Source organism: Labrus bergylta, chromosome 2 (genome assembly GCF_963930695.1).
Source record: "Labrus bergylta chromosome 2, fLabBer1.1, whole genome shotgun sequence".
Lineage (NCBI taxonomy): Eukaryota > Metazoa > Chordata > Actinopteri > Labriformes > Labridae > Labrus > Labrus bergylta.
This window is the reverse complement of record NC_089196.1, coordinates 10105121-10249299: the sequence shown is the minus strand read 5'-3', so window position 1 is coordinate 10249299 and position 144179 is coordinate 10105121. Positions and strand designations below refer to the sequence as shown.

The 144179-nt window shown below is 40.8% G+C and overlaps 2 protein-coding genes and 1 long non-coding RNA gene across 9 annotated transcripts; 2 read left to right on the top strand and 1 right to left on the bottom strand.

Annotated features, from left to right (window-relative positions):
• Positions 1-41706: 41706 nt before the first annotated feature.
• Positions 41707-43787, bottom strand: LOC136182974 (uncharacterized). The gene is made up of 2 exons (XR_010668816.1): positions 43306-43787; positions 41707-42343 (listed from the first exon to the last, which is right to left on the bottom strand). It is a non-coding gene; the product is annotated as an uncharacterized lncRNA (long non-coding RNA).
• Positions 43788-43793: 6 nt separating this feature from the next.
• Positions 43794-81555, top strand: mvb12bb (multivesicular body subunit 12Bb). 2 transcript variants are annotated; one of them, XM_020632943.3, is made up of 10 exons: positions 43794-43855; positions 45823-45922; positions 52523-52618; positions 54421-54511; positions 55543-55672; positions 55809-55916; positions 64266-64324; positions 76784-76842; positions 77311-77370; positions 81327-81555. In XM_020632943.3, exons 2-10 carry the CDS (start codon positions 45830-45832, stop codon positions 81366-81368), a joined length of 738 nt encoding a protein of 245 aa, XP_020488599.1. In that variant the 5' UTR covers positions 43794-43855; positions 45823-45829; the 3' UTR covers positions 81369-81555. The 2 variants fall into 2 exon arrangements, with proteins under 2 accessions (XP_020488599.1, XP_020488600.1); XM_020632944.3 differs by lacking the exon at positions 77311-77370.
• A 145-nt stretch (positions 81556-81700) lies between these two features.
• lmx1bb (LIM homeobox transcription factor 1, beta b) lies at positions 81701-141217 on the top strand. 6 transcript variants are annotated; one of them, XM_065964240.1, is made up of 13 exons: positions 81701-84184; positions 84561-84729; positions 86533-86671; positions 88095-88145; positions 93870-94017; positions 96156-96278; positions 96759-96945; positions 134325-134557; positions 136481-136656; positions 137157-137234; positions 137622-137688; positions 138749-138910; positions 140023-141217. In XM_065964240.1, the coding sequence occupies exons 6-13, from the start codon at positions 96209-96211 to the stop codon at positions 140178-140180; spliced, it is 1131 nt and encodes a 376-aa protein (XP_065820312.1). In that variant the 5' UTR covers positions 81701-84184; positions 84561-84729; positions 86533-86671; positions 88095-88145; positions 93870-94017; positions 96156-96208; the 3' UTR covers positions 140181-141217. The 6 variants fall into 6 exon arrangements, with proteins under 6 accessions (XP_065820312.1, XP_020488728.1, XP_065820313.1 ...); XM_020633072.3 differs by having other exon boundaries at positions 81701-84188; XM_065964241.1 differs by lacking the exon at positions 86533-86671.
• The last annotated feature ends 2962 nt before the right edge of the window (positions 141218-144179 follow it).

The window sequence follows — 144179 nt, the reverse complement described above, 5'->3', positions numbered from 1 at the left end:
TAGTATTCCATTCTTAAGAGTTTAAGGAAAATTGTACAGCTAGGGGTTAAGAGACAAAAGGTTTTGTTTTTGTATTTCAAGACTATTTCTTTATTTTACTTTTAATATAAACTAATTTTCCATTCCTACAAATCCCTGGTGTATGGCGTTTCGTCTCAGTTCAAAGAAGGCAGCATTTAAACAGTGCCATGTAGACCCGCTGTGAGACTTTTCAGTATATTTAAATATTTTTTTGTGGACTTTAACACAGAAACGGGTCGTAAAGCATTGATATTTCATTATGTTCGGTAACTTTGTTTCAAACGCAACTTCGTCTTTTCTCCCTTCACTCTCACCTCGTCTGCATCATGCAGGTAACAGCTGCTGTCTGCTTGTGTCAACAATCAGTGGCTTCATGTTTGTAATGTTACAGTCTGCTAACATTACAGCCTTGTTATAACCTTGGACAAACTCGGTAAGTGTTTCCATTCCAGTAGGGGATACATGTAAAATAATGTTTGCAGTCATTTTACAGTTTACAGTTTTTCTCCTTCTTGTCATATGTGTACTCTGACTCCAGTGTCGTCAACTTTAGAGTTTAGTGATTGGAGGAGTTTCCTCCTCCCAGCGCGATGACTCACAGACACACACAAACAGAGCCAACTTGGAGAGAAATACAATTCATGGAAGCTAGTTGTACGCAAAATACCTCAATTCACATGCGCATGTTGAACTGTGGATGACGTATCCAAAGGTTCAATATTACATTTAGAATTGTTGCATCCCTATTACACACGCAAACATAGGATTTAAAATGCTAATTTACACCTTATGGGCCTAATAGGCAGAAAGCGTTCCTTCCTTTTATTACACATTATCTGTGAACATGTCGAGTCTTTTCTGTCCTAAAATGTTGTTTAAAAAACGTGCAGATAAGACTGCATATTCCTCTGCACCCTGCAACGTGACAGTGCAAAAAAAAGATATGAAAGCGTTCAATCTCTTTAATTAAGACAGCTTAGTAGTGGCACCCGGTTGCAGGGTGTTTAAGCTAATTACGGTATTAATTACAACATTAATTAAATGACATAATTGCCTTTCAAAACAATGACTCCTGTATCCCTGGTAAGGTAAAGGGTTAATTTACTGTGGAAAGCGGGCATGCATTATTTACATGCTCGGATGAATAATACATTTAAGAAGTGGGCTTATAAATTTACTGGCACAAAGAAAAGCAAAGCTTAGTAGCTAAGAAAGGCTGATTTAAATATGTGTCTTAAATGAATATTTCTTTGAGTTATGGTCACAGTACACGGGGGTAAATCTGTGTGCTCGCTATCTGTGGACACTCGGGGGAATAAACTTCACTGTGTGAAGAAATCAAATGTGTTATCTCATTATTCCCAATGCTGTGTGTTTACATCCAGTGCTGTATGATACATAGAAATATAGTTTGCAGATGTAAAAATAGATATAACTTCTGTTCTTCTGTACAATTTCATTGTTTCTGACTGAGTTTCAGTTATGCATTATCTCCATTTGCCTGGATTTTCTGCAAAGTATACACTTATTCAAAATCATCCAGGAAGTCCCTGCAGTTTTACGACTTTTAATTGAATTTGACACCTGGCGCCTTTGAGGTAATATACAGAGAAAATCTTCAGATGTTTGTAAGTTAAAAGCCACAGAGGCAGACTGTAGAGGGAAACAAGCTCGCACAAATAGAGAGGGAAAAAGGTAGAGCTGCTGTGAAGGTGCCACGCTGAGCCACAAACACTTTCAATTTCCATGTCGCAGACATACCAAGAAAAAAAATTACATCTCAGTCTGACGAGTGACTAATCAAGGCGAGCGAAATGGTGCTGCAATAAATTACTCCAGTGTGAAATAAACCACACAAACAGACTGATGATAATAAATGTAAATTATTTCTGGGGAGAAATTTCCCTGCTACATGAGTAATATGAACCATCAGGAAGGAGTCTTCCTTAACATTAATTACAGAAAATGACAAGTGAGCTGACAAGCAGGAAGGCTCATTATCTGAAAACATATTCACAACTTCGCAATTTGCGCAAGATGGACTCCAGCTAAATTAATCTCCTTTTTTTGCATGAGCCCTTTCTAATTTTCATGTTATTAACAGGTTTGCAGTATCACTCAGTGCTTGTCACCCTAATCAGGTTTTTTCGGCGTGTTCGGGAAACCGTGGTGTCATTTGAAAAGGATCAGGCCTCATAATGTGCTCTCCATCACGCGTCTGCATCTACAAGGTTGCTTTTAATAAGGTTCCTTAATCATTTCTTCTTCTTCGCTCAACTTTTGGCCTGCTTGGCTGCTATTATCACTCTTTTCATGGTGAGGGGCCATTAAAAGAAGAGCAGGCTTATCTGAGAACAGCAGGACTGGAGAAGGAACTCAATGGGTCATTATGTGATAGACATTTCATAATAAGACCCCCTGTAACCTACACACTTCACATGCATGGCTTCTTGTTGTATTATACTGTTACACTAATATGTTGGCTTGATTTCAGAAATATTGTAACCCAGAGAAACTCAGCTTTAAATTCATTTCCAGAGACAAAAGCAAGAATATAAGCAAAATGAACAATAATCATAAAACTTTATATTTGTTAAAAAATGGAGTCACCTGCTTTAAAACATCTATTTTAATTAAATACAAACAAAAAAAATACTACTGCAAAGTCAAGCTCCTCCATTTGTCACACTGTATTTGTCTGAATGCCAGTTTGTTAAACAACATGACGATCAGTAATTTAAGATTTGGACTTTTAAACCGAGATGAAAAACAAACAAAGCTCCAGATTATATGGCCATATGTGACATAACTGCAAATGTATATCTAAAAACCAGACACATATATTTAAGGCCCGGATGATTTTTTTTTTTTTTGGCCAATATCAATATTGGGAAGAAAAAATTCAAACAGCGATATATCGTCAGATATCTTTTTTAGATCTATGTTCAATCTGTAGGGATAAATATAAATCGAGAAATTGATGGCATTGATCCTTGAAATGCAGAATCAAACAGTTGTGGAAAGGATAAATGAAGACAAGATGGTCACTGAACTGAAAAGTAACTGCACACGTACGTGCATCACCGCTTGACACTCCGGAGAGTGATGATTCTTGTTGTAATCCAAATAACCCACTCTGCTGGTGAAAGAGAACTGCTAGTGTAAAACAAAGAAACTCAAATTAAATGCTATTTGGGACAGGGAATGTAGGGTGGAGAGAATGGTGGATGACATCAAAGGACTGAGGTTGGATTCAAACCCATGGCCGCTGCAATGAGGACTAATAGCCTCTGTACATGGGGTGTGCGACATAACCACCTGCCCATTGGGCGCCCCTCATATACACATATTTTTGAAGGAACAGCATCAACAACATTTTTTTTGTATTAAGTAACAGCCTGATTGTCCCTTAGATTATGCATTCTAATGACATGATGAAATGTTACAACTTGTCATGTATGCAAATATGCAGAGTGTAAACAATGGATGAATTTGTTACATTTTTTTCTACCATATTTTAATAGATTTCCGACAATATTAGCATTATTAAGGAACTAAAACATGAAATAAATCACTCATGTTAAGCGTTTGCACAGCAGAGATGGATTATTATGTTTTGTTGTTAGAAATGAAGACTCTTTTTTTGCTCATGATGTAAAAATGTTGAACTGACTTCACAACCGGAGGAGTGAGGATAAAAAACACAAGTGTGGTGTAAGAGTTGTGCACTCTGGAGGCCCACCAGCTCCATACAGCAGCTTGCCTGTATTATATAATGCATATATATATATATATAATGTAATACTTCCTACACAAAAGGAAAATGTTGCCAGGGAACAAGATCTACACAGCAATGAAGTTCCTGACAAACCTCAACTGGCGAAAGCAATTAGTGTTCTATGCAAAAGTCAAAACTAATTATATACGTCTGATATATGTACTGCTTACTGGTACTGTATGTAACCTAAGGTGATCCATGAGTTAAGGTTTGCTATTCTTTTTTTTCTGTAAGTGTAATAATGATCTCTGGGTTTATAAACACTTGTGGGTAGTGAGAGGTAATATAGTAAACTTCTCATCTGTTACAATAGATGGATCCATTATATTTTAGATTTTTCTCAATACCGTATTCCTCCCCTTTGATACCAATGTATGCAAGTCTGATGCATCAATGCAAACAAGGGCGATACTATGCACACAACATGCACTCACCAATAGTTATGATGTTTTCGTTTGCATTTACCGGTATATTATGGCAAATTAAGGGTGAATATTTTCTGATTCTAAAGGAAGGTATACATTTTAAAAATTTTCTACATTGTCTATTGAGAGATCGACATACTGTATCCATCAAGCCAACACATCTTCACCCCTCTATTGCTCTCATATCCTACTAGCATCTACAATACCAGCTGTAAGTAATATTGTGTCTGCTTTGAATTAATAATCATTAAATATGTGTAACCAAAAATGTAAAGTGGGATATTTGCTGTATTCCAGAGCCGCTTTAATTCACAGGTAGCCTCATGATAGCTGAAGCAGAAACGCAATATGTCGTGCAAAATTAGTTCAGAGAGAATAAGTTTCAGGGGGAAGCAAAAATGTTATGAGGGAGTCCATAATGGCAGAGGCAGCTTTATCTGCGCTGCTCTCTCTCACACACACACTCTAATTACATTTCACAGATTGTACCACAATAGCTGCTGGTAACCTTTAGTGGATAGGCTTTTCAATAATGCAAAGTACACATTTTCATATCTATTTTTCCCTCTGTGCTTCCCATTTATTAATTTGCTGAACACAATAAAACAAAGACTCGCTGTAATGTGCTCCTTTGCTCAAAAGGCACCCAACAAGATAAAAAACACAAAGCCGCCCCCCTCTGTAATGAAGAATGGGCTCGCATGCAAACCAGCAGCGTAATGTCTGACGTTTCCAGTCTGGAAGGCCATTTGGGCTGCGAGTGTAAAAAGATGCAACATTATTTGGTTTATGTTTATCATGTTCCAAATAATTCATTTACTGTGCCGTATTCTAACATGTGAACCCATTCATAATATGTCTTCAGTAGTCCAGCATATATCAGATAGATATTCTTAAAGAATGATTTGATATCAGTATATTGTTTTGTTAAATAGTGTCAAGTATCTCTGCATTTGTATGGAACACTTGGTTCACATCCGACTGCAGGAAACTGGACACATCTACTGATTGCACCAAGATCGTCAATTTAGAGTTAATGGTTTTTAACAAGAGCTTCATCCACGGATGACTTGCAGCAACATTCACCAGAACTTAAGACCACTTGACTTCCCCATGCTATGCACAGAATTGAATATAAACTATGAAATTATGAACGTAAAACCAAGTGTATGTTGACAGTAGATCCTTCAAAATACAAAAGGTCATGACTTTGAAAGATTTTGGACTGCTCTGTTTGAAAGATAATCTATATATATATTTTGTAAAATAGCCTCAAGAGGTCTGGATTTTCAGCCAAGGAAGTTTTCTGGTTTCTAGCAGACATATGATCGCTTATTGGCAGTACTCAGATGATGATTTCTTTGTTTCTTCCAACACATATCTACATTAAAGTGCAGCTAACAACTGATTATCGATCAAGCATTTAAACTTGAGCCATTAATCGTGGCATTGTCTGCTTTGAGGTTGTCAAAATTAGATTTGCACGTTTACTAAAATCATGTTAGTTCAGATTAGTTCATACAAAGGTGTTATGATAAGAACCAGTTAAATTAGGCCTATTGTATTGGGGGTTTTTTTATCAGTGAGAACTATTAAAAAATACATTTATATACATTGTTGACAGCAATGTATCATTTTTTTTTCTTGTGATTCTTGGAGGGGCTCAGCTTTTCTAAGATACAAAAAGGGGGTCTCCAGAGAACAAAGGCTGGAAACTGCACCAGCAGTATTTAGGCATGTTTAGTGCATGTTCATGTGTTTCTGAAGAACTGAATTAGAAAGGAGGCATTAAGAGAAGAGCAGGGGACGGTTTCAGCTTGATCATTGTGAAGTCTAGCTTACTCTGGCTTGTTTCTTCATAAATGTTTCCCCCAGGCTTCCCTGTGGTAGACTGAGTCAGTCAGTAAGCAAACACAGTAATCATGTATACATTCAGGATCAAAAAAATCCAAAGGTGGTAGTATGAACTAAAATGAAACTCTGGAATAGCTCTCTGACTGAAGTATTTCATGAGTGAATCTAAGATATTTGCATCCAGCATCAAATAAACTACAATAAGCAGTGTTCTCCATGGTTGCTTGGCCGTACAACTAACAATTTAAAGCAAACTATTATGATGAGCATTTTTATTTTGCTGAATTCTGCAGTTGGACTTGCATTACACAGTGCAGAAGACCTTATTGTGGCCTTTGGTTAAACACTTTCCTCATACCACAAATAACATGTTCCTTTGATCCAAATCAGCCGTGGCAGCTGCTACAAGGGATTTTTAATTGAATGATTATTGTATTAAATAGTTGCTTTTAATGGAGCGTGCACCTCTGCAATTATTTCCGCTTTAAGAACCTGAACCCTGGGCAGGTCTTTACAGCCACGGGCGCTCTGTTTGCTTCCAAGTGAGTGGTCGCTGTTGGTGTGAAGCCAGCCTTCCATCTACGACAGGAAACAGACAGCAGGACCAGACTAACATACAGACACATTCGTATAACCATTTCTGTATACATATACTGTATACAATCATTTATAAGCACAGTTTGTCCACAAAAGCTTGGCTGTGACTGGAGCCTGGCAGCAGCAGCGGTGAACAGATTCACAGCACAGACGGCCCCTTCATGTTTTATCTTTGTCTTCTCCTTTCTACACGTTTAAAAAAAGAATCTAATAACCACTAATAGAACAAATCTGACTAACTTCTCTAATCCTGTGATATTTCTCGCTGATAGGATCAATATTTGCCAGATCAGTTGTCTTATCCTCACAGTGTGATGAAATATTGAATGTATGAAAGAGGTGATAATGTTAGTCAGAGTCTTTTGTAAAGCCACACATGAGCCCAGATTATGCGATCACTGATGAGAGATTCAGCTGTTGTTTGAGATTATATTCTCTCTGACGTTAGAAAGATTGAAAGTCCACAAGATCAAATATTTGAAAGAGAGTCTCCCGCATTTCTGAAAAAGCACTAAAGGAAGATTTAGGGTTTAATTTGTCTTTATTTTGACTTTTATCTTTAGACAAATGTAAACTTCTCACCGGCCCTATTTGAAAGCACGTTGTCTAAAGCGGTGGCACAAAGTGATTTTGGGCATGTCCAAGTACGTTATTTTAAGATACGACAATCTAGTCGTTAAGCGAGGCGCAAAGAGGTTGAATGAAATCGCTCGGTTAAACATGGGTGTGTTTGGGAAGTAATGTGAATCAAACCAATCAGTGTCAGCTCTCATTCCCTTTAAAGGCAGGTACACCTGCAGGCTGGCACGTTGTTATTTACATGGCAGATTTCACTCTTCATTCTTAAATAGACCAAACTCAGGCTCATTTTCCTTTTTTCCCCCCAGTCATTGTAACCCTGAACTAGATCAGGGGCAAACGACCTAAAAATAAAATCTCAGATTATTTGAAAACAAAATGTAAATATATATCCTGGTCGTCAGCCGTTCTTCTAACATTAGCTCTCAGTGGGGTTGAGTACAGTTTTGATCTTATCCGTTCCAGTTCCAGTTCTTATCAATTCTTGATTCTGATTCCAATATTTTGGACGGTTGCTCTCTAAAATCTTAGAAAAAGAAAAATATATGTATGAAATATTTGTAGACATGATTTGATAAACACACAGTATGTTGATTCCGCCGCCAGGGGGCTCTCAATCTAAACAATAACAAAAGACGATGTCGAGGCTAGTGGGGAATCATGGGAGTTCTCTCTCTCTTTGACCTAACATCCGGTGTTTCCTTGGCAACGATAAACATGTCGTGTCCGTCATGGCGGCTCTTCGTGGCGGCTGCCGTGACAAGACACGTTCTGTTACAACTATAAAATTACGTATTTCTCTGGCTTTGATAACTGTTGGAAATATTTGAGCTAATGTAAGTACTGAACAAAAAATATCACAAAGGCTAAGTCAATTTTTAAATAATTTAGATATTAGAATGTGAACAGTCAAATAATTCTACATACTATACCTTTAACTCAATATATGCAAATTTCAGCTCAACTGTACCAGATGGTAACGAGACGGTGCTACAGCTGCTACTGCTTTCTGTGGCTGGGGCGTTATTGTGGAAGGGAGACCACAACACATCGTATACAATGAATTCCAGCACGCTGTCCTGAAGTAACTGCTTCAGCATATTGGCTATGCTTTTTCCCCTAACTAAGATGCCTTTGCTGCATGTGTGCTTTTTATTGAGGCTAAGCCAAACTTTTGATCGTATGCTGTGGCTCAACTTCGTTGACTTGCTGCGTCCCCAATGACATAATGTTACATCGACAGAGCCGGTCCTGGTAGATGAGTACATACTACTGGACAGCAAAATTCTCACGGAGGTTGAATCCTGAATGATTTATGTTGCTGTTCGGAACCGAAAAGCAGAACCGAAATTAACATGCCTTACTATTCCACAGATATCACAAATTAAGAACCAGTCTAAAGTTGGAACTGATTCTCGACACTCTAGTAAAAGTATTGCCTGCACTCTATGGAGCAGTAAGACATTTTGCCTGTGCCGTTTTCATTGTGGCAAACTTTTGACACAATGCCCTGGAGAAGAAGAAGCTTGACTCGGCATATTTCATTTGCAAGCTCTGTAAAAGGAAAGTAAAGTACTTTGGGAACGACTCAAATGCCCGAGCTCAGATCATATGCCACCACCCATAATCGAAATAAGTGGAGCGATGGCCAACAACTCCTAAACGACGCACACAACATCACTTTACCGATCTGCCAGCTGATTCTGAACAGACAATACAAATAACAAGATCCATTGTCTGTTTCATTTCAACAGACCTGCTTGCCTACAGTGTTGTCAACAATGAGGTTTTAGATTTATGTCATTTTTCACTGCACGTCTCTGATAAATAGTTAGCTGGCTTAAGCCCAAAAAATGTATTCATATTAAAGTATTCAGCAGTAAAGCATATTTAAATATGATCTTTGTTTTAGGTTGTCTTCTGTGTATTTACACTATTGAATTCAAGGGATGTAAAAAATGTGCTAAAGCCAAATTATCTTGAACACAATGAGAAATACTCATGCAGTTATTAGTGCACAGCAGATTGGTGGAGATCCTGAAATAAGCACCACTTATTGACAAATAGGGAATGTACCGTGAATCAGGTATCCATTTTGAAAGAATATCAAGTGTAAAATAAGTCTACTGTATATAACAAACCTGCAAAATACATTGTGATGTGCAGAACCTACACATTTATGTGTGCTGTGGCTGCAGGGCATGGAAATCTGAAGGGGATGGGCTGAGGCTTGGGGAATCAGATATCAGTGTTTTCAACATTCAGCTTATTGACTTTACAGCCTACATAAATTGTGTGATCACATAAGTCAGTCCACTATCAAGACCAAGCTGCATGAAGAAAATACAAAGCCAACATGAGATCTATTTGAAACACTTGGGAAAGAAGTTGATTCAGAAGATTTTTGAATTCTGATTCTAGCCAAATAAATCTAGATAGATACCAGAAATATCTTCATTTTTAGGTTTGAGTTGAATATTTAAATCTAGTGACCAAGTAGCCATGTCAGGTAGAGTGGTGGTTGGTGGAGCAGGGGTAACATTAAGCACAGACAATATTATTTCCTTCCTACATATCTCGAGGTGAGACAGGACCCATTTCTCATTTCACTGTCTTTGATTTAATAACGCAGCCATTCTCTGGAAAATGAGAAGCACGAGTGATCGCTTTTTTACTTTTCTCTGAAGTTAGCTTGTCATCGCTATTTCTCCTCTTTAAGAGCCCTACCCAAACTTAAGTCCACCCTCTTCCCCCAGCCACTCGAAAATCCATCACCACACATCTCTGTCAGCGCCGCAGAGACTCCGAGTCGGGTGCACTGAGTTGTCCACGCTCACCCAAGCACCAGCGGACCTCCGATGGGGGGGAAATGCTCGGCTGCAGAGAAACCTGCACGAAATTAAATTCTCCACTTGGCTGACTAGGGTGACTCGTCCTGGTCTGCCGGCCTGTTCCTTCATTATTCCTCGGCTGATAACTGACTGAACGGGATGTCTTGTCTGTTTAATGCCAGCTCAGCTGCTTCATGGGAGGAACAGGCTTGTCACTCTCCGCTATAACACACTGTATTACCATCTCCACTTCATTTATTTGGCTCAGATTCCCTGCGCCCGTCAAGGCACCCGTCGCCCCCCCACCCCCAAAGACACTTGCAATTCACCACTGCTCAACCTCCTGCATCTTTTAGGAAACTATTCAAAATAACCTGTCTAAAATTTTCATTAAAGTGTCATTTAGATGTCACACATGCGATTTAGATTGGAAACAATAAAGGTGACCTTAATTGTACTTTTTCATAGCCAATCTGCCTCTCAGTGGAAAGCAAGGGATGGTTGAATTTTCCTAATGTGCACCCTGTTATTCTACACTTGTGTTATGATTTGGTGCGATATAAATAAAATTGACTTGGCTTGACCTTTTATCGGCAGATGGAAAAACACTTTCGTCTTGCATTAAGCACAAAAGCAGAAGCATGAAAAATACCCACTGACCACAACAAATACTGGCGCAGGGGTTGCAGACAGGAGGCTCTGCTCGCCTGCATTTATGAGCATTGAGTTAAAGGTTTCTGCATGAGGGCACTGCATGATTGAACGTTGTGATATGGAAACACAGGCAGGCAGCCACTGTCAAAGACACGACTTGCACTTGACCCCGCAAGCACTCAGATCCCTGTCCCACGACCACCCCCCCCCCCCAATCCCACTTTAGTGTCTCAAGAAATGACTCTCTCTCTCTCTCTCTCTCTCTCTCTCTCTCTCTCTCTCACTCTCTTTCTCAGCCAGCTTTGTGGATTTAGCAGAATTAGAATGAAAATATCGTGTCCTAATGCACTGGTTAGTATAGTACAGCATACCCATCATAATTCATATGCTTAATGCAGGCTTTTAAGTCTGCACGCTGGTGTTGAGTCCTTGGTGCTCATTACGGCTAATGCTATTGTCTTATTGGCACAGGGTCTCTCAACAAAGAGCATCAAACATAATCGAAGGCTTGCTTCAGAGCAAAAAACCATCTCAGTGTGAATAGTAATAAGTGTTTGAAAAAAAAAGAGAAAGAAGGCAGTATTTGGAAGTCATTAAACATCCAACGCCCACTCCTTCTGTGTAACCACAAAGCCAATACCATTGTGGGACAAAATGCTTTCCAATGTGACAATTGATTGCTGTTTGAGCTAGTTGTTGGTTGATTTCATAATTGGTATAATTTTTCATGAGTACATGAGTGTCATGCCATGATGGGCTTTGGAATCCTGGTAATGCAATGGCCCGTAGTTCAACCTTAAGATCAATAATGTATTAAAACTGAGAGCTCATTGAAATAATAGAAGGGCTTTTTGCCAGGGAAGAAAGGCAGGGAGAGAAAAATGCATCAAAGAGGAGCGCTTGACTCGACGCCAGGCCTTTCGCTGTGAAGAGCATTGTTTTCAAGCCAGCGCTTTTACTCCGAGAAAAGAAAAGGACAGAGAAAGTTTTTTGTGATGTGAAAAACTCTGGACTCGGTGTTATTGACGTACAAGAACAATGTGCGAAATGAGATAAATAAAGCAGCACTTAATAACTCTGAGTCCAAATGAACTGCAACACCAAAACTGTGAACACAAACTGTTCTTTTTTCTTTTCTTTTTTTTCTTATTTGGAAAGCAGTCGGCGTGTTGATGAAGCGAATGATCCCAGACCGTTTTTGCCTACGCAGGTCATCATTTGCAGCGCGTGATCAATGTGTAACATTTGGCAATCTGTGGCTCCCTGCTGCTATCTCTAACCGTTGGATCTGTGTGTTTTGACAGTGTTTGAGAGGAGGAACACTCTGTGAGATGTCAGGTGAAGACTATATGTGACAGATTTGGAGGGGAAATCAAGAGAAGACAAACAGGCAGCTAAATGCCTGGGAAATGTCTCGGCGCCCAGACATGAGGCGATAAGTGCTGTTGACGTGGACATGACAAGCTAGCAACAGTAAACCTCAGGACACACAGTCCCACCGGAGGCCTGCGAGTGGACACGATTCTCCATGAGTCCTGAATGTGCTGAACAGATCTTATGAAGACAATTAACAAGAAGTAGGAAGCCCCCCCCGCCCCTCCCTCTCTCCAACACAACCAAACACACCCAACTTCAACCAACCCTGCCTTTCTACTGTAAGCTCTTTGATGTTTTCCCTGTTCCTCCTCGACAGTCAGCTTTGGTTTTGATCAAGGTTTGATTTCCTCTGACATATCTGATACATAATATGAAAGCCATACAAGCCCTCACAGTGAGGCAGGGTGTCTCTCTAAACTTTAACTGTGGCAGAGTTTGATGCCAAACAGGGCAATGACAGAAGCACATCTCCTTTCAAACAACGTAAAAAAATAAAATAAATCTGTGTCTAAGAAGTCATACAAAGTAATATGAATGTGTAAAGTTTTGTTGATTTCTTTTCAAAGTGGCTGCATACTGTCATGAGAGCCTGACAGAGGAAGGAGAATACTGTAGCGTGCTTTCATTCTGAAACATCAGACGCCCTGGCTTTTCTGTTCTAAACACACGAGTACAATACACTATCAGTTTCACATACATGCTTTAAAAGAAATAAGACGATTTGAAGTAGCCTGTATAACTCTTATAAGTCATCAGTGTTCAGGAAAATGTATTTCCTTCAAGATGTCAACTTGCAAAAAGTCATTGTAGCCTACTTCATGTGTTTTATTCTATGATATGCTGTACTTTATACTTGTACTGCACTGGATATTAATTATTTACATTTATTCTTTGGTTGTCATTACAAACACTGATGAACTGTTGTAATGAAGTTGCTGTCTTTGTTACTATTACTTTAAGTTCAACTACTACTAACAACTCCTGATTCAAATATCAGTATCTTTAGTTGCTAGATGTTCCACTTAGTTCATGATTTTTTTGGGTGTCAGCTCCCCAATTTGAGGATATATTCTGGTCCTGTTTGTCATTTTTTCAGGTGAACAACTTTACTCCTGAAACTTGATGGATGGGGTGTTTAATGGATCATGGAGGAACCCATTAAACTCAGGACTGGATCCAACTAACTAGCAACTCATTTTTGACCAGATCTGACCAACGTGTAAGCGATAACATTAAGCAACTTGTTACAATGGTTCCAAAGTATCAACGGTTCCGATTCATTGGCAAGAAAACATTTCTCATCATCATGAACATTGCAACTTTTGGTAACAACACTTTTTTTAAACTGTTCAAAACAAACAAACAACAATTTGAACAAAACATGTTTTTGTTTTTTTTCCCTTTAATGATAGGATAGCTAAAAAGAGACAGGAAGTGTGGGTTGGATGGAGTGGGATAGAAATCAAGCTAAATTGAGCTAAACTGGCAGCCCCTGCTTGCAGTTTACCATGAACTGGACAGTTGGCCTTGTCAGAGGTCTGCAGCCTCAGTGACTTATAGTTATCTGTTGGTTCATTACTACAAGCAACCTCTGTCATAGTGGAGCAATGATTGGATCTATAGATAGTAGAGGTTAGTATAGAATAGATTACATCTGCTTTAAGTAGCTAACTAGTACTACTGGATGCCATTCACCATCACTGCTATATTTAAGCTACAGTAAAACAGATCCAAAATGGCTAACAGTAGTCTTAGCTTGCTCAATCTGTGAGCATCACAGTGTCTTTTCAATAACTTTCACATCTGAAAGCTGTCCCCTCAGACGCCACCGCTCCATCCACATAAGCAATGCCATAAAGAAAAAAACGGATGCATACTTTGGTTCGAAATGTCTGCCCAGAATTGTACGGTGAATCAAAATTGGGATAAAACATTTGAATTACAGAACACAACTGTGATTTCTGCCCTCCTGGACTGCCGGATCATGAATATATATTGCATTATGAAGATGTGATGACATTTAGCGCAATCACATTTAACCCTCTCCTCTTGTGCCTCTGTTTCTCCTCTCTCCACTAATGCATTTTGCAGCAAGGGATGCATCTTAAAAGATTCAGGGAGAAATGTCAGCCAAAGCAGACACTGCCTGAGAGCCGGGGTCATTTCAGAGCGGTTTCTAAATTCTGGAGAGCATACACAAACACGCGCACACACAAGGGTACTCTATCCTTCACGTCCCCCCCCCCCCCCCCCCCCCCCTTTTTTTCTTTTTTTCCTATTCCTTCTCTGTCTCAGCCCCCTTTCCACTCTAAATATTTCTGTTTCTTGGTTTACCCTTGTCTATGTGACTGTGTTGGAGGTTCTGGCTGAGAGAGAGAGGCTTGACCAGTTGGGCGCTGTCTCCCACCTCATTACCAGATGCAAATGAAACGGGTACACATGTTTAATATTTAGTGGCAGCAGAAATGTCAGGCTGGCACAAGATGGAATTAAACAGCACTGTCAGCGCAAGTGAACTCAAGGCTTTCTCAGCTATTTCACTTCATATTGAGTTACTGTCACAATTTATTTCACAGCGGCAGGACGACTAGTGTGAAAATGTTCTGTGATGCCTTTAAGGACGGAGGGGGAATCAAGGAAGAAGTGTGAAGGGTATTGTTCGGATGAGGCTTTGTGTTGATTTCGGAGCTCTGTGACAAAGCTTTATTGTCTTAACAAAGAGCTGCTATTCATCACTACTGTTTTTTTAGATCATAGAGGAGACATTGCTGTTTTTTACTGGATAGTATACTGATAAAAATAAAAAAAAACACTAGTGAGGAGTGGCAAACTCACAATAATGTTACGTCCAGTTCTATTCTTCACATTGGACTTCTTAGCCACAGATCTCCCAAGAGAGAGCTTTGGTTTAACTAATCCTGATGATCCATACCCGCATCAAATGTGTCATCCAGGCCACACCGAGGAAGCATGAGGGATTTAAAGCACTGTGCTTCTGCCTTCTGCTATAACTCAAATAAATATTAATGCTCAAAAACAGCAGATACAAAAAATATGTCCAGTCTGATTTTAGCACTCTTGTCACCACACACAGATGCATGATATCAGACTGAGGGCTAAAGCAAGTTAATGTTCAGTCTAATCAGCATGGCAGATAACACCGGGACCCACAGGGACCTAATTAAAGATACTGTATGTGAGAGGTTTATCTCTGCAGCTCTGGTCCCCACATCATTTCATCCTGGCCTGAAAGTAGATTTCAGGATTTGTAGTTTGTGTTATTTAAAAGTGATTCTTCTTCCTTAATATTTATTGGAAGTGCTCTTAGCCAATTACTGTTTTAACATCTTTTGTGAATTCACTCTTGATTAATTTAATGCTGTTTTACAGTCCTTATGTATTGTTGTGTAGATGTTCTTAGTGTATGTTTTGCCCAGGGAGTACAGATGTAAATGAGCTTATAGCTAACTCTGGTACAGCTAATAGGCTGTACATTGTCCCTGTGTAAATAAAGAAATACAATTTTAAAAAGTAGAGCAGCAAGGATACATTCAATACGGTTTTCTGCTTTAATGTGATTTTGTCAAATTAAAAGACTGGTTCTGAACTTTTGGTTGAACTAAAGTGGCAATTTAAGGGTGTCATATATGGTAATTATGATTAGCATTGGGTAAAAAAAAAAAAAAAAAGCTTTCCAATTTTATGGTTACCAACCAGGGGGGTCCTGGCTCCCTTAGTGGGGGGGCTCTCTGCTCGAAGGTTGTCGAACATTGCATATATAAACTTAAATAAGGATAACACACTAATTCTATAGTTTATACCAAAGTGTGTAGATAAAACTGTGTACAAATACATGTTAGCTTGCTTGAGATGATCAGGCTACTTCATCCACACTGAAAAACAATTCATGTTAATTTTTGACAGCAAGGATTTTATTAGATACAAGTAGGGGGTTCCAAGGACAGAGGTTGGGAACCACTAATATAGCCGATAAAGACTACATAGTGAATCAATGATTTGTACAAATAATCAACAAATTAATTGATTATGAAATGTTGTGTTGCAGCTCTAATCTAAAGGGCTTAGAAAGAGATGTGGGATATTCTTAGACAGGTTCAGATTCAAGAGAAAGGGACTTTGGATTTTTAATTAACTGAAAGTATTGTACTATATTGTTAGAGTGAAGGGGAAATGGAAAAGTTTTGCTGTGGACTGGCAGTCAATGAACTCCCACTGCCTTCTAAAAAAAATTGAAGTGTTTCATTATTCCAAGGTGAGGGCTTTAAAACAGCATTTTAAATGTTACCCCCGCTGTTCAAGATCATGAAAACCTTTAATTTCATGCAAATGAACAGCAAGGAGCAGGGAGCTTAATGTAAACGAATGCTTCTTTTGTGCCGCTGTGGAAGTGAGCCGGGGAGAGCGAGAGAGAGAGAGAGAGCGAGAGACAGAGAGAGCGAGAGAGAGAGCGAGCAAGAGAGAGAGAGAGAGAGAGAGAGACAGACAGAGAGAGAGAGAGAGAGAGAGAGGCCAGGAAGAAAATTCCCAAGGATTCTTTAATTGCTATCTGAAATTATGTAAATCCCTCTGCTAGGCTGAGTGCAATTATCCAGCGCCTCTCGCTGCCAGCTTTACTAATGTCTAACAAAATATCGGTGGCTGACATTTAGACGTGGTAATGCAAATGAGAATTAATTTTTCTTCCAAGACAAAGGGCAGTGGAAAGATCACACCATTTTATACAATAAAGGCTGCAAAAAGCAGGGTTTGCAAGATGACAAAAAATCTTGATCAAGAAATGAGCCAAAGCATTGAAGGCCATTTTCTATAAGTGCAGCATGATACTGATTAAGATTGTTCCCTCTATTCTGCATTATTAATCAATTTCTATTGCCACAGAGAGGTATGCTGCAAGCAGAAGACATTCATTTAGGCACAGAATTAATTGCAGTGTGCCTCATTTTTAGTAATGATATGGGAAACCCCTCCCCGCTCCCCATTGTTAGAACTTGCTCCTGCCATGGCTCTGATGTTGGACTGTTTGGGTCAAATTTTCCCATTTATCTCCCCAGGTACAGAGATGGATGTAGGCCAGGCGCTGCAGCCCGGTGAGACTCCCCTATGTTCAGCTCGGAACACCTGTCCTGCTGTGTGCCGGCACCCCCAATCTTTACCAGGCCAAGGAGGAGCACCATCTCTCTCCATAACACTTTCCCCAACCCAGCATCTCCTGGGAGACTAAAGGAGCAAGAAGAGGAGGAATCTAGGGACCGGGGTGTTGACTGGGGGATCTGCCGCCCAAAAACTGCATTTCTTAAAGCAGAAATTAAATCACAACCTGCTGACGTAGAGGAAAACTGGCTATTAATATTTTAGTATGTAGTAGTAGTGTGCGAGACACTACCAACTGTGAGAAGGAGGGAAGAAAACATGATGATACACCAACAAGTGTATCTACCATGTTTTAACGCACTAAAATAATCTGACAAAGCTACGTGTAAGGAAGCAAAAATGACTAGAAGACTAATGATGCACACATGGAGTAAAGCAGTTTACATGTAGTGATGCTGCCGAGGAAGGAAAAGGCATGACTATTGTAATAACTTGTCAAAATTCAGGTTTCATGTTTCTGCAAATTTAGAGACACTTTTTTTATTTAAGAAAACCAGACGGGTTATATGTCCCTTCATGGATTGAGAAAATATTCCCTCTTGTGAAGCTAAATAAGCCATTTAAATCCCCAATGGATTAGCTGAAGCATAATTTGTCACAAAGCTGAAAACAAGGCTGTTTTTCTTAGCTTGAGAAAGTCACATTTTCGGGTCAGCAGACATTTCTTTTTTTTTTACAGGAATGTGACATACTAGCTGCTGTTCAGTTATTTAAACCTGTGCTAAAACAGTTCTCTTGTTTAGCTGTTAAGAACAAAGTATAGAAAGAAACTGTCCAGTGTTTCCATGCATTGATAAAACTTGGGGGGCTCCCAGGTACTTTAATGGCCAACTAAGTATACTTTTTCATGAAACATCTGAGCGCATGCTACAGAGAGAGAGAGAGAGTCCCCTGACTGTACATCCCCCATGTAAACATCTCTATTGACGTGTGTTGTCTCATTTTAAAACTGTAGCTTTTTAATGCCGTCATTTCAATATTTTTCTGCAGCTGTCGAGATCGTTGTGATATGCAATATAATAACGGAATATCCAGTGAGACATTTCAAAACTAATGTAATGTGATTTGAGTGTCTTTAATGCTCTGTTGATGAATCTGTTCAAAAACACACACAAATAAAACAAAGCTATGGAATGAGGTAAAGCGTTACAAGGTGCTGTAAGAAAGGAGAGGTGTGTGCATGAGCGTGTGTGTGTGGATAAGAGAACGGAAGGGACGTGTAAAATGAGCAGATTGAGTCGTTTGTTCACAAACTAAAATGAGTCAGACAATAAAGCACAATGAATATGAAACTTCATTTTAAAATATAATCTAAGCTAGTATAAAACACCCCCTGCCTGCTCTTTTTCCCAGGTACAGCTTTATTCTGTGGGAAACACTACACTGGTTTAAAGCTCCTGTGAGCAGTTTTTATCTGGTTATGAAACAGACTGAAATTAATACTGATGCCTGAGTACAGGTGTGAGTTACAGAAGCTATCAGGAATAACATTTATTATTGCTTTGAAGTTGTTTTTAATGCCAGAAACCAAAGGCGCAGGGTAGGTGGCCAGACAACATGTTAACAACGCGCTGCTGAAACAGTTGGCCTTTTATTTACAATTTCCAAAGCAGAGATTAGAAATGAATATTTGACTGTTAAAAGCATGATTATATTTAACATCAGACAAGATCTGCAAAGAGAAAAGAGGTGCCACGCGGGCGCCAATATCGAAAGTTTCTCACAAGAGCTGTAACTAATGAATTCTACAGGAAAACTAAAACGGTTTCACTGTTAGTATGATTTTCTCAAAACAATCTACCTACTCAAAGTCACCGTATTCATCCATTTTTAGTTTCCCAACATGTCTAACCTATATTGCGTTACATCATTTGTCAACTTGATGCACAGATATTTTGATTTCCTAAATCATTTTCAGATTTCTTGTTAGCTTCACTCTGTTTCATATAGAGAACAAATAATCACAGGTCATAAGGAACAGGTTTTGAAAATTCACCACGCAGGGCTTTTATTTTGTTTCAGAGATGGCCTGTCCAATTGAAAGCTTTATTGTGCATGCTAATGCTACCTCGGGCTCTGCACCTACTACTAATGTGCTGCATTTGTAGGTATTTACTATAGTATATAACCCCCGCCGCACCTCATATCACCCTCCTCCTCATCTCCAGCTTTCTAACCTCCATCTTCCCTGCCCCTCCACCACCTGTACATCCATCAGAGCGCTGTCATGGCAGAGGGGCTTCAACGCTGCTTCCTGATGCGGCCATCAAGGCCCTCCATCTAACACAAGCCGACACATCATAATAACAGTAAGAGGCCTTTCCTGTCCAGTGTCATGCTTGGAGAGATTAGTTCCCCTCCACAAAACCCAGGTAATTTGCTTTTGCTGAAACACATTTGTAGATCGTATTCTTTCAGGTTAACTAGTTCATGAGAGGAGATGAGACACTTGCTGCACACTGTTTGCTTCTTTACGCCAGGATTCCCCTCAGCTGTTTTATGTGCAAAGCAAACAGCTTTTTCTTGCATGTTAATGGTGTGTGTCTGTGTGGAGGTGAATGCATGTACTGCATGTCGTCCTGTGGTTGTTTATTTTATCATATACCTTTGTACTTTACAAACATGCATACTAGGGCTGTGTGATATACAAGAAAATATCACATTGTTCAAAAACAACAAATAAAAAACGATATTTACAAGTGCCACCTTTTTATTTGTCTGCTTTTCATGAGGTTGTGCACGATATTTGCAACATGTTTCTCTTGAATCCAAAATAAATATTTTTTCACCACTGAATTAGCACCAATTAATCAGAGGGTAACTTGTAGATAGCTTTAGCTTCACCTGGCAATATCAAAAGCTCAGCCTCCATCCAATGATAATACATGCAGGCTGTGTGAGAAAGCATTGCTTGTTCGCATTAAATTATAACATTTTTATTGGTAAACAAATCTGACTTTTGCAGTGCAAAGCTCATACTGTGACAACAATGAACATGTCATTTATTGTGCAGCCCTAATAAAACATATTATGCATGATAACAGAAAGTTGATCAGTCAATACAACATTCTGAGATATTTACACAATCGAAAGCTAAATTATGACACCAGAAATAGTGTACATCTTTTCTCTTAAAATATAAAGTCATGACAATGTTTGATTTTTACTATTGACCGTATTAGAAGATGACCACCAGTCATAGTTGTTTCACAGCTGACATGATGTAGTCCTGTGAATATATACCCTATTAATAGGAAATCATCAATCTCTAACCCATCATGTCAAATTCATCATGTTTTAGGACATATACCGTATTAAAGAAATAAGGGAGTTTATTTTGAATAACATTTCCTGAGTTTCTAAAAGCAAAAGAAAAAGTCTTAATTCCTGTGGGTGTAATGTCTACCTCATCCTTTATTAATCACAGAGGAGTGCTCTAAATCCCCCCTGTGTATGAATGGGCTGTGCTCTGTGTCTTCTCACATTTGCTGCATGATCATATTTCATAAACACTGCATTTGAATTTTTATGTACAGAGTATGCAATATTCATGATAAACTGAATATGTAAATAGGTAACCTTTATTTATGAGTCCCTGCCACACTCATGCTCTTAAGTATTACTTTGGATGATAAGATGGATGGACAAAAGTGTTAGTTAGGGGAATACTTGCGTGGCTGTGGAATGATTGATAATTAGCAGCTTCATCTAAACATGCTGGATTCTCTGCTTTTCTACCAAGTATTTTTCTTAAAACTGAATAATAAATGATATTTCAGATATGCTGGATATATATATTTGTAACTTTACACAATGGAATAAAATCTCATTTGAATATTTCCACTGATAGAGGGACAAAAAGATGTGCTTTTATGCTGCTTGCTGACTTCTATTAGGATGTATAGTACGGCTGTACAGAGCAGAGAATATCCCCACATTTATTCGCATGAATCACCCAGGAAAGGGCCCAAAACTAGTCAAGTCTGTATCTTTTAGTCACACATTTAATCCTAATGCTACATTCCATTACATTTCCAGCCTGTAAGTGCCTTAGAATTACACGTCCCGTCCTGAAGGAGTCCTTTTCCCCATTGTTTAGAGAGCGGTTAGCAAGCCAGGGATGCTCCAAATACGATTTTACATCCACTTATGGAAATCCATTGTTCCTCGAACATTTCCACATACAAACCAATATATGCTTTTCTAAGAGGTCTAAGACCTCAATTACATCAAAGGCAGTTTGTCCTGCTGCTGTGCTGCCGGCTGAAGGGCTTAAACAACTGTGTCAATGCTACCCCCTTGTGACCGCACTGCGGCAGGAGCTTTTTCCAACAGCTATCTTTCAAAGCAGGGAATTCAGGGAAAACGGTCCACTCAAAAACACCAAAAAAAAACAATCATCATGCAACATTACACTTGCAGAAAGATCTAAAAAGATTGATACAATGCAAAGATCTCTCCTGTAACATTATGTACATTATTGTGCATAGGTATTTCTATGTTACAAACCTTTATTACAATGGAATCTGCGCTGATGTCTTCACTGTCTTTGTGAAGCAATGTAACAGTGATTAAAAGAATGTCTCAGAATGTATTTGCACAATGGAATTGAAATGTGTCATCCCAGCACTTATTGCATTTGCTCCCACATCTCTCTATCATTAAAACCAAAGACGTGGAGAAAGTCGCCTGCTGACGTGCAGACAGATGTGCATGTCAGAGGCATGAGAGGGAATATTTTGGAGGGCACTCCTCCTGCTGTCCTCACCACGGGAAAGAGAAAAAGGCATGCAGTCTTTTATTGTATAGACTTGAAAAGAAATAATTAGACACACACAGCTATATTCTTGTGCGAAGCTGCAAGGCTCACTCGTCACAAGTGGCAGATAGAAAAAAGGAAGCTGAAATCTCTGAAGTGCAGTTTGCCATAGGCCGCCACTTTTATTTCCCAAGTTTGCTCTTCCTTCAAAGACACAGAGCTGTTTGGGGAAGTTTGAGCACATGGGTATTTATTTTGTTACTTTAGGGGGTTCTTAGGAAGCAGAAAAAGGGAAGATTGAGTAAATATTAGCATTTTATTCAAATATTAGGTACTTAAAAAAAACTAAAATTGCATTCAAACCTGGGGAAAGGTTATTCAGTAGGAAGCTTATTGTATTCATAATGTAAAATATCACCCTGAATAGCTTTTTATGATTAACAATTTTTGGTCAAATTAAAGACTGCTGAATCACAAAACTGCATGTTTTAAAGTACGATGTTCAATTGAAATAATTATTTCCCATTAAGATCTATGAGATCCCAGAGCCGGGTTTCAAATTGAGAAAAGCATCTTCCATCAACTTCAGGGAGGAGGTAGATCATCATCATATGTCAGTATTAACAAGCAATGATACTGTATTGTTTTTTTAAAGGAGGCTAGGGAAAATGTATATATATATACATATATATATATATATATATATATATATATATATACATATATATATATATATAAAATGATACTAAATGCTAGATGCTTCATAATCTAACTTTTCTCAAACATATTTTTACAGTTCAATCATATCAATTAAGGAAACAAACAAAAACTAACACACACATTGTGATTGAAAGCCTGTGATTGCTCTGTAAAACGACACAGTAAAAGAGGTTGGGTCACGTCACCTACAGTACAGTCTCGGCCCATAACTCACTATGCCCCTATGAGGAGATACCGACTGAGGCCCTATAGAGAGGCAGCACTGTGCTGACACACGCACACAGCCAGGTTAGGCCATGTCAATCACAGGACATGTGATTGCATGAGTCCCCGCCTGCCCTCTCATTGACACCTCCCATTGACTTTCCTTCACGCAGATCAGTGAGCCTAAACCATTTCACTCAGGGTGACCCACCGCCCACCCCCTCTCACACACACACACACACACACACACACACACACACACACACACACACTCACTCACTGGACAGGTTGATTTGTGCCTCTCATGCTCCTCCACAGCTATGACTTTTTTATCCACTTAAGCATTTATATTTCACCTGACTCTATGGTTCCATCTCTCATTAATAGTCTGTGCACACTGCAAAGCAATGCTCCTAGCACCATGTATGTACACTCGCCAAACAATGTTTACTTCAAAAGCAGTGAAATAGTGTTTGAATTATTTTCTCCCCTGACCTTAGGTCCCTGTATGTAAACATGTGACCTAATATCATGCTACAGCGCTGTTATTTATGTCATATAATCATCTCGACTCCCTCAGGACGCCGTCGACGCACAAACATGACCAAAATACATATTTAGATTTATTTGTCTGCAACTGTCCAATAAAACATATCCTTTGCTTTTCCATCTCTGGGCTTTGGTCCCAGTGGGAGTTTGCTGGCTGAGAAATGTTGTGCTTTCAAGCTTCAGGGAACAGCGATGTGAGCAATGTTCAGCGTGGAAATAAAAAAGAAAAAAAGAAAAAGTGGTGCGCTGCCTAAGTGTTGTACTATAAAGAGAGAAGAAGTAGGTTTTCACGTTCCAAAAGCCTCCAAGGGTTTTAGCTCTGCAGAGGAATGTGGCTGCAATCATCAGACTCATCTCAGGAGAGACTCGAGCAGCCTCTCCAGCGCTCACTCACTCTCTTTTGTTTCATTTTGCTTTTATTTCTCTGTCTGCGGCATCGTTTTGTGGCTCCTCTAAGTTTGTCCACCCTCTAATAGTCTCCCTCTCTAAAAACGAGCCATCTTTACGGCATGTTTTCTATCAAGGGAGAGCATTTGGAAATACCCAAATGAGCCTTGCTCGTGTCATTCCTACCCATGGAAATAAAATGTACAGCTTTGTAATGAAACAAGTCGATTGTAAAAGGCAGAATGAAATATTTTACGGCGTGCTTATGAAGGAAAAATGAGGAATGTCTTGATGAGAGCTGTGCCCTTGTGTGCATTGTTGATTTCATCCTCATGCCACTCACACATGTTTGAGGGTGTTTGCGGCAGGACAGGCATCCCCCTCTGTGACCAGAGTCATAAATGAATTACGATAAAAAAGGGTTACACAAGGACTGAATGGCTTTTACGTAATTGTGTGGCGGTGAAAGAGGGTAAGGGTGTTTCCATAAAATTTCAATAAACTGTGCATTTTCTTAATGACGACTTGTTACCCCAGTGAACGGTACAGTTAGAACAGTAGACTGGGAGAAATGGGGTGCAAATGCTGGCATAGGGAGGTCATTTTGAAATGTTAAAAATGATTGTGTGTGCATATTTAGGCTTATTTAAAATGTCAGTAGAGGTCGTCTGCATATGTGACATCTGTGTAAAAATGAAGTGCTAAGTGCACTTCATATACTCACAGAACATTACAGGGCTAAATGAAATTCATGAGCAGACGGCCAATCTCCCCCGAGTAAATCAAATGCCTTTCTTATTTAACCCGCTTTTAAGTATAACATGGACTTAACTGTGTTACAATAAAAAGACATTTGTAGCTCAAATTCCATCATTTAACTCTGGAAATGTGTTAGGTCAGTCCAAGGATTCAAGCACAGATTAATTATAACCATTTAATGCTCCTCAAACTTATACTCTGTTCATACACGGACCTAGTCTCAGTGATGTCACTCATTGGTTTCTGAAGACTTATGAAGCCCATCGACGAAAGTCACCATATTAGAAATGCTGTCTCAAGACGTGTCTCAAACTAACTTTTGGTCAACATAGTACCAGGCAACGAGCTGTAGCTGAGGCAGGTCTTAAGCTGGGTGGGGCTGTTACGTCAGTCAGATCAGCCAAGCCCCTTCCTATGAATAACTCCTTCATTAAATCAGAACAGATGAGTTGTACAGTATGTGCTGATAAACACACGAGCTATTCAAACCAAAATCATTTTTTCCCCGGCAGTAAACATGTTAAGTAATGCTGTCAAAATGGACATTTTAATATCGGTTGTGTATGGGACTTCAGAATCTTTTGGAGCCAGCCTCAGGTGGACGCTCGAGGAACTGCGGCTCATTACACTTCCACATTGCCTTCTTTCTATCAACAGTGGAGGTTGCCGCTTGCTCTCAACCCCAAAAATCTTCTCTTTATGGCAGGAAGCATTTCTCTATACAATCTGAATTAATATGAATAAGAAAATGTATCAAATTAAGTTAGTATCAGTCAAATTAAACTCAATGTATCTCCTATTAGGGGGGTGGGGGTTATGCCTCCATTGTAGAGACAGGACAGAAATCATGAAGAGAGAGAGTGGAGAATGACATGCAGGAAAGGAGCTACAGGCCAGATCCGAAACCCGGGCCCGGGCCCGCCTGGAGGACCACAGCGTCCGCACATGGGGATAACCACTAGGTTACAGGCGCCCCCTAGTTGATTTTTTTAAGTTAATGTCTGATACTTCCTATAACGACACAAAGATCATTAAGATAATCTGTCTTAAGAGCTGGGTATTTGTGTGTTTTAAAGACACAATGCATGTCATTTTTCAATCTAACTGATCATGTCCTTCCTCCCTGGAATGGTTGGCAGCTGCTCTCTGGCTATCTGGAATATTGGTTTCTCCCACTTTCTGTAATTAGCAATGATCAAGAGGAATTATAAGCGGCGGCTAACAACATTGGACTCCTCAATGACCCTGATAGATGGTCAATTATAATGATCAGGTCGTGTCGTTTATTGGATTTAAAGTGGCAGTGATGGGCCCTTTTGCCCCAGTGTGGGTAATTATCACATTTATGCATGATTTAAGGCGACAGTGTAGAACGAGGAAGACTTGACTTAAATTTAATCATTTTCTTATCTATGTATTTATGCAAGAGTTAACAATGGAGGGGCCATGAGTGGAATAATGCAATGAGACTGGGATTAGTGTGATATGCACGTAGTCTAAGTCTGCTGTGCAGGACATGTCATATCTGAGGCTGCACGAAAATGTAACGCTGCCGACAACTTGTGCCAAAACAGGGTTGTTTACTGAGCATGTCTTGTTCACGTGGCGACTGCATAATTTACCTCAATCTAAGAGAAATCCGTTCTTAAAATATTCTAAATATGTCTTCAGATTTATTTTTCCTGCATTTTATTGTGACATCCACGAGGAGCTCTAGTTTTAAAGAAAAGTTGGACTAAAACGTCTCATGGTCAACAGCCTGTAGTTTTGCTGGCAGGGAGGGAACATGACAATACATAGCAAATGCTGTACACCGATCACACATGTCAATAAATGTTTCTCCTCCTCCCCATCATCCATTATTCTCTGCCTGTTCCACATAAAAAAGGCATCTTGCAGCTCTTTCTTAGGCACCCACAGACAGCTTTGTGAATCCACACACCTGAATATGATCAACTGAAAGGCTGCAGCTCAGCTCCTCTGGTAACGCAGGGAATACATCAGTGCCTTGTTTATTTACTTTTCCCACATGCCAGAAAAGGTCAGAGTCTCAGGATTATACTGCACGGACCAAGTAGAACTCAATAAAAGCCCGGCAATGAAAACAATATCATCCATATTTTAAACAGCTGGCACCAAGCTGAGGGAGCCTTACACTAGGGTGCCAATTATTCTACTTCTCAGGGTTTTTGCTGCAAACCACAAATGCTCAGGTGTACCTCAAAAGTAAAACCATTATTTCATATATAGTTTGTGAAAAATCTGGGACAAGTAACCACATTTGATAGCTATCATTTACACTTAGGTGTATTTGAATTATAACGCTCTAAATAATACTTGAAACCGAGGAGGAAAATGTGCAGATTTTTTGGTGTTTAAATGCAGATGTTTTTCAGGCAGCGAGTGTGGTTGTTTTCATAGTCTGGGTTTGTTTTCCCTCCATGGACTTATTAAAGTCAGCGCAGCACAGTCTGTGCTCTATAATCCTGATGTATTATTAATCATGTCTTCCATTGCAACTTGGAAAAAAAAACTTCCCTTTTTTGATTTTTAACGTGAAAGCGCACTAAATTTGAAACGGAGCCAAGTCCAGGGTGACAGGATGCTTTATTTTCTTCCTGTGGAAGAATCCAAAGCGAGGAAACACAATGGCAGCATTGTTTTGCTGTTGGAAGTAGTATTTGGCACAGTGTATAAGCCTTGTCTGTGTATAGTAGAACATGTGCATGGAGCATTGTGTATCTAGCTTCTAGTGTTGTAAGCTCAACAGAGCTGTCATGCTATAGAGATAACTGTGACAGGTCAGAAAATATTGTGCATAAACAAGAAGTATCACAGCCGATCCTTCTGGTTATGTCACGAGTTTCTAGTATTGTATTAAACTGTCATGTAAACAAAAGTTTGCTTTCTAATAAGGCCTCATTGATTCCAGAGGACTAATGACTTGTTTCATTCATATCTTGTCATATTTCCTCATGGGAACTTTTCAAATGCCATCTGCTGTGATGCTAAAAGCCTATAGTTTGCTCCCACAATACAATAAAGCATAGATCTTTGTGAGAGATGAAGGAAATCTTGTTTGTTTGATGCTTCAAGCTTTGTCAAAATAAAGAAAAAGAGCAGCGCCATTAGAACCGAATCACTCACAAACAGGTTTTTATACGACAGACTGTCTCAGCGACATTCTGTGAGGGAGATTTCTTCTTTTAATAAAGACTATACATTAATGATACACATGTCAAATCTACTCAGAAATATTTGGTCTGAGTGGTAATTGTGTCTTCTTTTGTCATTGTTTGGTGAAATCTTCAAGAAAAAGTTGTGCACTACCTTGTGAATATGTATATTAATGCTGGGGTTTTCAAAATGTGGCAGAGCATCCCCTGAAAGATCATAAAAAACTGCTGCATCCCAAATCACCCCCCAACTAAAAGAGATATTTTAAACCCCTTTAAACTCTTAGTCTCCCCTTTTAAATATTTTGTCTTTTTAGCTTAATTCTTTAATTTTCTTGTTTTACATTCAATACATTAAAGGGGTTTTTGGGGTTCATATATTTAATCTATGTACCTACTAAAGTACGTTCACAATAGCTAAAGTTAAAAAAAAGTGTCTGTTTTCATGAATTGCCGCTCCACGCACCGGCTCGCTTCTGACTCTCTCTCTAAGGCTCTGAAGTGCCCACGTTCTGAGTCCCCACGTGTGCCAAGTCTGATCTGATTGGTCGGCCTGTCGGCTCTGCTGTAATTGGTCAGTCGCTCAGCCACTCTGGCTCCGAGGGCCGGGGAGCAAAAACATTAGCACCTTAGAACTACTGTGCTACCGCAGGCTACGGCATATCGTGGGTGTGCCACAGAAGTTAACGGGCGTGCAACATGAGCTGCAGGGCTTGCCTCAACGAGCCAATGGACTTAGATCAGTGATCTCACACTGACAAGACGTCACACTGGCAAAAAAATTTTGAGGGGGGCTAGAACCGAGCGTTACATGCAGCTAATGCTGCAGCTAACAGGAGGACGTAGGAGAAGCCGCGTTTCCGCAGACTTTGAATTTTTGCACATAGATGTGCCTAAACATGCACAGGACACATGGAAAACACACTAAAGGGCATATAAAACCAGAAAAAGCATAATATGGGACCTTTAAAGGAAGAACGTGCAACTTTTTGATCCAGTAGATGTCGCCCTTGAGCACCAGCATTAAACCAAAACAAACTGCTGTTTGGCAACACGTCCGCTATTCTGAAGCCGCCGCTCTCCTCCAGCGGCACACCTCCAACCCCTCTTCACTCACGTTGCACGAAGCAGTTATGAATTAGAACGCACCATAAGTAAGCACCATTAAGCGCAAGCAGCAGACAAAATTGTCCTTTGCTTGAGCTGCAATTGCCTGTGGCCTGCATTTTTGTGTTAGCAGGCTAATGTTAGCATTGCATTCACATTGCACATGAATTGACACGAAATGGCCGTGATCTAAACACACATATGTGACATCCAGCAGTGAGTAGGCTAGGCTATGGTATTCTTTTCTCTAGTCCTTGACTGAATCAGCTTTATACGCAAGGCGGTCCCGTCCATGTAAACATGATGTAATGGCATCACTCTCATGTCCGCAGCATGGCTGATCCCCCGTTTACTGCACCTTGCGAGAATTGTGTATCACTTTACGGCACTATTTTACATTAGAGAGTAGATAGATAGACCGAGCCCGTTCAGTTCTGATGGGTCCCATCTGGTTCTGGCCGGGTTGGAGCACAAATGTATAGATGAATAGATGTTCGGGTCTGGTTGGGTTCGGCCACATAGGCCTCATACTAGGCGGTCAACATTTCCCTTTGAACTACTTATGCGGATGGGCTTGTATACCATTAGTTTTGTCAGACACTATAGTGAAAAAACAAATAGATATGATGGACTTACTTTCTTTGTGTGGCTACATTACTTCCTGTTCAGTGCTGAGGTTTGTTTATTTACATAACGCAGCACATGGCTCATTCAGGTGGGGAATATTTATGTGATAAGGATGGAGGACATCAAACTACATTAGTCACCGAGGAAGTTATAAATTACTGACACAGAATCACGTCCTGCAGAATGATGTGAATCTTTGGGCTGCTAGTGAGAGCACCGTCTCACTTACCTGAAGCTGGGTGTACTTATACTGGGCATTCAGATCGCAGTCAATATTCAACAATCTAAATGAAACCTTTAATAATAAGCTAACAATGATATACTCTGAAAAAAAACGACACAATCAGTTACATAAATTAAAGTCAACTGTACTCAACTTGTAGTGGAATTCAATTTCAATTTTGCTATTCCCCTAAATATTGATTGGCTCATGTTTAGAGAATAGGAAATAGAAGGTCACTGGGGTTTTATTTTTAATAAAAAAGACATTTCCAATTTGAAAAGGTTTACATGGATATATTTGGTACATTTATTTTGATCGTCCATACTGCTGGCCAAAGACTCTTCATCCACTCTCAGTTTAATGTTCTTACAGTTCAGCCATTTCTTAATGATTATTCATTCATAGAGGTGCTAACAGTCTAGAAGGGGCTTAAGTCTATAGAGGAGCAACATACTGTTGATTTCTGCTTTATTTATGTGTACAATGTTGCATATTCTTCCTTCAACTTTCTGTCACATTAACATTTACATTTTGGGCTACTTTATTCTAAAAGTGTTTAACAAGTAATCCTTCACAATCCAACCAAACGACTCAAACATTAACCAACTAAAATCAAACATTGTGATCTGTGCAATTCACCTCCAGATAAATCTTTTTTTTAAAACATCAGAATCAGTCAGATACCAAACAAAATCATTACGGCTCATGTACAGCTGCTTTACAGAACACTGTCTCAACATCATGCATTAATTATTTTCAAATATGCTTTGTGCAACAAACTACTTCAAATATTGATATATTATCTTTCTCACCTCTAATTTAATGAGTATCGTAAAACTTTAAATAAAAGTCCATCCCAATTTTAGGCCCAGTCCCTTTTACTAGACAATCAAAGGCAGGTCTCAATAGAGGCCCTTACATTTGTTAATGTAAATGTTGATTAGTTTAGTGGATCAACAATATATTAACAAGGGTCTCTCTCCCTCTCTCTCTCTCTCTCTCTCTCTCTCTCCCACAATGCAGCAGGTTGGTATGGATGAGCTGTTTTACAAAATACAATCAAGTTAGTGGTTTCATTTATTTTTTTAAATTGATGCCCTCATTTTATCTATTAAATGTACTCCTCTGTCTTAAGTACATTTACAATTTTATAGTCCTCCCATTTTTTCACGTTTTAAAAAAATATATATATTAAGGCCCGTCCCATAGAGATGCCTGTCCCAAATAAAGGCAGAGTCATTTCATAGACTGAAGTAAATAAAAGCCCTGGTTATTAATTGAATTTTTACAGTATGTGTCTTTGATGGGTATATATGGTTCATGCTGGGATGCACTGTAGAAAAAACGCACACCATCCTCTGACTTCTTTCTTTTGATAATTGTCGATGCAGAACTCACTTTGCTGACCTTTTGTTTCAAGTCCATATAACAGCACAACAACAGTTCAGTGACTGCAATTCTTTTAGCTTTCAATCCAAAAAACTCATGTGGCTTGGTGACTAAAAGTTGGTACTTGGTCTCAATATGACGCTAACAGCATGGTACTGTCATTAGCTAGCACCTCTTTTCAAATTACACACTGCGGCCTCGGAGCATCATCAGGACAAATCCATGAAAATCCAAACTTTAACTAGGTGTGGTCGTACTTCCTTTTTTTTCTGCTCACTCCAGAACTGTCAATTCTCTGTAACACTAACCATAATTCTACTTTTGGTTGATTTTGGAGTTATTTTTTCTCACGCTGTGAAGTCCTCTGGCACCCCCCAGGGGAGGCGCGCATCACCATTTGAAAAATGCTGTATTAATGTATAACACAAGGCAGGGTAATCAATACTCCCAATAAACAACTGTGCAACAATGTGGAAGTCATGCACACAAATACCACCCTGTCATCATGGCAGGTGCTCATGGCATTTTTTTTCTCTCCTTTTTTTTTGCCTCGCTTGGGTAAGATGATAATCCAAGCCTAGTCCACTGACAGACTGCAACATGATTCACTTGGACAGTGACTGACTGCACATCCAATTTGTTTCAACTCCGGAGCAGCAGCTTATTATCTGAAATGCATGAGATGTCTGTGCATGAGAGGCGTGATCAGCTGGGGCATGCGCCGGGGCTGCTGGGAAAGTAATCAATAAGGGATTGTCTCTTGTAGTTTAGGTCGACACATTATGACAGAGCTGAAAATTAAACAGGCAGATATTAATAATAATGGAAATCAGGGGCTCATGGGTGAGACCGCGGGGGGAGGGGTGAAACTCAAAATATGTATAATGTTGGGGTGTGGGTGTGTAGGGGGAGGGGTGGGGTGGTTTAGTATACTTGGTATTTTGTTTTTGTATTTTCCTCTGAAAATAAATGAAAGATGAGAGATTGAAGCGACCCCGAGGACTTGAGGGTGTTTGTCTTTGAAAACTGACACACAATCCTTTTACCTCCTTCAATCGTCACGGAAGGTTTACATGTGGAGGAGTTTTATGGTGTTCCTGGTCTTAAAATGAAACCATTTTTTTTTTTTGGCAGAAGTTTGAAGCCCCTTGTAGGTTGGGCGTGTAATTAATCAACAAAAGTTAATTTCAGTTTGATGCTAGTAAAAAGAAACAGCATCTTGACTCAATCTGAACGTTCATAAGTTTATCATTGAGAGTGGCCTTTGTTTTCCTTTCAGCCACTTCCCCTGGCTCATACAGCTGCATTCCCATGTGGTTCAAAGCTTTAAAATGATGGAAAACAAAGAGAGAAGAGTCGTGTGCAGTCAGAGTAACACACAGAGACAGAGAGACAGCTAAAGAGAGATCCCCCTGCCTTGTCAATTAGCCGTAGCAATCCGTTTCTATTGTCTGAGCAACAAACATGCCTTCCTGGGAGGGGAGGGAGGGAGGGAGGGGGTGGGGGGGGGGTGAAGTGGAGGAGTTAACAAACTGCATTACAGGCCATTACAGATTCAGTGTCATTGATTATTTATACCGTTGTAAAATGCCCGGCTCCCCGGTGGACTGGCTTGCTTGGCTAGCTCTGATAAAATGTTGGCTCTAAATCACCACACCAGTGCAAACAACACATTCAAATCCATGAGAGGGTTGAGTGACAGAGTCCTGTGTGTATAATAGATGTGAAGATCATTGAATCAAGAAGAAGGAATAAAGGAACTGTTGTGGTAGCTAAAGCCCATCGTTACATCTTATTAAACGAATAACTCTTGGTGGTCGCTGTTTTTTGACACGCGTCTGATACCGTTTGTGTGTGATATAATTCAGTTTAAACAGAGGTTCCCCTTTTTGTACTGTAAGGAAAATAAGAAAGTGGATCACATCCCTCTTGGAGATTCGCTCACAGTGGATGTTTTGCATTAGTTAGCAGGGGAGCAGATGGCGGCCCGTGCTAGCTGTGCTCAGGCTCAGCACTTTTTTGAACTTTCATGTTGTAGGTGTCTGCTCAGAGCAGGACCTTCTCCATCCAGTCACCCCACCCTGGGAATATTCCTTCTCAGATATTAATGGTCGCCCTTGCCGAGGCGACCACCTCAGCATAAAGCCCACCGGGACACAGGAAAGCAAATGGCACACCTCTTTAGGAGCCTTGCTTCTTAATGACACTACGCTGACATTGTGGCGCCTTCAAAAACTCCCTGAATAACATATATCCACCGCTTAGTCGACTAAAACAGGTGTAGTAATTTGACACGCTGCCCTCTAAATATTCCTTATCAGTAAGATATATTGCTGCTTATGAAATGCATCCTTCATCAAACAGGTTAAAGGTGCAAATGCCAGATGTCTCACAACACAACAAGGAGGGAGAAAAAAAAACCTGCAAAAAAAATGCAAGCTACCTCTGGAGGACGGTGACAAACGCATGCCAACTGAATTGCAAAGAGGTAAAGTAAGTCCATATTGGACACACTTCCCAGAGCACGGAAAGTATGAAAGAGAGGACAACATCTTGTGTCATCTATCTTCCTTAACAGTGAAGCCGTGACAAAGTGGATGGAGAAATTATGATAAATGATAAGACGTATTTAGTCAATATCTGTAATTCCTTTTCTTCACTCCGTCGTGGTTGGAGCCGCACATTGTTTAGACAAAAAGACACACGTTCATTTAAATAGCACTTTGAAGGCCAGATTGTGATCAAATTGAAATGGGCATTGTACGTGTTAATATCAATATCTCCACCCAGGAGATAGATTGTCAAGGGGCCTGTTTGTGAATTTATATCTTATTTAAACAGTGAGACGAGTAAATCTGGAGGTTTGTCTTGTAACCTGGCTCTCCAGAAAACACAAACTGTGGTTGAATATTCAAACATATTGAAAAGGCTCAACCATTTAATTCAATAAAAAAGGAACACTGTTGTACAGACATTGACCGATCAGACACAGAGGCAACATGAACGTAGGGAAACTCAAGGATATCAATGCACATAGACAATAATCACAAATGAATGTTACAAAGGACAAAAATATGTGATTATACTAGATCTGTCTTCACTGTGTATTACTAAGTGTAAGTGCATAAACAAAACAAAATTATGTCGTACAAATGTATATGTCAGCTAGAGGTAACTGGTTTAAAGCTACATCTTTAGACTTTCTGCAGGGCTAGATTAGTCTCTACGACTACAGTCCAAATCTATGTAAAGGTGTTCAGATGAATGCATTCATCATTGTGTGAACATGTGTCTGATGAACACTATGTATTTATTTTTGGTATTTTTCAAATCTCTTTTAGTGTTCATCAGACACATGTTTGAAAAATACCAAAAATAAATACATTTAGATAATATAATTAAAGTTGGGCAGTTAAGGCAAAAATCTGTAAATAAAATTGATCAGAAAGCAGGAAGAGAAATGCTTGGCGCTTAAAAATGTTTTTGTTTTTTTAATCTCAATTCTCAGTGAGAAAACTGTGATTAATAATTCTTATTGATTATTTCACAAATAACTACATCTAAGAGACATCTATAATGGAGTGAGAAACATCCCACTATATAGCTGGAAGAAAGGGGAGGAGCAGACTGCAGATAGATTTTTTTTTTTTGAAGGAGTTAAACTGGAAACTTAAGGTTTAGGTCTATAAAGTGAAGTTAACTCCTGAGCCTTACTTCACTTTATTCATGGGATGAATTTAAAACCTCAGACCAAAGGGGAAGTGAAGCTGGAGAGTTCGAGCAGGATAACGGTGTGGTAATGTTTCCACAGTCTCAGAAGGCTCCTAGAAACACTGTGCTGAATATTGCTCACATTTTTAGACTCTTGGCAGGGATCCCAACAAGAAGTGCATTGCAGTCCTCCAAATTCAACAGGTGTATTAAATTACATTGATTACGGCTGCATGCAGTTTACTTCTGCAAATTGCGGGCTGTGGTATTGTGCATGCTGGCCTGCTCATTAGTGTTATTTGCTACACCTGTGCTCCTCCAGCAAGGAAGCGTGTAAAAGTGTCTCTTAATGCCTCCAAAACAAAAGCTGGAGCTACTTTTCATAACTTTGAGGACCAGTGTATTGGTAACAGATCGTAGCTCCTTATACCCGGCGGGTTAAGACGAAGTGCTCTAAGCTGGCAGTGAACCGACAAAGATGTGTGTCAGAACACACAGCCGTGGGAACTGAGGACATGACAGGAAGATGAGTGAAAAGTACCACGCAACGCAACGCAACACTGCTTTTGAGGAGAAAGACGTGATGGTGGCTCATAATGTGAAATGTCTTGTTAACCTGCACACAAACTCACACACCGAAACCCCACTATTCAGAACCCATCAAGAATTTCAATTTCCAACACAAGATACCTGAGAAACATCTAATTACACGACTGAGGCATGATTGAAGGCTGTAGTAATGGACTGACTGGTGGCGCTCTGAAGCACTTGGTTACAAACTGGATGCCATCAGTCACATTGAAGCAGGGAAACACTGTAGCAACAGGTAGCCGAGTGTACAGTCAATGGACCCCAACCTCTATGAGCTTTACACACTAAGTGAGAGAATATCCAAAGAGGAAAGGACGAGGACAGGGACGAGAGCATGAGACAAGGGGATCATACTGCCCAAAAATGTTTGCAGAGTGGATATTGAACACCGTTGTTGAGGTTACTATTTATCTCATGCCAGCCAAGTTGGCACGCACATCTGGCGCTGGGTACTTAGTGCAATTATTTATGATTTCCTCCAAGATTTAAAAGCTCTTCGCCCGGCCTTGTAATGCAGTAACTGATTGCACTGCTAATGTAATTAAGGGGAGATTATGATGTCCACGTGGCACACCAGATGGTGGCATTCACAGCAATGGGGGAAGGCACAACTGGCACACCACTGCACAAGGGCAGTGAGGCGCAGTCAGTCGGAGCAGTCCAGACTCCCCACCAGACGGAGGAAAGTATACGTGTGTGTGTGTATGCATGTGTGCGTGTGTGTGTGTGTGTATGTTGGTTATGTGTGTGTGTGGTGTGCATGCACGGATGCATGTGGGTGTATGGGTGTGCGTTTAATAATAACTTAAGCACTATAGTATAAGCTGGTAAGAGATGAGTGTATGCAGAGATTTCCAAAGACAATACTTAAACTGGACTTGCCATCTCTGCATGATGTGGACATAAACTCTCTGAAATGCCACACATAGGTCAGATTAAGACTTGCTGTTTGATCTTGGGAGGTTAAACCTATCAGAAATCTCTTCTTTTTTGGATGCGATTTATTTTTAACTCCAGATATGAAGAATAACAAAATGAACCTGACAGTTCCAACATTTTCAACTTGTGCAGTTCTGTGCCATAGCCAAGAAAACAGATGGCATAAATGGAAAATTAAATCACATTTGGCAAAGCTATCATGCTTCTGGAGATTTTTCAGCCAAGGCAACAATGAGACTGCACCAAACTGACCTTTAATTAGAAAAAAAGCATGATATTATAGAGCCTTGCAAGGCTGTATCCTATGGGGGCACTAAGGGTAGGCTTCTTAAAGCTTGTTATTATAAGCTATTCAGGAGACACAGGGACAGAAACTAGAGGGGGAGGAGGGGGGGGTGAGGGTCATATACGAAATGAGACCTGCAGATTCCTACACAGCCCATAATGGGTTCATGCGGGTGACGGGGACATTGGGGCGCAGTAGATTTCCCAAGTTGAGATAGGGATATTATTACTCTCGGGGTGGCAACACAGAAATCTCCATCTTCAGTCCCCAGACTAGTGTCAGCAAATTACAAAACACAGGGAATGACCTTTACACATGAAAAGAAAACCTTTGCTGTTTTTTATCATTTGGGTGCAAAGTCGCTCACTGAGGTATAATTTTGGTCCAGGGGCTCTTCTGTCATCCGCTGATTACCCATCACCACTACAACATTGTTAAGAAATACTGGGAGATATTTAGCACATGATAGGATGATCCAGGGTTTATGGTTCGGCTTGAACTGAGAGGTGTCATAAAGTATACATGAAACAAAGCGTGAACAAAGGAATCACAGTTTTAATGAACCTTTTCAAAATGCCAGCTGTAATGCTATGCATCCTACACTGGCTGCTCCCCCACAGAAACCTGCCACAGCCATCATTCATCTTAGCGCACAATCCTCAGCGTGCGATGTGGCGCACATTAAAACACTGTAATAGCTGATGGCTTTCACAGTTAGCATGTGTTGCTGTTATCTCCAGACTCCCCACGAGTGTTTCATCACCTACTCCATAATTAGACCATTACTTTAGCAGGTGTACCTCTTCTCCACCAGAGCATGTGTTGTTGTTGGGTTTCTTTTTTTTTCATCTTTTTTTTCCACTGACACCTAAGATTTTATCATATCAACTTCAGCACTGCCACATATTCAACATAAAATGAGCATGCCTGTTTTAGTGGCTTGTCAACACCTTGATGTGGAATCATGTGTTAGTAGGTTTGTGTGTGTGTGTGTGCGCGCGCGTGTGTGTGCGTGTGTGTGTGTGTGTGTGTGTGTGTGTGTGTGTGTGTGTGTGTTACAGCTGACAAAGTAAGACAATTGTAAGATGAAACCCTCTAACACCATGTTGATTGATCTACTATAAAGTTAGTCACTGGTATTGAACAACTGTAAGCTACACACATCCAGAGAAGCAGCTAGGGTAAATGATTTGAAGACCCCAGAGACAGCAGGCAGGGATCTTTATAGTTGGTTTGTGAATAGTATACTGATGGACGCTGGAAGCAACCTCAACATCAGTGTGTGAATGGGTGACAATGTGTAGGTGTGACAACCTGCCGTGTAAAAAGCGCTTTGAGTTTTCAGAAGACTAGAGAAGTGCTGTACAAGCTCAAGTCCATTTACCATTTAAACCATACTCAGTTTATGTGACTCTAACACTTTATTACAGACTTAAAGTCCAAGACAGTTTTACAATAACTTGATATGAACTTGATATGAATAAGCTCAGCTACGTAAGCCTATAGTTTGAAAATGTTTAGTTGATCACTAAAATATGCTCCATTAACTTTAGCAATGTAAGTACTGAAAATGCAAGTACATGTGAAAATATATGTTTAAAATTTTGACTAACTATTGATATTAGAAAAGAAACATATTGACCTTCGCAATGTGGGTTTCTAGCTCTATTGTCTGTACAAAAAAAACATGTAGCTCTAACAAACAGCAGCTGAAAATAGATAGCCGGCTTTGTCCAACAATACCAGAAGGCTAACAAGCTACTTATGAATATACAAGGTGGGTAATTACACCGGAATTGCTGAGTGCAGGTTCTCAGATTTTCTTTGAAGGCACACAAAACAACAACAACAACAACAACAACAACAACAACAAACATTACCACACTCAAACGAGGTTCAGTTAGCACATTTAGCTCTATACATTTAGCATAGACAATTTTAGTACACGCAACAATTATACAAACACGAATACTTGAAATTAAAACCACAGCCACCACATGAAGCACAAGTGGATTTACAAAATATTGAGCAACTCTGTAGCTAGCAGCATCGTGACAGCTGTAGCTAAAATGATAATAATGATATTTAGTCTTAAGCCTGTGGGCTATCCCAATATGAAATAATTCTGGGCTATCTTTTATTTAATGGCCTGGATATGATTTTTTTTGTATCCTAAATTACAGGGGAAATTTCTCAGATGTAGAAAATGTAATGGTTTTGAAAAAGATAATTGTAATCCTAATCAATCAATCAATCAATCAATCTTTATTTTTAAACCACCAATTCAGAACACATTTTTTCTCAATACAATTTACAAAACAGCAGGTAAAAAAACCTTACTCTTTATTATGTTATGTTACAAAGACTCAACATTAATCCATCATGAACACTGAGCAACATTTAGCAAAGTTACAGTGGCAAGAAAAAACCTTGAGGTAAGGCAAGCATTGTAACACGACGAGGCAATATACTAATACAGCTTGTATCAGTAGAGCCTGATATTTAAATTGTGTATGAAATTAATAATGCAGTTAGATATCCAAAATCAGCAAAGACATAACTGGCTGGCAAAGCAGGCAGTATGTCTACCATGTAAGGGTGGAGTTATTCGAGTAGTTAACGAAGCACTAGTCCTGAAACACAGGCATGATTTATTTTATTATAACATCAATAGAGGTTGCGAAACTTAGTGATCCTATGAAGTGTTGTTATAACAATAAACATCATATCTCTAATGACAAAAGTGTTTTAAAATGATATATTATAAAGACATTTGATCCCATCATGTTCAGTTAGCCATAAACACATTTCACAGTCGCCTCAATGAAGACAACATGCTGGCATATGGCACCATGTCACAAAACAGAGCAACAAGTCTTTGATTTGAATAATTTATGATAATAGAGTTACAATGAAACAATTCATTTTATTTGTATAATGATAGAATCAAAAAAATATACTGGTGATTGGAAAGCATCTGTTGCCCTGTGGTGTTTGGGACAGTCTACAAAGAGGCTTTCAGGTTTAGTAGTCTAAGAGATTCAGATCCTAATGTTGCCGCTAAGCTTACCTGATTACAGTCCTGACATATCTGATTAGATTAGAGAGAGACAAGCAACTGTCAGAAGGCATGACCCATGGATACATCAATGTAATGATATAGTCATGAAGCACAACCTTCATTTAGTTACCATGACCAAATTTGATCTCAAAAGTCATTGCAAAGAAATACACTGGGGGAGTGTATGGCAGCGTTATCCCATGACTTGTCTTCTTTAAATCACATTGACAAAATGAATTGGCACGTTTAACTTCCATATAGCTTCTGCTGATGCTGTTATAAAATGGGATTTTCTGTTTAATTAATTATAGAAAATGTAGTGCTTTTTTATCAGAAAGTAATGTAACTAGAAGTATAAGCTTCAGAATAAGACGACTTGAAAAAACAGTTGTATAACTACACTACAAATGAGATTGTGCACAGTAGCATTAAGGGGGGGGGGGGTCATATGAATCAGAACCAGAATAAACCTGTAGTTTTTTTCAATCCTTTTCCAGAAGAAAAAAATATAATACGAGATTATATCTAGAGGAGAGGTTGCTGACATGCAAGTGTTTGAAGTGTCTGAATTTGGTAATTTATGAATTACATGTATATATATTTTCAATATAAAAAAGTTGTACCCGGAAATACATCACTTCCGGCATGTTGGCGCGGGGTAAACATAGACTGTAAATATTACTGGACGAACCCTGACCCGTCTGTGACATAGGCAGAAAATGAGTCCAATCGACGGCCGCATCCATATTGGATTTGCAGTCTCAACCTAACTTCGGATCAACCTAGCGACAGCAGTAAGGCGGGACCGGCGGGACTTAGCTCCGCCCATTCAGCTCGACGTTAGCAGTCCACTTGACAGCATAGCTAACAGCTAGGCTGCTATCATCAACTATTCCTGCTCGTCCTGAGAAAACTCTACAAACAGTAAGTTAACATTTAACTTTTCTACAACACTGTTAAAACGAATTATATTCAACACAAATATTTAATTAAAGTCTTAAAACTACACTTTTTTAAATATACAATTATGTTTATGAGTTATTTGTTAGAGAAGTTAGACTTTGTCAGTGTTAGCAGAGAAATACATTAACAAAGTTTTATCCATAAACTGTAAATAAATATGAGACATCCAGAAGAAATCAATATTACAAAGCATACAGTTCATGTTACTGTTCTGACAAAAAGAGGAATGTCTGTGTCTTATATTTACTGATGTCAACAGCGATGAGGTGAACATGACAATTGAAAAATAATTATTTAGTATTTATTATAAGATATTTGTTTTCTATTGAACCCCGTTAAGTCATGGAGTCTGTGGACATTGTCAGCTTCACACCAAAAACTTTAAGTATTAGAAAAAATAGTGTTTAAGACTGGCATCTATTATTATGAGTTGCAGCTACCTTGTTCAATATTATTCCTGCAGATGTGGCTCATAACAAAAAAACAGCCTGAGCTGTCACATGTAGTTAACTGTACATTTTGTCTTGTCTGAGGCATTAATTGAACACCTTTGTATTTCTCCTATAGACACAGTGTGGATTATTGGGGACTTGTCCGTCGAGGTGCCCAGAGAGCTGCAGAGACAGAGGAAGAAACCTGAGCCTCAACAACATCTGCATTTGTTGGTTCTTCTGGGGTGGACTTCAGTTGCTTCTCTTCAACAGCTCGCTGTGAGGGAGGTCTCCCCCGGATGGCCTGAGTGATGACACCCACAGGCTGAGAGCTGAGACGGGTTTTAAACCTTTTAACAAACCGTTACACCGCGCCCACCTGTCAAGCTGGTCAGCTACACGCCTTATTGTGAATAACTCTTATCCTTCATCAAAACATTCACCCCCCCCCCCCCTGTACAGTGTGTGTCCATCGAGACATGAGCTAATCACACCTATTTGTTTGTTTTGTACCAAGCTGTAAACATGTTCATCTCTGCTGTAAAAACAGACTTTTTTTAATGTTGTTTTTCAGATTAAATAAATATTTCTATATAAATGCACTCTTTTATGTCTACTTATGAGTATACATTTCAGATTAATGCTCAACTCAATAGCTTAGGGAAGGAAGTCTACTTTTACACAACTTCTTACTCTTTTGATAAATACTAATGTAGTTCATTTCTGAAAGTGGGATGGAACAGAGTCATTGCAAAAATTTGCCCTTAAACACAGCCCCATTCTTAAATCAAGATACATGGAGAGTAAATAAGATCAATAACTTGTGAATAAAAACACAGTTAAAAATGATTTAGAAATGTAGTCTTCCCAGATCAATATCACATAATATCAACTTCTCCCATCTAAACTGGACAAAGGGTTTTAAAATGGGAAGAAAATAGTTTGATTGCAAGTTGTTTGGAGGAGATCTAGTTTTATTTGAACAGCATGAATACAGTCTTCCAAGGTGCAAACCCTCCTCTTCCTCCTGAAGCCTGTGGAGCTCCTTCATGTACTGCTGTCTTATCTGCTGGCCATCTTCTCTCACCAGAACTTTGACTGTTGAAAAGTCATTCTGAAGAAGCTCGAGCATGTGACATGGATCCAGGAGAACATGGACTTTTAGTGAGAGGTCTTCAGGATGGCAAAGAAAGAGAGAAAATATCAGTTATTCATTAAATCATTTTGTTTGTTCTCATCTATTTTTCTGTATTCATCTGTGTGTAAGAGCACATTTATAAATTCAACAGTGTACTACCCAGACAACAAAGGTACAGTATTCAGGTAATCAACATCTATTCAAAGTTAAGAAGATAAACATTATTGTAATCATCATCTCTCACTCACACAATGATATTCCACATTAAATGGTCTCAGATTTTGTGTGAGGAAAAATTAAGCAATTTATTGTGGATAGTACTTCATCTTAACATGAAACAAATATAACCTGAATTATTTAAATCATTAACAGGTCCCAACACTCTGTTCTTTAGTACAGAACATACAGTAACTCATTTATTATTAACATGAGCTCAGTACATGGCTGTACTCTTCAAACTATTTCTTATACTTTATATCTATGTGCTTTATATCTTATTTTCATTCCATATGTTATTTAGATTTTATATTTCTACAGCTATATTCTGTGTATGAGTTCAGTGAAAATTAATATGGTTATTAATATAGTTCTTAATGGTTACAGATGCTCTTACAAAGTGAAGTTTTTTAAAGTTGTTAACAGTTTGCTCAAATCTTAAGACAGCACATTAGGTTCAGTTCAGTTTATGTTACTGACGGATAATTACTACACACAGTTTGTTTTTTAATGTCGACATTTACGCGGAGTATAACATTCATCATAACATCAGATAACCACCGAGGTGAACCTTTAGCTTCTAACATCACACAAACTCATTATTTTCAACAACAACATCTTAACAACAAACATTTCTAAACCATTGACCGTAAATAATGTAAATAATGGGCTACACTGAGTACAGTTAGCCGACTGGTTTACAAGCTAACGCTAAACAAGCTAGGTCCGTAAATATAAACACATGAGTAAGCAGTAAATATAACACTACTATATCACTTACCGAAGAAAACTGAAGCATCAACTTGTTGGATGGTCTGTTAACCGCACAGCAAGCCATGTATGTTGTCAGATATGTGTTAAAAAACTCTCCAAACGAAGTAAGAAAGAGGAGAAATCAGACGGATCAAGCTGTTAGCCTCCTGACCTGCTGACCTCACAGACAGATGCAGCGCGCACAGCTGTCAATCAAATCTGACACAACCAAATATGGGCATAGTCGTTTTCCTTAATAGAATAAAATCCGATGAGTTATAAAAAAATTCACCCCCCCCACAGTGTGAGGAGAAGGGGCCGTCAACTTCTCAGATATATCTCGTTTTTTGAACCAGGCTGTAAACATGTTGATTCCTGTGGTAAAAACGGGCTTTTTTGGCTGTGGGCTTATGGCACTTCCGGCGCTTCTGCAGCCAGCCTCAAGCGGAACCTCGAGGAACTGCAGTTTTTTGTACTTCCGCATAGGCTTCATTTTTCGAGACCGGAGGTTGCCCCTTGGGGGTAAAGTCCAGTTCAGGAAGGTGACAAGACGCAGGAGAGAAACACATTTCAAACAGGTAAACACAATGCTAATGACATTTTTTTTGGGGGGGTGTATAGCTCCCCTTCCTTCCTGCGTGGACAGTTTCTAATGAGCTTACGTGAACTCATAAAGCTGTAAGTCGGCAGGTTACAGAACAAAATAACGCGACATTTGTAACAGAAAAGTGTTTAACAGATGATGCACCTGCTGCCAGTCATCATGTAGACTACACCTGATTTTAATCAAAACGTCTTGATGCTGTTTAACTAGCCACAAAGAGGTTTTTACTTAATTTAGATATACAAAATATGAAGGAAAAAGTTATACACAGTAAGTAGGCTTTGTAAACATTTAACCTGCCGAGTAGTTTCTAGTTTCATGTCATTTTTTTGACCTCGTAAAAGCATTTGTTAACAGAGAGGTGAAGTGAGTATAACCTTGTAGACATGACGATACATGAGTTCAACATCTGCAAATCTGTAGACCAGGGGTGGGCAACTGGCGGCCCGGGGGCCACATGCGGCCCCCATCAACCCTCAACGTGGCCCTCAGGTCAATTTTGATATGTCAATTAATTGGAAACATGAAGAAAACATCTGCCATGAAATCATGAAAACCAGAAGTATGTCCATAATAATATTTGATCACTGATATATGATGAGTTAAACTTGTGACATAATTGACTGTAATTGTTTTTGTATACTACAATTTGGCCCTCTGGCAGTGAGAATTAAATGAGTGTGGCCCCTGCTGTAGACCATAGTGGTTCCTGTGTAGCACTAAGTTAGCTATGTAAGCTTATATTTATTTATTTATTTATTGCAGCTTATCTGATTGTGCATCTTCTTTTAAGTCTGGATTAAATGGCTAGTGGGTTTTTACTGAAATATATCACTTGTTTGACTTAAGTGATATAATAAAGTCAAATTAAACGTATCATAGAACAGACATTACTCGCCTATTCATATTTTTATGTAAAGTCAGTCCCCAAGATTATTTTCCATTTAGAGGCCTATACTAATAGATGAAACTTAATGTTTAGCATTTATAAACCCAAATGCTGCCTCACAAAATATTTAAGCTTGTGCACTATCTAGCAACACAGGACATGTTCATGAGGAGCTGGAGATCAGTTTGGATAGATGTTCTTTGGTCCGTCTGAAAGTATCTGTAAGCCTTCATGTTTTGCTGGTAAACAAAGCTAATTTTGAACAAATGTATGTTTCAAAGATATCCTTCATTCTATTAGCTAATTTGCTATCCTGTTTCATTTGAATAAGTACAGCTAGCTAACATTTGTTAAGGAGACAGCTGTTTCTGGAGCAAATCCCCTAATTTGATCAGCTTAATTGCAATAGATTTTGTAAACATCAAGATTGAATGCTGCAAGTTTGTCAGTTAGTACAAGAATGCTTTAAAAGTAATCTAATCAAATTGGGTAAGGGAGCCATTGCAAAGCCACTTAGACTGTAAAAGGCTTGCATACCCATTAGGGGAAAATTCCCTTGGACAGGAATAGATAGCAATTGATTGGGACTTCCTTGAAAATATGTGATCACTCCCCTTAATTTGTGATTTGGTGAAGTCATTTGGTGGTCTCCAAACGCTGTTTGGTCATTGGTCTCACTTGTCATTCGAGCCTGAATTAGGTGCCCAATTTTTCTTTTAGATCCTAATAAGCCTCATCAAGAAGTCAATAATGTGGTCATTTTAGCCAAGAAAAGCCTTTTCCACTCTCCATCTATAGTGACCCTGAAAGGAGCAAGACTCATTTTGTTTCATTAGCTGCATTTTGGACATTGTTTAAAAGTTTGCGGAAGTTTGTTTTGTGACATATATTTTCGACATTAACATGCAATATATTTTTGAAAGTATTGCATTGAATTGCATCTTGTATCTGCAGTCATTTTTCAGATTTTAAGAAAATCTGATCTTTCATGAATGTTTTCTCTGTTTAAAATCCAGAAGTGTGATGATTCTCTCTCCTGCGTTCTTACACAGCTTCGACATGTCTGAAGTGGACAAACAGCTGCCCACTGAGCCCATCTCTGCAGTTGGAGTAGTCAGTTATCTCAACAAGGCCCAAGATGACTACTATGCTGTGAGTATTCATCTCAAACTATAAGGGACTATCTGAACAGTTTGATTTAACGTGATTTAGTAATAGGTGTGATACAATACAGATTCTTGGAAAAAAATATCCAAATGTGCATTCATCTCTGCCTAGTTGTGCATAGGCAAAGGCAACATAGTGTAGTTTACAGTTGCATTTGGCTGTATGTGGATATACTCTGGTCACCAGTACAATGAGAGATAAACACAAATTAAACAGAAATGCAAAAATCAAGCCGCTTCCCTGAAGTCATCGGTGTGGTAGCTTCCTCTTTCAAATGAAACTGTGTATTCTTCCTTTAACCCCTTGTCGTATTGTATTGCGCAAAAGGAGCTGACATTACAGTGTACTTTAACTTTATTAATTTGTGTTATAGTCAGGGCTAAAAAAAAAAAAATAAGGTCAGTAACATCAGAAACCTCCATGAGCATATTTCATTCACAATAAAAACATCTGCTCTTTTTTATTTATTTATAAGTTACACTCTCCTTAATTTGTAAAAACAAGGATTTCCCCGGCAGTAGCTCAGTCTGTAGGGACTTGGGTTGGGAATCGGAGGGTCGCTGTTTCAAGTCCACGGACCAAGTTCAGAAATTGGCCTGGTAGCTGGAGAGGTGCCAGTCCACTTCCTGAGCACTGCAGAGGTGCCCTTGAGCAAGACACCAAACCCCCCACCAGCTCAGGAGCGCCCACTGTGGACATCCCCCCTCACTCTGACATCTCTCCATTAGTGCATGTCCATAGGATCCTGTTTGTGCATGTGTGTGTATTTCAAACTATGTGTGTGTAGCATGTTCACTAGACAGAGTGTAAAAACGAATTTCCCCTCGCGGGATCAATAAAGTATACATTATTATTATTATTATTATTATTAAATAACTAACTATCTTGATGATTCAGGAAAAAAACTGCAGATTTTTTTCCCCCTCAAAATTCTGACATAATTATCTTTTTAATTAAGCAAAAAAATGAATGCGTTTTTATTTTCTCAAGTAAACGCAGTACGTTTCTTTATGAAACCTAAAATCACAAGTTAAAATCCAAATTAAGATCTGGAGAGTCATGACATTCCTGTTGGAATACTTTTTTCACTATTGTGAAATTTGAATATTTTTTGTCCAACTAAAAGAGAATACTTATTTTGTGGTCAAATGTGTCCCTCTGCTGTTGGTTGTGTTGGTATTTGTTGTAACTGATTGTGTGGCATTACTTATAGTAAGGATGTTGGCAGCCTTCCAAGAGGCTTTTTGGAGCTGTTAGATGACTTATTCATAAAGTTTACTTTGATGATCCGGAAGATTCCCTTCCTGACATTGTTTTTTTGTTGCCACCAGATTTACAGACACACCAGAGGCAATGGTTTAATGATGTTTGGTTGATGCCCGGCAGAGTTTTTTGAGTTTACCCCCATGTTTTCCTTAAATTCAAGCAGTAACAACTTCAACAACAGTGTGAATGTGTGAGGAATCAGTTGAACCTCTCTTTGTGTTGTAAGGGTTGGAGGGAGTTTAAAGAAAAGATTGAGTGTGAGTTATACAAAACACAAAGCAAGCTCAAGGGCAGATCTGTCTTCCTCGGTCTCTCTTCCTATTTGAACTTCTTCTAGCTTTAACCCCCCGTCCCCCATCCGTTGCCTTAGTTTTATGTCTTCCTGCTCCACCCAACACACCCAGCTTTTTCTACTCTCTGGCAGATGATGGTGGGTTGGCATCACAACGGTGCCACTGGCAGAGAAGCCGTGTGCACGCCACACGGTAGTGACAAAAGGAGAGAAACCCCTTTAGACTTCCTCCTCTGCCGCTCCTCTGTGCCAATACATTTCATTCATTGTGCAAATACTGTGTGTGTATTCCGCAGGGCTAAAAGCTCGTCATGTCACCTGTTTCTCTCAGTTGAAGATGTTCGGTAGTTATTACTGTTTTGTTAGCCAACAGGATGGAGACGAGCTGTTTAGAATTTGGAAACAACTTGCACTTAAGACAATGAAAGTGGACTGAAATTAACTTCTAAAAACTGTATCTGTATTTAAGTGCAACAAAAAATGAAGCACCTTTTATGTGTCACTTTACTGCATCAGCATATCATTTTTTTCACAATTGAATTATGAATTAAAACTTCCACGCTCGATAATCTGATAAGTAAGGGATTTATTTTTCAAATATGGCAGCAGGTTTTTACTGTAATATTGTCCAGACTGAGATGTGAATATCTCATGAACTGTATCATAAATGAATCCCCTTTCTCCTGTAGTGCCACAGTAAGGTTGGCATTATAGTATATCTGTGAAATATCTTGGAAACAATGGGATGGATTGCCATGAAATTTGGCGCAGTTATCCATTCTGCCCCGAGAGAGCAGAATGGGAGAGTTCCTATTTAATACCTTTTAAACCATGATGACATCTCCGTCTTCCTAAGCTGCACTATGTTTTTTTGGGAACTAGTGATGCATGTAGACAACTAATTTCCTCGTCAGTTAAACTGAATTTTAAATTAAGATTTAACAGTGAGTCTGTAAGTAACAAAACAATCAGAGCAGTCAAAAAAGTAGCACAATATATACATAGCATAATTGTCAGTGGGTAAACAATGCACCTTGGTTTGCTGAGTATGGATAATGTTATCTGCGCTAGCACTGGCAGAGTGATTTTACTCTTAAAACACCTTACCACTCGAAAATCTGGCAAGATAAACCATCAAATAACCGGACCTTTGCTGTCTTTTGTCAGAAGGAGGGAGATTCTCTTGTAGTGTGTACCCTACTGCAGTGGTACATTTAGGAAAGACTTAGTTTTACTTGGGAGGGGAAAAAAATACAAAAACATTTCAGTAAAGGTTATGAACATGAAAAGCATAGCTACAAATAAAGAGTCAAGTACAAGTTAGCCTTCCAGATAACATTCAAGCCTTTTCATATTCTGATACGCTATTTCAAATGTTTTTTTTTCCAATCTTCAAGAACATCTTTTGAACATTACTATGAGACTTTCATCTGTAGACAAACAAAAATATCAGAGCTCCACATCAGTGTGCTAATGCAGCTCTAAGACAGGGAAGTCTCAGGATATTGGGCTGTATTGATTTTTTTATCCTTTCATAGTTGACGTCTTTTAGAATTTCTCCTTAATAATGACTGCTCTCCATACTTCTCATACTTTTTATACAGCAGATCAAAGGACTGATTAACTCTTTTGCTCTCTGATTCAAGGCGCTTACATCTCTGAACTTGAGCAGGTTGTTCCAACACTAGAGAGCGCAGGCCCAGATCAAACACTGCTCCACTGGGATCAGGAGCTTTGCAGAAGCACCAGCAGCCACCCAACATCAAACGCCACGAGCAGACTCACGCACACTCGAGCACACTCAGGCTCTGTGCAAGGGTTGCAGAGTGGATAGGCGTGTATTTCAGATACTTGTGAGAATCTGACGTCTTTCACTCATAAACTCATTGCTTTATTTAAAGAAACATGGTACAAGTTTATGATTAGCTTGTGTTTTTTGACATTTTAATAAAAGCTTCTTCGCTTTCTTGACAAAACGTGAGTGTGAATGGGGCTCGAACCCGTGCGGCCTGCCTACCCGAAGGACCACAGCCTGTGTACAGTCTCTCATCGCATCAGGCTGTCTTAAGTAGATTGCAGTTTGATCCAGCTATGGGCTCCCTCAGCGTAACTCAACCATTGCATGTACTCTTGACTTCAGTAAATTGAGACTGTAATGTTGTGGGAAAAGCTACAGGGCGTTATTGAGGAGATGCAAACTTACATGAGGGAGACTCCTCTCTCTGCAGACAGCAGCCCATTGCTTTGATGGAGAATTACCCGCAACTCTCCTAGCTGGCTTGCAAATATTTGTGTGTGCCAGAAATCTTTGTGCGCTCTCTTTACAGGAGTTCTAATCAGCTGTTATTAAAAAAAATGGAGCTTCTCTTGTTCCAGATGAAGTTGTATAGTCCTGTGTTTCTAAATTAAAAAAATGAGTCTGTCCTTTCAGATTTTCAGCAGGCTGTTTGTTTTAGGTTCAATATTGCTCTGGTAAAATGAAATAATGAAAACATTTTCTGTCTGTGCGGTGGATAGGGTTTGAATGTGTTGTAACACTACCATGGCATGTTCTTATATGTTGTTATCTTTAAACAGTGACAGCCCTACTGACCTGTTGACAGTTAACCTTATTCATAGTGAGATGTTCAACCAGTGTTTTTTTTTTTTAAGTAATTAACATTTTTCCAGTCTTTTGTTCCATTAAAAAAAACAATGACATTTCTCAGTTTCAACATGTTTTCTTTGCACTATTTCAGTCAAAAAAACGGTTGTTCATTTAGAGAGAGTTACAGCAGCAAGGTCTTCTAAAAGATCACATTTTTTACAGGGATTAAATTAACAAAATCAAATGGATTAGAATGTGACCTCTAGAGTTGTTGGCAAGGTATTTTAAACTTTGGAGTGAGCCAGGCTAGCTCTTTTTTTCCTGAGGCCAGTCTGTTGCTAAATAAAGCTAATCTTCCTGCTGCTCTAGTGTCAATGGACAGACAACTGGCTCTAGTGTTAATGCATAGACACCATACTTAATGCACAGAATTTAAGTTATGTATTCTCAAGTAAATCTAGGGAAGATTACACATGAGAACGCGATGTCAAACTCAAACTGAAAGCCAAGAATTCTTTCCTCTGTAGTAGCAGATGAAGCACTTTATAGTCAGCAGTCATTTCAGTTGAAAGAGATAATCTGATCCATTTTTCTATTTTCAGTCTTTTTGCATCTCTGAAGGGACTGGTTTGCTCCCCATACCTCTCTTATGTCTTCTCCACCTGGTGTCACTCCCCAGAGATTTCTGATTGTGTGCATTCCGGTCGTTTTATTCACAGCTGTGCCTCTCATTGCTTCATACAAACGTGCTGGTGGCGTCTGTCTCCAGAGATCCTTCACAGGAGAAATCAGCACCCCCTAAAGACTTGTTTCATAGGTGGGCTTTTAGATCACTTTAAGCTCCAGATTTCAGGAAGTGGCAGTTGAATCTGTCATTGCATTTTAAATCAAATGATACAAGCATATTCCAGTATCAGAGCCTGATGTCTCTTATCAGCCATTCTTCTGATTGAAGTAAGTGTAATGACAGAGGCAGACTTAAAAGTAGAAGAGAAAAGCCATTGCAACTTTACACATGCCTCTCCTGCAGTAGCTCAGCAGTCGGCGTTTCACATTCAAGGTGCGTCGCAGCCTTGCTGCCGGCGTCTGTGGCAGGATGATGCCTGAGGTGCCTCTGAGGAGGAGCGTGCCCTCGTTACTCCTCAACTTGACTTTGGGTTTCACAAAGCGAGCCCTTTGTTTACGCTGACAGGATGCGCTGGCTACTGACCTGGAAAAAGTGGCCAAGACGGGTTGTCTTGTAAGGAAGAGGGAGGCTGGTGATGTATAGGCTCCTTCTGGGACTTTTCATGGAACTGCTGCTAGAGACGCCCCGCCATCTCTCTCTGCGCTCGTCTCCTGCTCTTTCTCTCTCTCTCATCCCGCTATCTATCTCTGTTCCCCAGTCTACTCTCTGCTCTCATCCCATCTAGTCAGTGGTGGTTTTTCATGAATCTCCCCATGCCATGTTTCCCCCATCCAGTCGCCGAGGTCATTCATCATTATTGTCAAGGGGGTAATGTGTGTGGGTGGGTGCAGAGATCTATGACTTCTTCATTTGAATGAACCTCATTAGATTGACTCCTCTTTGTAAAGGATCCCTTTAGAAAATAACTCTGGCAGTTATTTAGGTGATTCTCACATGATAGCCAATGGAACATGACGCTTCAGCCGAGCGTATTTGCTAGAACGATGGAAGAGTCTCTGGGATGCAGTCTGCAGGTTGTGTTTTGCCTTATCATTCTGCCCTGCACACCTACATTTACATAGCAATGTCATGTTGGGCCTTGAGCTTGACTTGTGGTGCCTACATGCTGTCAATATGGTGCACTTCATTATTTTTACTGACTCCACTGATCATTTACATTTAAGAATGAACCTATTGTACAAGGATGAGCTGCTTCGCTATTTAGGTTTAGAATTATTTATGCAGCATGCACATGAAATGGTTTAAATCCTCTGTAATTTATTCTTGGAGGACTTGACTCATAAAATAATTGAAAGACGCAAACAGGGAAGGTGGAGCACTAAAAGTATTTAAGGTGCATGTGCAGTATTCTCAGTTTACCTGTGTCTTGCTCATGGGATGCTATGTTTGGTTTTTGTAAAAAAGAGATACTTTCCACATTTTCCCTAAATATAATCCCTGCTTTCCCACAGAAACCCACTGAAGTTTGGTTTCCTTATTAGAGCAGATCCTTGTCAGGGCATCTTTAATCAGCCTGGTCCCGGGGGATGATATTTTTAGCCACCTTTTTGGAGGCTAAGACTCCTTTACCCACGCAGAGCACTAATGAGATGGAGCGCTAGTGTTGGCAAGCGTTAATTAAGGCTAGTATGCAAGGGAAGAGGCAAAAGCAACACGCTCATGGCATACATACATTAACTTTATCCCACCTCCTGCATGTTTTTTTTCTCTCCTTGTTTTTTTTATCTCTCCTCTCTTTGTTTTTGCACGTAGGTTGCACAAACAACAGATGGCTCTGACGCCGACCTGTGGAAGGACGGCTTATTCAAATCCAAGGTCACTCGCTACCTCTGTTTCACCAGAAAAACTGTAAGTGTGAACGTAAACTTCTGCCTCCCCCTATGCATTCTGCACTCACACCTCATCTGCTGCACCTTTTGTTCTTGCCAGCGGTTATTAACTCAGTTTTCTGCCGCCAGCATATCTTCATGTACTTTGCACTTTGATCAGTGAGAGTCCCACTTAAAAAAGGGCCGGAGTTGGCAGTGCAGTTTTGAACTTTTACATATAATACATTTGCATGCATATTCCAGATGAATAATACCTCTGTGAGATATGATTCATGTTTATTCATGAAACAACAATGAGCTGTATTTTAACTATTCCAATTTATTCAATCAACAGCGTCCCTGTAGAGAAACTGTAACCAACCAGTGGTTCTTGAAAGCTGATGCCCATACAATTGTGAATATGGAAATGCGTTTATTTTTATGTAATACATTTCTCCATAAAATCAGTACTGTTCAGTGCTACATAGTTATATATAAAGCTCCTGATTTGAGCAGAACTGACCCTTCTGTGGCTGAAATGAATGTTTCCCATTATGCTGTTGGGTCATTTTTGGACTCATCTCCTGCCTTCAGTCGGCAGCTGCATGGCTGTCAGCGTCTCTGAGGCCATAAATATACCAGCTTACATCTCTGCAGCATTATCAACCTGTCTAACCTCCTCTCAGAAACCTCACTACAGGCTGCCTCTTCATTAGTTTCCATGTGTAGGCTGCAGGCAGATAATGCAGACAGTAGTGAAACCCAGTCCTGCATTTGTGGTATTATTTTGTGCATCAGCTCAATTTTAGGTCTTAATCAAGTCTCTTTTATTTTTTTATTTTTTTATACAATATGTCCTCTAAATGCCAGGCAGTGTCCACTTCCCGTCTTAGCTCAATCTGGTCTTTAGTTTAGTATATAGCATACAAATAGCCCTCCCCTAGTTCCTGTATATCATCTTAAAATGTGTGTCCACATTGTTTAAAAGACTTTGACACAAATAAAACATGACAGAGCCATCAACAAAGGCTATTTTGTCTGCCAGTCAATGGGGCTCCCACTGTAATTGTCTATGACAAAAACAGATTCTGTAAAATTAGCCCCTGAATTACATGGGGGGAAGTAAATAGTTTGTGATTTATCATACTCTAGGTTGGAGGTAGAAAGCCCCTTTCGTCAGGCACTGATGGAAGAAATATCTCCTGCAAAACAAGGGGAAAACACTCAAAAAAGGTTCCATGCATAGTAATAACATTCATCTATATTCCTCCTTAAGTCGGTATAAAAACTATGAATAAAAAATGTCTCTAATGGTAATGACTGTCGGGCAACAGTAGCAGTGAAATTCAGCCTCTTCGGACGCATCCAGTCACGCCTGGCTCGCCCCACTCTCTACCGCCGCTCTGTATTATTGCAATTTATTATGGCAAAAACTGAAAATGTAATGGGAGGCAGGGAAGAGTCATGCTTGAAAATGTCAACTACACAGTCCCTGATTGTTTTTAACCAGTCCCATTCTGTTGATTAGACTGCCTCCTCTGTCTCCCATCATCCTGCAGCATCTCACCAAAAGGTTGAGAATGATTACAAGTTCACAGATGTGTTCTCTCATAGTAACAAAAAAAGCTATTAGAGAGTAATTACAGCTATTTTGTCAACCCTTCTCTTTTGAGACTTTCTGAGCTTTTAGTAAATCATTGACTCTTATTATCTCCACATTTTCCCTCCTGAGCCCTCCCAAAAAAAAACAACTAACCTTTTCTCTTCCTTGCTCTCTGCTCTTCTTAAGATTCAAATTTGCATACATGACTTTAAATTTCCTGCTTGCGCCCTATCTTAAAGGGGCCAGAGGTTGTTGTGGACATGAAGCTGATTGACATTAAGGACGCATTGCCAGAGGGCTTCACACCTGTGGAAGAAACAATGGACACGAGTAAGTAAACAGTCAATACCGACCACAGGCTCGCTCCTCTTCTCTTTCTGTTTTTCTCTCTCTCTCTCTGACCAGCTTATGCCGAGGTCCTCAGGGGCAGCTTTGCTTGAGATAGTGAATGTTTTATGGGTGCAGGTTAGCTTAATTTATGGCAGACTCTGGGAATAAAATAAACATTTTGCCCTGGAGGTACAAGAGGAGGGAATCATGAGTCATTGTTTATCTCAGCTGGAGCCGTGCTTTTCTTTATGAGGGGCTTATTTATTTATGTATTTATTTGGGGAGAGGACGAGTGGATGGGGGTTATCTAATATTAATGAAATGCATTCCCCAATGCTTTAGTGCTTTTTGAGTGCTATGTATTTCCCCCTCACTATCCATGCCTTGGAAATGTAATAATATTTTGGTGTGGGGAGTGAGGACAGCTTGTTTATTATTTTTATTATCATTGCATTTACACTGCACTTTCTAGTGTTGCAGGGGAAATAAATGAGCGGGGCAAGGATGCAATATAGGAAGGCACTACAATGTTTTTTTTCTCTCTTTTTTTTTTTTTTTTGCCAGAATGAAGAAAAGAGATTATGTTTTGTTTGGCTACGGTGTAATTTAATGTTTTATTACTTTATGTGAATCCATGTTTAATGTATACATGTGACATTATGTATGAGTTCCTATCTAGAATATGCAGTTTAAATCCCCGCTGTGCACTAAAGCTGATGGAGGATGCACTTGCCTCTGTCATTTTACCTACTAAAATGATAAAAATGATAATAACGCATGTTGATTTTGTGGCTTTTCCACTGTCCAGTTGTTTCCCTTTGAGCACAAGCAGAGACTGATATTAACTCATCTCTTATTCTGAGACCCGTAATGACTAAATGGCAACAGCTAAGAGGGATTTGTGAATATATATTTATCATGGAGCTTCTATAGATTTTTTTTTTTGCAAGTGTGAAACTCTAGGGATGACAGAATTGGATACATGACAGAGAATTCCTGTCTGACACCCTCATGTGTGCCTGACTCATCAGAGGAAACTGCCATGAGGAAGAGGAGGCTCTGTGTGAAAATGAGCCCTCGTGCTGCTGCAGAGGCGGCGGTATATGACATCCAGATCACTGCGAAGTCCAAGTACCACCTTGTTAACTACACCTGTATGGGGTGAGCACTAGGAATAAATGAATTCATGATGTTTTTTTTATATTCTGTCAATCACCAGACTTCTTTCTTTCACAATAAGAGACTTTTATAATTGCTTCATGAATTGCTCACCCACTTTGTGTGTCTCTTTACACAGTGAGATGAACAATATGGGGCTGTGGTATCGAATGGGAGATGTTCCAAAGCAGCTCTCATCACAAACTATGTCCAGAACAGCGTATGAGGCTCCAACATACATAGCAAGGTAAAAACCATGACATCAGACTGTGCAGTTACAGAATCACAAAACTTTTTAAAACAGGAGCTGTGTAGTTCTGGCGACCAAATGAAACATATTTCTGATAGATATTGTCAAAAGAGTAGAACATTTGAGTCAAGAGAAACAGAGGAGGTCTTAAAATATCAGCATGATTTAACAATAATTAAGAAGGTGTTGATTATTTCAGTGTGTGCTACTTGTAGTGATCGAAGCAGGAGAGCTGCTTCTCTCGCTCTTTCTCGTTATGATGCCGCTCTGTCTATCAAAAATTTGTCCCAACCCCCTCTTAAAGGGATAGGTCGGTATTTTTGAAATGGGGTTTTATGAGGTACTTGTCCATGGTAAGTATATTTGCTTCACATAATTTAGTATTTTTTTTTAATTTAAAAAAAAAATAGCTTAACAAATGTTGGGATAAATGTAAGTTTTATTTAAAAAAAAATAACAGCACTTGAGTTGTCGTTCATATAGTTTTGTAATAATAAATTAATAAACCTGACTGAATCATGACTATACTGTTGTGCAGAAAAGGCACAAATGTGTGCGTTAAAATTTATCAGAGAGCAGTAAAAGAAGTGTTTAGTGCTGAAAATTATAAATATGGGTAGCTCTGTTCATAATTTCAAGTTAATCAGGTGCCCTTAATGTTAAATGACAAAAAACAAACGCATCAAGATGTTAAAAATGTGGCACGTTAGAGTGAAACGCAGGCCTTTGTTCTTTTTGTTTCAAACTATTGTTTTTCTTTTAAACGTCAGAAAAGTTTCAAGAATAAAATTGATCAAGCGTATCAACATAGCTTTTTCTTTTTGTTTAGATGATTCGTAGCTTTGTTAAATACTGTGTTACATACTGTAGTTTGTCTGAAATCAACAATATCATGTATATCTGTTTACTGATGGTGACGCTGTTCGAATGTGTTTTTTCTTTTCTTTATAAGCCACTGACTTAGCCCCTCATGATTACGTTACTTGTAAACGGTAAGTGGGCAACGTCTTGATCGATTGAAGATGCTGAGAAGAGTTTGCAAAACAAGCAACAAGACCTCAGAATCATACTTTATAGAATCAGGTTTTTTTTATTACTTTACTGCCAATCAAGGGCTAAGCCGACCAAACGACCATGAAGATTTCAGACAAACAGCCCTTACCTCAGTGATCATGAAATCTCTAGAAAGAATTCTGCTCAAATATCTTGTTAGCAAAACAAAAAAAAAACTTGATAAGCAGAGATGTGGGACAGAGGATTCTGTTGACACTCGGGTTCATATCATCTGCAAACATTTAGACGAGCCAAATACATTTGCAAGCCCACTCCCACTAGACTTTTCATCAGCATTCAACACAATAAAAGCACATATATACAGTATGTGTCAAACATGATTCCACAAGAACTGAATCCCTACTCGACTCTTTGGTGCGTTTCTTTTCTCACCAGCAGAGCCCAGTTTGTCAAGCTGAATTAAACCCTCTCATCTGTCATCACGGCTAATGTCGGTGCTCCCCAGGGTTGTGTGAGTTCAGCAGTGCTTTTCACTTTTCATACAGATGATTGTCCTTTAGATTCACAAAAGCTGTACACTCTTAAGCATTCCAAAGATACAGTGCTGATGCTTTGTTAAGTAACGCTGATGACCGTGAACAGAACAGAGTGGTTGAGAGGACTGGTAATATTGCTCTAGAGATTGATGCAAAAGAAACTGAGGAAATTGTGTTTGATTTAAATGGTAAATGGACTTGAGCTTGTATAGCGCTTTTCTAGCCTTCTGTCTACTTAAAGCGCTTTTTACACCGCAGATCACACCTACACCTTCTCATTCATTCACACACTGATGGTAGAGGCTTCTATGTAAAGGTTCCATCAGAAGTAACTAATACCATTCACACACATTCACATGCTGACGACAAAGCAGCGGGAGCAACTTGGGCGATCCCATTTAGAGTAAAATCTGGAATGTTTCAGGGCGTGGCCACGTGTGATTCAGAGGTTGCTATACCATGGTGACCTGTCAACTTGAATAGAGATGTAAAATTTCATATTAAACTTTTAAACACCCCTGGTTCCCCCAAAAACAAGATGGGAACAGCTGAAATACCAAAGTAAAGGAGGTGAAAAGCAAATGGGTGACGCCGTGGAAACTACATCTAATTTCCCTCTGTTGTATCCTGCAGTGCCTCTAGAAGTTTAACTTTCCTTTCCTCTCTTTATTTTTAACGTCATTGTTCTATAGAAGTGTTCCTCTGATTCTTTACCATATGTTACAGTGAAGACACAAGCCATTGATCACTCCTGAGCAACCTGCTGTAAAGGTTGTGGCCGGACAACGAGGCAGCGCGGGTGAACCGGAGAGACAGGCTAACTAGACAGGAACTCCTGAACAGGAACACGAGTTCAATGAGGGCTAAACTCCTGCTATTTGCAGTGTGTCCCAGGAGGCAGAGGCAAGCAGGTCTCTGCTCTGACTGTGCGCTGACAGGAGGGGTGTACTCTGCAGACAAAGAGGAGGAGATGTAGCCCGGAGAGCGAACGACAGCTGCAGAGGAAGGGAGGAGAGCTCCAAGATCTGCGCCATGCTGTAGCTTGTGTGCCCCCTCCTCTGCTCGGGCTTCCTCCGCTTCAGGCCTCAGGGTGAACGGAGCAGCCCTTTGTACCTTGTCCAGATCAAACAGCTCAATTATTTATCGCAATGAAGGATTGTGGGATTTCCACACCTAATTGTAAATAAACAACTGAGGCTCCTTGGGTGTGGAGAGTGGAGCTTTGGCATCGGGTGCTGTTGGGTTTGCCAGCTTGAAGTGCTAAGCTTTGCCATCCTGTGCTGGGCTGAGTAAAAGCCACTTAAAAGCCACAACAGGCCAGATCTATGAAGCCAGCAGGCAGATTCAGAACAGAGCTTCTGTTCTCATGGCCACTCAGCAGGATGAGAACAATAAAACGGACAAGCCGTGAATTTAAAACCAAGTTCAAACCAGGTCGGGTTTTGTGAATTGTCCGTTGTTTTTTTTTTGTTTTTTTTTTTACAAGTGGATGGTCAATAATCTTTGATGGTTTGAAGCGATGGTGTGTGCTCGGGCCCATGTGTACGCCTTCCAAACTCTTACCGGTAATCCTCGGTTCTTTTGAAGCCCACTTTCAAGTCGGAGAGGCTCAGAGGTTGGAATAAATTGCACCTCGAAGCGACTCACACCCCCTCCTGATGCCTGCTGAGATCACAGGCTGCTGTTTTTGTATTAACATTAAAATTCATTCCACAGTCACAGAGGCTTCTTTTCAGAGTATTTCCATCCATAATACTCTGACACATAAGGACGACACTGTGGGCAATTTAGACAGCAGCAGGTCTTTGACTATTGATCTGGCATCCTTTTTTTGTGTAGTTACACGCGCTGCAGACAGCTATACATACACATCTAAATATTTCTTTAAAGTCACACATTAGATGGTTTGATACCGTGATATATAAAGAGCAATTCAACACTCTCTGATTGCTTAAGTACAGCATTACAGTGTAACTGTGTGTAGTATCAGCCCACTATACTTTATTCATATTCTGCAGAGAAAAGTCTCTCCTCCATGCCTCCTCCGGGCTATCTATAACAACTTTATGGCCTTTGGAGAATAGCACCTCTTAAATTTAAGTGCTCTTTACAGTCAGTGGAAAAGATGTTTTAAATACAGTCAATAATGTGTAAATTTTTAATGACCCTTATAATTTTGAAAGCTGCAGTGATCCCTCTCGAACGTTGAGTTGCCTCAGGCAGCGAGAGCTTGTTAGAGTTGTGTACAAACCTAAACTGCAAATCAGTTTGGTTTTTTTCTCTCTTTCAGCAGCGCAGAGGTGCAGTACACAGTAACTGCAGGGTGTTGCATCATTATGGGATGCACACAGTTACCACATCAAGGCTGAGGTGTTGTGTTTCAATTGTTTCTGTATTGTTTTGTCAGCTGAAAACAGGGCATCGGCAGTTCTTTAAAAGTTTTTCAAAACTTTGACTGTGTTTCCCTCAGAAAAAGGCCCCCTGTAGGTATTAAAGAAGAGAAATAAGTTTTCAGTTTTATTTATTAAAGTCAGATATACTGACTGTTGGCTGCTTTAGGCAATAATGTTGCTCATAAATGTTTGTGTATGAGATTGTAGCCCGTCTTGAGAATACTTATTTGCTCAAAGTCGGACTGTTGAAACAGTCGGATCAGCACATAAGGAGCAGCTTGATTCTTATGTCTCTGAGTTTCAGTCGTTACCATCAGATACAGCAAGAAGTCTCACTACATCTGCCTACAGTAGCCATGAAGCTCAGTGTTACTCTATGGAGCAATCCTTAATTTTCTCACTAAAGCAAAGGGTTATGGCAGCAACTAATGATTATTTTACTTGGTCATCTGAGTGTTTTTTTTTTCTTTTTTTCCAATCAGTCAATAATTTATGCAGTGTATTAAAATGTACTGAAAAAACACCATGAAAAATCTCCCACAGCACAAGGTAACATCTTCAAATAGTTTATGTCCTTTGAAGAGTCGAAAACTCAATATATCTTATTAATTATGAATGAAAAGCGATACTTCCTCACATTCAAAAAGCTAATCCCAACCACTTCTTGCTTTAAATATGAAAAAAGTGATAATCAAATATCAGAACAGTTTAAAATTCACTTTCTTTTCATTGACTAATTGGTTAGCAGCTCTAATTAAAATACACAAGTTTTAACTGTTAATCTGTCACACACATTTTCTGCCACATGTCCGTTTTCAGGTCTCGTTAATCAAATAATTCAGGAAGGTATTGCTGCCATATTCTGCTTGGAAATGCTGAAAATAGGATTAAGTGACGAGCTATTCTCAGCAAGATAGTCTTAACAAGTTCTCCAACATACTTGAATACTTTTGCAGTTTGAAACAGGTATAAAATAGCACCATATATGAATTAAAAAGTCTTAAAAAGTCTTGCCGTAACCTTGGTGACCCCTGCAGAAACCCTGTAAAAAGGTATCACTAAAGGAATGATTATTGTCTCAGTTGTAGTAAGTTTGATCATTTCAGGCTGGATAAATGCTTAATGTAAGATAGTTATTTCTTATTGGCTCAGGCTGTCACACCATATTGAGCCACTAAAACTGTTAGGACGCAGACCTCTTATGCAGGCTGCTGTGCAAATGCATTTCAACATTGTGTGCTTAACGTCTCTTTATCAGGTTTGTCTAAAGCGCTTCAACCAGCCACAGTGTTCTGTTTTGATTCATAGCTGCAGCTTGATGTCAACCACGTCGGCTTGTTCTCTGTCAAGACCGACCGTATCAGCCGCTCCCTGACTTTATAATGTGGAAAACATGCGCCATCCGGTCAGCCTTTTAATGTGTCCAGTAAAGTATCCCCCTCCTTCCTTCTCCAGGCCAACGCTGCCATTTGTTCTCCTGATAAAACTGTCATCGCTGAGGCTGATATCTGACCTCTACACTGACTGCTAGCATAAATTAGCCTTGTCCTAATATTGCAATTTCTTCCGCTTTCACTCAGAATCAAGGTTTTTGACATTTCTCTTAGAATAATGGGCTACTGTACACACAGACACTTTTTAAATCAAACTGTACAGCGATAAAAATGTCACCGCAAAGTGTCTTTTGTTTTTCTTCATCACGTATCATGGTTGGTTTTTCCACATGAACACGTGAAGCCTAGAGAGTCATCAGTGTCAGGATTGACGTGCATATCGATCAATTTTGAATTGTACCTGTGACTCTCTGCAGGAGTATTCTATCAGCTTTCATTGCTCGCTGGTTAACCAAGACTTCCCGCCACACACGACTCCGAAAAAAAAAAACGACACTGTGACTGTCAGTGTGTCGCCTGACAGATCTCCCATCTGAAGCGCCGCGGAACAATCACAGCCAAGCTCGATCTTCCTCATTACTTTGTTGTGTTCAGAAAAAGTTGCCAAAAGTAGCAGAGATCAAGCAACGACGATGCCGTGCGCTGCCAGGAATGATCGAGTGATCAGCCGAGATCTGATGGGCTCCGACTGCTCTGTGATTTTCCCTCCATATTCACAGAGAGAGATCCTCCTTTTCAATACCTGACACGGAGCTTAAAGGAGGATAATGATGGGTGAGAAAGCAGCTCCCACAAAGCAGCACTGTTGGCACATAGAGGAAGGTGTGGAGATGTTGTCATGGGGAAGGCTGGATGTGTGTCAAAACAAGAGCTTCCAGCGCTCTGTATCGCGGCTCCGGGCTCTTGAGCGATATTACTCCCATCCTCATCTTTACCTCTCCGCTGACTACTGCGTGTCTGTGTCCCCACTGCCTCCCACTTCCTCTTCTCCATCCTTTTTCCTAAACATAGACAACTCTTTTTCTTATTCCAACGCGAAGAACACAACAGAAAAAAAGTCGGCTGAGTTCACGTTGTCAATAAATCCTCGGTGTGGTTTGCGTCTCCACTTTAATACAATTTTAACTTCCCACATTTCCTGGGAACACAAGACTCTTGATCTGCGTCGTAATTGCGTAAATCTTCCAGGCCGTGTTCCCAGTTTTACCGTAATTTGATGAGGAACTACACTATAATTGAATATTCAAATTAGGAATATGTGTCAATATGGCTCTCCTTGCCTGAAATGAGGATTAATTGTTGTCAAAACTCCTGTGGCCAACGTAATACGAGCCCCGAAACACTGGCGTTGATTAGCAAATGCACTTGCCATGTTTTTGTTTTAAGAATTAGTTGTCTAATTGATTTGCCATATGTTACTCTCTCCAATGCACCTAAAATTGTATTTAGAAATCACCAATTTGGATTGAGACAGTTTGTGTTTCAAACAGATGGGGGGAAAAGCAGCCCCGGAGTCTGCCTGTAGAAAAACATTTCATGAGCACATTTTCCCTTTAAAGCTCCGAGTATCACTTCAGGTTTTACACATAAATAGAGGACGTATTCTTCCTTTGTTTCCTTCCAAGTCCTCATTTTAAAAACACAAACACAGACGCCCCCTCACATTATCGGTCCCTGGGATGTCTTTGTGCTTTTGAAAGATGTGTACCTTTCTTCCTCGGCAGTGGAATCAACCTTTTGAAAGGTAGAAGAAGTCTGCGTTGAATATGGCAATCGTTCCCACAAGATTGATGCCAACCTTTTAAAAATTCACCATTGGCCTGGATTTAACATGGCCAAATGCTGATGTAAATGAGGAGGGGAAAAGTCGACCCTTTCATTGCAAATAAATCTGAGTTGCAGGCTTCAGCTCATAAATACCACGGCCTGTCAGAAGTCTTGTTTTATTGCTTGTGATAGAAATTATTGCATTTATTTATCTCATGAGAAGAGATAAGGCTTTGAACGCTACAACTCATGCACAGCAGCAGACCTGGAATATGCAGATCTTAAATTTGAGGAATTTTGATTTAACCCTCCTTCACACAAGTAAAGAATTATTACATTATCCATAAACAGGAACAAACAGAACATGATGCACAAAACACACACTTCATTATTTGCAACTTCACACCTGCTCTCAGAATCTGTCTGTTCTTTATTCTCATGGTCCGCCTCCTTCTTTTGTTTTAACAGCAAACTTTACCGCTCGCTCGCTCGTCCTCCAACCAAAGCATCCCCCTTTTTTTTTTTAATGATGTCGCCATCTTCTTTGCATTATCATTATAAGATCATTTGTTTTAAAATGCCAAACCCCGAGCTCATTTTACCTTCAGAGCATGTCATGTTATGCAGCTCTCCAGAAGCCGTGCATTCCCCCCCCCCCCCCCCCCCCCTGCTTGCTGTGGATTTATCGATCCGTAGGGGTGAGTCACAGGGTGTGATTCATGATAGCTTGATTGATGAGGATTTCAATCTTATATGGTTTGTTAACTTCAACTGCCCACAAAGTGCATTCTGTGCTGTTTTCTGTAATACAAGGCCATGAAACGAAGGAGGGGGGGGGGGGGGGGGGGGGGGGGGGAGAAAACAGACTTCCCTTGAATAATGGAATCTCTCAGTTCCTCCAGAATTAACAAGATCCTGCTCCGAACCTCCTGTTAAAGGTCTGTTTGAGCCCCTGGGCAGCCGAGGCACGGTTTAACTTTTTACCATATTTCTCTTTTGTTACATTCGTCCTGATATTTCACTTCTCTGTTTTGCCTTCAGACACACAGAAGAAGTCTCTTTGAGTGGTGAGGGAGTTTCCCTGCTTCTATGATAAATAAAATGGTCTCGCTTTGTATTTTTAGTTCGAGCGATTCGTCTGGAGAAAGAAAGTTGTCCATGTCAAACAAGAAGTAAATGGTTGTAAAATGTCTTATTAATATGAAACAGCATTAATCAACTGTTACTTCTCTCTGCTAACAGGAGGACAACGAGCAGGCCGGACTATGAGCACCAGAGCAGTGGGACCTACACCCTGACAGGTAAATGTTATCTAAAAAGTCATTTAAAGGTGAATGGGTTAGTATGTTAACCCTTTAAACCCCGCCTCAGGAAGTAGAGTCCTCTAGAATCCTCCAGTGCATACATTGATATTAAAGCTTTTTGTGATGTAATACGCTCTATCCTAGAATCTCTACAACCCGGGCTAAAAGCTCATGTCAGTAAACAAACCATAATGATTTAAACAAAAAAAAAAATAGAAAAAACATTAAGACTAAGATTTTTCAATTCAACCATATTTGACTTTATAAACTTTTTATACCTTTTTACGTGTAAACAAAATATTTCCTTCACCTCCAGAGAGTATTAGATCTCTGTACATGTTTTTTTACAAGCTGTCTGCTGTTTCACGTGGAATACAAACACAGTTCATATATTGTTTTTTTTGCTCACTGTGATGTAATTTTCATACATACTAAAATCTTTCCAACCTACTGTATGAGTTATGAAAGTTTTATAAGTAATGTTCTAACGATTACCGTTTTCATTTGAGAGGATTTTTGTGCCGATTGTTGTAATGGACAATATGTACTTTAACATAATGCTGTAACAACAGTTATATAATGGGATGAAGTAAAAGGCATGCTTTGCTTTTAGCTGCAAAACGCTCTTCCTTATAGTTTGTATTTTAGGCTGATTTAAACAGGATGATACATAATATTGTTTTTAAAGGGTTAAACAGAAGAGCTCTGACTTTTAACTAACTTGCTGGAAGACAAACACTGTTTTTCAGAGGAAAAGATACGTACTTGTTCTTGTGCTTTCTATGTACACTGAATGCTTTGCTTCGCCTCCGTCTGTACATAAAGGCAGCTCCTGTGGTACTTGATCTACAAACGCTCTCCGTCTAGATCCCCTCACTGATGCATACTGTACAGAGCTTTGCTTATCAGAGCGAGCGTGACTTCCCAGAGGAGCGCTGCATTACACTCAAGAGAACATTTAACAGCTGTCAAAGATGATCCATCACATGCCATACTTACATATGTACCGAGCATGCACTGGACGAATTCCCCTCTCTTTGTCAGGGAGAAACTCTACTAATAGCACAATGCTCCGAGACTAAAACAGAAGAAAGGCTAATTCTTTAGGAAGCAGAGCTTAGCTGTGACAGCCTCAGAGACATGGAGTCAGAGCTGTGCCTGAGACGCTCGAGTCTTAAAGAGAGTCTGATCCGCACGAGGTGAAGGAGGGAGGCAGGTTTTTATCCAGCTGGAGAGAGACACCATGTGGTGAGGATTCCTCCTGCTGCTGAGCTCAGGCACACCCAGGCTATGGCCACGTTACACCGGCCTGTGTTTTTAATACACAACGCCGAGGTGCATATTTCAAGTATGCAACTGTTAAGTACGGAGCTTTTTTTTTTCCTCTTTATTTTTTAAAAGATAAAAACTAACAGCTTGAAAAAGAAAAAAAAAAATAGGTTTAATGCTTTTTCCTCACCCTGCTTTAACTGACAGAATAATTATTCCTTCACTAATTGCCCCAAAAAAATGATTAATACATCATTGTGTTGGTGTGACAGTCATATTATAAGTTAGTCAAGACAACTGTGCAGAGTGTGGCCCTGAAGGAGCCGACATTAACACACAGCTGAGTGCTTTGTGGCACTGGGTGTGCATTTCCTCCGCTGGGACGGTGTTTGAGTGACAGTGAAGAACATGAACATACTGTACAGGACGCTGCCAGCAGTCATCATTTATCTGCAGAAAACTGTCCTTTACAGACACACACACACACTCACCTTCTCTCCCATTTACCTTCATGAGGTTTTAAAGAAAAAGGCAGATAATGGAGTTAGTTGTTGGCTTTCTTTCTTGAGATAGTGTGTGCTCGTCAGCCTTACAGCACCACGCTGTGCATGTGAGAGAACACAACTTCCCTTCATTAACAATGTGATAGCCTGCAGACCAAGTGTGAGGTCGTAGCCGACAGCCTATTTGTGTTAATTGTTAGCGGTGGTAGCTCTGGTGCGTGTGTGTGTGTGGGTGCGTGTTAGGGTGGCTGCATGCGCCCACTCGCGTGTGTGTGTGTGTGTGTGTGTGTGTGTGTGTGTGTGTGTGTGTGTGTGGGCTGACAGCTGGCCAGGTTCGAGTTGGTCTAAAACCATGTGCGCTCTGTCAGGGTTGTACAGGCGCCTTCTTTAGGATTGATGAATTGCCTGCTTTCTTGATTAAACCCTCCGTCACTTCCCAACAAAACAAAAACCCCAACACACACACACACACACACACACACACACACACGCACACAGACAAAAAAGGAAGCGGGCGAGTTGAGGGGAGGAGAGGTAACATGTCTGGGAAATCTGTCATCTGCAGTCACATCATGTACACATGTGATGTGCAGGCGCTTTGACATTTATTACCAGAATATTAAAAACTAATCCACATTTATTTTGCAGCCCTCCTTCACTTGACAGTTCAAGCTCACTGGAAAAGTTATCAAGTTTTCATCGCAGCTCCAAACCTTTTTTTGCTTTTCTTCCCCACGTTGCTTTGATTCACGGCAAGCCCATTCACCAATTAGGTCTGTTATTTAGACATTGACAGGAAAGCAGGATATTTCTAAAGGTAATTACACTAGCATTCATGAAATGTGTCGAAAAAGCATATGTTTGATAAAAATAAATGCAAAAGTCTGGGGGGGGGGGAAAAGGCTCTAAAAACATATGTGACGTCCAGTCTGTTAGCATGCAGTCTCCCTTCATTTCCCACAGAACAACATATAGTTTTCAGCAGACATCCACCTGATAAAAAGGTAAACGTAATAAAAAGTAATACATTTACATATCTATGGCATTAATCAAAAATAAATCCTGACATTGGCCCTGATCTAACGTAATATGGAGAGCAATTATTTCCCTATCCATTAGAGGAACTTCAATTAACAGCCAAGAGACAGTTCATCCTTCAGAGGAGGAGGGGGAAAAATAGGAGGCTCAAAATTAACTTGGGTTTGCAAAATATCTTGGCAGGATGACAGTGATTTTTGATTTTCAGGAAACAATATTGGAATTCTTATTAAACTATGTGCATCTGCTTTTAATTTGCTGCAAATAATTGGAAAATGCAATGGAGCTTTCCAATTAAAGCTCCACTTTATGCTGTTTAATAATACCCTCATAATATTAGAGCTTATGAAATGACAGGTGAGTTGGTGTATGAATAAAACATAAAGCCCCGTAATAAGAGACAGGAAAAAAAGAGGAGACAGTTGTTGGGGGGCTTTTAAATGCTCGACATAATTTGCATATATTAATCTCCTCTTTTCAGCCTTATCAAGTATTCCACTGTATTTGAAGTTAAAATAGTCGTGACAGGCAGGGGTACGCTTCGTTTTTCCAAGGATTTATTACTTGTATAATTCTGGATCTTTAATAAGCCAATATGACTGATCCTCTGAGTTCTGTGGAATTTGGTTAATTGTTCCAGATGGTGCTCGCTGATTATGCAAAATTACTTTCTTTCTCCTCTTTTTCCCCCAACTACACCATTTCTTGATTGACTAACATGGCGAAAAAAGATTATTTTTGGCGCCGCACTTTCATTAAGAGGGTTCTCATCAGGTTTCAAACAAAAGTTCCATCTTATCTCCCTGTGTAGTTCTGGGCGAGGCTGTGCGGAGGGAGGAGATCAGCGCGCTCTTATCTCAAAACCTGATGGATCTCAACCACTTCTGCACCGCCGGGGTTATATTTTAGAATAACACAATTCTTTAGGCTGAGGGATTAAAAAACACGACCTCTCGATTGCCACAAAAAAAAGTTATTATTAGTGCACGCTGTTCTCTTCTTTCTCTTTTCTCCCCTCTTTCCCTCGCAGAGATTGATGAAATTACTAAGCAGTAGGGTTGGTCCTCCATTGCAGCTCGTTCTCCATCCACAACTCACTAACATTCTGTTTTGCATCAGCTAAACTGAGCTGAATGAATCATTTATGGAAGTGTTATGGGGGAGTATGGGGCAGATTTACTGCCGAGCTTTTACTTTAGATGGAATGGGATTTCTATGAGGCTGATCTTGATGTCTGAAGTAATGCCAAAGCTTACATCAAGACATGAAAGGAACGCTCTTAAAACCCACGTTTTGCTTCTTAATTCCCCTGGTCAGCAAAAGGCGAACGGAGAGGGAGAGGGGGGCTCAGTAAGAGAATAGTATTTACATCTAATGTATTCTCTCTCTCTCTCTTTCTGTCTGTCTCTATGTCTCTCTCTCTCTCTCTCTCTCTCTCTATCTATCTCTCTATCTCTCTCTCTCTGTCACACACACACACTCACTCGCACACACACACACCCTCACACACACACTCAAGAAACCTTCAAGCTGTTTATTGCAACTAATGATACAAAGGTTGGTTTAATTTCTTCAATTTAATGGCCGCCATACGACACAGTGTTAAAATTGTCCTTAATATATATATAAGTTTAAGCTGCTAATGCATTTTAAAATACAATTTGTTTTAAAGTGCATAACTTAATTGAAACAAAAGCCAAAAATGACACCCACACGCTTTAAACATAAATATGTGCCATAAAGACCAAAAAGAGAAAGAGAGAAAGCTACTGTACGAGATGTACTGACATGAAATGAAGTCCAGGTTATTCTCTATACTGTTACATTCAATGAATTAGCAAAATGAACTTGCTTAGAATATTGTTCTTATCCCAAGACAAGCTTTGTTTCTGTCATTCTTTTAATGGAATCAGTTACACCTGACAAACAGAACTAAAATAGAAAAAATGTTTTTTTGTGACTTTTTGTTGTTTTGGAAAACAAAACATTTAAAAAAGTATCTTTTTGCCACCAACGTTGTATTTATTTTTGACCAGGGTTGCAGGTGTAAATCATCTTGTAGTTTTAATCAGTAACATAAAAAAATAAAGACATAAACCTCAAAATTTACACTTAAACCCCTAACCCTCCGCTTCCCCAAGTGTTTATCTGAAAAGTACAATATCAGAAAGATATTTACAGGAAAATAGATACTTAGGTTAGTAAATTTGCGGTTCAATAGAAAAAGTGTCAAGTGGTTTCTGTCGAAGGAAGTCAAATCTTTAATCTTTAAGGGAATCATTAGCAAAACATTTGGAACACTGTCGTCGACAGCCAACCCCAGTATCAAAATCAGGTTTGTATTCAGTATAAAGACAGTAAATCTCCTCTGTCAAAAAAATACTACGAACACCCTTTAGATAAAATCCAGTTCACATTTATCCCACAGACACTTCAAAATTCCATTTAACTGTCTTGGTTATTTTCAAAACATGATCGATCCTGTAACGGTGCCGTTAGGTATTTGAGGATCAATCCTGAATGAATCGTAATGGAATTTTCGACTGGCGCCCGTAGACCCTCGGGCATTTTTGGACCTTTATTACAGTCAAATAAGAGACTTTAAATGGCTTTGCATTTGCAGGCCAGACTGGACTCTGGAGTCTCATCCCTCATTGCTTTCTATCCATCCCTGAGATAGAGGCAGTGCTCCATTAGTTTCAGTGTCCAGACGTGGACAGCCTCAATGGATGGGCCTGTCACTGCTCCCTCATTTGCCCCGTGTACAGCAGGGTTTGTTATCACACATCTAATTAGAACTTGATAAAAAATATTTCACAAAAAATCCAGTCATTAAATATAGTTTAAGGAGATTTATGGTGGAATATGCCTTAAAGATCTTTTAATGGCTCTGCTGACTTGTTAAGTTTGTAATTAATGATCTTCTAATACATACTGTGGTGTGATTTAGAAAGCACAATGAGATTCTGGGAATGAAGTCGTTTTGGAAAAGGGCATCTGGGGCTCCCAGAAGCTATATTAAATAGTTCTGCTCAGACTGGTTTTCTTAGAGCCATGAAGTGTGCTGTGAAAAAGTTCAAACACATCAGCGTCTTAACGCAGATGAGGCATTTTTTAAAGTTAGGGTGCAAGAAATAGCACATGATAATTGTACAGCTGCTCTGTCATTTTATAATAGTCAATTAGTGTGTACGGAGAAGTCCTGAGCTCCTCTTTAGCTGTGAATTTTTTAAGTGCATAGTAGAAGAGTTTTATTAAAGTAATAGCAAAAATATTTTCAATGTCCACTAATCCACAAACAGTACAACTAATGATCAAATGCATATATATCAAACTGTAAATGCATTATACTAATAACAGTGGCTTGTTCCATCAGGAGAGTAATGGCGTCCTTATTAGCATAATTAATGACAAATGGCAGCGCTGCATTGGTGGATTGGTTCTAGGGGATGATAAATTGGTGGATGCCCAGGTTAGTGTCTGCCAAGGAGGCCTCTTTGGCTGTCATCCCTCCTGCTTCCACTCTGGCACAGTTCATTACTCACTGTGTGAGATGCCACTTTACATTGCCTGGTACTGTGAGCATGGAGAACTTAATAACGCCACCCAAAACCACACAGGGCCTGCTGCTTTAGCCGCAGTCCAGAGGGCAAGCAGCTCAGCGAGGGCGAGGGCTTTTAGGGGAGCAGGGCAACCCTGGAATCGTCTCCTACAGCTGCAGCGATCAAAACAGATCTCTCACCAGTCTCTTCTTTAGGGGAGCCGGGGCCATACGACCGGGTCTCCAGTGCTGGTGAGTGTTTCTTGTTAGGATTTCTGGGGCTCACCACATCCCTCGCATCATTACGGGTTAGTTTGCCCACAGAACCGCTAATTAAGAGGGGATTTGTGTAATTGTGCCTTCTGCTGTGTCCCATCCGGCACATGCAATTTACTGTCAGCCCTCTGCCAGCTCTTACACTTGTCCAGAGAGGCGTACCCCATTTATACACACATTCTGCTGCACACTCACCAGCAGCCACAGCTGGGGATCAATGCCAGTGCCATGGCAATGTCTTAAAAGACTCTGTGCTGCTGATTAAAGTCTGATTGTCCATTTAATTTCATGAGAGCGCTCAATAGCGAGCAGGCAAATGAGGCTTTCCCGATAATTCTCCAGCACTGCTTTAGGAAACCGTTGGGAAAGGTTTAGTAATTGCACAAAAATCACAACATTTTGCTACCTATATCAAAGAGCTCCTACTTACTGAGTGTGCATAACATTTACAGTATTGCTGTTCTGGTTGAAGTTATCACATATGTAGACATTTCGTCAGAGCAGTTGCTGTTATTCAGCGGTGTTTGTGGCCAACTCACTGTAGGTGTTTCTGGCTCTGCCCACTTTCTGGAAGACTGATGGACCAGCGCCCGACTGGGGCTGCCTCCTGGCTCCCGACCCACACCAGATTTCAAGGAGTGCTTGTCACAGATGGAAAAGTAAGTGGGTCATTCTACATAAGATTGCTGCTGTGCACTCTTCTGGTAACAAACAAAAGGCAATTTTATTTTTTTGTGTACACGAGCCAATTTCTTTTTGTATATTTTTTTTAGTTTTTTGCCTTTGGATAGTGATTTTTTTGATTTGACATTTTTTTACAAACATAAACTCTTCAGTCTGAATTGAATGACATATTTAAAGGATGCAGATTTAAGCAAGGTTTGAGTGGCCATTTAATACATTTACAAAATCATTTTGAAATCAGAGAAAAAACACATTTGAAGCCAAAATATTATTTATTTTTCAAAAATATGCATCAAAGTGAACAAGCTGCAAGCTTATGTAAAATAATTCAGCTTCTTTCCAGTCCCTCAGAGCTTCTCTTCTGTTTTCCCTCTGCAGTTTCTATCCATAAACCATCTCCAATAAGTGTGTGTTTGAGTGTCGAGCAGCCCCGGACTAGTATGTAGCTATCAGCACATTTATTCACTGGATGTATCGCATACTTCTCTAACATTCAAGAAACATTTAAATTTGTTTACTTTTTGAACATTTGGATGAGATGAAATTAATATTTTAGTATAAACTAACTGGCTGCAGTGGGAGGGTTGCAACACGATGTCTGCACACACTCCACAGAGACTATGGAAACGAGCTGCACACAGAGCGCAGAAACAGATAAAAATAGATGATCAGAAACACTCAACATCATTTTGGCGCGTCATCTATTAAACAATCAATGCTATATGCTTTTATGGTATGTTAATTGACTCTCCAGTAAACATTTAAATAATTCAAAAGTTACTCTTCCACTTTTGCAAGCCAGATTTTGAATGTGTTGAAAAGTTTTTTCCTTTTTTTTTGTTTCACTCGTCTGTCTAGAGGGCTTGAAAAAGCGGGAAAAGATAAAAGAAAAAGAATGGGTTTCATAGAGCCATAGTCATTAAAAGAATCTGAAAATAGCAACTCACTATCATCTGTTCTCATAGCACGGGTCAGGAGCTCTGACACCTCCAAAATTCCTCCTGTCAGGGTAGGGGGCCATTTGTATTCTCTCTCATTAGGCAATTTGACTAATGACCTGCCGCGGCTGCAGAGCTACTGAGGGACCCAGAGCCTCGCGCCCTCTCTCTAGCAGCCGCCTGAACACACACACCCTCTATTGGAATGGCACAGATGGCATGCCCGGGCGACAAAATAAACTACAATATGTCTCCGAGATGCTGTCAGGCCTGGGCACTATTCCTCATGTCAGAGTGGGGCTAAGGGCTGAGTGGGCATAGGGGGTCCTCCTCCAGCTCTCTGTTCATCTACTCACCATTATCTGCAGAGGTGACAGAGAGCGGGGTCTGCAACTAGAATAGCATCTCCATGGTCTGCATAAAGAATCCGTCTCAAATTGAGAGTCACACCGACAGGAAAAGGGATTGCACTGTCTAGCCTGGCTACACAAAGAGGAAAATGCAACATCCAATTGTTTGGAATATAGCATACAGCAGGATCCAGATAGAGCGCCAAACTGCTTTTCAGCTGCTTTGTGAATAAATTATTATATTGTTTTTGGTTCTTATCAATAGAAATCATTTAATCCTGACGTAAATATTTGCAATAGATTCTTGTTTGCACTTGTAGATCATTGCCCTGGCTGTGACTTTCTCACTTAAATCAGGTGCAAGACAGAATCGCCCATGTAATCATGCCCGACAGAGATCAATGCGATTCTGCCGAATTAGTGAAGTGTAAAATAAAAGTTCATCAACATTCCTAAAGTGTTACTCTTGAGTTGTGGTTCAGGTAATATGTGGTATGCTCGATCACCCACGCATATTTTTCCATCAGTCAGTGTCGAAGCACAACTCGGTGTGGTTTATGTGTGTGCGTGTGTGCATGCCTGAGTGCATGGCCGTGTCTGTTAGCACCCTGGAAAATGCAATGTATGGCGTCTGCGAAGTCCTGGGTGACAGTGCATCCAACAATGGAAGAGTGAGGGATTAGTGCTCAGCCCAGCGTACGAGAGAGCCCTTCCCGCCCTGAAACAGCCATTCATCTGTGCCCAGGGGCTGCAGATGACAATGCAGCCATTGCTCATCGCACCTGACGGAGCCATTAATAAGGCAATGATCCACACGGGCCCTGTGCTGACTCCGTTCTTTACACTACAATCAGTCAAGCCACAGGGTCCTCCTTACTTAATGCCACCTCTGCGTTCACTGCCATCATCATCATCATCATGGGCATCATAGTCGCTGTACCAAAATTCCAGCCAGGTGTTTTCATATTGACTGCACTCACAGGCTCCAAAGCCAAATAAGAACCCAATTCCCTGCCCTGCAATACAGTCATGAGTTAATGGACTGTAGCCTGGCCATTTGAGCGGCCAGAACATGCTTCATAGTGGGATTCCTGGTCAGCAGATTGGATTTACATTATTTTTGCCCTTTACACCTTTTGTATTTCTCCATGGTATCCATTTCTTACCAACAAGTCATCTCCGGCGCTTCTCCATTTGTCTGGGCGGGAGATAGCCGCTCCAGTATAGATGGTGGAGGAATACAAAGTGAGATCTGGTTTTAAATGTAATCCTTGAGCAATAAAGAAACTCTGTGGCCTTCAGCGCTGTGAATTCATCTGTCCGTGCCACGCAGATCCATCAGCAGCTACAATCTCAGCTTTCAGTAGCCAGCTCTTGGTTCTAATGTATTCTCTCTGCCTATCTGCCCAGGCTTTGGTGCTCCCAGCGACACAGGACTGCATGTTTATTCACTGTTTTTAGGAGCTTAAACAAGTCACTGTAGCCACCTAATCACCTTGGTTTGCTTGCTGCACCTGAGAGCAAGTCATCTCTTAGGTGATTGGAAAGGGAGCTGGGGTCAAGCATCCCTCTCTTGGATCATTTAAGCCATGCTTGCAGCAGTGCTTTCAGGATTGCTGGGGTCAGTTTTTTTTTTTTTTTTTTTTTTATCCAGTGATTGGTTCACCACATTGACACAAACTGATATCTCTACAGCTTTTGGATGAAATTTGAGACCTTCATGGTTCTTAGAGGATGGATCATGCTTAAGTTGGTTGCTCCATGCCTTTTTTATTGTGCTGCAATGAGGACGACACATGAGGTATTGTTATATCTCAACAACTATTTGATCGAGGGGCGGCTTTGCTTCAGTGGTAGAGTCGGTCGACTCTTAACTGGAAGGTTGGGGGTTTGACCCCCAGCTCCTGCAGCCATATTTCGATGTGTCCTTGGGCAAGACACTTAACCCAAAGTTGTTCTGTCCAACTAGGTTATTGATATGGTTTCGGTTGTGTGCAGGAACACAGTCTGTGTGCAAAAGGATGGAAGGCATTGGCAGTGAAGAGGCTACAGTCAAAATCACTCCAGGACAGAACTCCAATAACTTACATTTTTGATGCACAGATGTTTTTGGCAAAGCCAGACATCAAGTGACACTTGTTAGTAATCAGTAGTCAGGCTGCATCTATACATTCACAAACATTTTATTTGTTGTGTATTACCAACAGCACTCCAAATGTATAAAAATAAACAAATAATGATAAAAGAATACTGATTAAAATATATTTAAACAGAAGATTGGGAAATATGGGAAATTTTAATATATCTTAAAATGTGTTCTCCATGAAGTACATGAGTGTGTTTTAGTGAAGAAAATCATGAACAAGAGGCTACAGTCCTCGTCACACTGGTGGTAGGATCGAGTCCCACAGCCGTTCATGTCATCCCTGCTCTGTCTCCCTGTATCTCCTGTCTCTCTCAAGCTGTCCTATCAAAATAAAATCCCCCAAAATATCTTAAAAAAAACAAACATTTAAATTGTGCAGCCTGAGCCTCCTATCGTTATTATCATGAGCATGTTAGTATGCTGACCTTAGTATTGAGGTCACAATGTAGCCCCAGAGAGCTGCTTGCGTGGCTGAAGACTCATGTAATGTCAACATGTCTGCTGTGGGAGATGAATTGAAGCCAAGAAACCAACTTTACTTTCCTGTGGTTATGAGGGCGATGGTCACACTTGGATGAAAAAGATTGCATTGTGCTTTACTTGTGTATGGAAAGTACCAAACCATGGATCTGTGTTATAACTGAGGGAGGAAAGCAGGTCACAGAAGTATCAAAGTGTGGGAGATTCTTGATTTTTTTTTTTTTCACTTCTAAAAACGTCTGAGTACAGTTAAGACCAAAGAGGATGTCTGCTCTGAAATGATGACTCATGAAAAGCTCTGGCTTACATTTATGAGTCCCTTGTCCTGTGCCAGCTGCCTGCAGGACTGTGGGTAAAAGAACACCAGTTGGAAGCTTGGCCTCTTGATATTTGGGGCTCCAGTTGAAGCCAACGGCAGCAAGTTTTGTGCCTCTAGATTTGGGAGTTTTTTAATGAAGCCGAGCAGCTGCAGTTTTGCCTTCAGTCAGGAAACGAGAGGCTTTGTGTCCCTTGTCACCCTGTGTTAATTTGGGCCCTAATGTATTTTATAAACAAAGGGCTGCTCTCTAGCCTGACAGTCGTGACACCTTGATTCCAGTGCAGGATGCATGCAGTACGGGGTTACACCATTAATAATCAACTGGCAGCCATCACACCATTTTAACCACGATCATTATGATAAAGGGCATACACTTAATTACAGGCCTGCTTAATTATAGCTCTGTTGAAGCTCGTTTGTTTGGTCAAATGCTAATTGTACCACCACGCTCTTGGCAAGTCCTCATTTCAATCCACTTTTTGCCCGCTGAACAGTGTGGCTTATTTTAATGCAAATTTGATATCTGGTGAATGTTTTGTCTCTCTTCTTTCCGCTTTTCTCTGCCTAGCGTGAGTGTGTCTTTGTTTCAGAGGTGAACATCTCTCAGACAAGACAGAATCGGGAATAATCAAGAGTAATTAAACTGGAGGAGGGGTTGGGAAAGGGCTGAGCTGGAGGAGAGAGCGGAGATGCTCAAATACAGCGGAGAATAAAAAAGCCTTTCATCTTCCCTCCATAGACGGAAGGAGGGGAGGTGTCAGGGAGGCTGGGGAGGTTGATAGCTTTGCTGTATTATAAACCCACGTTTGTTCTTGTGGATATACTAAGGATCAAGAATAGGGAGTAATATTTCTTTTGTTGTTGATGTTGTTGTTGAATGGAATAAACCTTGTTTTTTTTACTCTTTTGCAGCTCTGGATGATGTGCCCTTTGTGATCTCTGAGAAGTTTAGTGGAAGAAAACCCAAAGAGGTAATCATTCTTTAAGAAGTATTGAAAAGATTCTTAGTTATTGCTTTATTACAAATATTGAGAGCCGGGTTATGATCGCTTCTGATGATGACAGTTGACTGTACAATGACCACATGATGGTCATCATGTTTGTTCCTTTTTCAGAGTGTATTGCCTTTAGTTTCTACTTCCACTTCTTGGCTTTTCTTTTATGTCCTCTTGTTTCCTTCTGTCCTTTCCTTTCTCTCCTTTCCTGACTGAGTGATGAATGCGTGCAGTCAGGCAGAGCTGGCTCAATGCAGTCCATTTGGCTGGCTGGCGGTGGTAGTCACTATAGCCCCGTTTGTATTGACACCAAGAGGGAGAGGATTAAAGATTTTAAGCATGCTTACTTAGCCATGAGCCTAACCGCCATGTTTCTTGTGTGTATTTTTTTTTTTTCCTTCCTCCATCCCCCCCAACCCCTCCTCCCCCTGCTTTTGATTTCAGATGCAGCAAGTCAATTTAATGGGCATTACGATCAAATCCCTGGCAGAGATCGAGGAGGAAGTGAGTAGAGGCTGCAACGCTCGGCTGCCGCTGACGCCGCTGGCCCAGAATGCAAAGCAAACGGTCTTGGGGTTGTAATTAAGTGTCTGAGACAGCGAGGCCCTGTTGGCTCCACTAAGCCCCAATTGAATAAAAGCATGGCCAGGCGAGGCAGCCATTCTCTCTTAAAAGCTTCGTCTCCGGTTCCAAAACACTTGACTTTTATTCCCCAATACTTCTCTCAAACAGCTCAATCTAGCATCTACAAGGCAGTGCTGGAGATCTGGAGAGGGCTTTCCTGGTCACATTCTGCATGTTTAACTTTTCAAACAGCTTCATCTTCAGTAGGGAAAAAAAAAAAGTTAAGAGATCATAAAGAGCAAATAAAAGCACAACAAAGTCCTCCTCATTCCTGATGAAACACTGTAGCCTGCAGGCATTCGCGGGAAGAAAACCATGCGTGTAGCTCTGTCTTTAGAGCCCATGTGTTTCAGAGGAGAAGAAAAAGTCAGTGTGTGTGTGTGTGTGTGTGTGTGTGTGTGTGTGTGTGTGTCTTCGTGTGTGTGCTTTAAAGAGAGTGACAACCCCCCTTCTCTCTCATTAGCACGGTATCTTGGTATCAGAACTGCCAGGAAGTGACAGACCACTGTAAAAGAACAGGTGCTGTTGGGTTTGAGATGTGTTACAGAGCAAACACTCCCTCATCAAACCGGGTGTCTGTTCTGCACTCTGCCTCTGTCTTCTGTCACATACTATCCAAATCACACCCAGTCGCCATCTTGTCATATGGTCATCTGAATGAAGCTCATTGTCAAGCGCAGGTATTAATGGCGTGTACGTGTATGTGTGTGTGTTTTGCCAGGAGTAAGAGACAGGCTGGCTGCTCATCCTATATGCTCCTGTCCTTTTTTTTTTTTTTTCTATCCTCCTCCTTCCTCCCCTCGTCTCGTCTCCTCTCCTTCCTCCCTTTCTTCTCGGAGTGTGATTAGCAGCAGGACACATGGTGAGCTGAGCTGTGGAAGGGAAGGAGAGGGGGCATGAGAAATCATTAATTACAGCCGCGCATGGAGCTGATGAAGTAAATGTGAGATAGTGTAACACACAGGATTTAGTGAAGTGGACGACAGCACAAGATTAATGGTGGGGCCAGGCTGATGAGGATGAAGTCACAGCTTAGCTTGATAATTAGTTTCCAAGTGGAAACATCCCTCACCATTGTGTTATTTTTACTTCTCTGCTCTTATTATGAGACCACAATGATATCTGCGGAAACAAGAGGAAGGAAACATTGTCAGAGATGTTCTCGCAAACACGTCGGACAGCAGAAGTGTTTCTTTTAGAAAGTGAGGCATATTTTCCCTCTCCTCTGTGTAGTTTTGATGATTTTTCTCAGAAGAAAAATAACAACTTTGAATGTGCATTTTCCTTTCAGCTGAAGTGGCAGCTTGTTCTTGGTGTTATGAAACAAGAAAGAAACAGCATTTAAATTCATAAAAAGCTGTTTTTAAATGACGCTTTAAATGCAATGTCCTGTCTGTAGTCCAGGCTTCTTTTGAAGATTCAGCTGCTTCTTGATGATTCAACACAAAAAGTAACTGAATGTCACTTAAAAAAGGAAGCTGTTCTTTTGAAAAGCAGCTGTAGCCCGGTTATTTCCCTCCTCCTTTTGTCCAGAAGAGGTCACTGTCTGTGCCTGACTGTTGGGCTTTTCTTCTCATCCTCAAAAACAAGAGGCACCTTCTGCCTCAGAACCTAATTGCCTCCTTTCTAAAGCCACTCAAAATATGGACTCATGAAAGAGATGTGCTTTGTAGAATTATACATATGCACATGTAATTGAGGAAAACTGTTGTAATCACTGCCACAGTTGTAGATAAGACCATTTCCTAACAGGCATCACTTAAGCCGTGTCTCGGATGATGTTGGTTCCAGCAATTAGGCATTCTTTTCATTTCCCAAATGACTCACAAAACTTGCGGATATTATAATTGCTTTTAGCCACGCATATCTAATTTGTGTCTTTTTAAGTGTTAATTAGTAAGCGATTTAAAGTGACGTCTTTATGTAGTTTGCTCTGCTGAGAAATGTTGTTGGCGGCTGGCTAATGATTTTCAGAAGGAGTGTGTGAGGGTGGAGTGTGTGTGCACACATGACAAGATTTTCATTAGCACCTATGTATGATGGGCTTTCAGTGTTTGCAGGAAGTTATCTGTATGTATGTGTGTGTGTGTGTGTGTGTGTGTGTGTCTATCTGTGTCTATCTGTTTCTGTGCCTGCTTATGTGAATGTATAGAGGGACAGTAGTGTATGTGTGAGGTGTGAGAGGGAGAGCTCCAAATAGAGGTGGAATTAATGAAGACAACATGTCACATATTTTTGGCAGTGCAGCGGGGACAGGAAATGAAGCCGGGCTCGTCTAGGTGACTGCCGCCCATGTTCCAGTGTGTCACTGTCCTGTCAGCCTGTGTGTAAAACTGGCAGACATTGATACATGCTCTCCCTGATAACACCCCATTCCCCCATCCATCATCCACACACACACACTCGAGCATATGCACGTACACACAGGATTATTTATTTACTGTGCCAGATGTTGGCACTGGATTTTTGTGTGGTGGGGGGGGGGCTGGATTTCTTCACAACTAACAGGCTTGTGATATGTGACAGGTTTTTGGGTAACTTGCAGTTCTTTCCCGCCGCAGATGAGAATCAGGGAAGGTGGTATTCTGATCGAGAGAAGCCGGTTGGAGCCATTGTTGCTCCTCAGCTTCTGTTGGGAGATTTGGAAACTTGTTTCAGTGATCAAACAGCATCACCTAGTGACGTGCTGCAGTATTACAACTGTGTAACTTTGTGAAATGAGCTTCACTTTGTGACACACAGTTCACTGGACTTTACCCATGAAAAATCATTACTGTGTCATTACTGAAAGCAGTTTGGCCATCAGCTGATCACTGTTGATACTGTTTGTTTGATCATTAGTTAGCTGAATAGTATTTGGAAATTGGATTAGATTAGGTCACAGCTCTGAGAACTTGCTGTTCAAAATATTTGTATTGTCATAAGAATCAATCATTGTCATCTCTTATTGTCATAAGAGAAATGAGTCAGTGTTTTGGCTAATAAAATTACAATCCAATATGGCCACTCTCTTTCTTCAAAGATTAAACAGTTTAACATTTTACAGCATAGAATTTGGGAATCATTTTTATGTCAACCTACTTTAGACCTGAGATTGCTTAGGACTAATAAACTGATGGCGAGTTTAGCTGATCATGTGATCACTGAACTTTTCTTTTTCAATAAAAGAAAAAAACTGCTAGTTTGGATCTGTCCCATCCTGGCCTCTAGGTCTGTATCTAGGCTAAAAGTAATGTGCTATCATTTTTGACCTTCTACTGTGTTTCATCCATTGTTTAGGATCGTCACAAAATAAGACTTAAGTGACCGCTAGCATTAACATTTCAGTTGTTTATAGCAGTGGATCTTTGCATTTAAAAAAATAAAATAAAATTATATAATCGAAATAAAAAGCAAATTTTCTTGCATTTGAAAAGTTACCTAAGCCAAGAACTGTTAAAGCCCCTTTGCTTTAAAAACAAAAAGTTATGTCCCTGACCTACCACAAGGGGGAGGTGTTTGTTTGTATTTCCTGATCAACATTCTGCTCTACCATCTATTTTGTATTCTGTATGAGTCAACAGTAGGACTGAAGTTTTAAAATTGGACTATAACAATATTACATTTCTAATATTTATTTACTTATATATATCTTAGAACGGTTGGGAAGGTATTTAGATTATTGTGATGGCACTCAGTTGGGACAGTTAGTGTGACACTCCAGCATTTTATACATGTATATATTTGACTCTTTCTGTTGTTTGAAGACATTTGTTATTGAAGGATAGTGGTTATTTGTTGTGTTTTGACTCTTAGTTTTGCCTTTAACTGTGTTCTCTTTTTTTCTCCTCTTGCAGTTTCAATACAACTTCACCACAGAGAGGAGCATTGCCGTCTAACTCTCCACCCAAAGTTTACGAACAGAGACACACAGACATGAGGACTGAAACTCAGCAGAAAGACTCCAGGATGTAAAATAATGAAAGGAAATATTTTTATTTTTATTTAAATTATTATAATTATTTTAAAAGTATTTTCAATAATGTACAATTATGGGCATTAAATTCAAAAATGTGTTTTAATTTATTTTTTGAGAGTGATTTTTCTTATCGTACTTTGATGCTCACATGAGAAGTGTTGAAAAGAACGACATCATGCTTAGAATAGATTGAACTTGTGCTCATAACAGGGCTGTGCTGACAGTGAGCAGCATTCATGGAGGACAAACAAGAACAAGCTCCTCTGATGTTTATTTTCCAGCAGAAGCATCTTTCCATCACAGAGTTCATCATGAGCAACGTGCAGCAACAACAAGCAGAGCAATGAGATGCAGGAGCCTTTTACCCCAGACGCCCGCCCACGTCAGGTCCTTAGAAACAGAACACAACATTAGATCTTAGTTTTTTAAATGTGCTTTTGCCCATTTATAGCTGTATAGTTTGAAAAACTACTCTGCTTCCACTTTGCAGCCAGATTCAGCAACGAGATTTACACTTCGATACCAAAACATCACAATCTTCTCACTCCTGCTCACGTGTCATTTGCAGCTAATTAAATTGTCAGAATCCATTTGCACATTTTTCCTGTTGTAATTAGTATTAGAAAGTAATTAATGGGGATTAATGTGCCTGTGGTTAATTAGACTCTTCTCCTGCTAAGTTTGTGAAGTTGTGGATTGTGCTAACAGTGCAGGTATTTATTTATTTTCCTGACCAAAGTTTCTTAATGGCTCCTGGTGTTCACAGGTGCTTAATGAAGCGAACAACAGATGACAACCCTCTGCGAGTTTCTTTTGCGCTAACTCCTCTGTTCTGCTGCTGGAGTCAGAGCGACGGTCTGAAGCATCCTGTGCAGAGGGAGCAGTTTTCACGCTCCTTCATGAAGGTGACACTCGTGTCAGTGATGCCCTGGAGCACAGTGACAGGCTGCTGCGGCACTCCTCCCCGCTGTGCCCAAAGTGCACACGAACAGTATGACACACGTAAACAGATTCTCACACAACCAGTTAAAAAGGTGAAGATGTGATCACCTATTTCACTGGCATGTGTGAGAAAATACTTTGCAGCTTATATCACTTTAATGCTACATTTATTCAAACTTTATCTAAATTATCAAGATGTTTTCATATTAGCATCCATTGTAAAAATCTAATATATGTGAAAAATATATAGCAGTAGGAGCGCTGGCAGCGTAGTGGTTAGTGCACGCACCCCACATACGGAGGCTTCAGTCCTCAAAGCTGGCGGCCCAGGTTCAAATCCGACCTGCGGCTCCTTTCCTGTATGTCATTCCCATTCACTATCTCATCTCCTTGATTTCCTACCACTGTCCTGTCTCTACAGTAAAAGCCCCCCACAAAATATAGCAGTACTATATGGAGTATGAAATGTAAACAAAACTTAGGAGAAATGTTGAACATCACATATCCAATGAAAAGAGTAAAATCACCAATATAGAACTCTTCTTCACAAGTGTGGTCTGTAGATTCAAATGAATTTAGTAAGAAACACAGGCACTGTAGTTTAATTTGAATTCACCCCACATTCTTCAGTATTTAGCTTTAGCTGTTACTAGTTCCCAATAAATGCACATTTTAATCCGATTGAGTTACTTTAGATAAAAACTACATTTCCCAGCTGAATTAGGCATTTTCTTTTAAATTAATGTGTCAGTCTGTTTTGAAATAATTGTGCCAAGAAGAGGAACAAACAGGCCTCAGGTGAATGCTATAGACAGGCTGGGGGCATTCATGCTAAGCTACTATTGCATTACCACATTGTTGGTTTTTGCTCTTTTCATCAGAAGTGTTGACTTTAAACTACAGTAAAACATCTGCAGCTTTACCAGTGTTAATGGTATCCCTTTATTGCCCAGTTTAAGCAGTACACAAGCTCTGGATCTTTTCAGAGACACGGCAGGTAGAGCAGTGTGACATCAGCTCTGCACATCAGAGACCAGAGTTTAGATGAAGATAATCAGCACTTTTGCATTCATGGTATCAGGAAGTTTGCAGCCAAACTCTCCAGATGGGCAAAGAGCAATCAAGCCCTCAGAACCACAACTCCCTCATGAGCCCGGCCCAGCAGCACCCATCAAAAAGCTGCCTCACATGGTTTCACTATTCCTTTCTCCCTGCTGTATGATATGGAAAATAATTATGATTTTCAGAGACCACACTTTCAATTAAAATGGAAACAGCTTCATTTGTCCTTAGCAGCTGTTTGAACAATCGTTACAGTGAAGGGCTGCTGTATTTCGCTTATCATTTCATATGTGGTGAATCTTTTTTAAGGCGTATTTTTACTTCCTTGTTGTCTTTGACCTTCCGGACCCACTTCAGACTCATATGTCTACTTTTTTTTCCTCTGTTGATGCTGAGCTGAACTGCAGAGCAGCACATCAAAGCCCCACCCTCTGTGAGTCGGCCAGATGTCCCATGGTCATTTTTAAACTCACACCCCGGCACATGACATGGAGCAGTGTGGAAGCATGTAGACAGAGGTGGATGGCCCGCTTGGAAATTGGAAAAGGAAGCCTGTATTTATGAGGTGGTTTGAGGTGCTGTGTTAAGACAGGCTTAGCCTGCCACTCTCCCCCTGACAGCCCTGTTTCCCCCTGAGCTAGGGTGACCAGAGACTCACAGAGGTGAAGTAGTGAAGGCAGGAAGCCTGTCAAAGCAGGACCAGACCAGACCTGGACCCAAACAGACTCACAGGCAGGTGATGCAGAAAATCACACTGACAGAACATGTAATGTCACAAAAAACGGTTCACTGGATTTTTATTTTCCTAAAAAACAAACGGCAAACAGAAACTGTGCTTCCTAATGTTGTTCTTTCAGCCCAGTGCATGCTGGGAGAGGCTAAACCTTCTGTGACCTTAAAAAGGATGTACTTTGTAATGAAACTGATTTAAAATCAAGAACAAATATTTCAAGAAACACAAATGATTTATGCAGTAAAACTCATAGTCAACATTTAGTTACCTGCAGCATTCTTTTGCCTCTTCCTTCCACACTGACGTCATCAAATGTTTCGAGTGCCCCACTGAGATTTAAAGTCTGAGGTCGGACGTGTGGTCTTCTCCTTACAGCCACCTTAACAAGCCCCCAGGCTGCTCTCCGAGGGGAGCCGCACATCAAATCTGTCTCTGCGTACCTCAGCCTGAGGTAAGATGAGTGATCTCCCAGAGCAGGGATCCCCTCGCCTCCCCCACACAGCGGCTCTCCTCCCCTCTTCCTCTGACTCGGCGGCCGGCCCATGTGAGTCAAATTACTGTAATTGAGCAGGGATGGAGCTGGGTGTGAGGTGATCTCTCTCTTCATCCCCTCTCTCTCTCTCTCTCTCTCTCTCTCTCTCTCCCCCCCTCTCGTTTTCTCTCTCAGATATTTCTGCACATGTTGGGGAATGACCAGCAAGCATCCCTTTTTTTTCTTTTTTTCTTTCTTTCTTCCCTCCAACACTGCCTGCAACACAGAGATCAATTAACTCCTTTCAAGTCAGATCAAAGGCCGAATACACCGTCCAGATCCGTCCACAACCTGTGGGACAATTAGCTCTCCCTTTGGACAGCGAGCAGGCCGGACAGATGAAGGGAGGCTGCTGCCACTGTTCACATACGTGTGAAGCAGTCGTAAACAAACAGGGATTGATCTCCAGCATCTCCATTAAATCACAAGTTCGTTAATCATTAAAACAATGTGAGAGCTTTCAATGACCTGCTAGAGGGAAATCATGATTCAATTAAAAATCATTGGATTTTTGGGAATACATTTCAGGGTATGTTTTCTGTCCATGGCCGTACGAGCTACCTGGCAGCTTATAGCACATCTTAAAGTCCTCCACCTACACTTATCTTACACTGGAGGACACAGACACAGAGATAGACAAAATGAAACTACACACAACATAGCTGCTTGGTGGTGGTTTGTTTGTAGATGCCTTGTTTGGTGTCATTTTGTGTTTTTCTGCAGTATTTCATTGCTTTGTGATTTTTTTGTAAAGTCCCGTTGTTGTTGCTTCTCTTTGTGTTCATTTTGCATTTATTGAAAGTGTGTGCTGTTCCTTGTCTATGAGGTGGCTTTGTGTTTTCTTTATGGGTATCTTGAGTCTTTATGTAGTTGATTTGTTTGTTTTTTGATTTTTTATGTCTTTGTAGTCCTTTGTGTCTCTGATATATTTGTGTCTATTTGCTTTGCTTCTCTTTGTTGGTACTTTAGAATTGCGTTGAGCTTTATTTGTCTCTACATTGTGGTTTTGTGTCTTTTCTTTGTCACTAAGTTGTCACTATTGTTTGCCTTTTTGCCGTTATTGAATGGGACAGCTGAAGAGAGACAGGAGAGAGTAGAGAGTAGGGAATGACATGCAGCAGAGAGCTGTGGTCAGATTCAAACCCATGGCTGCTGCACGTCGGGCGTGCGACAAAACCAAAAACCCAATCCAGCACCCTGACTTAGTTATTTTTACATTTCTTTAAAAATGCATTTTTGCCTTTTTTGTTTTTTGTTTGTGGCTCTGTTCTCATTTTGCATTCAGTTAGAACTACTTTTCAGTGTCACGAAAGTTGTTTTAAATGTCCTTATTGTCTGTTTGTGTCTCTAAGTGCTCCATTTGTTCACAATTGTTTTCATTTTTCACTTTTATAATCATTTAGAATGTCCTTTTGTCCTGATTTTCTTATGTTGTCATTTTGCAGCTGTAAATGTTGTTTGATCGTTGTTGTTTTTAATCGTCTTTATAGACATTTCATTGTCTTTGTAATCATTATTGAATCTGTGTTTGTGTTTGTTTAGCTGTTGCTTGTAGTCCTTTTGCATTTATTTTCATAGGTTTGCTTCTATTGTGGTTTCTAAGTGTGTCTCTCTGCTCGTTTAGTTTCTCTTTGTGGTCGTTTAGTTTCTCTTTGTGGTCGTTTTGTTTTTCTTTGTGATCGTTTTGTCGTTTGTTTCTGGTTCTTTGTTTGTTTTCGGAGTTGTTTTGTGTTGCCTTGTAATTCTTGTGAGTCTCCATGAGGTCATTCTAGCTCCAGCACCTTCTAACCCATTGTGTGTCTGCTTCTTCCTAAGTTACACCCCAACACTAATGCTTCCATGGGCATGGTGGTGGCACAACTTTGGAGTGTGTGACTGTAAACTAAGTGGACAGGGGCGAGGGAGTGCAGCTTTCGTCCACAGACAGGTGCACTGACCCTGTCCACCCCCGAAGGTGCCACTTGCATTTTATTGGACATTTAGGGCCGGCCAGCATTTTTTAACAGCCACCTGGATGCAATAAAGGGCCGACTCCTGAGCTCTGGCTGCCCAGAGGATTTCCCAGCAGCCCCCGTGGGACCTCTAGCTAGTTAAGATGTTTATTAAGCTGAAAGTGGTCCAGTGGGAAAACACAGCACTTCTGAGAGATTCGGACCAGCAGTTTTCTTGTTAGTCGGAGCGCTCCCTGGAGGATTGGGTTTCTTTTTCTTTCAAACCTCGGAGGGAGGACAGGGTCAGTTCACAGGGCATGAGGTTGACCAACTGGTAACTAGGCACATGAACCCAGGAAGGGAAATATCTAGAGACCATCAAGGTCAGCTTGGAGCAATTCCCACAGTTCCACAGAATGTTAGCTTAAGACATAGTTAGCTCCCGATTTACAGCAGTTACATAGCAACAATGTTATCAACATTTCCAGAAATAAATGACATATACGCCATGAAAAAAAACAAGAAACAGTGAGTTCCATCTGTCTGTGAAGGCTTGGACTAAGCTCAAAAATATTCCTTAACAGAAGTCCTTTAACTTTTAGATCAGTTAATTTCATGAAGCAAAAATGTACATTAGAAAGCTGCGCTCCAGAGCTTCAATGCACAGGTATTTCTTTAGTTTGTAAAATACAAACAAAGCTTTGTTGTTGCAGAAAGCGTTCATCCAGACCTTTCTGATGTTAGCTCTTCTCACCGTCTGACAGATCTTGACCTCACTAAGCTCTGCTGGACCTCCAGTTCAAAGCGCCGCTCTTTAGCCTCAGGCGCTGTGCTCCTAAAACTTCAGTTAGCCTGTTAGCTCTTTTTGTGTGTTTTTTTTTTTGCTTTCCTAAAGTTCAGCAGCTAGCACTTTATTTAAACTATAGAGGAACAATGTAGATAAAATTCAACTCTTCTTTTCATTTTTTTTTTTTATTCCTCAGCTTTTTTCCCTTGTTTTAATTTTGAACTTTGTCTGCCGAGACTGTGGCGAGCACATGCGGCCAGTGATGGGTTTTTAGTGCTCTCTGCCTAATGTTCAGGACAGATTAGAAATGTTCGCCTGTGACAGATGCTGTCTAGATCTTCACTACCAGATCCACCCAGCTGCAAAACATCTGGAGGATTTCTACCTTTTTTTCTCTGAAGTGCAGCCTATTAATGACACAACCGCAATCATATACGTGAACGCACACTCACGTTGAGTACACACAAAACATATTCAGTTGTATTTTATGGAGACCAAAAAGAATCACACATACACAGATGTCTCATGATATGGATTGTTTTTTTTTATTGCTGTTTTTTTTATGGCTGAGAAGTCACATTTTCTGCATATTTTCTTCACATTTGAATGATTAATTTCTTATTGTTGTTTTTTTTTTGTCCCTGTTTTTGTTCACGCAGAGGAAAGAACTCGTGGATTGAAGCTTGAAGGAGGTTAACCAGAGTTTTAAGGTAAAAGAAAAAAGACTAATTTAATTCCAATGTTTATCTAGATGTTTTTAGAATATCTTTCACTACTTCAACCACAAAGTGTGGGAGCACATGCAATTTATTCATCAGAAAAAGAATGTATGCCTTCCACACGAGGAGCGGGTATACTCTTGTTGTTAATGGCACACATCCTAAAATCATGCTCCTGGCCTCCTGCAGCCTCTCATTCTTTCTGTCAGAGGAAACATTATTTCTGCTTAGACAAATCCACTGAATAACATGATCGTCTGATGAAAGGTGCTGCAAATCTTTCCTGAGCTCAGGTTTCTGCTAATGATGAAAACAGTCACGTAACAACAAATTCCACGTATCCCGCTGTGGCATCACAGACCGTACAATATCAGTCGTGTAGCCTATATGCACATTTCAAGTTTTCTCAAAGGCCAAACCAATTGTTTTGTTTCTGTGCCGCTTCCCCACTCAGCACCTCTGGGTGGGATATGAAACGGTCCTGGGTTAGAGGGAGATCTTAAGATTTCTCATCAGCAGTCAGAGAAGGTCACAGATACTTGTGGGTGCGTTCCTCTCGGGGACATTTTGGAGCAGAAAGTTTAATTTAGTTAAAAGTGGCCGAGCCATTTTAAGTCGTTCCTCATGTGTCTGCACAGCTTAAGCTCACATGAAGATGTTTGGCCGTGGCCTGTGTGTGAAGTGAAACAGAAGGGAAGGGGAGATCCCCACATCACAGGATAAAGAGATTTTGTTATTGCTGCGTTTCATAATGTATCATCTGTTACCATCTGGGATCCAACTTTGAAAAACTGTGTTGAATGTTTTGAAGATAATCCCCCTGGAAGAAGAAAAGCATTCACTGCGCGTAGAACCAAACATTTGGAATTCGTTTTTGTTTGAAATTATTATCATTGTTCTACTCAACAAAAATCCTGTTAAATTGACTATTTAGCTTTGATGAGAAACAAATAAAGGGAAGAAATAGTGAAGAAATACAACTCTTTAAAAGTCATAGATCATTAATTATGATGAAAAAAAAAGGTTTCTCTCATTAGTTAACTGAAGGTGACATATGAAAAACAATAAAGATTTAATGACACAAAATAAACATGGAAAAAAAACTATGAAAAATTGATTTAGTTAGTGTTTGTTTATTTTAAATGTTTGTCATTCAGGATCAAACATCAAACAGTGAAATATCTTTGTAAGGTGTAACTGCAAAATGAGAGTTGAAAAGCACAGAAACATTTTACAATCAACAAACAGCGAGAAAATGTATACCTCTTATATATCTTCAGCTGTGTTTACTAAAAAGAAATACTAAATAACTAAATAAACTTTCACATTCTAATAATGACTCGAGGTCAGAAGGGTTGACTGAACACTAACAGAGTCAGATATAACCAAACATACAATTTAATAATGAGGTACATAAAACATATTAAAACGTTAATATTTCTATAATTTCTATCAAATATATATAGTAATTTAAATGACATATATTTTATTTGTATTGAGTTCTTTAAATGAACTCTACACTTTATGGAGTTGTTTGGTGCTCATGTTCAGAAAAGATCACCTTAAGGCGGAGAAAAAAACATTCTCACATTCCTGACACTTTGTTTTTTAAATTCACCTTTTAAAAAAATATATAAGACTACATTACATTACTTAAAACGTCAAAATTGAATTATCAGCATATTCAAGTCAGGTGAGTTCATTATAGATGTTATTTTGGTTTGTATTATTATTTATCATGGGAAAAAAAGACTTGCAGTAATTAATCTATAAATAAATCTTAGTTTATGTTTTATTTATTTCATGTTTATTTGTGTTGGGACAAGTATGGAGCACATAAGGCGTGGCCACACACTACAGCATTTATAGCCTATAAGCTCATTTGCAATGTCCATCTCTGGATGGGCCTTTAAAAACACAGAACAGAGTGCAAGATACAGAATAACAATCTGCATAAACATATTGTAATAATAAAAAAAAAAAACTTTATACCTGCTCCAAAAAATGTATTTAAAACGACATGATAAGTTTAATATGGACATTTTTAAAACAGACTTTTAAGTGGAGTTTAAGAAAAGGCTAATCCTGTGTTCAGTACTTCATTACAAGTTTGTAAAAATTCAAATGACTGTATAATAAATTGTTTTTATGTATAATGTGAAATAATCACATTTATGTTTATTTATACTTTATGTTTGTTGTGCTGCCTTTTAACCTATTAACCAATATCTTTTTTAACCTCTTTTAAAACAATATATTATAACAGTTTCTTTGTTTTTAGTTTTGATATTTGTTATTTGTAGTTTCGATATATTATAAAGTTATGTATGGGGTTTTGCTTTGGAGCAGCAGAGTTAGTTGTACTGCCTGTTTTTGTCCAGCAGGGGGAAACATTGTAATTCAGATCGCAGTATTTAGGGGGTTCTGTAGTATGTATAAAACAACAATGAGGTAATGCTGTGTTGAGACTGAGTCGGAGGACATGGTGCATAAATCTGATTGCATCCTGGATCACTGTCACCAGATGAACCTTTACTTCAAAAACAAGTCAGAGAGAGTCTGTAGAGTGATGATGTGCAGATATGATCCCAACCAAAATAACAGAAAATAAATTACTATCATTTTTAAAGAATAGTAGGTTTCCCTTTTAAACATTTTAAATCAAATGGTTCATATGTTGGACTTAAAGTCACACACATGAAATAAATGTAAATAGAGCTTTAACATGGAGATGGAGGACTGAAATGTTTGCACGTCTCTGACCCTGATATTCAGATGTATCCCTGCTATGCAAAAACACTCATACGTTTAATTAATCTCTAAATTACAGCAGTTTATTTACAGTAAATGTTGTAACCACTTCAAATCAATATTTTCCTTTGAAATAACCTATTTATTTTAGCTTTCTCACTATCTATCTCTATCTATCTATCCTGATCTTTTCATTTTTCTTTAATTGCATTATTTTTGAATGAAACGTATTGCGTCATAGAGCTACATGGTTTAATGCACATAAATAGGGATTAAAGTAGTAATGGCAGTTTAAGTTTAATAATTGATATATTTTTCCAGTTGTAATTGTATCACTGGTCTTTATTATGAAATCTTATATTAGGTTCATTACAGCTTCAGTTTTCCTCTGTGTCGTAACAAAGTGCACAGCTGCAGGTAAACACTTTCCAGTCGTGTCTGTCACACACAGACTCTGTCAGACCATCTGTCAGGAACTCAATACATTTGTCAGTGAAAAAAAAAACGAAGAAAAAACCGGCAGATCCAATAAATCATAACATAAACAAATCTCAGCATGGGTTGACAGTGCTGTATTATACTTTGGCCTAATCCCCGGGGAGTTGGGATTATCCTGCAGTATCATTTTTTTTGGCTGTCTCAGTCAAACGGAGAATGTTGCTCAGTCGAATGAAAGCAGAAAAATGTGACTGAGGGGAGAGGGGGGTGTTATCTCAATATATCCACTCTATATATTGCAAATGAACCGTTCAATGCGAATTTAATGCACGCAAATAATGCTTGTAAAATATTCATATTTAAAGCACAGGTAGAAAAATCTAATTTGGGATTTAAATTTTAAAGAAAAGTGAAATTAAACCAGTTGTTAATTTAGAACTGAAGGGCCCTCAGGCCTGTGGGGCCCTATGTGTCCTATTCGTTATTGCAGCTCTGCCTTTTTGATTCTTTGTAAATGTAACGATATTTTATGAAAGCAACAAAAAAACTGGCGAAAACATAAATACTCAGCAAAGACAGTATGTAGTTGCCGAAGTGCAAACCTTCATTCTGCTGATCCAGGAGCAGTCAGCGGATCCGTCGTCTGGACGAAGAAAGTGATCTGCCCTCAAACCCTCTGACAGCAGCACTGACAGTTTTTACAGAATCTCCAGTATAAAAATTTGCATATTGACGATAATCGAAAAAGTTTAGGTTTTTGAAAGCCTCAGAGGATGTTCTGCTGCTGCTGACTTTTTGCAGAAGCTCGAGTGAAACTGTGCAGCCAACAAATTAAGTAACCCGTTTTGTTTTTTTTTGTTCATTGGAGCTTTTAAAAAAAGCATCATGGAGAGCTTCGAAACGCTCATTAAAAGATCAAAAGGAGTTAACTATCAAAGTCCTGCAGCCCTGCAATTTAGGGAGCCATGATGTCTTTGCTTTGCTGCGTTTCTCCTTGGAGCATGAGAAGTGTCCTTCCCTTTTTCACAGAGGGGTTTAATTTTTTTTAAATGCTAATCAGTGCGCCTTGTTTTGCTTATATAAAACAAACGCGCTCAAACACAACTGTGGCGACATTTAAAACGCAATAGATGTGCCCATAGAAGCGTGTTCCTGTTCATATATTCATTGTAATATTTGAAGGATTTACGTTGAGGATTATCTCTGTGTGATTGATCAGCCTGAGGCTCTGAGGCCTGACTCAGTGAGAGTTGTGTGAGTTATTTTCTGAGCTCATAATGAATGGATCCTGCGTGGCTTGTAAACAGCGGGAAGTTAATGTAATTAAAGCAGATAAATTGTCTATATGTGTATATTCTAATTTGATTGATGCACTTGTTCAGACAAGGCATAAATTAAACGGAGGAATAATTTGATTTATTTATTGCATGGAATTACTGAAGCTCAGTTAGGTGTTATTCTTTGTCGATATAAACCCAGTCAAACTACATTTAGAAAGACGTAAAAGCACAAGGCTGATAAATGCTCGTAAAATTATTCGTTTTTTGATGCATTTTTCTCCAAACTGTCGATTTGAATCTGTCAATTTGAATTACAACGCCGTCAAAACTTTGCAAAGATTCACAGATTTGTTTTCCCCCCTTTTCTTCCGCTGGTTATTTAAATAGGCTAATCATATTTTAGCTTTTTTTTTTCCCCCGAACTATTTATTTTTGCAATCACCCCCTGCGTTACATATTTTCGTCCTCGATATTTCAAATGATTAGTCTAAATTTTAAGCTCTTAATCCAAATCGCAGCTGTCCGCGAGGCTGCAGGAATGTGCTCTCTCTTACCTTTCCGATGGACGCAACAGTTCTGCTTACTTTAAGATACATTACTAAACTTTAGTAGAGCGTTTTTCCTCCTTCTCACACCTGCTCGCGTGTGTTTCCCCCTCTCGTTCAGAGGTGAGGTGAGGGGTGGGGTGTGTGTGTGTGTGTGTGTGTGTGTGGGGGGGGGGGGGGGGCTCATTAAAAACCCGCGAGCTAAAAGTTGGCGGATTGATTTATTGAATGAATGTTTGATGTCCTCATTCACACAAGTGACCCGGCCGATGGCTGCTAAATGAACGAGGGAGCTGGCGGAGGACAAGCAGGATAACACAGGCTTAATATGTTTTAAGAAACTGTATTGATTATTTTGTATTGATATTGTTCAGCTCATAATGCCGCTTATTGGTATGAGATAATCCAATATAGTGTGAGGCGGAGGGAATTGGCCCCATGCTGATAGAGAAGCTGGAAATAGGGAGGAAAAAAAAATCTAAGCCGGGGGAGGATGACTTCATGACTGTCAGGTATGGAGTGATCTTACCAGAGAGAGAGAGAATAGGCCTACATCTGTGTCCTTTCATGAAATACAAAAATAGGCAATAGGCCTACTGCAATACTGAATGTCCTTTGTGCTTTACATTTCTGTGATGGCTTCACCATTTCAGAATTTGTCAATCAATGCGAAAACGAGATTTTTTTTGTCTGTTCTATAGCGCCTGTGTATAGCTGCTGCAGTTCGTTGTCTGACCAGCAGAGGGCGAGGCCAGCAGCTCCGGCTCCGTCTTCAGATCTAGGCTACAGGTCATCGCTTGGATGCTTCACAAAGAACATCAGAAACAAAACATCCAGGCCTAACTGAAGGTAAACACTGAGGCAGACTTGAGATCAATCTAAAAAAATATATGATTTTATTATCCTCCCATCAATTAAATTGACCTTTATTACACAATACGTTATAGAAGGACTTTTTATTCTCCACATAATTGCAAACTATTATTATTACTACTATTAGGCCTAATCATATTTTGTATTACTATTATTGTTCTTAGTATTATTGAACTTTAATGTCAGATGTGTAATTGTCTATAAGGGTTGGTCTGCCTTCTCTTACATGTAATTATATTTACTTAACCGCTAATTCAGTTGATTATCAGGCCTGTTATTTTGAAGCGGTATCAAATAAAGTCAACATATAAACTAGCATCAGCTTCCTTAAACTTGAAGCATGCCTATAGCTTTTCCATGTGTCTTGTGCTGTTCTGTTGTCTTGCTTGTATAAACTTGCTTTTAGAAAAAAAAAAGATGGTAACAATGATCCTCTCGCAGCGTGTCATGGAAGCAGTGCACAATCCTGTTAACAGAGCTGTTATTGTCGACAGGCCTCAGTGAAACGGTCCCCATGTCTCTGCGTATACGTCTTGATAACACCATAACGAAAATATCAGCTAATCATTTTTCATCTTCATCTTTCATCTTTTTTTCATTCGCCATTGTGCCAACTTACAAATCCTGCAACGCCCATATGCCACAAGTAGGCTATATTTATTCTAATGGCAAAAATAATTACACACACACACACACACACACACACACACACACACACACACACACACACAAATACACAAATAATACCTTGTTTTAGGAATACTCAAGACAACAAGAAAAAGATGTTTACCCCTGTGTTTCTGCAAAATAAATCAAGCACAAGTCAGTCAGATGTATTTTCTATCAATGACATTTTACAATATTATAATCATTTGGAATATTTTCCGACCAAGAGCCAGATATCTGTCTGGTATCGGCCCTGTTGGTGCTGCACAGAGCGCTGTTATCACTCTGATCGCCAGGTGCATCAGCTGAAAGGAGACAGCAGCTTCCACTAAAACAATACACAAAGAGAAAAAAATGCAAGAGATGCTCATCTCGGTTTCACTATACTGAGCCAAATATAACAATTCATCATCAATATCAAATCTACGTATATGTAGGCCTATACATAGTTTTTTTTTTTCCTCCCACGCCTGTTTTTTTTTTCTTTTTTTTCTGAATTATCTCCACAGAGGTGCTATTTTACCACAAAACGCATTATATTATCGGCTACTTGGAATGATAATTAAAATAACGCTGTTTTAATTTGTATTATTTTTCTATCATTTTTGCTTTGGCCTATAACAACTGTTGTTATTAATGTTTTTTTCTGCTGCATCATTGTCTGTAAAATATCATTTTTCTGTCTCTAGTCTATTGATGATCGGTTTCCTCGTTGTGTGTGTGTGTGTGTGTGTGTGTTGTTATTGGACTGTGTGCTGCACACTGTACTCTGCTCCAATCGCATCCCAACGGCGGTGAATGGGGGAAAGAAAAAAGTGAAGCCATGCATGCAGGAGTGGGAGGATCCACCCGCTTCAATCTCGATCTCAGACTTTTGCAGCGACAGGAGCACAAACCAACCAACCGTCCGCGTTACTTCTAAAGAGTTACAGCCGGCTGGGACATCAACAGACACACACTCTGCTTTACATTTTTTTGGGGGGGATTTGTTGTCAACTTTTTCTTCTTCGTCTCATCCTTGACTAAAGTGTCATTCCGGGAAGAAGCCCCGCTTTCTCTGGTCGGCTTGAAGATAGAGCTTCCTCAGTCTGTATTCATAACAGGTGACTGTTCAGAGACTTTTACACCTTTATTGTTTGCTTTCTGTCCCTCCAAGCGGCTCTCACACATCTGGGATGTACGTAGCCGGCTCAAACTATCTTTACTTTAGAACTAGTGCGAGTTCAAAGTCGACTTTTTTGCATTTCTTCCACTAAAGCTCATTTCCCATTTTTCTCCTCCGAGCTGCAGGCTGAGTCTGTGTCACGCGGAGCACCGAACGGTTTCAACAGGTTTCCACCTCGTCCCTGTTCACGCTCTTCTCCCTCCACGCAGACAGACAGGCACGCTTTGTGGATTTCCCCTTGTCAAGTCTGACTTTATTCGTCTTCTTATGGATATTGCAACAGGTCTGGTGTCACTGGAGCGCCTCTCCGTGGGAGAACAGACCGAGACGTGCATCATGCTGGACGGCATAAAAATTGAAGATCATCCCCTGCGCTCGGGACAGGCCACTCTCGGAGTCATGCTCGGTGAGTCTTAAGTCTTTTAAAAAACGTCAACAAAAACCCTTAAGTGTGAGAGAGTTTGTTATTCATACCTGGCTGCAAACACTTTGCATGCATGCTAACTAATGTGTTGTTTCTTGAGATTTACGCACGTGTATACCGGCAAAGGTTCACTTTTACGCAAATGAGCACAATAATAGAGTTTTAAGGACAATTGTGTCACTATTTTGTTATTTAACTGTCAAGGATATACATCCCCTTGAAATCCAGCAGCCTAATCTAAAGACTGGATGAGTGATGGTATCTGTAGGCCTTGTTGGGAAGAAAATGCCATACCCATCTATTATAATCGGTAGTTTGTATTTCATTAAAAATAATAAAAACCCACTTGAATGTATTAAGAAAGCCAGTGTGTCGATATGTAACGCTTGAAAGTATTGAAACACAATTCAAGTCCTTGATTCAGGCCTTCTCTCTTCCATTTCTCCTGTGCCGTTTTTCCAGGGAGCGACTGTCATCATCCCTCCGTGTGTGAAGGATGCCAGCGTCCCATCTCCGACCGTTTCCTGATGAGGGTCAACGATTCCTCATGGCACGAGGAGTGTTTGCAGTGCACCGTGTGTCAACAGCCTCTCACCACCAGCTGTTACTTCAGAGAAAGAAAACTTTACTGCAAACACGACTACCAACAGTAAGCACAATATCTGCTCCTCTCCTTTTCTCTCCCTTTGTGCATTTCTTCAGACGGCTCTGGTTGGTGTGCAGTGATTTGAGAAAAAGACATTGTGATGGCGTTGGCTGGCCTCGAGGCCTCGGTTGTGTATGTCATGGTGTGTGTGTGTCTGAGTGTGTATGTGTATCATTCACAGTCTGAAAAGCCGCTCGGCCTGATAAGTCGTGTTTGATTTGTAGGCCTACAGGATTTAATCAAGTGTAAAAAAAACCAACATATATTTAAACTAACATGGAGGATTGATATAGGCTGAATTAAATGTTTCCAGTGCTGCTTTAGTCGAGTTTTAAGGTTGACATTTTGCTTCTTGCCAAATTTTAAAAGTAATAAAATAGAAGGAACAGGTTGAGATGAATTTCAGCTTTTTACAAAATGTGCATATTTTTAAATGAGAGGACTGGAGATGTGTGCAGCAGAGTGCTCACACTGCAGGACGCTCGCATTGATCAGCGCTCATGCAGGCTACCTGTTATATTTACATGTTTGACTTTTATTATTGTCACGGTGACCCATGATATTTTCAACATTTCTTTCTGCGGAAACAGAGGGTTGATGACAAAAAAAAAAAAAAAAGGATGTGATGCCAATCAGGCCCGAGAATGTGCACGCGTGCAGTCTCGGTTTTCATTCCGCTCTCTGACAGCTGTGTGTCTGTTTCCTGGGTGCTTCTTGTGCTCTTTATTCATCACTAACATCGGCTTAATAATCACTCAAATATGTCAAACTGTATTTCTTTTAAATACGTTGTTTTAGATAGGATAGCGTAGTTTAAAATTAAGTTTCCAATAAGCACAAATACATTGAATTCATATTTTATTAAAAAAAAAAAAATCTGATGCACTGATTTTACTCAGATTGTTTAATTTGACTTCCTGTCTTCCACCGGTAAAAATCTGATCGCAATTTTTTTCCTCATCAATTATTATTTTTCATTTTCTCTCTTTATTCCATTTATTGTGAGGCTATTTTATTTAATTTGAAACAATGCGATTTAGCATGCGGCACAGGAGATCTAGCAACAATTTAACGATGAAATAAAAAATAGTTTAATTTAGCAGCTAGCTAAAAAAAGCTAACGTAGAAAAAGTCAGATTTTTTTTTAGAAGTTTAGCCATTCGCGCACGCGCCATTCGCGCACGCACATATTACACGCATAAATAATTTCACGAGCATTAATAATTTAATTTGAAATTGTAAAATAACTTCTAGAATTGTGGTACTTCTTTTGTATAGTGTGATTACAGCAGCAGACTAGTAAGGTGATTAAATAAAGATTGTTAATTTAATAATTTACTCACTGCAGCACAATAAATAAATAAAACAGTATTAGAATATTATATCTTCTAATAATAAGTGTGTTAATTATAGATACATGATAATAATGTTAGAATTTCCCTCCTGTGAATATTGTTTAATATTGAATTAAAATTAAGTTTAATATTCCAAATAAGGTCTATGACAGGGAGTAAAATGTCAGCTATTATCCATGGAGTGAGACAAATTAGTAAATTTAATTAGTTGATTATCACATAAAAGCAGCAGAGATTGCAGTCAAAGTGGGTCAAATATTGTAACAACAATGCTTAGGGTGGCTGTTTGGCCTTCGAGGACCCTGGGGTGCCCCTGTGTTTCTCATCGCATGAGCGCTTTTCATGCTTGTCACTACATTTTCAGCTTTTTGTGTGCGGCCTTTTTAACAATTCTACTTCGATTACTGGGACATTATGGCTCTCTGCTAGATACCTCGCAAGCAACAAAGAGTTACATCTATTGCCATGCGTGCCATTCATCCGGCTCTGTGACAGGAGCGTAGTCGGCTTATAACAATGGAAAAATTCATAGCAGTAACTCTGGGATACGGAGTCACAGAGTCACGGCTCAGAGGTGGCTGGCAGCAGAGAGAGGGATCTCTTTCTCAGGCCTGTTTTCACACTGTTGACTTGGAGTTCTTTTCATTTTCAAGGCATTTGTAAGGAGAAAAGTACACAGAGAAAGAAAATAAATATTTATTTTGCCCACAAGTATTTTTTTTTTACTTTTATCATATCTTTTAAGCTCCATATTTGCTGCATATCCCCTTCTCCTCTGCTACATTTGCTTCTACTGATGCTGTGTGAATCTGTGCCGCAACCCCAGATCACACCATCCAAACACAACAACCTGCTGGGCAGCGGCCTGCTCTCACACTCTGTTATCCATCACATCTTTTAATTCTTCACCTCCTTCTTCTCACACTTTTCTTTTTTTTTTCCACCCCTCCCGGGTTAAACGCTAGCTGCAGGCTCCCCTCCCATCACGCAGACACAAGTATCTCTTTTTTCCTTGTTTATTCCGTTTGCATTGATGGGATACTTAAGGATGTAATTGGCACCTTTTTGACTTTTATGACACCCATTTAAGATGCATTTGTCAGCCCACAAACTGCTTTGGGCTGTGAAGAGAGCTGCTAGCCTTACAGAGGTCTTCGTGCCTAATTACATTCCTACAGCAACTGATTCATGCCCCGTAATCAGCTCTCACTGGCTATAATAAATCAAGGAATTGGCAAGCAGTCTTTTTTGGCACCTTTGGAACAGGTTTAAGTGCAGACGGGGGGAAACAATTGTGTACTGTGTTATTAAACCTCCCACCAACACAGTTCAATACATCCCGCTGCATACAGTGCAATTATATAGTAACAAGATTGGATTTTATTAGCCTTTATCCCATATGTTTGCCTCCTTTTATGCCACACTGCTGACCTGTGTTTATCCTCGCTTTGTAGGTATTTTTGTGAATGAGGATTTTTTTTAATTTTTTTTTTAAGATTTGAGGCCTAGAAAATAAATCAGATGTACAGATGTCAGGCATGTTTTCCAGAGGGGGCAATAAAATCAAATGTATACTAAAAGAGAAGACACTCTGTGGTCTTGAAGTGCCTTCTTCTTTTTTTTTTTGCGAGAATATTTCAGAGCAGGTTTGATAAAAATTGAAGGCAAAAAGGCAGAGCAGTCAGTTGGACTGGAGCCATAGCCGTAGAGGAGGAACAAGCTCGAACGAGACGGGCGGTATGTAAAAGGTAGAGTGGAATTACACCACCCCGAGAGAGTTTGTTGTGCCCTGGTGTTTGGAGGTCAATTATACATCATTAGAAAGAGGGAGATCTTTTCCCCAGGGAGAGCTCTCCCCTAACCAAGCAGATGCTTTGAAAGGAGCGGGTGTAATAAGGCCTATCACTGGACAACACCCCTGTAATGGACTGCCTTGTTAGAAACTGCCACAAGCTCCATCTATAAAAAACCACAACATTAACTAAAATATATTATACAGCCTGTTTTGTGGGTCCTGCTGAAGCATTCCTCTCTGGATATTTTTCCACGCTCTATAAAGTTTTACTGTCCGGCAAAATGTTATTTTAGAATGGTTCATTTGTAACTTTTCCAAACACACCAGCATGCAGAGGGTTTTCTTTATTTTTTTTTTCTCCGATTTTTTTATTCACGTGCCGTAAGCAGAATGAAATTGAGGTCACGGTAGTATGAGTAGTAGAAAAACACAGCGGTGATGAAGCCATAAAAAGCAGAGCTCCCAGAAACCTGTCTCACCTCCTGTGCACGCTGCTGGACGATCCCCCGGTGTGCTGAGAGCTGCTTTTTTAGAAACTGTTTGGAGTGCCCTCCTGTGAAATTGTTGTTTTTTAATTAGCTGTGCTTGGGACGCTGCAGCAGCAATGTGTGTATGTGTGTGTGTGTGTGTGTTGGGAGAGATGCTGACGGCTGCAGGGTTTTCTGTTTTAGCTCGACAAGTGTGTGTGTGTGTGTGTGTGTGTGTGTGTGTGTGTGTATTTTACTCGCTCTGGGACACTCCCGCGTGGCCTGGCACTTTGTGAACACTCATATGCACACCAAAACAAAAAGAGAAAAAAAAAAAAAGTAAAGATGTATTTCGTGTTGTCAAGCCAGCCGGGCAGTTTTGCAGTTAATTAAAGACTGTCCTCAGTCCTGCTAAAGTATTTAAAAAGCAGCTCTGTGCTGTGGGTGTGCATTTCTTTTGTGCAGAGCTTTCTAACTTTCAGTTAGACTTTTTTTTTATATAATTCTCCCTAAAAAGGATAAAAATGAGTCTTTAGTGCTGCTCTTGGGTAAATAAAAGAGAACCTCTACAGAGAGACAAATCTAATGTTAGAAACACTAAGCCGGATAATATTGCTTCAGCTTGCTGGGGTTTTTTAGTGCTCGGCGAGGAGCTGGCTGAAGCTTGCCCCGCTCCTCTGTAAGGAAGTATTGGGTTTTATGTCAACATGGCTCGGCCTGTCCCTGCAGCATACGAGGATGCATCATCTGTCATCTCATGGTTTGCTAACTCTCCCCCCCACCCGGTCACCCAATGTTTGTACTCATTAAAGGACCTGTTAGAGTTGTTGTTAGAGTTGTATTTATTTGCATCTGTAGCTGCATCTTCAGTCACAGTGTTTTTTTTCCCCGTTCTTTTCGGCTCCCACAAAGAAGTCTTTGCATGATAAATATTTGATTCAAACATATTATTGAACTCGTATGAATTGTGCCGTTATAAATTTCAGACCAGGTCCATGCGTTAAGGTTTTTACTAGCCCGCTGTTTATATTCAATGCATGATTCCTGAGATGCTGCCAGTAAATCTGAAGTATTATCAGGTGAATTCATGAAGGTTTATTTTTGTAGAGGCATTTCCGCTGTGTGTTTAAGCAGAAATGAGTGGGTGTGAGTTAGGGAGAGGGGGGCTATAAGCATACTAGTGCAGCAGTTGGAGCATAAAGCACTTTGCAGGACGCTCCGGGAAGCCGCAGAGGCTCAGCCACGGTAATGCCCATCACCACTTTAGAGGCCAGACTGGTGGCGAGGGATGTGGAGCGAGGTCTCTGTGGCTTTGTGTGTGTGTGTGTGTGTGTGTGGGGAGGGGAGCCGTAGTGCCGGGGAGGAGAAGGATCTGCACAGGGATCTGCCTGGTGTGCTCACATTACACTGGATGATAGCAGAGGAACTCAAGCATGCAATTTGTTGGTAGCCACAATTTAACCTCATCTCCTAAAGCCGGCTGTTAGGCAGCCAGTGGGACATGTCAGTCAATCGGGAATGCAAATCAGTAACGGTGGAGAGAGAGCCATCGGCCTCGGCAGCGTACTGATTTTCATTACTGGCTCCAAGTCCTCGGGCCTTCAGGTTTATTTTCACAGCATGACAACTCTTCATAACAAAAAAAGAAGCCTACCACAAACCATTAAAGGCAATTTACAAATTAGATTTTGGCTAAATCTGCGAAATACTATAATAGGCTTCTTAAAGCAGACAGCCGTGAAATACACGCACTCAGCAAATGTTTTCTATTTCAATTTGCCAGATTACAGGTTTCAATCAGAAGAGTGTAACATTTTTACTGTCTGGAGTTTGGCTGCAATGAACTTTTTATTTCTAATAACCCTTTACGGTGTGTCTGTGGTTGTGAAATTATTTCTGCACATTTTTTTTCTCTTCTTAATCACATTTCAGATCTGTTTGTCTCGTTCTGCTGCTGTACTTTGGAAGTAGCCCACACTTGTTTCTCCAGGCGGCCCCTAACTCGAACGTGCATGAGAAATTGAGACATGGCCTCTGCTGCTGGCTCGCAGTATCGCTGCTGGCCCCAACTGTGTATACGTGATCCCACTCTGGAATGTTTTTCCAACACGTAGGCTTTTCACAGATACACTAGAGAGGACTGGCATCATAGTGGCAAGTGCTGCATTCAGACTGTTGTGTGCCCAAGGCTTACTCTCACACTCACGTCACACATTCTAGCTCTACATGGGAATGGGCAGAGCCGTGTGTTTGTCTACATACACCCCAGGTTTTTGTGAGGGTGTTGGCGCATGTGTATGTGTGTGTGTGTGTGTGTGTGTGTGTGTGTGTGTGTGTGTGTACACTTGCTTCCTCTCTTCTTCCTTTGTCTCTAATCTAAGCTCTGCCCAGTGCATCACATTTACTCTCTTGATTTTCACAGCACATTTCAGCACCTCATCATAATTGCTACATGTCAAATTTGGTCAAATTTAAATATTTTTGCACAGACACTGAATTCTTTTGTCTTTTTTTACCCCTTTAATCTTCATCAAATGAGATTAGCCCCCCAAATACCGGTATTCCTGCCCAAAGTGACTGACAGAGATTTGCACTTTTATCATTAAGTGTGACACTAAGCTGGTCCGAGCTTTGTCTTGAATGGAGGGTCTGACGGAAACGGGGGCTCCTAATCCTTTTATTTGTGTCAGGCCCAGAAAAGGGGGAAGAATGGGGTTGGGGTGGGATGGGGCCGCAGAATGCCACGGCCCTTAGTCCCCCTCCAGACCCCGGCCTCCACAGCCAAATGAGCATGAGACTCATCTTATGTGGTCTATGCACTCGAGCGGACGCGTACACACTCAGGCGCACACATTTGTGCATCTACAGTATGTTGAGATGTTTGCTCAAGCACATGCACACGGTCACAAAACATATGCATATGTTCGCCTCGTTCTGCACCCAATCACAGACACACAAATATGATCATTTCAGAGTGTGCACCTTCACACAGCAGAGCATCAGTGTGTCTATGAGTGCAGGGGCAAGAGTCTGAGTCTAGGATGAGATTAATAAAGTTTGCCGGTTTCCCTGGTCGAGGTCCAATGCTAGGCTTTTGTCCGCAGCTCACATCGGGGTTGTGGGGCTTCAGCTCCTTTTGTGTGTGCACCCTTGTGGTAATCCATCTCCAGCGGGAGTCCCCTGGGGCACTTTATTTACTCATTCAACTGTTTGGAAGTCTGTTAGACTGCAGATCAGATGCAGTGAAACCAATGTGATTACTTTAACCAGCACTTCCAGATTCCTGCCCAGCTTCTGCTCTCACTCTGAGCTGCTGTGCTCTGCGGGAGGGAGGGGAAGGTCCGCACTGCTCATCCCTCTCTGTCTGTCCTGTTTACCGGCCTGCTTTGAGGACCAGTCCAATATTCTGTGTTATGAAAATTCTGCCGTCGCTGCTGAACCTCCTGTGCCCACACACTGTAGAGCTGCCTTGATTCTTTCATTATCCGTGTGTGTTTGACTTTGTTATTTCCTCCCTTGCGTCTCCAAAATACAAGTTCCAAATCTGGCGTCTGACTAAGTTTCTGCATTTGTCAGGTCTCTTTCCCCGCTAGATCATAATTCAGCTCCGTAGCAAGTGTGGTGTCACAGTGTAAAAACTAACATCTATGTTTTATTGCAAACAATGAGAGGGATTTGGTTATCCATCCATCAACATAAACCCAGAGCTATGTATTTGGGGCTAACCCCCTGTGTTAAACCGTTGCAGGCTGTCAGGCTCTCTGAATTTACTCTCCGTCTCTTCCCGCTGGTGCGGCTGGGGAATTATGGTTGAAATCAGCTGCCAGGTCCGGCATCCACAGCCAGAGCTCCCTTAACTCTGTTCTGTTTAGACCCGACAGTTGATTGGTGATGGCTGTCTTGACAAAAAAAAAAAACGTATGAAAACAGTGCAGATTAGGTTTCTACTCGTCTTACTTGCCCCCGTCCTCCTTGACCAGCCCCCCCACGGCAAGCCAGCATGATTTGTGCATGAGGTCCTGTGACCCATGGAAGCTTCAAAAAGCAGCGAGGGGAAATATTTGGATGATCCTGATGGGGGGGAGTGGAAATGTGGGAGCACAGGGGAGGTGGAGTTGAAGGGGGCTTGGTAAGAGCAGGGCTAAGCGGTTTAAGGCGAGGCAGATGTGGAGAATCTGCAGTGATGACAGGTGACTGTGTGTGTGCGGAGAAGACCACTGCCCATGTTGGATTCTTACAAGACACCCACCTCCACCACCACCTCCACCAGTGTCCCTGAGGACAGCTGATAACACAGACATCATGTTCTGCATAAAAAAAGGTGGCAAACAGTAGAGGAGACTGTGTGCAGAGAGATTGAAAGAGGCTTTTTATCATCAGGTAGCATGCCATGAAACTGATCATCTGTACCTCTCCCCCCTGCCTAGCCCCCTTTTTTTTTTTTTTTTACCTTTGCTCTGCTGGCTTTGTATTAATATTTCCCAGAAAGCTCTTACTATACGTCTTCTCTGGGAAATTCCTAGACTTCTGAATGCTGCAAAATGATCTGGTGTCTATGAAAGGGATGGATGGATCAGGGGATGAAGCATAAAGATTTTTCTTTAGAAGTGTTTTTTTGTGCATCTCACGGTGCTCTCTGGATGGAGACTTCTATTCGCTTGCCTTGATAAGAAAAATGTGTTGCTGCAGGTAAAGGCTGTGATGTTTGCTCCATTCATCTAAATTTTCTCCTCCAGCCGATGGTGTTGTTTGATTCAACCTCACAGCACATTACTTATGCGCAGAATCTGCCTCTGGGGGTCACTTCAATGGAAACCCCACTGAACAGAAATAGCATTAGTAGGCTAAGGCTTCATGCAAACCCAAAGTCAGCATTTAAAAAAGCAGAGCTGAAGTCTGAGGCAACCCCAATCATTCTTTGGCCTCTATGCTCGTCGCTAGCCTCCCTCTGAGAGTGGGTGGGTTAACTGACCCCCTGGGTGTCTGTCTGCCTTAACGCTGGCCCTGCAGGCCCAGCCTCTCAGGGGGAGCGAACTGTCCTGCAGGCTGGAGTCGTGCTCTGAAACCAGAGCTCCAAAGTTGTGTTGTGATCCCAGCTGGAGAGACAGCTCTGGCTCTGAGCTGAGACCTCTCGCAGCGTGTGGCCGGGGTCACTGCTGGCCTCTACCTTCATCGCTCCACTGTGCCTCTGCACAGCACCGACCAGGACGACGTTATTTATTGACCGGCGGCCTTTTTTTCCTTTAAGACTCACAGCAAATATCAGAGAAGTGAAGTTTTGATGAGGTCATGTTATCAGTTGTTTCTCGCTCGGAAGGTTAAAGTAGACCAAAATGTTCGTTCTGCCTAGGCAATTTTCTAGATGAATGTTTCGTATGACTTGTACTGTCAGTAAAAGCACTCAGTCAGTGACAATTCGACAATGCCGTCATCTGTTATGTCTTTGTTGGACGGTTTCACTTTTACACTTTAATCTTTAAAGTAACCAGAAAATCTGGTTTGAGGAAAAAATGCAACTTTGAGTGTTTGTGGTGTGAATGTGTCTTCATGTCTGTGTTTTTTAACACAGCATGTTTATCTCCTCTCTCAGAGGTTCCAGCTTTATTTTGCATTGAAGCGTGTTTTTTTGCATTCCTGTGTGAACATATTCACGTGTGTAGCCATATGTGTGTGTATAACATGCCCACATGCATGTGTGTGTACAGTGGGGTCTGTCACCCGGCCAAGCATTGGACATGCGTTTGGCAGGCGACAGTCTGTGGATTCTCCTCTTGAGGCAGAAAGCGGTGCGTGCCACCCAAACCACCAGCCACCCCTACCTCCCCCCTCCTCCACCCCTCTCTATCATCAGCAGGCCGGCCCTCTCCCTGCTCTCCATGCTCTCCTTTTCCTGGGCCCCAGAGCCTGGGCTGTGGCCTGTGGATGAGTGCTACATCCTGGCTGTCAGCACAGGGGTTAGCTGGGGATTGGCCTGTGGTGGAAGCGCAGTATCAGGCCCTGTCTGTCAGCTCCTCGTTCCACTTCTTCCCGCCCCTCAGCGCAGGCTTCAGTCAGTGGCACAAACATACAGTGAGCAGAGACTGACTCAGATCTCGAGCTTGAAAATGAAAGGATCTCCCTCAGAATAGGCATATTCATAGCCATGCCAATGAAAAGAGGCTGTTTAAAACCCTTAAGTGCTCGGGTGTTGTGTTTTTAAACAGACCGCGAAAGCTTTGACAGAGGGTTTACTATTTCACCAAGTATTTCATTTCAGGTACTGTGAACTGTCGCTTTCTGACTTCCGATGAATGACGACAGTATCTGTATCTGTATACAGTTGCAGCTGCCCTAAAGGCATTTTTTTCTGGAAAGACCCATTCCCATTTATAAGACTGATAAATGTTTGCAAAAATGTCACTCTAGATATCTTGTTTTATATCCTCTAACGACTTCACCCCAACTAGAATTGATCTAGATTCAGCTTTTATAATAAAGCTCCAATAATGTGTTCCTTTATTTCTGAACTCCTTATCAAACTTAAAGAGTCTCATGTTTACCTGTTCGACTCATGAGTTTTCTTAAAGCACCAGCAGTCAGTACTTCGTTGTTTTTGCATGTATGATGGATGTATGATTTTTGTAACTCACCTTGTTAAAATCGGCAGCACGGTCCAGAAATCTCTGCCAAAGAGGAACACTGATCTTTAACTTTCAACTCTTTTTATTCATTGTTTTCACCTGTTTTAATTATCTGGTTTATGTTGCTCCTACATTGCTCTGTGTAGAATCACACACCTGCAGAAAAGGAAAGATGTACAGTACCAGTGCCAAAGTGCGAGTCGGCTCGAGGTCATATTTACTGACCATTTGAATCATCAAATTTTGGAAAAATCTTGGCGCAATACCTTCACTCTGTCAATGGATCATATTATCTGCTACACACAGGTACATACATGCTTACACAGACATGGACGCACATCTGTACTGCACATGGTAGCAGGCAGGCTTACACATGTCGGAGGATTTGCGACTATAATCAGATTAATTGGTCCATCTCTCCTTGGAAACATCACATACACACATGAAGGCCTCTGGTAGCTTTCAGCTGGATGCTGCTTACACTAACCAGAGGCCAGGCAGCAGGCTCAGGGTCGGCAGGGTCACAGCACGCTCCCTGGCATCAGCATCGCTTTATGGCTGACATGTTAAAAAATTATTACAGCCGTGTTCTGTGTGACAGAGAAGGAATTTCTATCTTTTCCTCCCAAGAGTCCCAGCTTATTTAAACTGCGCTTTTTTTTTTCTTAAATTTGACCCACAGAATTTTTTTCACAACATAAACATGAAGGTTGGTGTTGCTTGGCAGAAAACTCTGCTTCTTCAAAGACAGTGGCAAAACATACTTAGCTTTTGGAGTGTATATTATAGGTGTATTAACCATAATCCTTATTAACATTCTCCAGACTACATGCAGGTTCAGTCAGTCAGAACGCAACATTGTTCTTAATGCCCACAAGTATGTCTATGTGAGGGACTATCTACACATATGCTGGCATGTGTGATTTTATCATTATAGGTTTGAGCTTCACCACAACTTGTACTTAAGAATGAATCATTCTTTCTCTGTCTTCTACATTTTTTAAACAATAATACAAGTTATCTCCCATTATGTCATAATGTAATATACTGTAAGCCCCTATTAACTTCATATGCTTCTGTTTCCATGTATTTTTTGTGTTGAGGGTAACTGAATATAGCTGGCTGTAAACGGTGTTAAGGGTCATATCGTGGTGCTAGTGCTTCCCAACCAGATGTGGGTCTACTAGGTTGTACTTCCAAAGATAGCAGGGGTTTATGTGGAAAGATTATGGTGTTGCTCAGGTCATTGGATAAAATATAAATAACAATTTCATTGCCACAAAGTACATATCTACATATTAAGTCAGCTACAAGAAGTGAACTAACTAACAAAAGTTAAAACATTAGATGGATTGATGCTATAGCTATAAATAGTTAAATTCTGCATATTAGGTAAATGGGTATACTATTAAAATAGTTGATGGATAAATGGTTAAAAGAGCCAGATGAATGAAATGGTTAAATGGTTGGAATGTGCTAGTTAGCTAAAGACATAGGTGAGTTACAGAAAAAGCTAAATATTACAGATCATTAATAAATAATTAACCTCTGGATAATTGGTTTTCAAAGGTCAGTTAGCTATTTGTGATCAAAAAGTACTTAAAATATTATCCAAAAGTTATGGATAACAGGTTGAAAAAAACGTTAGCTAAAAGCTAAGGATAAATGGTTGAAATAGGTTGGATAAGAGTGACGGTTTAATTGTTAAACTAGGCTAGTTAGCTAAAGGATAAAGATGAATGAAAAAACTAAATGTGTGGATATATGGTTGAAAAAGGTTAGTTAGCTAAAAGTTAAGTATTAATGGTGGTTAAAATAGTTAGCTAGAGAGGCTATAAAAACATAGTGTAAATTGCAATGCTAACAAAGCTAAAAGATAAATAATTGCTTGGAATAGCTAGCTAACCATGACACATGGAATACAAATTACTAGGCTAAACGTAGGCTAGCGTATAAATCTGCTACCACAAGCGCTAGCACAAATTCTATCTTAACCAAACTATTATTAAGAGTGAAAGTTAAAATATCTGCTTATATGTTACAAGTTATATAATACCTAGTTTCATGTTTAAATAAGTGCTCCTGGTTCAGAAGTTCATCTGAGAGAATTGTGAGCGTTGGGATCCACAGAGTTATGGGGTTAGAAATGTGATATTTCTGAACACAAGCATCAACTTCCTACCATGAAATAATGGTCGGGGAATGGTTGTAAAAATTGTGTTTAGTGTCAGTTATTTTATCCGTCTCCAAATAGCACTGGGATTTGGATTACTGAATCAGCAAGATTCATAGAGTGTTAGAAAAGATGTCATTCACACAAAGAGAAAATTAACCTTCACATTCTTCCTCAGAAACGTCCACATTTTTGTCTGCCTCTTTTGCTTCATGTGGTAAACCTCACGTTTCTGGCACTTAAAACGAGCGAAACAAGCCATAAAAAGCGTATTTCACAAATACTGTTCTGCACAGCTCTGGTTTTTTCACACATTCTGGCGCTAATAAGGTCTGACACACCCTAAACAACCAGCCTCTCAAAGAGTACATCTAGTGTGGAGCGGCGGTTTGGTGTCCAGGGGAAGCCTGTGGTTCTGGAGCCAGAGTAGGAGTCGTGCCCTGCCGTCCCACAGAGATGACAGGAAGATAAGAAAGAGAGGTGGCCTCTCTGCACAAAAACATCCCACCAGGAACTAACCTAACCTGGGGGAGAAGTGGAGGGCTTCGGCAGTCTTGTCAGAATCTATCCTGACTGGAAGAAAATACAAAGAAAAACCCCTCTGTTTCTGGGAATGTCGGCCCAGTAGCCATCACTATAAGTTGTTATATGTTGTGGTATGGGAAATATCCATATCAAGATTAGACTACAACAACATGCCGCCGTATGTCACAACTTTGGCTTTGTGACATGGCTTCTTCTAACCAACAGCCACAGAAATAAAGAAGAGAAGAAAGGGGGGGGGGTGGATTAAGTGCAAGCGACAGACTTTTGGCAGACACAGCCCCTGCAGTTACAACTCAGAAAACCGCTTATAGTTTGCAATATTTGAGAAGGCGAAGTGAAAAGGTAGCCATTTCTCCCATAGATGATGCGTAATGAGGGAACCGTAGGGAGAGAGAAACAGCGAGCGGTTTTGTGAAAGCGGCACTAACACGGGGATCAGCAGCATTAAAATAGATTTACACCCCTAGCTCTTAAACAGTTTTCTTTTGCTCAATGGTTCCTCTTTTACAGATATTTCAAGGAAGTAATAAACTGCACTGACAAGCGTTCGAGTGGCTTTGAAACATCCCTCATGGGCAGCAGAGCTCCATCACTTCTATCACCGTGCCTTGGCTCCGGATCATTCCTTCTGTACAAGTCAGCCTGTTTCTCTGCGTTAACAGCATTTGGCCTCGTCTTGATATTACGACCAGCTTGTTGTTGTTTATATCAAAGAAAAGTTGCGTAACTACCTTTTAATACATCAAGCATTACGATTTCCCTCAGGGTGACTCAGTTCAGCGTTTATCTGGTTGTGAGTGTGCTGTGTGGTTTAGGCCTACAGACTGTTTTCCCTGATGGTTAAGTTCTTTTGAAGCCGACTACATGGCTCACAGTGAGGCCCTGCACAGTGTAAGATGTCATACTCCCACTGTGCTGACCAACGTGCTCCGTGGGCCCTGATGTGCCCATAACATTTAATGGTACTTTGGCAAATGCTGATGGAAAATCTTACTTTGCATAGCAATCACGTTTTGTTCTCGTCTCTCTGGTTGCTCTTTTTCTTATTTACCATAATTATCCATTTGGCTCTTTGATATAGTAAGTATGAACCCATGGCAGAGGGAGAAATATGCGTTATCTGCTAATTATTAAGATTAAGGTTGGGATAGATAAACCAGAACGAAAGGGAACATTTGTCTTGAGTAAGGCACGGTACCCTACAGCATTGATTTTTTTGTTGTCTTGGTGGGATAGCAGAACATCACAGAGCGTCCCCTCTGGATTGGGAGCAGGGACCCGGCTGGTGAGGTACTAAAAAGGAGGAGGTGGGGGGTTGGGGGCGTGGATAGGGATAGGTCATGCTGTGGCACATAGGCGTCTCAGTGTGAGATGAGGAAACATCTCGACCTCGCACAGGTTCAAGAAGAAACAGGCTGCTTCTGATTAGTCGCTCTGATCTGCAGTGATAAACAATTCCTGTGGTCTCTCGCTCACAGAAACATCGCTGGCAATGACTGCGTGTTCACGGGTGGTTTGTGTGTGTTTGTATGTATGCTCAGACATGCAGGGTCTGAGTGTGTGTTTAGTATCTCACCAAAAATGCCAAGAGTTTTGATTTATCTGTCTGGTTTGATATGTGCATCATTCATATTGTAAAAGCTTGAAATGGAACAAATTGATGTTCCTTTGGTCATGAATGAAATTAGAGTTTGAGTTTGCTTTCAAAACTCGAACATCTGTATCAATTTTAATAACAATAGCAATACAGGGATATGTTATAATAGCATAAACAATAAAATTCCAAACTTTCAGCCCATAACAATCCAACTACATAACCATATAGCAATGGAGGAGTTTTAAAACCTTTCCCTCAGAGGGTCTGTTGTCCTCTGTGCCCTTGCTAGTAACTGGCAACTTAATGTGTTGCTTCACTTCCGTGCAGATGCCTGGCATCGAGCCTCCAGGTGATAAAAACGTCTTCTGAAGGTAAGTGTTTACAATGAGGATCCATAAGGTTAGCAGGATCAAAGCTCTGTTGAAAGGACATTGAGCAAAGACTCAGGAGTAAGAAACAAAAGAGCCAGTGATTTAAAGGATCAGATTTATGACATCTAGAAAACATGTCATAAAGAGAAGGATTTCTTTATGGCTCTGAAAAAACAGGCACAAAAGTAGGGAAAAAAAAACAGGTCTCTTAAGTAAAAAGAACAATAGCTACGAGGAAGGCAGAGGAGTGTTTGAGAAAAACCACAAATATACAGTGGTTCCTTTTTCTGTTATTTTCTCATCTTTGTCCAGGATGGAAAAAAAGTCGCTGATTGGATGAAAATCATGTTTGACTTTTTCATTCGTAGGGAATTTTCCGCGATTGTGGAGGAAACATTTCACAGCCTTATGAGGAAAAGCATTTAGCTTCAGACAAGCAGGCTTGTGTACCTTTTTGCTTTGGTTCTCTCTGGTGCTTGTCGAGCAGGGACGGCTGATTGTGTTGACTTTTTTAGCGGGGTATCTTCACTAAGGCCAGCTGATTCCCCCAACTCCAAATGACCTCAGTACCAGATTACACAGAGGGAAAAATGAATTAAAAAAAATATTTTCAGACCTCAGGAAGGTAAATCATATATTTGCTTTGTTTTCACCCCTGAAGTGTTTATATTCAAATTCTGTTGCTTTATGAACACTTCCTGCAGTGGTCGGACATGCTTTTTTCCCCCATCTCAGCCTCTAGGAGTCAGTGGGAGTGGTGTACCACCCGGGCCTGCCATTCCCGTCCTGTCCACTCATTTGCTTGAGGCTGCAGCTTTAAATGGGAATTATTACTCTAGAGATAAGTGAGGAGATAAGGCGGCCTCTGCCTGCATGATATATGAGGTGTCTGGACAGTGTGAGAGGTGCACCTGACCTGGAAATGAATGGCATAAAGGTACAAGTGCAGCGTGTCGACCTCCTTTTTCATCCGGCCTCGGTCTTGTAACACCTCGGCTCATGATGAAGATATAAGAAGACACAGATGAAGATTTGGGGAATTATAAAATTGAATTTAGTGTTTAAGTTAGAACAACAGAACTTCATGTTATGTGTAGAAATGTTAGGGACACTTTCAGGGATCGTATGAAAATGTTTGATGTTCAAACAGCGTTTAATCTTCATGTGTTGTTTTATTTGAAGTTATTTCACCAAAAAAAAAAAAAAAAAAAAAACCTAATGTATCACATAAACGTTGAGAAAAATGTTAAAGATCCTCCCTGGCTTTCCAAAAAAAGTCAGTCAACTTTATTTAGCAAAAATATTATTGTCCACCCCCCTCCCCTGCCCAATCATTTTTGTGGGGTCCCTAAAAGCTTTATTATTTTTCACTTTAGAAAACGTAAAAGCTGCACAATAGGTATCTTTAATTGTAATGAATTAAAATGCAAAGCAATGCTCATTGCTAAAAAAAAAATATTTTCTCATACAAAATAGGCACCATTCAAATGTGATTATTTTTATTTTTTTATTTATGCTTTTTTCAATTTCAGTGAATACAAATTGATCATGTTGCTGCCTCACTCAGGTGTGTGGGAGAAACATTCCTCCTGCCTGGTATGTTAATTCACAGCTCCGGGGCCTGTACCAGCCGTCATTCTTTGAAGTTTCTCCTCGCGTTGCCTTCTACCCATCAGGTGAACTTGTGGCCTCTTTGCATTTTTATTTATTAGACAATCCCTCACATGTAAAAGATGATGAAGTTGACATTTTACAGGCAGCCGACGCCTTCGCACGTTGAGCAGAGCACTTTGTTATACACCCCAACAAATTTGAGCTTTAAATGCGATGACACTTACATGCCAAAGGAGTTTGCTCATTGGACGGCTGCCAAGGCACTAGAAAAAAGAATCCAGACCAGATCATTATGATCTTACAGTGTCAGTGAAGTAAAGTACTTACAGGATCATTTGGTATTTTCCTATCTCTATCACTTCTTTGATTTACAAATCCCTTCAATCCATTTGATTCATTGTTGAAACGTGTTTCAGTGCATGCAGAACATTTCAGCTAGTTAGCTACCTGGAACAATTCCTCTCATCTGCCAGTATTTTTTTTTTCTTCTTCTTTAGCACTTAGAATCATTGTCAGGCAGCCAGCTAATGTCCAAAAAAAAAAAAGATCACCCGCTGTTATGATTGAAGCAAGCACTGTAGCTTTGACCCAGCGCACAAAGAGTTATAGGTGGCTGGTCAGCTTGTCAGTCAGGTTGGGTGGTTTTTTAATCATTTCATCTTTGCTGGGGGGCTCTCCTGAGACCCCAGCAACGTTTAGCAGTCTGCGGCTCAGGACCCCGGGGCTCGTCTAAGCCTTGCCTGTATCCGTGCTGCCATTATTAGCTCTGCTCTCCAGAGCACACTGCTCATCTCTCCCCTGAGAGGGCGGCTGAGAAATGAAGCGCTGCTGCTGGCTGGGCGCGGCGAGCGGAGGGCCAATAGCCCGACATGGAACAGTAATTACTCCATTGATATTCCTCGCACAATAACACTGTCATCTCTCATTTGCATAACCTCGCTCGGGCTCGCCACAGCAGATGAATGCATATGATCTCTTCAGGAGGCTGCAGGAGTTTTTTGATGGCAGGAGGGAGCGGAGGGCTTTTTCTCCTCCTTGTGGGTGCCAGTTTGGTTTCAAACACAAGGAATGAACTGTTTGATTTTGACCAGGGAAAGCACCTTTCTTTTCTTTAGAGCTGTGTGCGGTCTTTGTGCTATTAGATCATAAACAACAACATAGGAGGGAGAGGGGGCTGTGGTGTATCAGGTTTGTATCGGTGTGTGCATGTGTGAGTCCGCCTGAGAGAATGAGAGTGTGTTGAGGGGGTGGGGGTGTCAGCGGATGTCATAGGGCCCTGTCTCAGTCCTTGGTTAATGGCCATTGGTCATAGGCTGTCTCCCCTTTATTTCTTTTGCTCTCCTGCTCTATCCTTCCAGGTCTCCCACTGGAGCAGCGCCCTCAGGCACCGCATCATTTATTGCTGTCAGGAGTCACAGGGGAGAGGAGGAAGGGAGGGGGGGGGGAAGAAGGGAAAAAGGGGGGAGACAGAGGGAAGATGTGCTGCAGAGAGAAGCCAACAGAGGCGATGGGGAGAGGCAGGAACGCTCGACTGTCAAATCTCAGCCGTTGAATATTTAATGGAGCCTGGAGTGTTTATTTAGTTAGCCTGTCGATTTTTACCGCTCTGTCAATAGCGGCTCCCGTGTAGCCTGCTGATGATCTTTAGTGTCTCTTCCCCCAGGAGAGGCCAGGCACTAAATGCAATTATGGATTTTCCTGCACCGCAATGTGTTTGATATTTTTACTGATCTAATTTGCAATCTGGTAGTTTATTGTTTGGCATTTTAGTGGCGCTCAAGTGGCGAGGCAAATTTGATTTCCCCTCATAATTCTTTATAACTTCATTAATGCTGTTAGCACATTGGCACAGATCTTAAATAAAGCAAGAGAATCATTGCATGGATGAATGCATTCCTCATTTTATTGTCTCCATGCCCTATTCTTTTTACTGATTCTGGTTCTAATTAAAAATCATCCTAGTGGTGTGCTGTCTTTGTGAAATATGAAATCATAATCCGATTTGAATGGCTCCCTTCACAGAGGCATGCACATTCAAACCAAACGCCCGGATCTGTTGTGGGCAGAACCAAACAGAATCACAACAACTTTCTTCCGGTGGTGTTCGGCGCATTAGCAGCAAAGCAACAAAAGTAACAATGGGGCGAAACAACGCGAGTGATTGTCTCCGAGAGAGACAGCTTTGGTTCCACGTGTTTCTGCAGAGCCGTAGGATTGCTAGCCCTATGACGGATGTGTTAGTTAGAGGGGCAGCATTAGCCGTAATGCTGTTAGCAGGTAGCCGTGTGAGTGATGTGCTAGTTAGATGCCCAGCAGTAGAGCTAATGGTGTTAGCGTGTTGAGCCTTCAGAGGGATGCAATCGGTTAGGCCGTGATGGATGAGTGTCGTGCCGCGGAGGCCTGCGAGCCTCCTCATTCGCCGAGCTGTCAGCTTCTTAAGTGGACGTGCACAATTAGCGCCGAAATCAGAGAGCGCTTAATCTGATGGTAGGCTTAACGTTTCGGCAGGAAAAGTGGCTCATCTAGCCGGTGGTGAGTGAATGATGACGGCTGTAAAAAAAAAAAAAAAAGAAAGAAGAGTTGAAGCAGTGAAAGAGAGAAGGCTCTGATACACATCTCTCTCATCCAGCAAACATACAGTAAGCAGAACAAGACTCTGAAACTTAGTCTCGGTTCAGAGGGCAGCGATAGAGGAGAGCTCTATTCTGAATCACAGCTTCCTCTCCGTCTCAGGTTACGATACTATTATCCTTAAAACCCTCCTTTAAGAGAATTCAATGATCTCTTAAGCGCTGCAGATCTTTGCTGAGTGACAGACACTGTCATGAGTCGTAGAAAGCAGAGTTCCACCTCAGGGGTAACGAAGAGGGCACACCTCACACTCAACACACACACACACACACACACACACACACACACACACACACACACACACACACACACACACACACACACACACACACACGCAAGAGTGCGGGACATTTTCACGCATTGTTGAGTTTCCAAAACAAACAGAGGAAATATCAAAGGCAGAGGTGCTGTAGCTCTGCTCCTATCGCCTCCTTTAGATCAATACAACCTTTTCGTGTCTGCACAGACACATAGCTGTCATCACAGCCCACATTAGCAGCAGCACTCCACTGTGATGAGAGCAACCACAAATTACATTAATTTGCGTGTGTGATTTCACGTTCATTCTGCCTTGATCTGATGGTAAACTGACATCCTAAAAAGAAATCTACAGAGGAATTGTTTTGGATGATTGAATTCAAACTCTGTGGGGGACTTATTTTCTCCATTACTCTTCCATCAATCAACTAATTACTTTGTTGCTCTTCCAAATGATAAACAAATAAGATCTTGGAATTCATATGAAGAGAAATGTGATGATTTATTTGTGCAGGCAGGGTTTAAGCTGTTGTTTTGGAAGTTTGGGGTTTAGATAACCTCTATAAGACAAGGGAATTTATTTACTGACAGTGTGAAAATATTTAAAAGCCTCTAAAGATTCTCCACGCACATAAAACTGTCTCAGTGAACTATCAATTATGAGAGTCTTAATTCAAAATGCTCTCAAATTCACTTTAGGAAAAGATCTTTCGAAAGCTTTCTGCAGTTTTTCCCTCATGTTCTTCACGACACATTGCTTTGATTTGAAGTTATCCCCGCTAACACAAATTTTTACTTCGTAAAGATTTTCCTGACAGCAAAGATCCCTTCTCTAACCGAGAACTGTCATCAAATCAGCTGCAACTCTCGCCCTTCCCCTCTTGCGTCACTTGCGGTTTAGGAACAACACAAACCCTCTCGGCCACATCTTGATGGCATGAGCTGAGATGAGAGATGTTTGTACTCGGTCTGAGTATGAAATCCATCGTCCTTATCAGCTGAGATGAGAGAGGGAGCGAGGCTGAGGAGGATTCCTCTCTGAGCAGGAAATGTCATTTCTCTGTAATAGTTTATGATTCATTCCTCCACCTTTGACTAAATAATGAGGGATGACAATTAGAGCGGGCCATGGGAGGAGGAATCAAAGGGCTGAGATTCCCTCTTGGCAGAGTCAGGGCCCGTCTGAGTGTGCTCCCTGCAAACTGGATCCAGATGTCGGGGTCTGTGCTGCCATAGACTCTTGCTGCTGCCACACAACAGGCTCTTTCTGCCAGCTAGCTAGCTAGCCGGCCAATCTCTCAGCCTCCATACTCACTAACATGACAGGAGACTCTCCCGGTGAGAGGCTGGGACAGAGGCCCGGCTTTGAATAAAAGATACCAGCTCCGGGGGATACAAAAGTATCGTTTCTTTGCATGCTGTGATTTATCAAACCCTCAGTTTGTGTCTCTATAGCTTCTTTGTCCTCCGTCGTCCTTTAGTGTGGGTCTATATTCTTACTAACTGTTGCAAATATAAGCTTTAAGCATGTTGAATATATTTCCTGAGTTACAACAAATACTAAATTGATATTTTTATGTTATAATTTATCCTTCAAACTGCGGAAAATGCTGTTGCCAAATCTAACTAAAATCGACTGTTATGAGGTAAATTATTTTGGATGATGACAAAAAAACGACTCTGGTGTTAGTAGAGAGTTAAACCTTTGTTAACGCTCTGCAATCTGTGTATTCCACCATTGTTAAAATGTACTTTTTTTTATCCAGCTGATATCGGAAAGGTTCTTTGTATCCGCTTATACTTAAATCAAGGTTTCATAATCGATACTGAGAAATAAATATTTAATTGTAAAATCTCTCATTTGACTGTTCTTTCATGATAACTTTTGTTGCAGAAAAAGTGCAGCCCCACAGATCACGTGTAGTGTGTAGTGTGTAGTGTGTTGTGTGTTGGCGGTGGAGGCTTGAAGTCGAGGGGGGTCGGCTGTTGTCACTCTTCAGAGCGGCTGAATCAATGGTCCACCGTGGCAGAGAAAAGGCCAGCAGCAGAAGAGGCTATTGATATGTTTAACAAATTAGCCCTGTTGACGGCAGGTGTGATTGTGAACGCCGCTCTGGGGTCAGCTCGTCATATGGCGGCTAACAGACACGATATTGCTGCGTGTCCTGATCTCTCCATTCCCTCACAATGGCATTAGGGGCACCCCAGGGAAATAAAGAGTCCCACTCCCCTATCCCCAGTGCTCTTCAAATTAACTCCCCAGAAGGTTAAGCTCCCTGATTCATAATTATTCAAGCCCACCACCACCAGCAGCAGCAGCACCAGCAGTCCTCTCCACATCCTCTCTCTCCCTCTCCCTGCCACTTCTCCTGAGTGGCACTTGGCTTTTTGTGGGAAAGCCCAGGAATTAGATTAGCTAAGCCTGACCTGAGAGCATGCAGCCAGATGACGGGAGCGGGATTGGACTTGATCTCTGCCTGTCTAGCTGTCTCTCTATTCAATCTAGCTGTCTGTCTCTCATGCGCTGTGTTATTGCTTGTGAGCGTCCCTATGGATGAGACATTTTCAGCCGCAGCTATTCTGCCAATTGCATATATAGCTCTCCGAGGAGCGGCCAGTGTCAGGAGTACATCTCACTTGCATGGACATGATTTGAATGATGGGAGGTGCGATTGGCCTTCAGTTCTCCCTCTGTGGCGGTGACGGTCTCACTGCTGGTCGGCTCATTAAATAAGTGCCAGCGTCAAACAAAACAGAGTGAAAGAAGAGGGAGAGTCTTTCTACAGTCCAATATGCTCATATGTTGTAGTTTTAGATCGTCTTTTCTTGGCGTATTATTTTGTCTTAGTATCTATGATCTTAAGAGGAATGTGAGTGGTCAGAAGTAATGCAACGGGCTGCTTTTAAAGTAGTTTTTTTTTTTATAAATGAAATGCAGCAGCATTATCCATGGTTTCAAAGGAATTTGCTTCTTCCTGTGCCCACTTAGACTCTGGATTTCATTGAAAGAAAGAGAACCTTTAACTGCTGAGTGTTGGAAGTGAAGAAAATTTTGGATGCAAGTGGCAATTAAATCCAAAATCCTCAAAGAAAATTCATCAACTTCTCTAAATGAGCTCTTTCGAGGGATACCGATGTACAACCAACTCCTAAACCACAACAATTACCTGCTCGGTTAGATTTTACCTACTTAAACAACACTAGAGTCCCTCTGAGTCCATGCAAAAATCACCTGTTAATAGCCGTCACACTTCTCAATCAGTGCAGCTCTTCTGTGGACGAGCCATGAGCCTCTGAAGTCAATTGGGCTCCTCTGGAGGCCGAGGTAATGTAATGAGGGACCGATCTGGATGAGAGGCCGGGCTCCTCTCTCTCCCTGCAATCACATAATTAATCTCCTGATTCTACCACTCACCGTGTCATGACAGATACGTTTGTGTTTGGTGCATAATGGTGCAGGGTTGTGTGCTTCCCGCGTGCCTCTGGTTTGGAAAATAGTTATAAAAGCCCGTTCCTTTACGGTCTGCAGAGGGTTACTCACAAAACAACACTCCCTTTGGGCCCTATTAGGAGACGAAGAGAAACACACACACACTTCTCAAACAGGTAGCCTAATAATATGTCGGCAATTTAGATAATGACTGGGAGAGAGATAAACTGATGTGTGTATTACAGGTAATTGGATCTGTGGTGTGTTGGCTACCTAAGCATATATGGGGCTGTGTAATGTGGGCTGGTTGTTCAGCTTACAAGGGGCTACTAGAAGACTGACTATCAATGATAAAACATCCTAGCATATGCAGTAATGATGGCTGATTTGAGATTCTTTTATCCACCCACACCTACAAACATTATCAGAGCTCCAAGCGTATCAGAGCCAGCCTCAGAAATCTGGCTCTAGACGAGGCAGACTTTACATCATTTCTCCTCAGATCCCTGTTTCTCCCAAACACGTCCAGTTAGTCGGAGGATGACAAATACAACACCCTTGGCTGTCAGAATGATCAAGTTGAGAGAGTTTTTTTTTTTTTCCTCCGAGGGTGAAGCCTAGAAAAGTTGGAGCCATAATGAGAGTTGTCAAGCCTGCGAGGTGAAGTGCAGCGTATTCAGCAGGCGATGGGAGCAGCGTGAGGGTGCCTTTGGGGGGCCGGGTGGGCCGGATCTGCTCGGCCTTTAAAGAGATTACCTCGGCAGAGTAAGGAGCAGGTCTACCCAGAGGGTTCTGGAGGAGATAGGCCAAGTAGGCCATTACAAATACTGCAGAGGAGCCTCTCAAGCTTCATTAATAATCTGATGATGAATCACTTTAATTGGGCCTTTATAGCTGCTGTCTAATCCCAAGTCCCATCTTCTCAACTCTCTTCTTAATGGGCTGGTAGTTTGTTTTTATTTCACACAATAATCATTTTTCTAATTGATTAAGTTTGGTTACTTACTTCATGAAGGATGGGCTCCATAAACAGGAATTGTGGCTAATGGGACGACTCTTTAACCAAGCGTTTATTTCTTTTCAAAATGCTTAATTTGCGTCTTCGTTCAGATATGTCCAGCTGGTTCAAAGTCTGTTTTCAAACTACACACAGGGTCAGATTTCTCCCACTCTTAATTAGATGAGGGATGGTCTAATTAAATCAAATTCATTATCCTCAGCTCTAGAAATCAAGAGGCTCTATTGGAAATAAGGTTAGGCTCCCCCTCATCCATCATGCCCTAACTAACCAATTTACAGGCCAGCCGTTTGCATGAGGCATTATTACCTTGTCATAAACACTTACCTTTAAAATCCTCGAATCAAGACGTGATATGCTAAGCTTTTATCACATTAGCTTGTGCTACTGTGTCAGCCTCTTTCTGCCTAAGATAAAGTAGGCTCCCAATAATTATATTAGCCACATAAGGCGGAGACGGTGCAAACGATGGCTATTTAAAGCCGGCTGATAATTCTGTATAATTAAGACATAGTACAGTTGCTCTCCCAGACGAGGGAATCGAGGGCTTTTAAATGGTGAAACAATGAAAAACAGAACAAGCAGCTCTGTATTTAGGCTTTTTCTTAAAGCAAAAAATTGGCGCTAGAGACTGAAAAATCTCATCTATCTGAAGAATTTCTCTCAGTTGTGGCAGCATGTAATTCTAAGTAAGTATCGTTTTGCCACAATGTGTCATTCCTGCAGCTGCAAGTCACTCTGCCATTGTCTAACAGACACAAAAAGGGACCATCATGATTATTCAGATCTCAACTGATCTCTTAGAGAAGAAGGGCCATTCATCATGCAGCTTGTCTTTGATATTACTGATGCTGAAAAATGATTACAACGCTGTATTTTAATAAACTGTCGCAGCACTCTTTCACAGTTTGGATCTTTGAATATTTACATGTGATTAGTGCAGGTTTAGCATGTGAATAGTGCAGTAAAGATGTGAGAATGATGTTAGTTCAAATTTATATCGGTCCACCATCAGGACACAAGCCCCTTTAAATGTGGCGCAGTGTTGGAAACACATGAGGCCTGTCTTCTGATCTGTGTTGGAAAGTGAATTAGTAAGCGCCACACTAAAGCCGCTGATCGCAACGGGCTGAGGGCAGTGATTTGTTGGCGGTGTATATTACAGCCCACGGTCAGGGAGGGAGGGACCAGAGAAGTGTGTGTGTGAGAGGGATAGGACAGGGGGCCTTATCACTCAGTGTTTACTCCCAGTAAATTGAGTTGAAATAATAGTCTTTCTCTGAGGCCAAACAATGGAGCAGGCTGCAGGCTGAGGGCCCAGGCTGGTGCAGAGTCGGCCCGCGCCACTTCAAAATGAAAGGCTGAGGAGCCCGGGGCCATGACGGAGGGGGCACGGCGGACGAGTGGGGGGGGGGGGCTTTTATGTGGACGGCTATACCAGTCGCAGAGCAGACACCCCTCTGACAGGCACCTGGGTAGGACAACAGGGAGCAGTGAGTAGCGTGAAGCTGGTGGAGGCTGGTGGGAGGGGGGAAGGAGGGATGAGGCCTCAGGCTCTGTCATTAGGGTCGGCGGTGGAGAGGAAGATGGCTGCCCTGAGGACGGAGCAGCCACAGGTCCCAGTGGGAAGGGGACCACAACCTCTTAGTCCCCTGGGTCTGCGCTGCGACTGGTGGGATGTGTCAGTCTGTTAGCTTCCCCCCCTTGCTTCAACACGCTCTCATAACCTCTGGCTATGTGAGCTGCAGGAGTCTAACCTGCAGAGAGAGTGTGTGTGTTTTTGTGTGTGTGTGTGTTTGAGGCTGAAAGAGTGCATCCATGTAGTGCAAGGACCCTCCTCTGCCATTGTTTCAGCGTGTGTGCTTCAGCTGCACCTCAGTTCTGCCTCCTCTCCTTCATTTATCATTCTGCAGCATAAAGTGCTGCCACAGCATTATAGAAACAGCTGCTTTTTTCAAAGAATGGGCCGCCCTCCCAGCACACAAAGACACTCCTGGACCTAAAGAGAGTGTAAAATTGGAGGGTGAATACAAACCTTTTTCCTTGCTGAGAGGGGCTGAACGCGGGTGTCACTGCAGCGGGAGACATTGTCACTGATCTGAAGACAAATCAGCATCCATATCAGCCCAATCATGTGTACAATGTGTGGCAGGGGCACCAGCGAGGTCAGCCTTGTTCAAAGCTAAATATGCATAACTACAGCTGCTGCATCACACTCTCTAGAGAGTTGATATCAGGCTGTTTAACCAGGCGTTATATGCATGAATCATCCGAGTGGAGGCACCTGTATCTCTGCACTACAATACAATGTCAATTTATCGAGTCGTGAGCTCAAAGCAAAGGGAAAAACAAACCCTGTCAACTCTCTGTTTGGGGGGGGGGGGGGTCACATTGCAGTCACTAAAGGGCCACATTCAGAGCCGAAGTTGACTCGAGGTGAAGCCACAGGGCGACGTAGACACGCTGCAGGTTTGGGGAAACCAGACTGTGCCGTGCCATGATTCACCATTTCACCCTGTGCCTTCAAGGCTCCTCGTGGAGAAAAGGGAATTTTGTCAAACCTGTTACCTTCCAGCTGGAGAGCTGAGATTTTACACCCTGCCAACCACATGACAGAGAAACACTCGGTCTGTCTGTGTGTGTGTGTGTTTCTCTGTGGGAAAGACAAGAGGAAAACAGAGAGAAAGAGCAGAAAAGGGCATCAGACAACTCCACTGCCAGACCTCCTGGGGCATAATGCATGCTCGAATACTTAAAGACATGAAGAAAATAGTTTCACAGTAACATTAGCTGCTGCAACGAGGAGAGAAATTCCCTTTCAGGAGAGAAACCACACACACACACAAAAACACAAAACACAATGCAGGTTCCAGCAAGTTCAGACAATTCCTTTATTGTTCTTTTTGGTAGCGTGTGTGCAATGTTTATCAGAGAAAACAATGAAGAAATCATCAGCAGAAATGTACGGCAGATCTTTTCTGAAGCTTATACTAAGAGACGCAACATAATATTTTCCTATGCATGGCATGCATGACCATAGAAATAAAGGAAATATTTTTCAATAAATCAACAACAAAGGACTTTAAATAATACATGGAACCCCATCTTTTGACTAGTTGGTGCTTTACATATATTTATATCTAGTTCAAGTCTATTGCACATTACCTTCATCATTTTGTATATCTGTATTTGCTATTTTTTTAAATATTTTTTACTATCGCAGTTTGCACTGTGGTTCAGATAGAAAAGATTTTTAGATTGTTTTGTCTGTCCAGTACGTCTGTCAAAATGGACAACAAAGATGACTTTGACTTTGACAAGTATTATCAGAAGTAGACAGCGTAGGGAGATCATTCTATTTGTTAACTAAACTTAGCTGTCTGTTTGGGGCAGTGCTAGAAAAAGATGCTTTACTAAATGAACGTAGCGGTACTACAACTTGAATATATCCCATTAAAAGTCACAAATTGTCACTGGATTAAGAGTTTGCTTTAAGATGTATCGAATGATATTAACATTATTTATTATATGGCTAGATTACTAGTTGCATTTAATTGTACTCAGTCAAGGTTGCAGTCATTTTTGTATGCCATCAGGTAGTTTAAGAATGCCTCAAGACCACCAAACGATATATTTAAATGCGTATTTTAGTATTCATTGGATGTATAATTATCTGGCATTCAAAGGCATCATCTCCACAGTATTTGTAGCTGTAATTAAGCGCTGATTTCCCTGAGAATCTTTGTGGATTATAAGAAAAATGAACATTAATGAAAATAATCCAAAATGTTTAAGTAGCCTACAGTGTTTGAGTAAAAGCGTTCAGTGAAGTTCTAACAACGGCTATTTGTTTTGTGAACAAAGTGTTAGCAAGTCAATATTTTGTCACAATTGTTGCTCTGTGGTTTGTGAGTCTGATTGGATACAAAAATGGAAACTACATTTGTGGAAGGATTATAAAAGCATGAACTCCACTTAGCAGAAATCAGGTTTTAGTTTGGATTTAGAAGAATATATCAAGTGATTTGCTGTACAATTTATTAGATTGCTTTTAACTACTTGTCTACTGAGAGTACCTTAAAGATCTGAACAATGTCGGCTATTTTAAAACCACCATACCTTCATGTGATGTAACTGAGGGGACCGTGTGGAATGAAATGAGGGGCATTTGGCATTTTGTATAAGAGTTCTTCTTGCATAAATTCATCACTTTTATGCTTGACTCCCTCATTCAGGCGCTCTTAAATCAGACTTAATGGGAAGGAATGTATAAAGAAATAGTAATGATGATGCAAAATGACCTTTTCCTTCCCTCTCGACCCAAAGATTTCTGGGATTTGTAGGTGGTCTCAATAATGTAGCCGATGGTCTTTAGTGAAACAGCAGGTTTTTGGTTTGCTCTGCGGTGTGTGTGCGCCCCTCTGTCTGTTTGACACATTCCTACACTGCACCCCTCTGCACGGCTCCTAACTACCAGCCCGTCGCCATGGTTACAGCCATACATCCATGCCAGCCCTTCACACTCAGAGACATATTTGTTTGGCTAGTGTAGCTACGTTCTTGACAAAAAAACACAGCTTTTTAGCATAACACCTGCTAATCTCGGGATTTAGCTCTTTGAAGAGGATTGCTGATCAGAAATTCAAATATATTATTTGAATGCTAATCTGAATGTTAATCCCTGGCCTCCGGGTCTTAAAGCATCCTGTCTTTCAATAACAATGTTTATTTTTCATTTGCTTTGCCTCTTTCTTTTTCTCACGCCCCCACCACCCCCCCGCCTCTTATTCTGCTCTGTCGGCTAGTCCCTGTAGGATATTAAAGGTGGACTCGTCTTTTAAAGTACGTGGCAATTTAAAAGCGTCGATGATGTCGATGCTCCTATAGACGTGGGTTATTATCTTTCTTTTTTATGAGAATTGAAGGGCAAAATCATTGCTGTCTTCCCACATAATTAATGTGTCCTGCATGGTGACATGTAACAGATGCCATCATCTTACATTTTTGTAAGATACAAAATCAAGATCTATGATTTTCTGCCTCTTTTGCCACAGAAGCACAATGATTTCCATTAACACCCTGCACAATTGATCTTTTTTCTGCACCATCTTCATTATATTCTTGTCTATTTGCCTTGATGTTATCTGCGTGCTTATGTATCTGTGCTGCTAAATGTTAGCATCTGCAGCAGATCAGTGGGTGTTCTTTAAATGATGTCCTAGTTTGGATAAATAAATTCAAAGAAAAAAAGGAGCAGATAATGAAAGACAAACCAGACCAAAACATATACATCCTTACAAAAACTACCACTGATTATTGACTTATGTGAGTAGCTAACTTGCAGAGTGTATATCCTGATCCAGTGCTGGGTTTTTCTTTTGATATCTGCCTCTATAGAGCTGACTTTTGTCTCGGTTGAGACGCAGACACGGAGAATCAAGGGCAGCAGGATCACAAACACGTGAATCCGGATCTTGTGAACATCGTCTAATTCCTGGTTGCCTCACATTCTCTTCCCGCAAACTAATTTTGGGCTTAGACTGAATCTCTGTTAAGTAAACAGATCCTCCTCATACAAGCAGGCTCCATCACAATGACGTCCAGATCATCTGTGCCCATTAAAACCTGCGCAAACACTTTACTCCACGCCAATATACTAAAGATCGAAGGGGAAACACACAAGGGCTTTTTTCAGCCTTTTCCCAGATTGTCTTTCTTTCTCCTTCGCTACCTATTAATCCAGTATCTTTCAGCCCTGGTAAACTCCTCAAGATGGACACTGCTTGGTTCAGGGTGGAAAGGGGTCAAGCTCCGCTGGCCCCCGCACAGAGCTGTGGAATTTTTCATTAGTGCACAGCTGGGTCACAAGTGGCTCCAAAGCCGTCTTAATATTGTGTAGGCCCACAGATTAGGAGCCCGAGAAAAGAAGCCAAAGCGTGATGCTCTCCACCAGACCCTGTCTTTGCATATTTGCAGACTTGTGCTTTAGAACACCTCATATTACTGTTTGTTTTATTTCTTAGGCCCAGAAGCGCTGGGTCAATAGTAATTATAAAGCCCTCCAATCCAAATGTTGTTTTTTAACCATTCCAGCGCTGAATCTGTAAGACGATCCCATTTATTTTCATACAATAAAGAAAGCATAGTATTTTATCGAAGCACTGGACCTTCTCCTACTTTATCTACTCATAATTTAATCTTTTTTTTTTTTTTTTAACTTGCTCTTATGTTTACATTATGTGATAGCTGTAAGTATTCTCTAAAAGTGGTACAAGCAGTGCAGCCTCTCTTTTAAGCAAACATAAATAAAAGAATGAACCTTGTGTATCTGTGTGCAGTTATAGGCAGCCATAGCTCTATAACATGTGATAGCCATTACACTTATTGTAGCCATCACTCTCTCCGCTCTCCCAGCTCTCCTTCAGAAGCGGCAATCACTCGCGATGGCTTTCGAGGAGCCGGCCAAGCCCTTAATGGTGCAGCTCTGCTCCACCTCACGCAGATTAGCTTGGAAGGAAAGAACAAACCTAGCCATTGATTTATAAAAAAATATATATATATATATAAAATAAGGGCAGGTCATTTTACACCTGAATTCACCAGGAGCCGTCGAGGGATTTCTATTCAGCTCCCGGCGTCTTGCTTATAGGGAGTTGTAAACATGTCACATCTCCAGCAGAGGATGCAGTACAAACGGCTTCACTTTTTTTTTCACAGAGTATACTTGGATAATTCCCCGTCTTTTTAGTTATTTGTTTAGGATCAACTCAGCTTTGAGAACAGGTAAAAAATAAGCCAAAATACCAAAAAAGCACACGTCCCTCCAGGCCTAATTTCCTCACCAGAGTATTGTTTGTTCTAAGCTCTAAAAACTGAGCCTAAATGTGATGTTGCACTCATTTTACATACTCAGGAACACCAGCTGTCCAAACAGCATCATGTGTGCCTGCCTGCTTACTGTTGTATTTACATTTGTGTACTTAGCCTCTCCTGCCCAATACACTGTCCTTTTCACTCCATGAGCTTTGTTCTACCTGTGTGGCTGCTGGGGATTATTTCCACGCTGTTTTCCTAGTGACTCATTAGCAGATGCATGTGAGGGAGAATCATTGGGTCGTCTGATGCTGCAAGACAATTCTCGACATACCGCCGTTGCCTTTGAAGCTTTGCATGAACACGTAGCTCTGTCATATATATTTTTTTCATGTGTTTTGGCACTATCAAGACTTGTAAAAAATGATGATGTATATGCACGTAATTTGCATGTTTTTGCAGACAGTTAGGGCTACACATGCAACCCCATCCTCTCCAAACTGTATTTCAAGTGTTGAGTAATCTGTGAAACACATAGCCCCTGGAATGAGATCATTTGAATAACGACTTAAGGGTTAGGATTTCTTTGTGCAGCTGTGCTGTATGGCGTTATGCAGAGCAGAGATCTGCCTCGGATGTCTGTCTGGCCGGGGACTCGTCTTAGGAGCCACACATTCCTGCACATAGGAGCTCATGCTGCCATAGAAATAAAGTGGCCATATTTATTTTCACAATAGCGGACGTGTGGGATAGACGATCCTGGAAGCACTTTGCTCTAGACTAACTGTGAGCGCTGTCTTTTTACAGATCTTCTATAGTTCTGTGCAGCAGCTTTTACTAACTGTGCTCCCTCGGAGATGTATGGCAGGTGCATATGCATACACTAACACAACCAACACGTCTCTCCGCGATTATCTTTGCTATGCCAAGTGCAATCAGCTCGTCTCATCCCTCCCCAGTGAGCTCGCAGGCAGCCGCTGCTGCACTTCAGAGCCGGGAACAAGCAGAACCCTGTGGCCAGAGCCTTGTGATGAAGAAGGCACCTTTGGGCCATTAGTGGTGTACACATCTCCCGTTAATGTGTTTTACTTTTACCTGCTGGGAGTTTAATTAAAAAACAAAGAGCCTCAATTTAAAGGCCATTATTATGCTAATGTAGTAAGCACGGGATGGTGATTAAGCAGCTTTTAGAGCTGACTGGAGCTGGCCTTTGGGAGCAGAAGGATGGCACTTTTTATTTGGCTTCATTACTCTCCATGAATCTATGCTCCAAAGAGAAACGCTGATACTATGAAACAAGGTCAGCTACTCAGATCTTTTATGGAGGCAGTGTTATGGGTCCCACTTCTTCTTAGTGTACTACTGATGCAGGCTCTAACTTTGTTTTAACCTCATTTTCATAAAGAAAGAATGAAGCAGGAAATGCTTTAGCTGCTTTTATTTACACACACCCATAGTGGTAAAAAAAAAAAAACTTTCTTTTATCATCTGTCCCTCTGCAAGCAATCAAATCATTGTTAGCTCAAATCAGGGTGCTATTTTTAAACCAACACCGAGTGCATGTTGCATCTAAAGGACTACAGGTCTATACATAACAAAGTGATTTTCACAAGGTTGAGAGACAAAGTTGAAAAGGTTTGCCGTCAACATCTGGGCATCAAATGTTTTCCTCTTTAGCTAAAGCTCTTGATACTGTTGCAAAGAACCAATTTTCACAAACTGAGGCGTGTCTGAGAAGAGGCTGTTTAAAGGTTCAGAGAACTCTGCTGCCTCTATAAGACAGATATGTTTGTTGTCTTTCCAAACAAAACAAGATAAGACCTGAAAATTAATCCACAAATGTCTTTGACGTGTAAACTTTTAAAACAGCCATTGGACAATTTCTGAAATGTGTTTTCTTGCCAATAATCAGATTAGAAGTGAGTGAGGAAGCATACCACTTATACCTGTGACGCTGATGTAACGCCATCACCACTAGCTAGCTTGGCCTAGCATAAAGAAACTGTAAACAGCTAGCTAAGCTCTAAAACAACGAGCTTATTAGTCATGAACATGTTTCATCATATTTGTGATGCTGATGATAAAGAGATACATTTGATCACCCAAGGGCAGAGCCAGGCTAGCTTTTTACCCACCAGTCTTAATGCTAAGGGATAAGAGAGTGGAACCCAACTTCTAGCAAGAAACCAAAACATTGTGAAACCAAATGTGATTCATTGCTGGCAAGAAGAAAAAAAAAAACCTTTCCCATGATCTTGAACATTTGCTGTAAAGTTTGTATGGCCCTTTCCCTATGACATGTCTTTATGCTAATTTAAGCTAACTTCATGCTCTTTGATTTATGATTAAAAAAAAACATGAGAATAGTTTGCCTAGCAACTGTGCTATCTAAATGCATGAACAAAAAGATGTATTTCTTAAAATTCAAAAAGTCCTTAAATACTGTTTTGCCCTAGAATTAGATTTTTTTGTTTGTGTAGCTCGGCTAACCAGCTAGCTATTAATTCAGCGAAATAATCCACTTTAAAGGCACGGAAAAAGTTAAATACATTTGTCAGCTGTGCTATAGCCGTCAAGAAATGTCATATTCAACATGCAGCCTGGCAGCTTAATCAGATAATATCAGGCGAGCACGTTTGACCGGCTGCTCCACACGCCCTTCGTCCTGCCTGGAGGCCCTGGTCTGACCCGCCTCCCAGGCCTCTTCTCTCACCTCGGCAATGATTGGCGTGGCCACAGGTTTCCTGCTCCAACACAAGAGCCCATCTTCAAAGTAATAGCTTACAGCTGCTGCCTTGCTAATCCTCATCCCCTCTGTCTTTGAAGGGATGCGGTGACATAATAGCCCTGCCTATTCTTCACTAAATTGTTATGGTGTTTCTGCGAGTGTTGTTCAATAGCAAAAGGGGAGTAGGTGAGACTGTTGCACGTGTTGCTAAATGTAGCATGATTATCAAGCGCCATAAGCAGCTCCATACTCCTTTACCCCTCCTCCCCTAGCTTTTTTTTTTTTTTATATTCTTTTGGGTTTCTTTTATCCCTCCCAGTCCTCCTGATGCTTATCACTGCGGCAGAAGCATTAAATGTAATGTCTGTAGAAGGGAAATCATTGGCAACATGTGGTGAGAGCTTAAGATGTTGTCACACTTTAAGTTGCCTGTAATCTGTTCAAAGGGAGAGTGCATAGTTCTCCAAAGTGCCGGGAAAAGGGGGGAAGAAGAAGAGCAGCAGTGAGGCTGTGGTCTCTGAGCTGCACTTTGCTCTGCTGAAGTGTTCGTCAGACAAAATAACTGTCGCTCCCTGTTGATTTTTGTCTTTCTCATAATGCTCTTTTTTTTTCTTCTCAGTCTGGGCTTGTTCTTTTTTTTTTGTTGTTGTTGTTGTGTTTTTAAAAAACACACCCTGTAGCATTAAAAGCCTCAGCAGTGTGATAATCTGTCACTGAGAGGAGGAGAAAACCATAGATAACGTAAGAAAGAACAGACAAGGGATTACAGGTACGTGGACACAGGATTAAAAAGAGGGACGTAATGATTCCTCTGGGACGGAGCTTTGTGCTGAGACAGGCTCTTTTTTTTTCTTTTTTTTTTCATTTATGAGTCCAGTTCTAGGGAGGCCTGGGTAAATATTGACAGTTCTCTGTGCTTGAGATGTGGCCATTGATCCACACAGGAGGGTCTCATCGCTTGATCTGTGCGCTCAGGTGAGGGAGGAGGGGAGACGCGAGAGCGGGGACATGCTGGTGGTCTTCTTTGTGGTGTGTTTTAAACACAGGCTAGCTTAAAGCCTGGCTCTGCAACACTGGGAGTCATGTTACGCAGGCAAGCCGAACGTCCAGAAAGTGGATTTCAGTCGGGTCAGTGGGATCAAGTAGAGTCAGAACGTGGTAAATAGTCACCTAAATCACTTTAAGGCTGATTCCACTCACATCTACAGCTCTTTTATATCCCAGAAGAGCCTCGCAAAGAGCTGTGAAATCTCAGTTTTTTCTGCTAACACTATCATCATCCCCTGTTGATGTGTTTTTCTCGATATAAAATCATAATTTACATCTCCTCCTTTGCCTCCCGTTTGCTTGCTGGCCCTCTGGCCTGCTCCTCAAACCACTAATCAGGTAATGTTGGGGAGGTTGAATGGCGTGCCTCCCCCTGGTCAACCTTCACTGCTCACACAGTGGTGTTGTTTTAAAGAGCATTCTTTAGCAGCTGAACTTGGAAAGGTATTAAAGTGGGATTAGGCTCCTCCACAATCCACTGCTTGTGTCATTCAGGGAGTTTGTGTTCTCCTCTCCCCGCTGCCACCTCCCCACTCCTCCTCTGTTTGATTGTGGCTAGCCGCAGGAGTGGGACCGACTGTGCCTTTCAAAGGAGAGGGGTAGGGTTAAATCCCTAGTCCACTGCTCCCTGCTAATTCTCCTTGTTCCTTAGAGAAGGATTTACTTCTGCTGCCAGCTTCTCAAAGGCCTTCTCTGCCCATCCGAAAAGTCGCCGTTGCCTTCCTGTGGAGGTGTGGTTGCCATAGAAGGGGCGTCATGCATGGCTATTCCATCTGAACCCCGCTGAGAATGGGGACCGGGGACTGAAAACAGGCAGAAAGTCCGGATTAGACCCGAGGACAAAGCAGGACAGGAAGATTCCAGAAGGGACGAATAGGAATTACAGCAGCAAAAATAATGCAAAGTGACAGAGAGGGGAAATAGAAAAATAATGGCTTACAAGATTAGACTCGGCGAGGAGAAAGAAGAAAGGAAAGAGGGCTGAATGAGAATGTTTTCATCTAGATGAGAAGATTTGAGAGAGCGGTCGAAGGTGAATGCAGAGTCCTGGACGTATCAAAACCGCGCTAACAAGTCATTTCCGCGACTTTTTCGCCCTCATTCTTAGCTTAAGCCGGCAATCATTAGCTTCACATTAGAGTTAGAGCTGGGAACTCGTCTTGACAGATTCATCACCTCCTTTCCCTGATCACAGCATGTTAACACGCTAATCTCTCTTAACCAGGAAAAAAGAAATCCCTGAATATTCAGTTTATCTCTATAGGTGTGTGTTGTTTTTTTTTTTCTTTTTTTCATCAATTGCATTTGCTTTTTCGTTTTTCAGCATACAAACTTGGAGGTTTGTTTAGCAGATAGATCCAGGTTGGCAGGTCACTAAAACTAGATCCTTGCTTGTTTGAGAAACATGCCAAAATGTCTTATTCAAGGGATTATCCTTGAGGTTTTTCCATAGTTGAATAATAATCTTCTTAACTTGTTGTAATAAATGAAAGATTAAAGGATTGTATGAACCCTGGGAGTGCCAGTTTTCAGATATCTCTGTTGTTTTGCTGCTGCAAAGAAAAAAAAGGTCTCAAAAGCTGCATTTTTGTATCAGAATGAGGTGCCGATGGATCAAACAGTACAACAAAAAAAAAAAAGAGATGTCATGTAATTAAGATAACATAAAGAGTAGCTCTGTTGATGTGTATCTGATGAGCATAATAATTTAAAAGGCTGCATTGAAAACACACCACCTTGTTTCCAGCATGCATGCAGCTGCTCATACAAGTGTGAACACACATGCGCACACTCGTACACACACAGAGTATCAGCACTCAATCAGCACCTATAACAACATTAGCATAACAAAACCTTCCTTTGGTTTCCCTGCACTCATATTTACACATTATATTCATCACTATCGCTCATCCCTGTCCCGAAACCAGCAGATGATGTCAATCGCTCCTCTCTCTCTGCCTCTCTGCCTTGCACAATGAAATAGATGTTCACCACAAATAGATAGGCGGTTGCCAGCTGTCTTCCAGACCAGGGCAAACAAAGAGGCCGCTAATAAATCCAGCTTTACGGCTGGACAAGATCAACCACACTCCCTGCCTTCTTGCTCCATTTAATGTGGCTTCTTGTGAACAACAGAGAGACGAATTAAATGCCTCTCAGTCACCAATAAAACAATGCTAGCATCCTTGTGAAAGCATATAAAAGAAGATGGAGGTGTTGTCGAGGATATGGAGATAGAGGCAGTGTGGAGCCATGATATTAGACAGTAAGATGACATATGAACAGACCAGAGGGCGGCTCAGTAGTCAGCAATGAATCACGGTCCCTGATAAGGTATCTGATGCATATAGAGGGTCCACGTTATGAAAGAAAAATGTCAGCGAAGGCTTGATAAGGATCAGGAGGATTTTCACTGCACTAGAACATGATCCAGCTTCTTTTTAGATGAGGGTGAGGGGGTTAGGGTGCCCATGTCTGGGCTCACTAGAAATGACGAGAGGCGGGTGGACCTACCCCTCAAAGTTTTAACAGAAGAGCTGCAGCCAATAGAGTCACCTCCTTGGCTGCCCACAGGACCAGCCGGGCCAACTTGACTCTTCATCAAAAAAACTTGATGGGCAAATGGTCTTTTGTCATACCAGACAAAATGACGACATAACAGCATATACCCCTGAATGTGTTGAACTGAACAAGGGTGCAGAAGGGTCTAAGGGACATGGATGTGCTCTATGAATTCAAATCTGTTCAAAACTTGCACATTTTTGCTGTACATTTAGTTTAATTGTGCAAAATTCAATATTCATTCAAATGAGAAACATTTTAAATAATCATATAAACAATGAACGACATAGTTCTTTTTTCGTTTCGTTTTTATTTCATCAGCACGCCCACAATCATTTTTTCCTTCTTCTTCTGCAGGTTGTTTGCGACCAAGTGCAGCGGCTGCATGGAGAAGATCGCCCCCACGGAGTTTGTGATGCGAGCTCTGGAGTGCGTCTACCACCTCAACTGCTTCTGCTGCTGCGTGTGCGACCGGCAGCTGAGGAAGGGCGACGAGTTTGTCCTGAAGGAGGGTCAGCTGCTCTGCAAGATCGACTACGAGAGGGAGAAAGACTTACTCAGCTCAGTCAGCCCGGATGACTCAGACTCAGGTGAGCCCCTCTGCACCCTCTCACACAGGAGCGAGAACGACACCGGGGTGCGATCATCACATGGCACCCTGGTGTTGTATTCTGTGTGCTCCGCTCCATCCCTGCGGTAGCCAATGAAGACATCCAACATGATGAACTGGTTTAAGGGCAATATTAGTAGCTTTAACAGAAAGAAACATTTTTTATTTTTCCTCTAACTTGTTGCCAGGTTTCTGCTTGGATATCAGAGATTCTGTCTCGCATGAAACCCACATAGTAAAAACTTCTAAGAAGGCTCCATCTGCTGCTTTACAATGGCTAATTTCCTAGCATTCTAATTCAAGCGTTGAGCGTAGGTTTCTGATACAGTAGGAAGGGGGAAAAGGACGAAGCCAAGCCCCCCCTGTATTAATGGCCCTCCATGCGTGGGCAGGGTCTGGTGCTGGAAAGAATTAAATCACTGTATCATGATGAGTGACAGAGGGATTTGGGGCCTTTCTGCAGAAAGCCTGCTCCTCCGCTCTTATCAGCTCGAGTGTTGCTCGCCTGTAGCCTCCACACACAACGAGGCATCTCGCCAAGCCTCACTGTTCACCACCATCTGGCTCACATTTAGACATGCACAAAAGCGAGGGAATTTGTCAAATACATCTGTGCCTGTGTCAACTTTTGTCAACTTGTGGGAATATTTGCTCTGCGTCTTCCTCGTTCGGTTTGTGTCCCGGCGTATCGCACAGGCATGTCTTTTGTGCGATGCCTCCGGATCTCGAGACATAGAGAAAATGTCGACATGAGGAGAGGTTAACCTCGGCATGTGGGAGAGTGTAGGTTTTTTTTTTTTAACTTATCAGATAACAATGAGAAATCATATGTGTCTCTTCTTACAGAAACTAGACCCCAAAATCATTAGGAGTCATTACCAACACTGCTGGTTTAGATTTGGAAACACTTGTTTTCAGCAAAACAAAGAGACGGATGTTTCTCTTATTCATTCATTCGTGTCATTCTTGTTTGGCCTTTATGGGAAGTGAAATTAATTTGAAATTCAGCCCCAAAAATGGTTTAAAGTGTTTAAAAACTCAGACCCTAAATTCTTAATTATCTATTTTTTTACTCTTTCCCAATATGGTATGTATCAACTTTCAAGTTGCACAACATTCTTCACACTCTTTTTTAGTACATACAAAATTCGGATCATAACATCAAATGTAAGAATAACTCATGAAGTTCCTCTTAAATTTAACATAGTGCTCTTTTATTCTTTAAAGTTTTTAAATACGTTATTTGAAAAGAAATAGCTGCAAACAGCAAACTGGCTTTAAGGTGTTAAGATAAACTAACAAGGCTTTCCTTAATGAAGAACTCAATCCAAGCTCCTGTTACATTATTATTGCATTTTGTAAGATAAAAGCATAAAAAATACAGATTTGACTCCCTAGGACTGCAATATCCTGCCGCTGACAGTAGAAATTTAGCAATCCGTATGAAGGATGTCATTATTTTAGGGGGAAATGGAGCAAAAACATAAGTTGGACTTCCTTGCTGTGTCATGTGAGATGCATTTCCCATATGTTCTCTTGTTGCCTTTTTCATGTTGCACTCGATGTAGTATTCTTATCAGAGATTGATTTAGTGTAAATCAGACAAAGCTGAGCGCCATAAATTTCACGTGACGCAGTGTCCAGTTCAATGACAAATGTGCATATTTCACTGTTCTCTCCAAGAGCAAGAGCGGCAGCCTCCTGAAAGTCTAATCGTACATGTGGCCTTTTCCTTTTGTAATAAATTGATAACAAAGTATCAGAAACACATGTGTCTCCTTTGATTATGTACTTGTGCTGTGTGAATCTTCCAGAATTGGGAAGAACCAGAATATATTTATCATCAGACTGTCAGGGTGTAGTCGGTTCAAGCTTGTACTGAAAATGATGTCTCTTTCTGCAGAGAAAAGTGATGATGAGGAGTTGGATATCAAGCCAGAGAAAGGCATCGCAGGCCAGGGGAAGGGGGATGATGGGAAGGATCCCAGGAGGCCCAAAAGACCACGAACCATACTGACCACTCAGCAGAGACGGGCCTTCAAGGCCTCCTTTGAGGTGTCCTCAAAACCCTGCAGAAAGGTAAGGAAAACTTTCAGTAATCTGCAACAACATCTTTTTTTTTTTTTTGTATTTGAAGTAGTGGATATTTAGATGCAGACCACAGGCCCTACAGTAGTTTCAGAAATAAAATTCTCAAATTAAAAAAATCTCCCCCACCTCAGAGCTCAGCTTTGAAGTGGCGAGCAGCTTTCTGTTCTGTGTTAACTGAGGCAGGCTGCTCTAACGCAGTCCGCCTGCACAAAATATCATACTGAGAAAGAAGAACTGCCTCCTCAGCCTCGGCCCTGATGCAGGCGCTTGCACCCAGGGCCAAGGCTTTGAAGAGTCAATAACCAAGGGGTCTAATAACGACTGCTGTATTCATTCAAAACTCGGAAGAAATCAAAGCAAATCAAAGAGGTGCTGTGCCTGTTGGGAAATGTGGCAGATATGTTAAGGAGGCAAAGTATTACAGTGTTCTGTGAAGTATTTTTGATTTCATGTGGAATGCTACAAACCTTTTGACTCTGTGGTTTTAGGTGCGGGAGACACTGGCCGCAGAGACGGGACTCAGTGTTCGGGTGGTGCAGGTGTGGTTTCAGAACCAGAGAGCTAAGGTGAGAGCAGCAATCACAGAGGATGAGTCAGATTTGGTGTCTACATACAACAGCCTTGTTTCATCTCAGAGTCCTTGCTAATAAATCAGCACAACTATGTGTGTTAAACTTATCACTGCATTCCTTTCACAAATGTCCAAAAAAAAAAAAAAAAAAAAGAGCGCACAAGGAGTTGCAAATCTAGCTCACTCTTGCATTAAATGTCTACGCCCTCCTCTTTTCTGATGATTATCTCCTGAAAAGCTTTGATACTCGACAATGAAGTGCACTCACATACTGATTCTGTGCGGTTCACTTGAGGGTGAACAGCAAGGAGCATCCTTTTTAAATTAAAGAGCGCATGTTAGTTTTGGGGGCTCCTCACAACTTTGACTCCTCTCGTTTCAGATGAAGAAGTTGGCAAGAAGACAGCAGCAACAACAAGAACAACAGAATTCTCAGAGACTGGGCCAAGGTATGAAACTCCACTTACCCTGCACACACACAGGAGATCACTGGCTCAAAGCTCTTTGTCTGGGAAATTTCTCAGTTGCTATATAAAAACTTTTTTCTTTTTCCTTTTTGGTGTGGGGGGGCATTTGAAAGATACGTTTCCCTTTGTTACTGTTACTTCACTGTTTGGACGTGCAGAGACTGAAACATTTTTCACATTTACCTGAAATCTCTGTTAAGTTGTGTTTTTAAAAAGCATGATTTTGTGACATCAGAAATATAACGTGATCACTGTTAAGTAGGTGGGAAATGACAAGTGTGACGTGGAAACATATAGTATTCATAGATTCATAGGTATTTTAAAAAAGGGAGGAAGAGTAGATGCAATTATATTACTGCAGAGGAAAATATTTGTATCAGAGATTGCTATATGATCTGAAACATAGAGTATATAAAGATAGTTTAAGCTTTATATGAGCAGCAATATAATAGAAAAGTATCATATAGGTATGTATCATATAGTGTGAGCGTCTTCTCGCTGTTGTTACATTATTGTCTGATGTGTTGTGAGAAAAGACTTCACAACTTCATTGTCACACTGAAAAAATAATTCTGTGTCAGAAGACAGAAAAATTGTTTGGTCGCCAAAGACGTCATTTTGCAAAGCCACTGCAAAGGACAGTGTGGGAGGTGGGGGGGGGGGGGGGCAGTGATAAAGCCACAAGAGTTTTTTTCTTTTGCAAGTCGATCAGCCAAGAGCTGTGTTGTTGGGGAATTGTGGGAGAAGCCCCATGGGGGAACAACTGTAGGTTTCCATGGGAACACTAACAGACACAGGCAAATAAAGCAGGCTTTTGGAAGTGGAAGTCTGATATAGTTCAGCTTGAGGAGATGTCAAATGACCAGGTATGAATGGGAAACTACTAGGGAGAAGCATGGTACTACTGTTTTACGCCTTCATCCTCCTGGTTCCCCTCGGCCATTTATAGTGCGTGGGTTCATTTACATCCTGCAAACTCATCCCAGGTGGTTTACTATATGTTTGCATTTCCTGTAATAGTTTTGCTCTCATTGCCTTGCAGAGGTGATGTCCAATAGGATGGAGGGAATGATGAACTCCTTCACACCGCTGGCTCCGCCACAGCAGCAGCTGGTCGCCATGGATCAGAACGGCTACAGCACGGACCCATTCCAACAGGGGCTCACCCCCCCACAGATGCCCGGGGACCACATGAACCCATATGGTGAGCATCCACAAACTACTGGAAGAAAAAAAAAAAAAAATACACCCACCCACTCATGCTTTTAAAAACACACACATGCCTGTCCCTTGATCAACCTCATAGCTCCCCAGCGTGGGACATGTGTTTTAGCCGCAGCCCCCCTGATTTAAAGCCGCTCACAGAGAGGTACGATCAGCTTCTCCTCCCACATGAGATAACACCCAACCGAGTGGGTTTTCAAGTTCATTTTAAAATCTGTTTAATATGGTTTTAACTCCCCGCCCCCTCTTCTTAAAACATACCCCGTTACTGATGACGTTTTCCCATGGTGGCAAAAACATGTGGTCAGTGGGGACAGCTCCATATAAATACAATCCAAACAGTAATTGATGAATCAGAATGTGAAAACAACAAGCATCTGATTTCTTTGTGACGCAGGAAGGAATTAAAACACAAACAAGGACGGGGGGGAAAAATTCAGTCAATCAAGAGTTAGTCCACAGGATGTAACTGGAATAACACATTTCTAAGTGATGTCCTCAACAGGCCCCAGAGGGACCATTTCCTCAAGTTCATAACTTCCTTATAATTTGCCTCCATTTAGTTCTTCTCGGTAGTAAGAACCCAAATCCCCCGTCTCATCACTCGCCTTTGGTTTGGGGAAAAGAACAATATTGGCAAGGCATTAAAAGATATGTCTCAAATCACTGTCCCCATTTTGTGCAACACTATCATTAAGATCCAGAGTGTAATAAAGTTAACTATTCCCTCCAGAGAAATAACACGTTGAGGTTTTATGAAAGGCGGAAACGGTTGCTATTAACCAGATCTTTTAGGAGGATGCCCCTTGTTTACATGCTCCCTCTTAGACCGCAATTGTCCCAGCGAGGGCAGCAAAAAGTGAGCTTTGATGATAACTAACAAAACACTTCTCTGGATTGTGATGACACACAACAGCGATTTCTCAAAGTGACTATTAGTAATTATAATTTCCCAAGGCTGCTATAAATCTAAACTACAAGATTGCATGGGTTTCATAGTCAGAGTGGGGCGTTGGTGCGTTTTTTTTTTGTGTGATTGACATCTCTGCCACCGTATCCTGACGGCTGTCTCTGTATCGTCTCTCTTTGCAGGTAATGACTCTGCTTTCCATGACATAGACAGCGACACGTCTTTAACCAGCCTCAGTGACTGCTTCATGGCATCGTCAGAAGTCAACTCCATGCAGGCCCGCGTGGGAAACCCCATTGATCGCCTCTACTCAATGCAGAACTCTTATTTTGCATCATGAAAGAGAAAAAAAGTGGGGGGAAAAAAGAGGAAAACATCAGCACAGAATAAACTGCCCATCTCAACCCTGAAGCACGAAGGCCGGGAGTTTTTTCTCCACCAACACGGACTTGACAGAAGAAACACCTCCTTGCAGTGTCTCCTGGCTAAGTGCTGAAGATTACGCAAAGATAGTAAAACCACTTGTTGTAGGACGGTGAAGCTCCTTGGGGGGTAAAGACTTAAATATTGTTAGAGATTATCCGGTAGGAATGTTATCCGTCACAGGAGATATTACTCTTTTCTTTGTTCACTTAAAGAAAACAAGTAGATATTGGTGCCACCTATTACACAAACCAAATAACACAGTGAATTTATACAGTGCATGATCATTGTAAACTAAATCTTTTTGTAAGCCCTGCCCCCCCCCCCCCCCCCCCATGGTTAAGATGTGGTGTTTGAACAGTTTCTTCTTCACACTACATGGAGTTCCATGTTCACTGTTAGCATTTTGATCACTTTCAATAGGTTTAGATATTGTGTTAATAGTGAATAGGTGCAGCATGTCTGCAAGAGTGACTGTACAGTTGTGTATGTATGAGAGGAAAAAAAGTGCGGAGAAGTGGAGACATGTAGGATCAGTGAAGTGTAAATACTTTCCCCAGGCAAATTGGATGTGCATGTTAAAAATGGAAAGCATTCTATTTATTTAACTATAACAGGCTCTTGAAGGTGCATATTAAAACTGAAAAGCTTTATTTAAAAAGGAGAGCATTTTTTTTGTTGAGCAATTAGTGAGTTCATGAGTATCACAACTCATCTGTATGCCTTTTTAATATGAAGATTAACCCTTTTGTTTTTGTTTATTTCCTCAGCCAAGCTGTAAATGAGCAATGTTGCTATTTATTTCGTACAGACCATATACCTTTTGTTGTCATTGTCATATGTGCATTCTCAAAAAATGTTAAAGTTGCTAATTGACCAAAGTTGACTGGTTTGATGAATAAACAATGTCTTTCTCCTGATAACATTAAATAAATACCATTCAGTGATCATTCACATGGTAACACTTCAAGTCCTACATTAGTGAACGCTGAAGTATTGTACACATAGGTGGTCTCAAAGGATAACACCAAGGTTTTTTTTTTTACCATACTAGCTGCATGTCGCTTGTCACTCAGTATCATGGATTTGTGACAAGAGACATGACATGACATGAGTACGATGCTCTGCTGCGCCTTACTTTTACTTTTCCCTAGTGGCCACTTGTGGTATTGCAGGAAAATATTTGAAAAGCATTTTCCTTGTAGACCACCATTATGAAATAGATATTTTCCCCCAAAAAAACTAATAGCAGGACACCTTACAGTGCAAACAAGGTCAAACTAGCTTATTAGGATTCTTTTTTTTTCTATCTAGAAAGGTTAAAAGTTTATAGAATTTGACTCAAACCAAGGAAAATATATGAAAAAACCTGAGACATAATCACAATATGAAGTATTCTGATCAGAGGAAATTTGCTGCCAGGGCCTGAGGAGACGGACTGATGAGCATATTAATACCACAGAAGATACTTCTTATAAAGTGAAGAATTCTTATTAGACTAAATAGGTGCCATGTCTGTGCCCAGTTTCCAGGTACTCATGATAAATCCATGGTTAGTATACAATGTCTGTTGGACAGAATTCCACAGAACTCCACAAAGACATTCGTATTCCCGACTCCATATCACTTTTCTGATCCCCAATACATGAGTCAGTCAAACTACAGGAAAACTCATGGCACTAACAACATGTTTGTGTTTAGTGTGTCTGTTGCTAGTAAATTATACTATCATGTTAATCTTAACTTAATCATGTAAATAGGATATCATTTACCAAAAAAAATACCAGCATGTTAGCATTCTGCTATGCTAAAACACAGCCCTTAAAATGTACAGCTAAACTGTGAGCAAATTCTTTCAATTCACCTATCTAGACTTCAGCTGCTGACCTGATACTCATCCGAGTTCATAACCTTTCCAATGTGTGACTCGTCTGTGAGGCACAAACATGAACATGTAGTGAGGGTGAGGTCGGAGAAAAGTTCAGGTGACATACCAGTACAGCTGCACGACTAGCTAGCAAACCCCACCTATATCCCGAGGGCTTGTCGGGCGGCTGCTTGGAAGTACCATCTGGGTGCTCCTTCATCTCTCTGACAGCTCCTAAAATGTGGCCCAGCAAGCCTCCACCCTCTGTTTGTGTAGTCACGTGAGCACGCGGATAAACAGTGCGTCCATGATGTTCTTTGTAACTATGACTCAATATTCTCCGAATGTCACCGTCGTGACAGCGTTTAATAAGCCTGGCTGTTATTTCTGAGCAGAAGGAGCACATGAAGTTGTCAAATGTGTGAGGATTTAGAGCATGAGAGCAGTGTGGTACATGTATATAAATATGTCTCTGCTATCAAGTCTTCAATCTGACAGCCAGGTGTTGGACCTGTTGGCAAGGTTACAAAGACATTTATCTTAACTTGTCTCACAAGAAGACGAGTATCCCCGCTAGCATGATCAGTGACGTCATCTGAAGCTGCAACCTGATTGGATGAGATTTGTTTGAGTATATAAATTAGATCAAAATGGATCAAAACCAAGCGACATGGAAAGGACTTTTCTTTTTACTTGTGTATGCTTTACTTGAAGTCACTATTTGTGACATCTAAGAAAAAGAGTTGAAAAGGAGACACTATGTTTGCATGTGTGTGCATACATATGTGCATAACAATAAGATAATATTAATAAGACTTAGGACAATGACCAGCTTTGCGTCAGGTTTCGAGTATATTTCTGGATTGAAGTGTGAAAGACTGAGTACACAGACACAACAAAGGCTCCCATTTACAGTAAACAGGGATGGGGCTGCCACGCACGCATTGTGTTTGCACTGGATAGAGAGCACAATTAGGTTGAACCTCTCCCTTTTCAGGGCAGGCCAGGTGAGCTTACAGAGAGGTGTCTGGGTGTAGAGGAGGACTAAAGGCTGTGCTGACATTATCAGAAAAAAACAATCCTACATATGTATGCTGAAATGTCTTTATCTTATTACATTCAAAACCAATATAATGTAATAGCGTGATTAAAATATTTATTTTTTCAATAAAACAAGAATGTTATCTTAAAGAACACTGACATTTTGGAGGATAGAATACAATAAAATGTAAAGCTAATGCATGTTAAAACATGCAAATATCAATCAAACAACCAAACAGTATAACATGATTAATGATGGACTACTCATTAACCCTTTTTTTTACCAAAGGTTTAAACCCACCTCAGGCTGCTGTTGCTTTTTTTTTTTTTTTTTTGGAGGGGGGTGACTTTTTGCCTTTATTTGACAGGACAGTGGATAGAGTGGGAAATTGGGAGGGAGAGTGGGAAAGGACATGCGAGAGAGAAAGGAGCCACAGGTCGGAATTGAACCGGGGTCGCTTGAAGGACTATAGCCTCCGTACATGGGGCGCAAGTTGACCTCTAGGCCATCTGCGCCCCGAGGCTGATGTTGCTTTAAAGATCAGCAGGAGTGTGAATTTCAGCCACACGTGGCAAAAGTTACACACTCTGTACTCCGGTAGAAGTGGGTAATTGCGAAAAACTATACAAAAAAACCCTTTAAAATGTATCTAAATTCTTTATTAATTAAAAGTGAAAAGGGGAAAGGCTCTCAAATGTATACAGTACAAAAAAAGTAATACGCCCTTTGAAGGGAATTTCTATCTGTTTTCAATGCAAAGCTATCTAAACCTTAGGTACAATTTGTGATACTTTTACTCAAAAAATTTGTGTAGCTTCCAATGAAATTCAAAAATATTTCCTGAAAACAAAAATATTCAGTCATTTCTAGAAAAGCTTTCAAGCTGAATGAATGAGCCTGTTGTGAAAATATACGGAGAATAACTGACAGATATCTGACTTATAATGTTTATGTGTGAAGGCAAAACATTGTTATTAATAAATAATACAGGAAAGCAGATGAACAAG

Coding starts and splice junctions, on each gene's coding strand:
- mvb12bb (XM_020632943.3), top strand. CDS start 45,830: ATGTCTGAAGTGGACAAACAGCTGCCCACTGAGCCCATCTCTGCAGTT. Junction 55,917..64,265: donor GCTCCAACATACATAGCAAG/GTAAAAACCATG, acceptor CTCTGCTAACAG/GAGGACAACGAGCAGGCCGG. Junction 77,371..81,326: donor TGGCAGAGATCGAGGAGGAA/GTGAGTAGAGGC, acceptor CTCCTCTTGCAG/TTTCAATACAACTTCACCAC.
- lmx1bb (XM_065964239.1), top strand. CDS start 96,140: ATGGATATTGCAACAGGTCTGGTGTCACTGGAGCGCCTCTCCGTGGGA. Junction 136,657..137,156: donor CCTCAAAACCCTGCAGAAAG/GTAAGGAAAACT, acceptor CTGTGGTTTTAG/GTGCGGGAGACACTGGCCGC. Junction 137,689..138,748: donor TTCTCAGAGACTGGGCCAAG/GTATGAAACTCC, acceptor ATTGCCTTGCAG/AGGTGATGTCCAATAGGATG.